At 37.5% G+C, this 144,179-nt stretch overlaps 1 pseudogene; it reads left to right on the top strand.

Annotated features, from left to right (window-relative positions):
* The first annotated feature begins 84,327 nt into the window (after positions 1-84,327).
* LOC123623380 lies at positions 84,328-134,270 on the top strand (annotated as a pseudogene).
* The last annotated feature ends 9,909 nt before the right edge of the window (positions 134,271-144,179 follow it).

Below are 144,179 nucleotides of genomic sequence, written 5' to 3'. Positions count from 1 at the left end.
ACATACTTTAAAATTTTTATTATCTTATTGTGCTAAATACAATGTTCATTCCAGTGTTAAATAGCCATGATGAGAGTAGTCATCCCTGCCTTGATCCCAGTCTCAGGGGGAAAGAATTCAGTCTTTCACTACTAATTACTGTTTATTTCTTACAAGTTGTTTGATAGATTGAGGAAATTCATTCTCTTCCTAGTTTCTGGAGTTTTTATTTTTAATCATAATCGAATGTTAAATTTTTATCAAAAATTTGTCTCTGCATATATTGGAACGATTGTGTTTTTCTTTTCTTACTGCTTTTCTCTTCTCTCTCTCTCTCTCTGTCTCTCTCATCATTTAATAAGGTAAATTACATTGATTGATATCCATACACTAATTTCTGGGATAAACCTCACTTGATATACTATTTTATTTATAATGCTGAATCTAATATTATAAAATATTGTTAAAGATTTTTGTACCTGTATTCATGAAGAACATTAGTCTTTAGTTATCTTTTCTAGAAATATTTTTCTGGTTTTAATATCAGTATAATACTGGCCTTATAATAAAGTTGGGAAATGATTACTCCTTATCTGTCATGTGAAAGAGTTAGTGCATAATTGCTATTGTTTCTTCCATAATTATGGAAGAATTTGGTAGAATTTGGAGTTTTCTTTGAGGAAAAGTTTTCAATTAAAATTTATTTCTTTTGTAGTTGTAGGGTTATTCAGGTTGTCTACAGCTTGTTGAGTGAATTTTGGCAGTTTAGGTCTTTTAAGAAATTTGCCCCTTAATCTAAGTTTTCTGCGCAGTAGGCATAAAATTGATTATCAGGTACCCATCATATACTTATTTTATTGAGATAAAATTCATATAACATAAAATTCAATATATTGAAGTTTATAATTCAGTAGTGTGTGTGTGTGTGTGTGTGTGTGTGTGTGTGTGTGTGCATGCATATGTGTGCACATCTTATTACTCCTAACAGGGAAAGATGGCATCCTCAATAGATGGTACCAGAAAAACTGGATATCTGGATGCAGAATAATAAAATTAGACCCTTATCTCATACCATATACAAAAATCAACTGAAAATGTGTTAAAGACTGAATTATAAGAACTGAAATTGTAGAAATTGTGGAAGAAAACTTAGGGGCAAAGCTCAGTGATATTAGTCTGGACAAAGATTTTTTTTTTTGGATGTGACTCCAAAAGCAAAGGCAACAAAACCAAAAATATACAAATGGAATTACATCAAGGTAAAAAGCTTCTGCATGGAAAAGGAAACAACAGAGTAGAAAAACTATATACAGAATGGGAAAATATATCTGCAAACCATGCATCTGATAAGGGGTTAATATCTGGAATATATGGGGAATTAAAATAACTCAATAAGAAAAAACCCAATTAAATAATGGGAAAATGACATAGAAAAATGTTCAGTATCACTAATCATCAGAGAAATGTGAATTAAAACCACATTGAAATATTACCTTACTCCTATTAGGATGGCTATTATCAATAAGATGAAAGATAACACTTATTAGCAAGGGTAAGGAGAAAAAAGAACTGTTGTACACTGTTGGTGGGAATGTAAATTAGTACAGCATTATTTAAGACTATATGAAGGTTCCTCAAAAAATTAAAAATAAAACTACCATATGATCCAGCAATTCCACTACTGGGTTGCTATTTTTTGGGTATGCTTTTTTCACCACCAAAACTCATGTTGAAATTTGATCCCCAATGTAGTCGTGTTGGGAAGTAGAGCCTAGTGGGAGGTGTTTGGATCATGAGACTGCATCCCTCCTGAATCGCTTGGTTCCATGCTCCTGGTAGTGAGTGGGTTCTCACTCTGGTGAGACTGGATTAGCTCTCACAGGGATGGATTAGTTCCTGAGAGTGGGTTGTTATAAAATCAGGATGCTCCTCTGGTTTTGTCTCTTCACGTGTCCATTTTCCCTTTGACCTTCTGCCATATTTTGATACAGCACTATGCCCCTTAAACTTCCCAGTCTGCAGAGCTGTGAGCTAAATAAATCTCTTTTTATTCATAAATTACCCAGCTTCATGTATTCTGTTACAGCCACACTAAATGGCCTAAGACATGAGTATGCATGCAAAGAATATAAAATCAGTATTTTGAAGAGATATCTGCACTTCCATGTTTATGGCAACGTTGCTCACAATAGCCAAGGTATGCAACTAACCTAATTGTCCATCAGTGGAGGAATGGATAAAGAAAATGGTGTATGTATACACAGTGCAATACTATTTAACCTTTAAGAAGAAGGAAATTCTGTCATTTGCAACAACATGGATGAACCTGGAGGACATTAGGTTAAGTGAAATAAGCCAGGCTCAGAAAGACAAATATTGCATGATTTGACTTAATGCGTAGTGTAAAAAAAGTTGAACTCAATATAGAAACAGATTGAATGGTGGTTAACGGAGGCTAAGGAAGTGGGGGATTAGGGATACATTGGTCAAAAGACACAAATTTTTAGTCAGATAGAAGAATGAATGAAAAAATCTATTGTACATCATGGTGACTACAGTTAATAATAATATATGACATACTTCAAAATCACCAAGAGAGTAGATTTTAAATGTTCTCACTGCAAAAAAAATGCATATGTTAAATAGCTTAATTTAGCCATTTCATAATATATATGTGCATCAAAATGCCATGTTATTTACTATATGTACAATTTTTACTTGTCAATTATAAAATTTTTAAAAAATTATAATTCAGTGGGTTTTCTTCAGTATCTCATTTCCCTTTAAATGTCTGTAGAATTTATAGTTATGTCCTCTGTTTTATTCCTGATATCAGTAATTTCTGTCTTCTCTCTTTTTCCCTGTTCAGTCAGGCTAGGGGTTTATCAATTTTATTGATCTTCTGAAAGAACCAACTGTTAGTTTTATTAATTTTTTTCTATTTAAATTAATTGATTTCTGTTCTTATTTTAATTCTTTCTACTGCTTTCTAGAGGGAGGGGTTAATTGGCTTTGTTTTTTCCTAGTTTCTGTAAGTGGAAATTTAGATGATTTATTTGAGATTTTTCACCTCCTCCAATATCAATGTATAGTGCTATAAAATTCTCTCTCTAAGCATTAATTTATTTGCACATGTCACATAAATTTTCACCTTCATTTAGTTTAAGGAGTTTTATAGTCATCCTTGTGATAGCTGCCTCGGACTTTGTGTTTTTAGAAGCGTGTTGTTTAATGTCTAGATCTGGTGAGAATTTTCCAGTTATCTCCTAATTTTGAATTTCTAATTTAATCCTGATATATTCATAGTATATACTTTGTATGACTTCAGTCTTTTCAAATATATTGAGACTTGTCATTTTTACATTAAACATTCAATTACATTTTGAAGAGATTTAAGCAATAAAAAACACATTTTTTATATTTTCTCCACCTTTAACATTTCTAGTGCTTTTTATTCCTTAATGTATATCCAGATTTTCACCTGGTATAATTTTCCTTCTGTCTGAAGGACTTTCTTTAATTTCTTTTAGAATTTTTTTGAAGTTCTCACTTGGAGGGGGGAATCTTTCAATTTGAGCATGTCTGAAAGACTATGTATATTGCTAATGAAGGATATTTTAACTGGTGTAAAATTATTCACCTTGGCCTCCTTGTTCATGCCTCCAAAATCTCACTCAGTAGCCATCTGGTGTGCATTGTTTATAAAGACAAGTCTGCTATCGTTCTTATTTTTGTTTTCTATGCATATGTACCTTTTTAAAACTTGGTGCTTTGAAGTTTTTCTCTTTACTAAAAATTTTCAGCAATTTGATGATGATATGCCATTTTTTTTCTTTTTGTTTATTCTACTTTGGGTTCATTCAGTTTCTTGATTTCTGTTTGCAGTTTATGCAGATTGAGTATCCCTTATCCAAAATGCTTGGGACCAGAAGTTTTTTGGATTTTAGGCTTTTTCTGATTTTGGAATATTTGCACATACATAATGAGATAGCTTAATGATGGGACCCAAATCTAAACACAAAACTTATTTATGTTTCATATGCACCTTATACATGAAACCTGAAGGTAGTTTTATACAATATTTTTATAATTTTGTGCATGAGACAAAGTTTTGACTATGACCTGTCACATAAGGTCATGTGTGAAATTTTCCATGTGTGGTTTCATGTTAGTGCTCAAAAAGGTTCAGATTTTGAAACATTTCAAATTTCAGAATTTCAGATTAGAGATGCTCACCCTATATCAACTACAGAAATATTTGATAATTTTTTCAAATATTTGTGGGATTTTTGGCTGTCTCCTCTTGTGTCTCTTTATTAGACTCTTATCCAACATCTTATGCTGCTTGACATTTTCCAACAGTTCACTGACTGGCACTCTGTTTACTTTTACCAAAGCCTTTTTGTCTTATTGTTTGATTTTGGATGGTATCTATCGCATACTGTTCACTGTCATTAATCTTTTCCTTTTAATGGCTTTTAATTTTATCCCAGATACTTTTCATTTTAGTTATTATATTTTTATCTATAGAATTTCTGTTTGAATCTCTTTCATATTTTCCATTTCTTTTACCTAATGTTCCTGCTATTCTCTGCCTTCTTGAATATATGAAGTATATTTATAATAGGCATTTTAACATCTTTTGTGCTAGATCCATTCTCTCTGGGTCTGTTTCTGCCAATTTTTTCCACCCAATTGTAGGTCATATTACCTTCTTGGGTTGTTTTTAAATTAATTAATTAATTTTTAATGTTTTGACATATAGGCTCATTTTGACTAGATGCTGGATGTTGTATACATTGTTGTTTGGTGGATTTGTTGTATTCCTTTTGTTAGTGTGGTATTTTGTTCTGGTGTACAGTTAAGTTTCTTGAAAGCAGTTTGATTCTTTTGAAGTCTGCTTTTAACTTTTGTTAGGTCAGGTCCTGTTGATCATTTAGTCTAGGGTTAATTTGGCTCCACTGCTAAGGTAATGCCTTTCTGATGTTGCTGCTTGGTGCTCTATGCAGTTGGAACACAAATTCTCTTCAGTTCTATTGTAAGCTTTCAGTATTTTTCCATCTGCTCCTTTCCTGTGGTACATTTCACAGCCTTGCTAGTTTCCTCACACACCTGTGCAGATCATTATTTGGCCTCAAATGGATATTTTAGTGTTTTGGGGGAATCTCTCTTTCTCTTCCCTCCTTCCTTCCCTCCCTCTCCTTCTCTCTCTCTCTCTCCCCACTTTCTCCCTTTCTCCTCTTCACAGCAACTTCTGTCTTTTCTGCACTTAAAATTCTGGTCATCTTGGGTTCCTGGAACCTCAAATTCTGACTCTTCAATTCAATAAGATAACCAGGCTCAGTTTACATTTCTCCTCCCTGTAGTACGTCCTACAAACTCTCTTTCAGCAGCGGCAGTAAGCTGGGGCAATTGTAGGGCTCATCTAATTAGTTTTCCTGGACTAGTTTCCTGGATTAGTTTTCCTTTCCAGTTTTTCTGTTGTATAAGATGGGTGAATATATTTGGTTTATTTTATCTTATCATGGCCCCAAAATACAAGCTCAGTTATTGGTTTTTGTATCAGTCATTTTTTTCTTGCCTTTCCGTATTTGTTTTTGCTTAGACCAAATACAAATCTATCACCTTTGGGTGATGTCTTAACTCACTTAATGTACCAAACGATATACAGGGATTTTCTTCCTTTCTTCTCTTCTCTATTCTTCTTTCTTTCTCTCTCTCCCCACCATTCCTTTTAAATTTGGGTGGGCTATTGCAAGTCATTAGCTATTTTTTAAGACTGTTTTTAATGCCAATAACTACTCTAAGGTTTCCAAACAAGCTGGGTGAGAAAAAGCTAGTGCAACATTCTTTTTAAAATTTGTCCTTTCACAGGTGGAGGATGATTTTGTTGAACTCAGGCTAATAATCTCTTTTATGCATAAAATTCAAGAACTTAAATATTGTATTAATATATGTCGACCTATATATGTGACTGAAGCAAGAATCTCAATCAATGAAGGATTATTAAGCCAAAGCTTAGGATGCACGTTGGAAAAACACAAACCACAGACAAACCTATGGTTGTTTTTCTAAAAGGGAATTTGGAATTTTCAGTATTTAAGGAGACCAGGGCATAGAGAAAGAAAGAAAAAAAGTAGGGCATGGAGGTAGTGAAACAAAATGGTTACATTCTCCTGAGACCCAGGAAAATCTACATTTTACATGAGATAAGGTGAAAGTTAGAAGAGAAAAAGGGAATGAAGGAAGCATCTATTATGTAACTGTCTCTTGGTAGGTGGAAGAATGTCTGATCCTATCTTGTCTCTGTTTTATATCTGTGAAGATAAACCTGTGATTCATTAGTGTGGGATGGAACAGACTTTACTTTCAGGAGCTAGACATACCCTAAATACCTAAAGATACAATTTGCATGCCCTTGCTTATGGGAGGCCAGCAGGGAAATTTCCTTAAAGAATCATCCGAGGGGCTAGTCCTTCATAGCTGCCTGAGGCCTTTACCTTCTCTTTTGCATAAGAACTTGGGGGAAGTCATCCTGAGGTTTTTTGTTGGTTTTTTGGTTGTGTTTTTTTTACATATATACTGCACGTACACACACTCATGACCCTCTCGCTGTTGGTCAGGAGAACTGTCAGGCTTTGTTAAATAAAGCCTCACTGTTACTCACTTTGGAATACGTTATGTCCAGTTCTTCAAGTGAGAAGAACTCAGAGGTGAATCAGATGTTGTTGCTATTCTGGAAGATGACTACTTACTTCTGTGAGATCTAATTACCATGCTATCCCAATCATTATGAGGTCTCCAAAGAAAACTTTGGGGATACCACATTACCTATGTTTATTAGTTATACCATCCAAATTTGATTAAATTCTTGTACCCATTTTCAGGTAGTGTGATAACAAAAAAAAATCTGAAGTATTTTTCTCCTAAAAATAACATACTCTTTCATCACATGATTAACTTTGGTCATACTATATTAATATTATAATTTAGTGCTTGATTTTACTGTAGACCTCATAGATGTTCTTATTAGTTTGAAGGGTTTGAAAATATTATTTTCTTTTTCTTATCTGATTCAATTTTCTAAATTATTCTGCAGTATAATTAAAGATACTAATTTGGATTTTGTAGGGGAAGTCTTCTGTATATGTGTGGTGTGAACTAATGAAAATATTAAAAGAAATTCAATTAGGTTTATTTCAAGACCATTTGGTATGAAAAGCTAGGCTAACAGAGTAGGTATTGTCTGTGATAGATCCCTAGGAAACTTGTTGGAATTAGTAGATTGTAAATGATTTTCAGTTAACATATGGGTTGTTTCTATGCAAATAAAGGTTTCTCAAGGCTTAAGGGAATGTTTGAGGAGTTCATTTAATTACAATAGTTTGTAAGTATTACCTCTGAAATCTGTTTACCCCTGTATTTATACATATCTTTTGTTTTGTAGATAATCCTTCATTTCAACTAAACTATTCTAAATTAGTAGACTAAAAAGTAATGAAGTGGTCATCTCTAGACAGTAGAAATATGGATGGTTTAAATTTTCTTCTTCAGATACTATTTCGCTATTTTTATACATTTAATAATCTTTTCCCTAAACAAATAATTTTCATCTGTGTCACTCATAAAAATAGCCAAGAGCTGCCTTTCCAAAATATCAAGTTTTTTTCCTTCAAAATTGAATGGTGGTAAATCACTGCATTTTCTTTTTTTAATGGTGATATTCTAGAGAATGAATGACCTATAGCATATCTACTTTAGAAACCTTAATGTTTGAGTTAGAAGAACTGATCTCTAAAATATTTTCCAATTCTAATTTGTAGCTGGAGAAATTAAGGCTCAACAATATTTTGAGGTGGGTGCTGTAGTTTAATGCTTTACTATGTTGTGATTTAGCATTTTTTCATATATTGGAATGATCTCCATATCCATTGCACACTCTCTCTGTTGCTTAATTTCAAGTTAGTTGATTGATCTGCTCTAGCAAATGAACAGATACATAGTTAGGCCATGGATTCATTAAGTGTCTAGATAGAATATGTTTTGCATAATGTGTGCCTTTCAGTTCTCAGTCATTAATTAGTATGTGGTCAGCTTTCCCTCTGTGACCTAATCAAATTTCCTGGAATTATTTTGATAGCCTCATTTGAATTAAAGGAAATCATTCAGATCTTAACTTCTAAGTATATAAACACATGCAGCATTTTACATTTTGTTAATTCAGATGCCTTTTTATTGAAGTCCAGAAACTTAGGGGGTTTTTGGCCTTTGTAAAGTGATTGGTCATAGATTTTCTTTCTCTAGGCTACCTATAGTTCTAGAAAACTAACTCTATAAAATTCTATCAAACAACTCTAGAAAGTCTCTACAAAATAATTTTCTATTAACAATTTTTGTTCTATGCATTCACAATTGGAAGTATTTAACACAAATATTGCACTAGAGCTTTCTCTACCATGTTCATTGGTTAATATAAAATAGCACATTGATTAACATTAAATGTTTAAGTTTAGAAAGAGTTGGCTCAATTTTGTTCTACCAAGGGAGACAAATGTCTTTATGCTGATGGGACTTTTTTATTGTCAACAATATTGTCATTTATTTGGTTAGGGTTTATCTGTATTTATTGGTGTTTCATTAATAAATATTTTCAGTAGGACAAAGTGAGTCCAGACAGGACTGGGAAACTGTGATTTATTTTTTGAATGTTCTAAGGCAAAAGTTTTCATTGTATATCAATGAACCAAGTCTAAACAGCTGATATTTACTACTTCTTTCTACACTATTTCTCCTTCTCTTTTATTCCTCATCATTGTTTAATTCACTGATTTTTGTTACTGGAAAGGCTTTATAAAATTTCCCATGCAATCCTTTCAGTATAAATAACAAAAAAAAATTATGTCTCTAAAGATTAAAAGATTAGCTCATATTTGCTTTGTTGATTATTACTAGCCTAAATCTTCTGCAGAAGATCGCTACAGGTCTTGAAAGGCAACTTAACACTTTCTAAAATAGTTTCTTTTCTATCTGCCATGGTCTACATGCTTGTGTCATCCCCAAATTTGTATATGACAACCATAGCCCTTGACAGTATCTAAAATACCCAAGTTGACGGTATCAGGAGGTGGGATTTGGGGGAGATTGAGTCATGAGTGGGAAACCCTCATGAATGGGATTAGTGCCCTAATAAAGGAGACCTCAGGGAGCTAGCTAGCCCATTCTGACAAGTGAGAGCTCGGCATGAAGATATCATCTATGAAGCAGAAAACTGGCCTTCTGGAGGCAATGAAGCTGCCATTACGTTGATCTTGGACTTCCCAGCCTCCAGAACTATGAGAAATATGTTTCTGTTGTTTATAAGCCACCCAGCCAGTGGTATTTTGCTATAGCTCCCCAGATGGACTAAGACACCATCCTTAGAAAGTGGTAGAGTGTCCATAGTCTAGAAGAAGTCCAGCATCCTTCTCATCCGTGTACCTTATAATGCTTTGGGGTAAGGAGAGAGAGGAAGGGATCTTCTTAGAAGATGGATCAAAGTTTCTTAGGGGGTCCCTTTCATTTGGTTTTTGTTTCTGTCCCTTAGAACTAATATTTTTAAGTAATTGACAGGGCTCTTAGGTTCATTTTCCTCGTATCTTCTTCAGCGTACCCAGCCAACTTAAATGTGGCAGAAAGAGCCCATCATCTACAAAGATTCATGCCCTCTTTGCTGTGGTTTGGTATAAAGCCATTGGAAATGACTTCCCAGTGGGGTGCTAAATGTAAAGCCTCCACCACCACCACCTCTTTGTGTTTCAGTAGGATGATACGACTAGTTTTTGCCAACTGAGTAGGAGCAGAAATGTTGTATCATTTTAGGGACAAGATAGTGAGAAAGAGATGTGCCTTCTCTAATCTCATCTGCCTTCCATTTCTCTCTTTTTCACTGCAATGCAGAGAAATCTGTGGCCCTAGGAGTCACCAATATACACAGTAGAAGGAATCATTTTGAGGAAGAAAGCTGCCCGTGAATCAGGAACATCCTTACTGAGCTGAGCCCAAATGATTAAATAAACTTTTGTCATGTTAAGCCACTCCAGTTTGGGTTTTTATTTGATACAGCCAGCAACATTATGCTGACTCAAATGGCTTTCTGGATTAATCATGTCTAATAAAAATAAAATGCTTATTCCATTTACTACCTAGATATGTTTCCTTTTGCCTATAAATGAAGAAATAGTCTTATTTTTGTCGAGAAAAGCAGGAAAGAATAAAATATTATGGAGAAAGATAAAGGCAGCATCTTTGAAGAATGTGTTGATATTTATATGGCATATTATTGTTTATCTCTCAAGCAATTTTCCCACCTCACATGAGATGCATCATCCTCTTTCACAGCACCTATTGTCGTACTGGGTGACTGATTTATAGACACATTGCCATTGAATCCATAAGATTTTTCTCAAGCTATTTCCATGAATGTAATTTAATGCCCTTTAAGCTTTATTTGGAATTCACTGTCATGTTAGTACAGGCATTTTGTGATGTGCTTTCATAAAAATAGTAAGATTTACATATGGGCAGACTCCTAAAGAACACACCTCTCATGTTAGGATGTGAGGTATGTGAGATAAGTCTCAGTAAGGCTGTGTATGAAAATTCAGCATAATATGGATGCATTTCTTTTACATTGGTTGAATTGTTCTTAGGTAGTTACAGAGTTACTGTTGGTTATAAACATGGATATAATAATACTACTAATAGTGGCAATAATAATAGCCAGCATTTGTTTGTGTTTTGAGGCTTTACTATGTGCCAGATAATGTTCAAGTTTCATAACTAATTTAATCTTTGTAGAAAATTAATGAAGTTGCATATTAACATTATCCTTATTTACAAATGAGTATGAGGGACAGAGAAGTTCAGCAACATGTGTAAGTTTCCACAGGTAGTGAGCTGGTATTCAAACCTGGAGTTGATTATCTTGAGTCATTATACCTCTCAATTAAGACCTGGAAACTGTGATATGAAAGATTAAAAAATTTATACTTTGGCCTTCCTTTATTGAAAAACTAGGCATACACATCAAATAAATGTCTCAACAAAGAAAATGATAAAAGAGAAATTTAATGAGAAATAGCGACATTTGATCTGGGTACTAGATGAGACCCAGTAAGGACTGACAGAAGGGGAGGAACAGAAGCTAACATAATGAGCACTCTGCATACAATCTCGTGTGATATTCCTCCAAAGACCACCCAAAAAAATCACTTTCATCATCAAGTTTTGAAGCAAGGAAGCTAAAGCTCAAGGAGATTAGGTAACTTTCTTGTCAAACTAAGAGTAAATATAAGAACTGGGATTTGAACCAGGCCTTTTAAAATAAAGAATAGTACATTTTTCTCCCTTGTTACCTAATCAAGATGCTAAAAGAACCTTCTAGGGGAGATAATTGTATGGGGACACTTACAGAAATTAATATGGTGAACGTCAAGTGTCTTGGATTGTCCAGAGGACAAGAATCTCAGAAGATGAAGGAAGAGAGAGAGGCATGGGAATCAGGAGATGGGGAGTGAATGGAAGAGATAAAGCATTATATTAAAGTTTGTATCTGTGCAGAGAACATGAAGGAAACCCTGCACCAGCTTAGACAGAGGGTGGGGCTGAGGACTGAACTTGGGAGCACCCATCTGCAAATGAAGGAAGAAACGGAGAGCCAAGACCAAAGGGGAAGCTTCATTCTAAGAAGAGAGAATCAGACCATTAAATTGGAACTAATCAATCAACACTTATGTGCACATATGGAAATAACATTCATCAGAAATCAAGCAGGTGAAAGAGGGAAGGAGAGGATGGGTAAATTCACATCTAACCTGTACAGTGCACACTGTCTGGGGGATGGGCACACTTATAACTTCGACTTTGGTACAAAAACAATTTATATAACCAAAGGTTTGTACCTGGGTAATAGTCTGAAATTTTTTTAAAAAGTAAAAGAAAACGAAACCCTCTATACCAAATCTATAAAAGAAAAGCCAGTACTCCTTGCTATAAATAGAAGGAAACCATAAACACAAATACATTATAAACAAAATAATGTTATTGAATTCTAGGTAGATACTATTGCCTACAGAAGATGCTAACTCTGAGGTCTTCTCTCTCTGTTAAAAAGGAAAATTAATGAGGCCACAGAGATGTTAAAGATCTTTTAGTAACAAACTGAGCTTGTCTCCTTGACTTAAGAAGGATTAAAAAATTCAAATGTAAATAAAAAAATAAAAGAGAATCAGAATAAATTAACTAAGAAATATAGCACCTACCATATGTACAATATTAAGCTAGGAGTTAATAAATATAAAGAAATATAAGATGTGGTCTCTACAATTCAGTACCTTTAATTGTGCAAATCACCCCTGGGTGTTTGCCACTTTGATGAAATGTGACCCAGAAAATGGATCGGCCCAAGGCATAATTTGATAAGGATAATGAGCAATGGAGAACTCCAAGTAAAAAATTGACTTTTAGCATAATTGTCTAATCCTCTCTTCCCACATCTAAACTCTATTACATTGCTAATCTATGCAAAAGCTGAGACAATCCATATCAATATCAGAAGGTTGTCATCAACCAACTAAAAAATTTGGGTGATTTTGGCCAAATATAGTACATAGGAGATTAAATTTCACGAAGTATTTATCTTAGCTATGCCTCTTCATAGTGGAATAGCTCTATAAGAGGAATAGCTTATCCTTGGCTATGTTCCTAGAAGAACTACACTAAAACTCCTAATTGAAATAAATAATTATGTTCCAAAGGACCATCTTATTTCCACGGTGTTTGGGGGAGCTGCAGTGGAAACTGGAAAGACATTGAGAATGAAAGCACTTAGCAGCCTTTATTTCTTGTTTCTCCTTTCCTAAGTAGCATAAATCAAAGCTTAGCGCAGCTGACTGATATTTTTTTCTAAACATAAAGATACTCCTTGATGCATGGGTATGGATCTTGTGACCCCGCCCTCTCCAGCCAAAACTAATTTGTCTGGAGGATAACACATTACCAGTCCAAGGACAATCAAGGCGCAGTTAAGGCTTGCATACAAGTCTCCACTGAATCAGAGATAATCTTCATTTTATCAGATTCATTCATTTTCATTCTGTCTAGAATTTGAACTCAGAGGCTGCTGTTCCCTAGTGGTGATGGCTGGGTTTGTTGGCCTGTTGGACCATGAGCCTGAAGAGTCAGCAGATGACCCTAGGACTTAGGAGAGAGACAGAATAGAGATGCTGAGATCATCCACCAGCTGCACCTCAGATGCAGTAGATTTCTCAGTTCCTGACAGATCATAATTTCTTTGCACAAAGCTCTTGCCCATGAATTTGAATAAAACAAATCAATGTACCTTAAAATAATCCCTTTTTATATGACATAATTTGCATAGGTTTATGATCCTTTCAACCATAAGTGTCTTGGCTAAAACACATACCAACCAAAAAAAAAAAAAAGGAAAGAAAAGAAACAAAAGAAATTAATTGGCATGTAGGTGAAATTCCTTCTTGGGACAGACCCCAGATTTCTCTCTATTCCAATTGAGTGCTGTGTTACCTGCAAAGTAACACAAGAACAAATATTAACTTACCCTTTTCTCCCCTTCTGGGTCTGCAGATTTTTAATAAGAACCTATGGAATGTCCAACAGAAGTTGTCCACAGTTAAGGCAACACAAGCTACTATAACAGACAAATCTGGAAATCTTCATAGCTTAACACATGGAAATGTATTTCTAATTCATGTGGAGTAAAAATGAGTGGGTTTTGATCCACACAGTCATTCAGGGATCTAAGCAGACAGAGGATCTGCTGTTTTGAATCAAAGACTCCCAGGAATACTCTGGTTGTTGGCAGGCAGAGCAGCCAAGAGTAAAGGGGAAGAAAGAAGTAGGAGACTAGAGAGAAGTCTCTATGGGTCAAATCTGGAAAGATTGTAAATAACTTACATCTAAAGTCCATTGGCCAGAATTTAGTTGTAAGGCCATACCTGACTACAAGGAAAGTTGGAGAATATAGTCTAGCTATATGCCTAGGAGGAAAGGAAAAGAGGTTGGAGAACAACTAGACAGTTTGTACTATAATATCTCAATTTCTAGTACCGGATTAGCTTAAGATATCCCCTCTGTTAAACTAAAATATAATGTGAAAATATAAATATATTACACATATATTATCTTTTAATTAAAAAATAAGAACAATTTACTCCAAATCTCAGCCAACTATGCAGAACAACTGCCATCCTAAAATGTAGTTATTACAAGAAATGGGAGAGCATTTTAGATAATTCATGGTGTATGAAGATATTGTATCTTTACTGAATGTATGATACTGAAACAAGACATCTTTATGACAAACCATCTGAGACTAGAAGATTGCATGGAAATGAAAAATAGATTCGTGTGTTTTTAAAATACTTGGAGGTAATTACTGATATGTACACCTTTCTAAATCACCAGTGGAGCAACTGAGCAAAGGAAAAATGATAGCTATATAGAGCTACAGTCTATTCTGGTATAATGCATACTTTTGCAATGTGAATAAACTCATATGTTACTTATAAACACAGTAATGATGTCAGAATGTGGAAGTCACCTTGATTTACACACGTTTTTTTCTCAGCCCATTAAGGGTTTGTGCCATCAAGTAATAGTTAAACAGAAAGTACATTGTACAAGTGATTGTAGCAAACTCTATTATTCTACTGCCTGCAATACCCATGCACTTCACAGTCTTCTACAAGAATCAGTTCTGATCATAAACACTATCTTGAATGTGTTGTGTGCAACATTGCTTACTATGGTTGTTTTATATTGGAAATGTAATGTGTCTTTTTTGTGTGTGTGTTTGTTAAACTGAGATAATATTATATTAGCATTATTTTTGCTAGTGAGATACAGACCTGTACAGGCTTTGAATGCTCTTGTTTTCAATCCTATTTTTTTCCCTAAACTCTATTATTTTTATTGATATTGCAGAACATGAAGTTCTCAGCACTGCATATATTTCATTATAGACGATATACTTCTCTTTTCAGTTGCAAGGGTCAAAACTCAATCCAAACTACCTCAAAGAAAATGGAAATATATGATATCATAAAATAGAAATGCCTAGGGGCTTTCTTGCCTTCAGGCACAGCTATAGTCATGACTAAGACAGTTCTAGGTAACTATCTCTTTTTCTTCCTCTCTTAGCTCTGCCTTTCTCTCTGGACTTTAGTTTGAGTTGCACACTTTCTCTAAAAGATAGAAGAGTGGGCATTACCAGACTGAGACCTGTGCTTATAGTGTCATGATATCTATCAGTCTGGAATACCTCGCAGGAAAGAAATGACATAGTCAGAAAGGATTATTAAAGAGACTTGATATTGAAACTATTTGCAAGTGTGAAGTAGGTTAAAGTTTTTAAAGGGTACAAACATACAGTTAGAAGAAATAAGTTCTAGTGTTCAATAAATACCACAGTAGGGTTAACAATAATTTCTATTTCCAAATAGTTAGAAGATTTTAAATGTTCCCAACACAAAGAAATTATAAATCTTCAAGATGATGGATATTTTAAAAACCCTGATTTGGCATGACACATTGCACGCTTGTATCAAAATGTCCATGGAGACGGGCCCCTCGCCAGGGCTGCCAGCCGGGCCACGCGCACTGCTGCGAGCCCTGAGAACCCACCGACGCCACCGAGCAGGGGCAGCTTCGCAACCAAGGGCTGGCTGAGGCCGTTGCAGACCCTCGGGGTGATGTGCAGGAGAGCAAGCCAGGAGGCCATGGGCCTGGGCCACACGGCACCCGCAGAACGCTGCAGACGAGCCGTAGCTGTGCGTGTGGTGTAAAACCTGACCCTCCGCGGGGCCCCGCTGTGTCGCTCTCCTTCCTGTCCCGCCAAGATAAAAAAAGCGCAACACGGATCCCATCTTACACTTTCCAGAATTTGAAATTTCAAACAAAAGCCATTTACTATCTCAACAACTAGAGTAAGTAGGGTCCGTGAATAACTCCTTTTTGCCCTGATGCAAATAAGACAACTGCATGTTAAATAATTGGCATTTCATACATTACCGTTACCATGAAAAGGAAAGGAGCGGCAGCGCGTCTGATACCGTCCGCTGGTCAAATGCATTAAAGTCAAATCTAAGTGTAAAGAAAACCTCGTTTCTTTGCAATATTTACGCAGATGTTAACTAAGCAGAAAACAGCGGCAGCTTCACAACGAGAACGGCGGCAGTGCACGCAGTCACGTCTCACGTGTTCTGCGAAGAGCCAGGGTGCGTGAGGATGTGAGTTTAGACATCGTGTCCAGTGCGTGGAAAGCCGCCGGGAGTCACCCGATGCTCTTCACTGTGATCCGAGTGACCCCGGGCGCCCGCTCTCCTGCGGGCTCCACAGGGCTGCATGCTTGTCCGCCAAGCCGAGAGACCCTGTCTGTATCGCCGAACACATGCGCACGCCTTTAGTTTTGAAATTAAAATGTTTATAGTTTAGCCCGGCTAATTTTTTCTATATATTTTTAGTTGTCCAGCTTAAAAAAAAAATGTTTATAGTTAAAAAAAAAATCACATGTACCCCATAAATGTATACAAATATTATGTGTCAATAAAAAGATTATAAATAAATAAATAGACAGCTATGAGACAGGGTGAGGAGCTCTGGCCTGGTAGAATGTTTGTGTTCCTAGGCTGAAGGAGTACGTGGAAGGAGAGGTCCCCAGCGCCAGTGAGTACCGCAGCTGGGGGGAAGGACCACCAAGCTAGAGCTGTGGCCTTCTGCAGAAAAACACAGCCACTGTCCACCTGCAGCCGGGAAGGGAGACAATTGGGAGAATAAACAGCCCACCCTTGTTTTCTTCTTTTTCTTTAACATTCTAGCGCCTCGCATGGACCCAACCTAGCCAAATGTGAGAGAATCCAGTACATGCAGTCCACAGCAGTGACAGAGCAAGGCGAGAAATGGGGATGGAGGGGAAATGGGGAGTATCCAACTTGCTCACTTTATCCGCTCAAGTGGAAAGTGGCCTCGTGCATTTTAGAGAAAATAGTCATTGGCCCTGCATGGATCATATGTTTACAGTGGTGGCCAGGGAAATTTCATCTTCTGGTCCTATAACTCTTTCAGTGTGGATGTCTGGTTGGTGTGATTAACAACCTGGCCAAGCACTCATGGGTTGGGCAAGAGTTTTCCAACAAAATGCTTTTATAAATCCGGATATCTGACAATGTGTGAGAGCAACATGGCGTACTGTGTGTCTGGTTGCGAGACATAAATTTTCTCCCACTGGTGACCTGGCTCAGTAGATTCCAAGTACTTTACATTCACACCACTGAAGTGATTGGCTTTCCACAGAGAAGGCAGAGGAATAAATACTAAAGGGGAAACAATATGTATTTACCTCAGTGGTCTCCTTTGAGAAGATGAGCTAAGTCTCCTTCCAGGAAATGTATGGAGGATGGAGGAAGAGAATGCATCCTTGTTCCTCAAAAAATATTTATATCCTCAAAGTCTAACCCCAAATCCATAGAATAGCTAGTCACTAAATGTTTCATAACATGGTTAATTATCAGAATAATGGTTTCTAAGCTTTATTTTGTGTAGAATTCCCCAGGTAGCTGAGGAAAAATGAAAAATAACCTGCTTTAGACAGTGCAGTATCAAAATCCATACTCTGAATGCTTCACACTTTTCTCCTTATAAAATGATTTGCATTAATTCCAAATGAATGCTGAAAATGGAAATTGTTTGTTGCTAATTTATATATATATATATATATTTTTTTTTTTTTTTTTTTTGAGATAGGGTCTCACTCTGTTTCCCAGGCTAGAGTGCATTGGCATCATCATAGCTCACTGCAACCTCAAATGCCTGGACTCAAGCGATACTCATGCCTCAGCCTCCTGAGTAGCTGGGACTACAGGCACATGCCACCATGCCTGGCTAATCTTTTCTATTTTTTGTAGAGGTAGGGGTCTCGCTTTTTTTGCTCAGGCTGGTTTTGAACTCCTGGCCTCAAGTGCTCCTCCCACCTCCATCTCCGACAGTACTAGGATTACAGGCATGAGCCACCACCAGTGGCCTTAATAAATTTACTTTTATATGATAGTTCTTGCTTCAGAAAAATCTAGCAGTAGATTGCAAATACTATTCCAACATGAGTACATCACAAACTACTGTTCACGTAGGATCTGTTCTTTTGGTTTGATGAAAACAGCCATATGACAATTTTTTTTAAAAAAAAAGTCGCTAGGGAAATATAATAGCTGATTCCTCTCTCTGTCCCTTCTCCTCTTCCACCAGAATTTCACCATGAGAGAGTTTTGAATGTCTTAATACAAGATAATTGCTCATAGTTTTTGTTTGGCCTTATGAGAACACAAGTTGAAATAATTGAGGGGTGGAAAACCTGAGAATTGTAGACAGAGCTAACGCAGATTTTGCACATCAAATAGAAGCTAGAAGCTTACTGATTTAAAAAAAATATTTCTAAGAGTTCTACTGTAACAGCTGCCTCATGAGTGGTCAGCTGGTTCAACTTCACTAAAAAGAGTCTTTTTTAGTTTAATTTGCTTTTAAAAATTATTACCTAAGACTTTTCTTTTTGCGAGTGCTGAGGGTTTTTCAGTTTAGATCCTCTGGTGAGACAGAATCTTTATTCTCCATAAAAGAAATGAGCACAGTGTGTTCCTTTGAAAAGCTCAGCCTCCCATTCTGAGATGAACAAAACTCGTTCAGCAGGTCCCACTTGAGTCAAACTTATCAGGGGATGGTGACTTTCTTCCATTTGATTCTTACCTAACCCAATTTATCTGAGTTTAGGTAGTATTTGTTTTTGAGTTGCTTTCCACTTTCAAGTAGAGTATTTCAACCTCAGAAAGGGCCTCAAAAGAGTTGATGGGATTGAAATAGGTGACATTTTTTTTTTTTTTTTTTTTTTGTCATTGTTAGAGTAACTCTTGACTCTTCTCAAGGGAAAATCCAAGCCTGAGGGATTTAACTAGTTTCACAGAGGTAAAACTTTCAGGTTCTGTCCTTGTTATTCAGGTAGAAAACTATGCTACCCATTCCAGAGGTGAGGAAACACTCTCTCCTCCGCTTCCTCAGCATTCTTACCCAGCTTGCTTTTTGTGTTTTCTCCTCAACTACTGGAATGCTCTAATAACTTACTGTCTTTGCATTCGAGTGAGCTATGTCTAAGAAACAGACATACAGCTACTGTTCCCTGTACTGAGGACAGAAAGATATGACACAAAAGGAACCATAGAACAAGAAAGATTCTTTTAGTGAAGCTAAGTCCTTTGCAGTTGGTATTTAAAATATTTATTGGTTCAAAGTCACACAAAATTTAGTCTCTTGACAATGATTGTATTAAATGGTATATTTGGTATCAATCAATATATACAAAGATATCTCCATGATAAGCTGATTGGTGAAGTTCATGTTAAAATCCAATGGGAATAGACCTTGTTTGGTCCCATGAAACCTATGGTGGCATCACTACTGATTTAAATAATATTTAATATTTACTCAGTTTTTTATGCTCTCAAAGAACTGTCTACCAAAAAAAAGAAATGCTTGAGTAAAATGTTAAATTCAGTTCCACCATTACCATGACAACTGTAAGGAAGTGAGGAAATCTGTCTTGCCTTTTCATGGATGGATTCCCACTATATCTCAGTAGTGCTCCCCTGGTAGCCCTGGATCACTCAGTGACAGTCATATGCACAGTTCCTAATGAGAGGTTGTTATATGCAGTAAGTTGCAGCATCTCCTGTAGGTGGGTATGGTGTAGGTGTATAATCCCGTCCTCTTGTGCTCTACCGTCAGCTGTCCCAAACTCTCCCAGTCCAGCTGAAGAGGACATTGGTCACACATGGGATTCTGTGAGTCTCTGAGCCTTAAATATATTGGTAAGGTAGTGTCTGTTTAAATAGTTTGGTACATTATTGTTGGTATACTCACTTGTTTCCTGGATATGTCATATCTAAAGTTCTCACTTGAACTTAACTAAAGTTGTGTAATGTCCCCCAACGTTGTAGAACATTACAGAACAGAGTAATGTTGTGCCTACGAAAGGATATTGGTAGAAAGGGTTTTGATGCTTTCCCTTAGAATTTTCCTATGTGTTTCTTTGAGGGGCTGCTGTTCTGAATTCTACCATCCAGGCTAAAGTCTGACTAAATTCAGATCGTGATGTGGGCACTGCCTGCCATCGCATTTGTGGATGATATGTAAGAAGGATTTATGGGCTCAAAGGTGGAAATTGATGGGCTTTATATTAAGTAACTGCTAAAGTAGTTAACCGAGTGAGAATGAAATGGGTTTTTGTATGATGCCAAGGGCAGAAGAAAACATTTTCATTTTGTATGTCTCCTTCTTTTCCTATAACAAATGATCAAGCAGTACTACTTGTATTTTTAAAATAATTATACAAAATGCATGACCAATGTAATAAAGACCCTTTCAGATTGATACGGTGATAAGATAGTTAAATGCATCCAGATACAAGGAAAGTACTTTGAATACTTTACCTCAAAGTAATTCTCGTGCCACACATGTTGCCTTGTGAAAATGGCTGCTGACTGGCTAACGGCAGTACAGTTGGAAAGTAGTGGTTCACATACTCCGTGAAATCTCTGGAGCTGGAAAAACCTCATAGTGTCTGATTATCCCCTTGTTTCAAGGCTGCACTGTACTTTAGTATTACAGTCTTCTTTGTATTTGAAGGAAAGTGATTATAATATTTCCCTAATAGTTGATTGCCATGTCATATTTCAAGAATTCTTTGATTCCCCAATGATTGTGGGAGCTCAGGGTTCATTTGAGACAGAGAAACAAGGCTATATCCATCTAACAGAGGAACGCTTGTTGCTGTGGATGAGTTGTGTCAAACTAACATGTCAGTGGATTATAGACCATTTATGCTAAAATTTCAAGGTTTGACTGATATTGGGACTTTAATAGGTGTTTACTGTGCTCTGATTATGTTTAGAATATATTAGATACTTTTAACTAAGATGAAGAAGATGCAGTCACAATTTCCTTGTCCTCCTAAACAAAGACTTGGAGAAATAGATGATGTGTCCTGCCTTGGAGTAGAGCTACCCGAGCGCAGTGAGGCAGTCGGAAAGGAGATGTCATAGAGATGGAACGCTTCATAAATACTCCCTTACTGTCAGATTTTCTTTAAAATGCAAAGATGCAAATGAGAATACCAACTGTGGAGGATAAAAGAAAAGGATCACTGGATAGGGTTGACATACAACACAGCCATGCAGGACTTTTAGACCACCCATACAGTAAGAGGATGAGGAAAGAGAAGAGGACAGGACAAAGATGTTTTGTTTTTCTATTTACTAATAAGAGTAGTCACAACAAGTATCTAAGTGCTCCTGGTGTACTAAAATGTGTTGTAAGCATTTTGTACTCATTATCTCATTCAGTCCTCAAAATAACACTATGGAGTTGGTTCTATCCTTATTCCAATTTCATAGCCAGGGAAAATGAGGCTTAGATGTTGAAGTCCTTGCCCCAGGTCACAATGGTGGTGAGTGGTAGGAGTTAAGATCCAGCAAATCCTTTAAACGTTCTCTGAGAAGAGTGGTGTGAGAAACAACGCTCTCAGAGGGACCCTGTGATAAACATGGGCACTCCTCAAGTTGCGGCCCATGAATTTCTGTCAGTCTGTGAATTCTTTGTGTTACTCTTGTGTGGCAATATAATTACAAAATTTAAGAATTGGCACCATAAAACTTTCAGAGCCATTTGGTAATAATTTTATATCCATTGACTCTAATAACAACAAAAACAGGAATTACAGTTTGTATGTATTACATCTAATATTTTTAGGATTGTATTTTTATTATGTTCTATAATGATCAATGACAGGTTGGAAAATTTAAAACAAAAACAGAAATCTGATGTTTTCCAGAAGATAGTGTGAGGAATACCAATGGAGAATAAAGACCATCCTGGTTCTATTAGTTTCCATTATCTTTGCAATGGATTTAATATCTGCCTAGTAGGATGGTTGCCAAGTTTAAAAGCAGGAGCATATTAGCTAGCATCTCCCACTGCGTTTAGCACATGGTAGATTTTTCAATCAAAGCTAGCTGAACTTGTTTCCATAAGAATAAAAACCAAGAGTTTCTTAAAGGCATTTTCATTGCATCTCACTCCAGTGAACATTTTAGTCTGAGGAACAATATTGAAGTCACACCTTCTTTTCTATCAGGGCCTCCTTCAACCGGTCTGTATTTATAATTCGATACTAGAAGAAAGAGGCAAATTAGGTGAAAAAGGCCCAGCTCAGGGGGTGGGGTGCAAAAAAAGAATTTGGCGAGATTGTTGTGGAATCTATATGAACTCAGATCAATCTTCTGCAGTAATTTACAGTGAATCTTGATGCTTTAGAATGATGGTTCCTGCATTAGAGGGGTACAACTGTCAAAGGACATGCCCTGGTGCCCAGTACTCAAGATTTCTCTGCCAAAGACAGCCACTGGAGGATTTTGAGCAACTCAGAAGCAGCACTAGCTGCTGCCTTCAGAGATTTCGACTTGATGTGCTGTTTTGCCAGGTTGTCCTTTGAGGCCTTTCTTCCTTCTCTATAACTTCTGTCCCTCCCGGGCCTCCTCATCACCTTCCCTCAACTCCACATGGACAGGTTCCTCTTGATCTCTTTTCACTGTACAAAACTTCCTGCATCTAAGACCTGGCTTTACACATATTTTTTTATAGGATATTCTAGAAGGATTCTTTCATAGAATGGTCTGGTTCGAATGCCAATCTATTTCAGTAATCCTTCGTGCTGCAAACCTAGAAGACAGAATTTTCCCTTCCTTGTTTCCAGATGACTTTATACTTTCTTGCTCTATCCCTCTATCCCAAATTCTGAAACCTTAATGAAAGTTGTCTTATCTAGGTTTTTAAGGAAAAAAAAAGAAAGAAAAACATATTTTACTAAATGAATGAGTATTTTGGATAGATTTACTGTGTACCTGGCTGTGTGCAAGGCGTTCTTTTGGGCATGGGAGAATACAAACATGGGTTATTTGCTCATTCAGTATTGGGATGATCACTGTAACACACACTAGAACAATCCTAAAGCACATACAAATACACAATTTGAACAAACTAACATAAAAATAAAAATAGAAGTTCCATTGTTTTCTCCTTGCACCCAGACAGACCATCTTGAACACTTCTTAGGCAAATGTACTCCCCTCTAAAGACTGCTGCTCAAAGGTGAGATCAAAAAGACATTAGGTAAATATGTCATCAATAGAAAATTGTGTGTCATAAAATGTGCCCATGACATGGTGTGGAGTGACAAATGGGAACTATTATGTTAAACTAATGGATTCTAAGCGTTTGTTTTACAGCACTCTCCACAGAGGTTGGCAGAAAAGGTATGAAGCTGTAATATCATGTTTCAGAAAATTATGTTTTAAAGGCTTAAACCAAAACAGTATTCATGGTTAATCAGAAATGTAAGTAAACATGAGTGCTGCATTCTTTTAATATTTGTTGTGCAATAGGTGATAGCAGTAATAAACTGAATTGTGTTCTTCATATTCATTTAACCTTCTGTTTTTTGCTAAAGCAATGGACCAGATCCCTAGGTTTTTGGAATTGACCATAATTAGGGGTGCACATCCTGTAAAGAATTTTGCAGTGTAAGGTCACTGCCAAGCAAGAGAGAAGGAACACACTCTAACAGACTCACTTCACCTTCTGTGTCTGTTTTGTCAGCTGTTAAATGAGAATAATGCTTGTTCTTCTACAGATACTGTGAGGACGGATGAAAAAGGTCACTATGCTCTTTGAAAGAATGATACTATATAAATCCAAGCCAGCCCTAAAATTGAAATATCTTATTTCAACCTTTTAAGAGGTAGCAATGGCTATTAGAAGCAAAAATGGAGAACCATACAAGTGACTGGTGAATTTGAAACAGTTCACATTGTTTTTTCTTTAAAAAAATAATCCAAGTTGATTCTGCAGTATTTTCTGATCAGGGCTGGATAATTAAACACCACACCTAGATGGCATTTAGTCAATACTTGAGTGCAAGTACCAAGGAAAGGAATCTGAGTGGGCAGGGGAGGAACTTAACTGGTATAAAGATCCGGATGAGGATGAGTTCACCGGTGATTGTAGGGCATTGAGGAGGGTTGACCGAACACAAGTTTGGAGATATATGTTGAATAGAGGCTCTGGAAAGTAATATCCAGGAAAGTAATTCCATTATGTTATGTAATGGTTTTTAATAATTCCACACTCGTCGGTGTGTTGTGAGAATCCCAGGTGGTCATTCCCATGTAACGACCTTGTGTAATTCCTGATACGGAGCAAGTACCTCCAAAATGTTTATTCATTGTTTTTCTAGCTGGAAAGTCTGATGCCGAGTTCATTTAATGAATGGCACTTAGGCAGAGTGAAGAGTTAATGGATTTCCTTAGTACAGTCACCCTAGTTCTTTCTGCTCATCATAGCCAAGCTTCTAAAAAGAATTGCCAGCAACATCCCTAAAGTGTTCCTTTATCATCTGTCTTCTACTGTCTCTATTTCCTTCCCTTTCTACACACTGCACAAACCTCTCTCAGCTGTTTTTTTTCCCCCCGTCACAAAACGTCTCCAAAAAATGTGGTCCCCAACCACTTTAGTGTTTTTAGGGTCAATGGACATTTTTCAAAATCCCAAACTTATTACTCAGCACTTTTGACACAAGTATTTTTTTCTGTATGAAACACTGTTCCTGCTTCCTTGCTGTGTACACTTTGCTTTGGAGATGCCATTCATAGTCGTGAAGTTGTTGACCAACTCCTAAAACAAATCTGGAATGTGGACCTCCCAGTTAGATTTTCATTCTGAGCGTCAGACTGATTTGCAAGATGACTTACTTGACGTGTTTTCTTAGATGTTTCATAAACAACTGATAAGTAATAAGTTCAGTATAAATGCTGAATCTAGCACAATGTCCTTTGTTATATAATGTATTCTTCTGGGACTATTATATTTTATCTTAGCTTCACCTCATCTTGTAATGAGACAGACAGACACAAATACATACACACAGCAATTGTGTTGATTTTCTTCTTTACTGGACTGTAAATGGAGACTTTTTAAAAAAAATTATCTTTGTGTGTCTAGATAAGGCCCAACACATAACTGACACTCAAAATATTTATAAAATGAATTAATCTAGTTCAATTTGTCCATTGCACACAACATTCATTCTGTAGCCCTTGGATCAAAGAAAAATTTCTAATTTCAAGTCTTATTATTTAATAAATACATTTTGTAAGGCTATAGCTGCCATAGGTAGTGATTCTTTTGATGGATCTGGGCAAGTAAATTGAAAACCTTCTAGAAAAGACTCACCATTCTAAATACCATTAAGAAAATTTGTGATTCATGGGAGGTTGTTAAACTATCAATATTAACAGGAATTTGAAAGTTGATTTCACCCCTCCTGGATGACTTTGAGGAGTTGAAGTCTTCAGAGGGGGAAGTAACTACAGATGGGGTAGAAATAGCAAGAGAACTAGAATTATAAGTGGACCCTGAAAATGGGACTGAATTGCTATAATCTCATGACACAAATTTAATAAGTGAGGAGTTGCTTCTTACTGATGAGCAAAGAAAATGATTTATTGAAATGGAATCTACTAATGAATATGCTGTGAACATTGTTGAAACAACAGAGGATTTAGAATATTACATAAACTTAGTTGATAAAACAGAAGCACAGTTTGAGAGGACTGGCTTCACGTTGGGAAAAAGTTCTACTGTGGGTAAAATGCTATCAAACAACATTGCATGATCCAGAGAAAGCTTTCATGAAAGGAAGAGTCCGTCCATGCAACAAACTTCATTGTTATCTTAAGAAATTGACACATCTACCGTAACCTTCAGCAACTGCCACCCTGATGAGTTAGGAGCCATTAACATTGAGGCAAAACCCTCCACCAGCAAAAAGATTACAACTTGCTGAAGGCTCAGATGATCCTTAGCATGTTTTAGCAATAAAATATTTTTAATTAATATATACATTGGTTTTTTTTAAATAACATTGCACGCTTAATAGACTACAGTATAGTGTAAACATAATTTTTATATGCACTGGGAAACCAAAAATATTATGTGACTCACTTTATTGTTGTACTCTGGAATCAAAACTGTAATATCTCTAAGGTGTGTCTATAATGCCATATAGTTAAGTTTCTAGCACAGTTCTTGATACAAAAATACAGAAGGTGCTCTTATATTAATTCGTCACTCTGTCTCTAGGCCTACATTATTTATTGTTTTGCTGACTGATCCAATAATGTACAAACAGCTACTGTGTGTGAGACCCTGTTCCAGGTGCTGAGAATCTAGTGGTGAACAAACTGGGCCACGTCTCTGCTCTCACGATTACTTGTATCTTCATAGGGGGAGACAGATGAGAAATGAGCAAATATATTTGGTAAATTCTAAATATATTCTCTGTGAGTTCTAAGAAAAGAATTAAAGACCTTTCCGGTAAGGCGTCGCTTGAGCATGCTGAGGAAAGGCACCATTTCAAAATGAGGAGGATTGAGTATTGCAGGGAGAACCACCAGCAAACTGAGAGGCATTGAGTGGGAATGTGTTCTGAGGTCCTTGGAGCATCTTGAAACATCCTCCAACATAGCTGGAGAAAAATTAGTAATTTATAGAGGTAGAAGGTGAGTTTGATCCTGTAATGTCTTCTAGGTCATTGTGGAGACTGTAGTTTCTTTTCTGGGTAAGATGAAAACCATGGGGGAGGGAGGTCTGAGCAGAGGAGTAATGTAATTTGATTTAGGTTGAAAGCAAGTCATTTGGGCTACTCTCTGGAGAACAAACTCCAGGGGAACAAGGGCTGAAAATGAGAAGCTGGAGAGAGGTCTACGAAATAGTCTGGGCGAGAGGTATAAGACAGGATGGTGGTTCTCAAGCGCGCTTCCTGAAGCAGCAACAGCTACATCACCTGGGCTCCACCCCAGACTTTCTGAATCAGAGGTTGTGGCGGTAGATAGAGCCCTGGAAGCTCTGTTATAACAAGCCTTCCAGGAAATTCAAATGCTCACCAAAGTTTGAGAACCACTGCTCTAGGACATTAATAGCGTTGAAGGGAATAAGAAGTAGTTATAGTATTGGTATATGTTGAAGGTAGAGCTCATTGGATTGACTAATGGCTAAATGTGAGGGATGTATGAGAACCAAAGTTTTTGAAACAAGGAACCGGTGGAATCCAGCCAGTTGCTATGTGCTGAGAGAAGATCCTGGGAGGAGCAGTTGAAATGGGGATCAGTTTAGTTCTAGGTATATGCATTTTGATGTGTCTATTTAGGCATTCCAGTAGAGCTGTTGAGTAGGCGGCTCGATATTCAAGTCTGGAGTTGATCTTTAAATAATCTGTTTAAGTTGTGTATGCAGACTCATATATTGCTATTCTGAATTTCTTTATTCAAGAAATGAAATTAGGAGAGGACCTGTAGAGATTAAAGCATTATTTAGGGCAGCATTTTTTAAATTAGCTCAAGAAGAAAAGTGAATTGTTAAATTTTTCCCAAGACTAATTCCTTCAACTTGTCATATGCTGTGGATCACCTGATAGAATCTCTTAAATGACTAAGTGTATTTTAATGAGCCCAGAAATTAAAATCATTCTATTATTACCTTGAAAGACAAAGTTGTCATGAGTGTTTCACATCCTCAGGTGGTACTCTGTATCTGATTTAATAGCTTGCCGAGGGGCTAGGTTGGTTTAGAAGTCCAGAGAGTGGCATTTTTATGGCGATAGTACCGAGGATTCTAATAGTCTGTGAAATATGTTTCACATTAGATCTTTTCAGAATTGGCTTACCCTAATTTGCACCAATTAATTTAATTTTGAACATCCCAGGCTCAAACTTATATTGGCTGCTTATATATAACATCTTCTTTTATAAAATTCAGGTACCTGAATTATATATCATGTCATCTATTTCCCCTTTGTTTTGAAATGTAATACGTCTTTCTACCTAATGAATCTGAATGTTCTTTATTCTTCAGCTAACAATATGCCTGAATCTATAATGGGATAAGTAGTTTTATTTCATCTTGTTATAGGACTGAGAATCTAAGGAATGGCATTGTTCTCTACCTAACTGTAAACAAGAATAGTGGTGTGGCTTTGTCCTGAATTATGGTTTTGGTATGCCTTGATGGTCCAGAGCTCCAATAGTGGCAAACTTAGTAGGAAGAGTTGGAAACCAGAATAATTTTAGAGCTAATTACTTGGAGTATCTTGGAAATTGAACAAAGATTTGTTCAGTTCAACTGACCTTTTGCTCAGTACCTAAGAAGGAGTTGAATGGTTGGCATAGTAGTAACAGTCAAGTTAAATATACATGAAAGGCATCAGTGACTCCTTCAAGCTTCTTTCTGAGGAGACGTGTAGCCAGAAAAATATTAAATAACTACCTTCTCTTCTAGGTGCGGAACTTACCCAAGCCCCTGGAACGTGGATATTATTCAGTTGTTTAAAAATCATTATGTGTTATTCAAACCCTATAGAAATGTCAGCATAACTTTAAAGATGAAAATTTAGGAATCAGATATAGAAACAATTTGGATATGTGCAATTAATAAAATAAAATATATGATAAAAATATTAATGGCAAACTCTGAGTGTCAATGACATGGTTTTGAGTTGGTAAGGAAAATAAAGTTTTTTCCTAGGTTAAAATTTAGTAAAAATTATTCTTTGAGGAAAGATCCAATGATAGTAATGTGTCTCAGGATTCCTATGCATATACACGGACACGAACCACTAGCAATCCTTAGACACATTAGTATCACTAGATTAATCTTAGTTATGTTCACTGGAGCTATATTGAGTCTACAGAATGGATGCATTACATTTTGAAGATGCTTGGATTTTGAATTTATGTAGCATGACCATGCCAAGTATTACTTTATCAGCATAAACAGATATGCATGAGTGCATATGTGTGTATATAAATGTATATGTGTTTATAAATGTCTATTTTAAAATCTAAACAAGTCCTATAGAAACACAAGTTAGGGTTCTTTTTAACCACACTAATTTCTTTTTAACCATAGGTCACTCAAGCTTGGATGGATTTGAACATTCTGGAGTTGTGTTAAATTAGAGAAGTAAGTGAGAATGTTGGGTTTCTAGAAGGCAAAGGTGAGGAATAGATAAAAGAAGGGAAAATGTTTCCAGAGAAGTATTTCACATACCTCATGATATTTGCCTAATACCCCAATGACGTATGTGCAGACAGAGATTGACATGAAATTCTGGGGGGTGGCAACTGGATGTTACTCTCCTGCTCAGTGCTTTGTTCAGTTTTCCCCGGGAGAAGCTCCCAAAGGAAATAGCCAGTTAGAAGAGCAAAAAGCCAAAAGATTTTAGCATGTATCAGTGAACCGAAGGAAATAAAGGGTTAGTCTCCTTTTCGTCCTTTCTTGTTACACTCGCTTAAGAAAAAGATAAAAGAATAGGAAGAGAAAAGATTCAGGCTCAAAAACTCTGGAGTGGAAACTTTGCTTCACTTAGACATCACTCTCTGGCCGTTGGCTGTGGTCAGATGGAGAAACCAATGCTACTGTTTCTGTGACTAATCTGGATTTCAGTTTGTGTAGCTGCCATCCTGGTACTTCCTACCAATAGTAAATAAGGACATGGAACAGACACATTTCCTGGATGAGGGTATGAGTGTTAAATAAAGGAAGACATTACAGGAGGCCAAAATGAAAATAAACAGAAGAAAGTAGAAAAACTCTCACTTTTAAGGTTATGAGTTATTGAAAAAATAACTTCCAAATATCTGATTCATATGCATGCCTTTTCTTCTTACAAATAAGAGATTTATTTAATTATTAAGAGATTTGGTTTATCAAGAGAGTTATTCTTGGCTTGCTAGATTAAATAACCTTCCCAAAATATTGAACTTTGTGGACTATACACTCTCCTCTTTCAAATAAATGTTTCCCTTAATTACATTATAGTACTTAAAGGTTTGGGATGCAACTAATGATTATATCTGATATGTGCCAAGCTCTCTGCTATGCATTATTGTATGTCTTCTATATTGGAATACACTTAATTTTGTCACCTCAACTTAAAATTACTTGTAGCTCTCATGATCTTTTTCCAATTGATAGCTAAGGAAAAGACACATTTTTTTTACAGCAGCGAGAAAACAGCTTTCAGGACCTGGGAACTTGAGAGAGACAACGGAAGGAAAAGACAGACGTAGACTTTTCAATATCTTTATTCCCTGATAAATTTGTGCACAGAACTAAAATTTTAAGCTCTAGCATAAGTCAGTACTCTGTGTTCTAAAGCCTCAAGTACAAAGATGAAAGAGAAGAAGTAAGTGAAAGTGTGTTCTAAGAGCTGAAAACTCTCTAGGGCAGGTGTTTTATAGATGCAGTACAAGGACTCTGTAGCTTTACAGTTTTTCAATTAATTCCTTTATCTGTAGCACACAAAGAATACCTCACCTACCTATCTCAAAGGTTGTGAGAATTAAGTTATTATGTAAATGCGTAATGACTTTGTTAGTGTTGATGTGAAAACATTCTATTTGGTTGCCGACATTGTCCGATACCTGAAAAGAGAGACAACGTGGTTTAGAGGGCAAAACCAATAGAATAAACAAATAAGTTTTGCAGCCAGACGGGCCTGGGTTCTCTAGTGCTTATAACTGTGTGTCCTTGAGCAAAGTAGCTAACATTGCTGAACTTCACTTTTCATATCTAGAAAATAAGAATGACAGCCCCTGGTTAACGATCATACCAAGAGGATTAATGGGGAGTATCTAGCAATGAACCTGAGAATTTAACTATTACTGCCAACCCCCGGCCCAGCCTCCAAGCCTCAGCACACTTCCCCCACTTCCAGGACAAAGGGCTGGGCTGCCCCCCAGAGCACTCGTGCAGGAAGAAAAAGTCAGTCCTTCCTTTCTTCACGGTTGCCAAAATCAGGGAAGAAGGTGAAATTGATACTCACCAAGAGGGACAATTGACTCAAACATGCCTTGAAAGAGAAACTAAGAAAATCTCCAAATCAAAACATCTGTAAGCGAGACTCTAAAATGGGTTAGGAAGTCAAGAATTTGAGATTTAAATGGAATTTTAAAATGGCAAAAGTGATGATACACTGACTATAAATAGAGGATTGCCTAGAATAAGTGTTTGTTTCTTTTTTTTTTTTTTCTTAGTGGCTACATTTGTGGTGCCAGGGTGATGGTGGCCAGTGATCACCTAAATGTGTGGCCTCAGGAAATACTTGGTTACATCTCCCTATTTAGAAAAATAAATGTGGATTGTTGAATGAATCCTTTTGTTCATTCTTTACACCTCTATAAGTCATCCAAAGCCACAGTGGATCCCACAGGCTTACTGATTTCTCATTCATGGAAGTCACAGTGGTGCCAGTATAAACAGCAAGAACTCATGGGACGTGCCCCCTACCCCTTCACCCAAAGATTTAAGGACTTAAAACTACTTCTTGGAGGAACACATAAAGCACAAAAAAGAGACGTGGAGAAAGAACGTTGTAAAAAATTTTCTAAGTGGTCTAAACTTATCACTTTGGCAAAGATGACATCTGTGTATTTCAGTGTGCACATACAGCTGTTCTCTTAAAAGCAAAGACCTCTTCTATTACCTATCTGTTGGTGCTCAAGTTCAGAAAAGGCCAGCTTTCTTCAACCAAACACAAATGTTGCTTACAAAATGGTTTGTGCACTATTACTTTTGGTTTAACCCCTCAGTTTTTTCTTTTTAACAGTTTTGGTAAAAAGTATATCTTTTGGGAAATTCCAATTTTATTGGGTAGTTATTTTATTTAAAACAATATGTATACAGTGCTTTATAGAATTCAATAATACCAGGGATAGCATAAAATCTATAGGAGAAAAAAATAGGATAAAGAAATATTATAAATAAAATATCAAGTCACAAAATCGATGTGAAAGGTATAAAAGTAGAGACTTATGATATTATGCAATTTTCTTGCATCAGCTGAAGGTTTCATATAATAGAATGTTTTGTATATACAGTTTCCTTTAAGGCTGTTTGTGTTTCTTCTATAATTCTTCAAACATACTGTAAAGAGATATTCTTTCTCATTTAATTATATTCATTCAAAGTGCTGACTATGAGCTGTGGGAGAATAAGAAGGACTGAGTGTATATTATCATTGTTCTTCAAGCAGAGATTTGGGGGAACTTACACATAGGAAAATTAAAATTGAAGGCAGAAAGTTACTGAGCACCGTGATACTAGATATAAGCACTGAATGATATAGACATTTAGGAAGGAGAGTATCGACATGGATTGTCTTAAAAATATCGTTCCAGTGTTTGAAAATCAAGCTACATCTTTGAAAACCTTGTGTTTGAGTTGTCAGAGAAAGAGGAAGATACCAATACAACAAGAGCTGGTAGTTCGGGAATAATTACATGTCAAGGGATGTTGCAAGATAGGCCTGAGTAGAGTAATAATGAAAGACCAAGACAAATACTTAAATTAATATTGAATTAAAAATAGATGAATTATAAATGTTACCATCCTCCAAGTGTAGGTCCTGTCAGCCTCCTGGTGATAATGGGGAAAAGAATTTCAGGACACACCAGTAGGCCAAAGCAAGCAGCTGTTACTGAAAGCAAGAGTGAACGCACACTCTCACGAGCAAGAGTGTGGCAGGCTCGAAAAGAGCAGCTTCACACAGGAAGATGTGATTTTTGGTCTTTTGAAGTCTTACTAATTGAAGGGAGGAATATTCAAGATGAAGGCATTGGCTTTTACTAAGAATTTGGGTAGTAATTCCTGGAATTAGGTTCCCTCCCATTTTCACACTTTATATAGCTGTTTGGAAACTGTCATGGCAATTTCAAGGGTGGAGCAATTTTAAAACTACAAGGCAAATGCTATGGCAATTAGCCAAAGTCCATGTAAGCTGACCTAAATAGCTGACAATCTGGTTGAAGCCGGTTCTTGTCTGTAGTTATCAACCCCCTTTAGTTAGAGTTCAACACCTGCACCCACTCTGCAAACCCTGCATCTGGCTCGTAGCCTACTAGCCTAGTTAGCTTCTACCTGAGGGTTGTTTATTTTAATGCCTGCACCCACTCTGCAAGCCCCTGAATCTGGTCTCAGCCCTGTCTCCTAGTCTCCTACTCTAACATATGGAGTATAAAACTTTTTAAAAAATGAGTAGGCATGTGGTAAGTGGAATTTGAGAATGGTGATGTGAAAATGAGGATTTGGGGTGTGTGTGTGTGTGTGTGTGTGTGTGTGTGTGTGTGTGTGTATACAATGGGCAGCCACTGAGAAAGATTAATTTGACAGGTGTGGACTGGAGAAGGAACAGTCTGGAGATAGAGACTGACCTATTAGTAGGCTATAAGGGTGTCACCTTGGCTTGAATGAGTAGCATTGAGAACGGGACAGTGGAGTGGATATATGAAACAAGAAAGTTTCTAGAGCATGAGTAATGCAAGAGTATTCCCAACAATGATACTACTAGAGTAGTACCATTGGTATCAGTTGGTTATCAGCCCTCTTCCCAAATCGAAGACTTTGACCAACTGATACTCAGCCCTGATAACTTCCTAACTCACTGAAACTTCCTAAGTTATTCTTGTAGGGTCTAATTGGCAAAACTTCTGATTGGTGTAGACATGAAGAATTGATGGTATTCCAGAAAAAAGATAAAGAATTAGATTTCATGAGCCTATATGCAGAAAACTTTTATATCTGCCATTTATTATATTCAAGGAACTCAAACTAGGAACCAACAGGTAATAAAGTAAAAGAGAGAGAGAGATTCAGAAAGTATCTATCCTACACGGGTTGCTAACTCAAGGTCAGCAATGAGTCTTTGAAGTGCTTAAGAAAACGAATTTAGTTTCTTAAAAAATATCTTAAACTATTAGGGAATTCTATTACAGAGATTTTTAACCAACTTCTTAAGAAAATCACATGAAGAGTAAGGAATAGAATAGAGAAGACAAGCTGAGATGAGCATTAAAAATTTGACTCTAAATGCTTAACATATTAAATGTATCTGTAATGATTTATTTGTCCCAAGATACTGACATTGTATGCTTTCTATTTTGGAACATGCTTTGGAATTTTCATTATGTACAAATTGATTGATGTAAATTCTTCAGCTCTGGAGAAAGGTAGAGAAATTTTACAGGTTAATAGGTGTCAACAGAATTGATTTGTGAGTCTAGCACTGTTGAACCAAAAAAAAAAAAATCCTATGATAGAGCAATGAATTTGTTAAACGTTGATAACTAAAGTTCTTCTCTTGGGACTTGAACATCCTCTGGGTTTCTCCATGACTGAAAGTGATACCACAGTGGGTAGCAGAACCATAGACAACATTTCTACCATTTGTTACAAGTTGTTTATTATTTTCATCAAACACAACACATGAAATACCTTGCAAATGGCTGCAAGCACATTATGCAGTGCCTCCTGGTGCATTTATGCCAGTCCATTTTGAACATTTCCCTTGCTACAGGCATCAAGAAATGACCTTATTTGGCAGTGTCTGCTCCCTTTTGGATCTATGCTGCCTTTCAGAGTCCCATTATCTCATTAAATCATTTATGTGCATGAGGAGAGATGTTACAGTGAATACCAAACTCTCGCAATTTGTTTTTGATATGCTCCACCTTTTCAACAAATACATTTGGCATAAAATCTATATAAATAACTTAATTAAAACCAGGCATTTAATGTCAGGAATGAATGTTTTTGACAGTGTGGTGCAGACTGAATTTAAACACTTGAGATAGTTTTAGAAGTCCTGAATGACCAGCTACTTTATGCTGCTGTGCACTTGATGTGAAGTTTTTGTTTTAGTACAATGTAGGAAAGCTCTTTCCTCACCAAAGTTGCAATTATCAAACTCTAAATGGTATCATTTTGCTTCTTGTAACCTCAGTTTTCTCATTTGAAAATGGAAAAATGTATTGAATTTTTATTTTATTTTAAACATTTCTTTTTTGCCATGAAATGAAGGCATTGATGGTGCATCAGATCAGAATCTAGCGCCAAGCCCTTGAATTAACCTAGTCCTTGACTAATAGCTTGAGGATAGAACTTCTAAACAGACATAGTTCCTTATTTGATCTTAAATATGACACACATGTATTGTTCTATCCATGATGTTAAGAACATAAGTTTTAGTTACAACTTCTTGGTTTAATCCAGGATCCTCTACATTGTAGTTTAGTGGTCTGGACAATTGACCATCATTTTGTACTTCACTGTGCTTTTCTATGAAATGGTTTATTAGAAGGTTTAAATAAAATAATCAATGTTAAATTGTTAAATGCCAGTGGACACTTAGCGAGCATGCAGAGTTACTGTTTATTCTTTGTGTTGGTGTTTTCAGCTGCAGTAGTGTTCTTTGAATACAGGTGTCCAATAGGATCATAAGTCAGTTGGGATCCTGAAGTAGCTTAGAAGGCTCTGCTCACTACTGTGCTCAATTCAGAAGAACTGTTAATATTTTGGAGAATTATAAGAGCCCCACTGGAATGTTTGGGGTTGGCCAGAAAGGTGGGTCTTCTCCCACTGTCTCCCAATATTAGGCTTCAAAGAAATTACTGAATTAGTCAACTCTGATTTAGGAGGGATGCATACACCTTTGCTTGTCACTCTCTTTCACTTGGAAACTTTAGGCAATTAAAATATGTTACTTTTAAATTTTCCGATGAGGTAACTATGACCCAGTTTAGTTACTTGACTTCCAAAATCATACCAACAGGCAGTGATGGAGTAGGTGAGTATTACTGCCTCTGTGGTGTGTGTTTGTGTGGTAGGAAAAGAGGAAATTCTTATACTATTTGATAAAAGTAGTTGCTATTGGTCTTTTAAATTTAAAATATTGGAACCAACTAAAGAGTTTTATGTTTACTGAATACCTACTATGCACCGGGAGCTTTTGTAGATGTTGTCACCTGTGTTATCACCTTATAGATAACATCTAATCTAAGTTATGCAATTAAAGACTAAGAATCAGAGACCAAGATATTAGCCCAAATGTAGGAGCTAGAAAACTCTAATTTATGGGATGAAATTGTTTATATATTTTTTCTTGCTATATACTAATTAAACAGTTTAGGTGATTATCTTTCCATCTCATCACTGAATTCTTTAATGGCTATCTTTCGTTCATTTATTCATTCAACAACTATCGAGTTGTTGAGCATCTACTGGGCACTATTCTAGGTGCTATGGATACAGCAGGAAATAGTATAAATATGTTCTTTGTCCTTAAAGAGCATACATTCCAATAGAAGAGACAACCAATAAAAAGATAACTAATTTAATGTCAGGTAGTGGGGATGGCTCTGTAGCCAAGTGAAATGAGCTTAAAAAAGGAGTCACAATTTCTTAAAACAAAGAACAAGTGTGACAGATTATCTTATTTAATTCTCTACATCCAACCTACATAATTGGCCATAAAAATGAGTTCATGCACAAGATTATGTCACACTATTGCACAATATCATTTCACATAGAAATTGACTATTGACTCTAGAAAGATTAACCCGGAATGAGGAGCAACTTAGAAAATTTCTCAGGCCATTCTTCTTAGTTTATATATGGAATACTAAGAATTAACGTGATGAAAACCAGAAAAGTAACTAACAGCAAAACTGAGCTTGAGATATGTTACCTATCTCCTAGATTTAATACTCTTTTTCCTGCACTAAATGGACTCCCATCTGGGCTATACTTTTGCCTAAAATGCAATGACCACATGAAAATACATTACATAGCTTTTGTAGGCGATATAACCATGACTGTAGGCTACAGAGTTTATATTTTGGCTTTGCTACTTCTTAGCTATGTACCTTGGGATGAAATAATTGAACTTGCTGAGGCTCCATTTCCTAATTTGCAAAATGAGAATAATAAAATATATTCTGTAATTATAATGTTGGAAATTAAATGAGTTAATGCATTTAAATCACTTACCAGATAGCCTAATATTAAGTAAATGCTATAAAAAATCACATCTTTATTTAATCAAGGACATTTCATTAATGCATTACAGTATTTAGCATGTAGGGGACAATCATTAATGTTCAATGAATAAGATAGAAAAGTGCTACTTCCACTGGGAACCAAGAGATTTCTTTAAAAATAAAAAATCTGAGGAGTGTGGTAGCCCAACCCTGTTATTTTAATTTCTTCTCCATCCCCTATAATATGTTCTAGGATTGCCATAGTAGAATCTCTTGGTCTGTAGTATTGATTTACAGCAATGCCTAACCTAGTAAATGTAAGAAAGAGACTTACTGAAAGTAACAAGGAGTTTTCACTTTCAACATACTTCAGGAAATTAACTAATTTTCCCTAAACCTCTCCAAAGAAGGTAAATAGCTTTAATTATCTGACAGATGGAGAAATGGAAGTGATGAGTCCCCGGATTCCACTCTTTTGCTCAGATTACTAAGTGGCTTGACTGCATGTATAAACTCATTAACTTGGTATTTCCTACTTTCTTTTTCAAAGCATCCCTCTTTGGAATGACTCAGTGAGCAATTCCTCACCAAATTGATGGGGTTTCGTGTGTGATTTATTTTTCCTTCCATTGCTCTGAATATTTATTTTGTGCAATAAGAGCTCATTGGCATTGAAAGTCCACACTGTGGGGGAGGGGAGTCCTGGGACTTTGGGAGATGAGAACAGCATTCTTTCCCAATAATTGCCTAAAAAAGAAGTCACTGTTTTCTATTATATCAGGTGATAGGCATTTTCACATTTGATAATTATTATTTTGGAAGTAGAATATTTTATGTTATCTTAATGGAATACAGAGATGAGATAAAAATATAGACTGTTATAGAGGGAGGGGTCAGCATTTTGTCTCAGGAAATTTCCCTTCTGTGTTCACTTAGCTGTATTTCTCCACAAATTCTTATTTTAATTCTCCAAAATTCTCAATGTCTCAAGATTTATTGAAAAGGCAAATTACTAGTGAAAGATTCAAATTACTCCAAAAGAAAACACACACCTTACACACATACATATATACATATATAAAATATGTATTATATTAATATTTTATGTACATGAAGTGTGTGTATAGATACAAATATACATATATACTTTATTGCTTAAAACTAAACATTTTCAATATACCATATTAACTTTATAGTTTAGTTATGTGAATCAGTTACCTTTTATGTGTGTATTTCAAGTATCTTCCCTATAAAGTTCTATTATGGCTACAAAAATATTAATAATAATAAACACAAAAGAGCCAAATGTGGAACAAGTGAGGATATAATATGAATCTGAGGCCCAAATTAGTTTCCCACACGTCTCTGTTTACATGGAAGCCACCCATGCATGCAGGTCAAAGCCAAATTTGGTAACAGGTAAAGAAGCTGAAGAGTGGTGGATTGACCTCACCCAGATGGGGAGCCCCGGCACTTAGATTGCTAATCTAGGAGAACACTGTCTGCACACGGGCATGTCTAAGAGGATGTGGGGCAACCAGCAGAATGCTAGTGCTGTTATTTCACTGCAATCACTGTCCACCGGGGGGAAAATATGGATCAATGAATGCTATGCTCTTGTACCAATCAGAATCTTTGCTTCTGCACCCTGGCCTGAAAGAAATATTATATGGAGAACCATACATAGTTTCTACACATTTCCTTCTCCTGTGGAGTGGAATCTAAGTGCCTCTACTCTATGACAACTTAAAGACAATGTTGGACTCATCCTCTAACAATTAAGTGCCAGCAGAGTAATATGAAATATAAAAGAATTAGGATTGCAAAAATGAGTACTGGAATAAAGACTCCTTCATTCATTTCACTAAATATTAACAGAAATAATATGCTCCACTGCCTTTATTCTTCCCTCACCCTTACCAGTCTGGGCTCCACACTCTTGACGCTACTAAAAACTTCTGTGTGAGGCCATCAGAACTTCCCTGTTGGCAAATTCAGTGGCCTGGTCTTACGTCTCAAAATTCTTGATTACTCTGCCTCATTTAACATTTGAAACTATCCCCTTCAAACTGGAAACTTTTCTCTCCTAATTATTACTCGACATTGAATTTCCTCCACATTTTACTTACAGAAAGCAATAGGGAGCCATTGAATCTTTTTGAGGAGATGAGTAACTGATGGAAATCCAATCTACTGTATATTCTCAGCTATTATATCCTGATGACAAACATTAAAATGATAAAGGAACAAAAGTAAAATAAAGCCTGAAGAGTACAGATTTTATGTTTTCAAAGCAGCTGTTAATTTCCAAAATTAAAATGGATTACCCAGAATGATTTTTAAATTCTTGACAGAGTTCCCTTATTTCCCCAGTAACAGCTGTTTCTGTTTTCCAGTGATTCAACTTTATGTGTCATGAATGTTGAAATGATATGCCAAAAAATATAATCCATAGCACTTTGAATAACTTGATAAATGAATTAACAAATTTAAATCTAGTAGACTTATTCATTGAGTCCTTTCGTGTTTATGGTAAAAGCTAGATCTAAGAATCCAGAAGTATGTGTTAGGCTAGCTTGAAGATCTAAATAATTCACCTACAACTATATAACACAATTCTATACATCAACTAGTGGTTTTGAAGATCACTTTTGAGTTATCAAACAAATGAAGATAATGCCTTAAGAAATGTCCAACACCCTGAAATTTAGAATCCGATATAAGATTTTTCTTTCTCCTCTGTGGATTAATTTTATGCATTACTTGTCCCACATATTTATGTATTCTGTCAAACAGCAAGGAAGATATTATCTAAAAAAAAACAGTCAAGGTGAATATATATGCCCTTAATTTTTGGTTTTACTCTTCAGTAAGACTGTAATTATAGCTCTAGTGGAGAAAGCTGCTAAGAAATATTTTTAGGTGTCATTTATTTAAAAAAAAAAGCATCTAGGATGGGTAATAACCATATGATGGACTCCATTTGTTTCTACTGCAAGGGGGTGTCACAATCTGTTCTAGCTCCTTAGAGTGTTGGGTTACGCATATGATGAATTTTCCATTTAGGGAAGAAATTAGACTTGGCGTGCTTACATATTAGATACATGATGCTTTGTTTTCTCCCATTGAGAAATAGTATAAATGCACAAGCAAATTAAATGACTGCCAAATATGCTCTCTGATGCCCATGGGCCTTTTGTTATTCCAGCACTTATCATGAAGTTTTAGTATTATCTTTTTAATTATCTTTAACCACTGTTAGACTACATTCCTTAAAGCCAGGACCCGTATGTTATTTGTGCTTGAACTTGTTTCAAGCCTAATGTTATTTTATAGTAATAGCTCAGTAACTGTAATGATCAAATGAATAACTGAATGAAGAAACAAGGAATAAAGAAGGACATTAGGCCCAAAGAAGTCCACAGGTTTAATTGCAAAAAAAAAAATATATATATATATATTATTTATTTTCTGCACAGAAGGTCATAGATACTGAGTCGCCTCTTAAATCTTCGAAGTAGATATAAAAGTACAGTATGAAAAAGGAACAGAATTAAAGAGCCTAAACTTTTATAAGATGCTGACTTCATGAACTTTTATATTTTTTGTGTACTTCTCATTTGTTTTAGTTGACTGTTGAAATATAAGCCTTATGAAACAACATGGTGTTTCATGGGCTGTGTACTTGGTAATATGGGAATGTCTCTCTGGGATTTCAGTTCAGGCACATCCTGAAACTGTGTTAATTGGCACTCCTGCAGTTTTAAAGAGCTTGATGTGACTTCCCAAGAGGCTCCCTTCTTTCTTCTGCCTCAGGAAGAAAATTGTACAAAGAGATGTTTCCAATAACAAAAATAGGATAATTTTTCATAGACAAAAACACCAACCTAAATCATAGTCTAAAATCCCTGCCGCAGTTTAATGTTAATGAGTGCAGAGTGGAATAGTGCAAAATGCATGGCACTTGAATTTTGATGAGCTTCAAAATTCCCAACTTTTATCATTATTTGAATATGTAACTTTTCTTAATTAAAAAAAAAAACCTTACATTCAGTGAAATGTTCAGATTTTAACAGACTAATTATATGGGGTTTGGTAAAAGTATGCACTCATATAAAAATTGCTTCTATCAAGATATGGAACATTTTCATCAACACAAGAAGCTTCCTGGCATCTCCTTTAGACCAACCCTTCCTTGTACAAAGGCAAGTCGTGTTCTGACTTTTATACAATAGATTAGGTTTGCCTGTGCTTCATATCCGTGCTATAAAAAGAATACTATACTATGTATTCTTCTTAACCTCTTGTATTTTGCTTAACACGTTTTTGAGATTGATCTATATTGTCATATGTATTAGTAGTTTGCTCCTTCCAGTTGCTGAGTCAAATTCCATCTTATGAATATACCACAATTTGTTAATCCATTCTCCAGTTGATGGACAATTATGTTGTGTTCAGTTTTTGTTTATAGTAAATACAGCCATTATGAACATTCTTTTACAAGTCCTTTAGTGGAGACATGTTTTCATTTTTTCTCAGAAAATACTTAGAAGTGAAATTGCTGGGTCATAGGGTAGCTTTTATTTTTAACTTTATTAAAAACTCCCAAACTGTTATCAAAAGTAGTAATACCATTTTTCAGTCTCATAAACATCACGTAAGAGTTCTAATTGTTCCAGAGCTTCTCTAATTTTTCATGTTGTCAGTATTTTTAAATTTAGCCTTTATAATGGGTGTATATTTGTACCTTATTTTGGTTTTAACTTACACATCTCTGCTTGAAGATTGGATTGTCATATATAAATATGTCACTACTGGCTTCTGCTTACTGTTTGCATGGTGTATCTTTTTCCATTTTCTTACTTTGTTTTTGTATTTAAAGTGCATATCTTGTAGACCAGCAGTCCCCAACCTTTTTAGTACCAGGGACCAGTTTCATGGAAGACAATTTTTCCACTGAGCGGGAGAGGGCATGGAGCTCAGGCAGTGATGCGAGCGATGGGGAGTGGCTGTGACTACAGATGAAGCTTCGCTGGCTGGCCCACCACTCACCTCCTTTCCTAACAGGCCACAGACTTATACCGGTCTGCAGCCTTGGGGTTGGGACCACAGACGTAAAGGAGAACCTAATTGAGTGTGTATGGGCATACCTGATTTTACTGTACTTCACTTGTTTGCACTTAGAAGATACTGCATGTTTTACAAATTGGAAGTTGGTGGTAACCCTGCATCAAGCAAATGTAGTGGCTCCTTTTTTTCCAGTAGTATGTGCCCTCTGCTTACCTCCTGCTGTACCCCTCCAAACTCCACCCCCTTCCTAAGTTTCATGGAAGACGGTTTTTCCACAGACAGGGGTGGGGGGCAGTGGAGCTCTGTGGCCAGTCCCTAACAGGCTGCAGAGCAGCACGGGTGCACAGCCCAGGGGTTGGGGACCGCAATTATAGACACCATATAATTGTGCCCTTATTTTGTGCTCAGTTCATCTGAATGTTTAGTAGATTTACATGTAATACGATCATGGTTATGTCTGCCATTTTCTTAGTAGAATATTCATTTTATATGATTTTTTAAAATTCCATATTTGTCCTTTCATGCCTTCTACTGGGTCAATTAAATGTTTATTAGTTTGTTTTCATGGCCTTTGGCTAAGTTTGTTTAAGGCTTTTGGCTATAGCTTTCTGTATATTTTTTAGTAGTGTTTCTAAAGATAACAATCTGTATACTTCATTTATCCTTAAACTATCACAGCTTATTCAAAGATAATACTGTACTAGTTCATGTACAATGTAAGAGAATAGTGAAAGTGTAAATTCATTTAATTTACCCCTATCTTTTGTGATATTGTTGTCTACTATTTTACATCTATATATATTATACATTTCTTAATATAATGTTAAAATTTTTGCATTCACCATTCAGTTATCTTTTACAGTATCTAAGAAAAAAAGGTTATTTACCCACTTATTTACCATTTCCATTTCTGTTCATTCCTTATGTTGTTGCCTTTGGCCTAAAAAATTTGCCTTAGCTATTCCTTGCATGCCATTGTACTATCAACCATCTCAGCTTTCATTTGTCTGATACTGCTTTATTTCCATTGTTGTAGCTGTTTGTGTGTTTGTTTTGCCTTCTTATGGAATATTTTTTCCTGGATGTGGAATTTTGGTTAGCAGTTCATGCTTTCGGACTTTAACAATGTCATTCCACTCTACGCTGGCTACCATCATTTCTGAAGAGAAGTCAGTGTTTCCGCAAATCAGTGTTCATTGGTACATAAAGTGCTGTTTTCTATGGCTGCAATCAAGATTTTCTCTTTCTCTTTAGTTTTCAGAAATTTGGCTATAATGTGCCTAGGTGTGATTTCCTTACTATTCATCCTGCTTGGAGTTTGTTGAACTTCCTCGATCTGTAAATTGAGGTGTTTTTCTTAAATTGGAGAATATTTATTTAGTTTTTCTTTTTCTTCACATATTTTTTTTCTATACCATCTTCTGTTTCCCTCTGAAACTCTAATTAGACAAATATTTGACTGTTTTATATTGTCCCAGGCATCACTAAAACTCTGCTCATTTTGTTTTTTTCAATTTTTTGATCTCTCCTTTATAATGGATAGAGTCTGTTTATCTGCCTTCCAGTTCAATGGCCCTTTCATTGGCTGTCTGCAGTGTTCTGTTAAGCCAGCCCAGTAGATTATCATTGCATATATTAGCTTTGATTTTTTCTTTTCTTTTTTAACTGATTTTTTGATTCTTTGAATCTTTTATATAGTTCCTGTTCTCTGCTGAAATTCCCCATCTCTTCCTTAATTTGGCCATCTTTCTTTTAGGACTTCAATATATTTATAATACCTTCTCTAAAGATTTCCCCTGCTAATGTCAACAACTGAGTAATTTGGGGGCCTGTTTCTCTTGAATTTTTCTCTTGACTGTAAAACTATTTTCATATTTATTTGCGTGTCTTTTTAAAACTTTTATACTAAAAACTAAGAGTAATATGTTGTAGGGACTCTAAAGTGTATTTTATTTCTTTTAAGAATACTGATTTTTGTTCTAGTATACTGTTAAATACCCTGGGTGATTAACTTGAACTTGTGGAGACTTTCACACATTGTTTCAGTTTTATCTCTTAGTCTGAGGGTGGGCCCTTAGCATTTGTCCCTATGGTGTGGTCCTGAAGTTGTTACCAAGTCTTTCTAATTTGATAGGATTCAAATTCTAAATTCTGCCTCCTCTATATTGGGCAGAAGCTGAAATCTCTGCTCAATTTTTGCAAACTTCAAGTTATTGCTTTCTCTTGGAATCACTGGAATTTTCCCCATGCAGATTTACCTCAGGAGTCAGGAAGGATTTGAGCTTGCCAAAATAACATTGTTTGTGGTAATTGTTTCTAACACCCAGACATTACACCATTCTGGTCTGACTGACGCAAGCTCTTGAGTTCCAATGCTGGGTCTTATATTTGTCTAAGTTCTCCTTATCTTTTCCTACTCTGCTTCTGTAATTAATTATATACTAACATTTGATTGCATGGCATTTTTACACTATTCCTGTATACTGATGCTTAGTCTTGGGCCTCCTTTTTTTCTTTCTTTCTTTCCTTCTTATTTTCTGAAAAGGGACTATCATTATAAATAGTTCTGGGCATCCAGAGCCCACCAATTGAGATTGTTTATGGTCCATGTTTTCAATACACCCAGTTATTGTACCATTATGATTGCTACAAGGTTTTGAATTCCAATGTTGAGTTATTGCCTTTGTCTAACTTCTCTAGTTCTCCTGTTTCCCTAGTAGAGACTGAATTGTGTCTGCCCAAAATTCATGTATTGAATGAAGCCCTAACCCACAATGTGAAGGCATTTGGAGATGGGACCTTTGGGAGACAATTAGGTCTAGATGAGGTCATGAGGATGGGCCCCTTATGATGGAATCGGTACCCTTATAAGAAGAGATACCCTAGAAGTTGCTCTTTCTCTTTCTCTCTCTCTGTCATGTGAGGACAGATTGAGAAGGTGGCCCCCTGCAAGCCAGAAAAAGAACCCTCAGCAGAACCTGACCATGCTGGTAGCTTGATCTCAGTCTATTAGTCTCCAGACTGAGAAAATAAATTTCTGATATTTAAGCCACCAGTTCTACAGGGTGTCCCAAAAGTCTCCATACATAGGGAAAATGGGAAATTGTAGCTAAATCTACCTTTGTTTACGAAATATTCATTACAAAGTTTTACAAAGTTTTTCCTTTTCATGGAGACATTTGGGACACCCTGTATAGTATTTTGTTATGGCAGACTGAACTGACTAGTACACTCCACTTCCACAATCTGGTTGCTTATACATTTTTTTCTCTTTATAAAACATTATTCTAACAATCGGGATCCATTATCAGCACTGCAGAAACAACTCTCAAATCTTGTGGACTTCACAATCCAAAGTTGCACAATTTATTTCTAGCAATAATAATTGCTAGATTTTTTTTTGGCAAACATTTTTGAATGTTTGTTTTGTATTATGCCTGGCACTCATCGTCCTATATTGTTAGCAGCTACCATCATTATCATTTTTATTATCAGTCATCAAGTCCTGTGAGAAAGAATTCATTTAATTCTTCCAACAACCGATAAGGTGGGAACTGGTGTTATTCCTGTTTTACAGAAAGAAAATCTCAGGCTCAAAAAAATTAAGCAACTTTTACAATGGTAAATAGTTAAAAATTGGTATATCTAAGATTCAAAGTCGTGTCTGTCTGGTCCAGAGTTCAGAATGTTAATCAATATATTAATAATATAATATAAATATATATGTATAGTTATATGGCATTACTTATGTTTCAGAAACTGTTATAAATGCTTAGCATATTTCCACTTAATAAGTATGGTTTAATTATTTGTTCCCTGAGCATGAAGGCATTATCTTATTCACTCTCACTTGTAAATATGAGAGATTCCCAGTAAATACTTACATATTTCATTTTACCCAGGCCAAGATTTCTCAAATACTCAGATTTGAGGTTCTAATATATTGTTTCATTCATCCCTAATATTCTTTACCATAGTGAAGTAACAAAAATTTTTAAAAACTTAACATGTATAGAAAGTGAAGAATTTTCCTAGTTTAAGACGGTGAAGAAATGAGTTGTTGACCTAGAGCAATCTGATGAATTTTTCCCAAGCTTTAATTATCCAAGGTGAATGAAAAAAATGACATCCTACCTCTATAACCATCTAGCCAAGGACCCAGCTGCAAAGTTGCAAGACCTGGTGGAAGCTTTGCCTACTTTGGGTCTAATGTTAGCAAGTTCTCTAAGTTCCCCAAGAGGAGTTTTTGTTTTGGAAGTGTTGGATCTTTTTGTTATGGTTTTCAGGGTTTTTTCCTGCTTACTTCAATAGAATTAAGTTGATCAGATGTCCATAGTGCTGGCGATCAATAGCTTTTCTCTTAAGTCTTTCAAAGATTTATATTATATAAACTATTCCCTTTCTTATTTAATATAATATTTTTTGTGGGATCTTAGAAATGTTAATGATTCTCATTCATTGTTTTTGTCAGCTTCTACATTCACTTTACCTTTGTTTTCTTTGTTTTGAATTCTTTCAAGCATTTTATGAGATGGGTGGAATTATAAGTTAGGACAAAAAAATAGAATTGAGTGGGAAGAATAAGCTTAAATAATTTCCATATATAGTACTTGAAATTTTTAAGATGGAACATTTGGATTGTTATTGAATACATAAACTAACATGCAAAAACTAGCATTATAAATATTTTCTATTAAATAACAAGGTTAGAATAATTTGAATTTGTTGTCAAATGCCCCCATTGGAATTTATATTGGTATTTATTAGTACTTTTCCTCACAATTCAAACTATTATGTATGTATAATTTCATCTGGAAAATCATTCACTTCTCAAAAATTCTATTCCAAAAATGTGCATAGGCTTTATGTTGCTTATTCAACTAATTCCTACTTAATTCAGTCCATTTGCTTGTATGTTTATTCATTCGCTCAACCAATATTTACAAAATGACATGCTTTTAAATTGCTAACAATATTAATTTATATCTAAAGAATATTAGGTATTTTCTTCCAATCTGAAATTTCTGAGAAAATCAAATTAGAAGAGAAATTAGAGGAGATTAGTAACAACTTTAATGAGGCAATTAAGATTTTTTTCTTTTCTTTTTTTTTCTTCTGGAACAATTTACTTCCTTGTTGACCCCACTGATGTTACAATTCTTTTTCCATCAAGTGCCTGAGTTTTCAAACTTCTTGGACATTGCTATGTCAGGCAGCTACCAAAAAAAAAAAAAAAATCAAATGTGGATGATAATTCTCAAGAAAACAAAGCTCCAAATGAATGGGATGCCTATGCACTTCCAAGAATGGGGCAGCAATCAGCAAATGAATAACAGCAGCAGCTGAGTTCTAACAAACACGAGATGGTCCAGCTGAAGCCAAGGCTACAATTGGATGAATTTGGCACTAGGTCCTTTTTAGTTCTAGCATTTGGACCATGTTTTATCTCTGCTAGTGACCTAGTTCCACCTGCATTTGTCACTGCTGCTTTCAGACATTTGACAAACTATTCATGGGATGAACTTGGAATGGTGATTTGGACTAAGGCACATGCATATTGTGTTTTCTATTTACAAAGGCTACGAGGAGATGGGTTATGTGTGTCTGGCAGGTGAGGAAGTCCTGCCCAGTATTGCTTGCCCAGAAGAGGAAACCATGCCATTCACCGAACAAATGTATTTATGTGTAGTAAAGTGCCAGGTGATATACTAGGGATATAAAGATGACCCAATTAAGCCATCGTTAAGGTACTGAGTTAGAAACGAGCTACCCTTGTACATGTAAGACCCATGGGGCTATGGCACATGAAGGGCAGGATAGCCTGAGTTGGAACTGATGGGTGGATCATGCAGCATTTATTTTCTTTCATTCAACAAACTATTACTGAGCATTAGTTAAAACAGTGATACTTTTGAAAGCCTTGAGAAAACAGGGAGGGGCAAAACAAGCATGCACGGTTCCTGTTCATTCCTGGAGTATACAGTCTAGCTCTTTTGCCAGCTAGGTAGGTGCCTGATGCACCTGATAACTGGGTAAATTGGACCTGAGGAACGTTTGCTGAGTGGATATTCATGTAATAAATTCCACAGTAAAGTCTAGACAGGTTGTCTCAAGTGGTCCTATCCCATAAATCAATTATATGAATGAACGTTCTTTAAGCGGGAGCTTCTCAAGGATCACAAACATGAAAATTACGATGTACTTTGCCATGAGTAATATAACAGAGACATGTAACAGATAGGACATTAGCCCCAGCAGAATGCAACCCTGGAAAAACATACTGTGAAATAGCACTGATCACAAATAAATATGATGAAACTGATCCTGAAATCAAAGTTCTAGTAGACTCAGGGACTTCAGTGTTTTATATTTTAGAAAGAGACATCAGTAAAATCAGTTGTCAGCAAGATTCGTTCATAATGTACTAGACTGAAAATAGATTGGCAAGAAGTGTTTTTAAGAAGTTAACCGTTCTTGAAAGAGCTTCAGAGAAGAAGCATAGTCATTTTTTACCACGCCACATGAAAGTCAGGTAAGATGGAAATTAAAGAGATAAAAATTAGATTTGCCAATTGGAAATTAGTTGGCCTTTTACTATGCTGGCTTAAAGGGTAGGATGTTACCAAAGACCCAATTTCGAAGAATTGGAACAAAAGACAAGGAAGGAGACCAACAGGTTTCAGTATTCTAAGATATTTGAGAGAGAAAGCAAGGCATTGGGGTGGGGGCAGAAAGAGCAACAGTTTGGATGTAGGTGGAAAGGGAAATGTATGAGCCTTTGTGGGATAGTTCCAATTGTTACTCTCTATACCAAGCAGTGGGGTTGTTTGCCTGAGTGGTGCCATTTTTGGTGGAAATTGTGTTTGTGCTATGATTGGAGCTGATTTAATTTTATAAGCAAGTGCTGCATATTAGGGTGTTCAATAAACCATAGATTCTTCTGCATTTTGTATTTGAGAGTCAAAATGGAGTGCTAGCGTCCATGCAAGGGAACTGCATCAGGCTCTGTCTGATTGCAAGAAGCAGCAATATGGTCGTGTGTCCTTGAGCAATGCAGACAAGGGAGTCAGGCACATGCATGGACAGGGTCTGTGGAGAACTGTAACATTCCTGATTTGTTACTAAACATAGACTTGCTACTATGGCTCTGAAGAATCAGTGATCCTATCTATATTCCCTTACAAGCAGGTGTTTGCTTCTACTGTCACTTTACTATACCTTGGACTCAGTCATTCCTATTTCCTGTTTTTCTCTTTGATTCTTGCCCTCTTGAAATCTCTGCTTCTCTGTCATTGTACTGTCATTTCTCTATGTCTCATGTTAAAAGACCTTGCAAGAGGAAAGATTAGGGCAGTCAGTTCCCATCCACTATGGACTATCTGATTTCATTTCTTAAGCCAGACCAGATTAGAGTCTATTGGGTTCTGATAGCTACTTTGGGCAAGTACATAGCCTCCTAGTTCAATCCATGGTGGCCAAAATAATAAATCACATAGTACACCAAAAATGCCACCTGCATGGAAGAAACAGCCAGGAGTTGTTTCTCAGAAAGAGGTGCCAAGCATAGTAGCTGCTTGGTTTCAACACAGAGCTTCCCAAGTTTATCCAATGTGATAAGATTCATAAGCAGACTTGTCTCCGAGATAGCATGCAGTTGGAGATTTCAAAATCAAAACGTATTTTTTCCCCCAGAGTAATGTTAAGGTTTTTTTTTTTTTTCCTTAATTGAGAAAATTCTTTTAGAGACTAAGTAAGTGATGAACGTCTGAATAGGTAGAACTCTCGGAAGTGTCTGGCCAAATACTGAGCACAGGAGAGGCTTATATGGAATGGAAAGGAAGAGAAACTCTTCTTTTCCTTTTTTTTCCTTTTCCTTTTTGCTGGGTACAGCTTTATTCATTTTTGGTTAAACGTAATGTCTAATCTGAACCAGAGCTGCACAGAAAGGTCGAATTGAAGGAAGTGGGTACTGTGAAATTTGATCAGCAAGAAAAGCTACAAAGGGAAATAAATATAAAAAAATGAGAAATCAAAGATTATTCTTTGCTTTAACTGTGTACCGGTTATGTTATGTTAATGTTATTATACGGCCATTGCTTTTACCAAATCCCACTCAATTTCTGACAAATGTTTTGTGCTCCTCCCCCCGCCACGGTCTACTGAACCATTGCTCATAATATGGGCTTAAATTAAATCTCACTGGTTTTTATGTTTAGCTATTTTGTTAACTATTTTGTGTTAAGACATGATACATGTAGGAAAAAATAGTCATTGCCAATAGACTTACCATTCAGGAATGGGCAATTTATGACCCAAAATGGTTCAATTTATTTAGGAGATTCTCCAGCATTTTCTTCCACTCCTCCAATCCAGTTTAGGGTGGAAGAGGCTGAACTCTTTTTCATTTCATCTGCTATACTCAATTGTATGTACTAAAAATAAAGGATAATATCAAATGAATCAATTCACTTGCCAGTAAAAGAAAACTTCCATCTGTATATTTCTTTGGTTTTTTTTTTTTGAAATTATATTGGTAGGTAATACCAATTTAGAGAAAAGCAATACCATTGCAAGCAATTATTACAATTTTCCCATTCTACCCAAGGTTGTGAAGAGCATGTCTGTGATTCCATTACAAATGCAATCTTCTCATCTAGAATTGATTTTTCTTTTTTTATGTTTTTATCTTGCACTTTCAAATTAAATCTGTTTAGCTTTCCCTAAATTAGATGAAAAAAAAAATCAAAGCCAAACCTATTTGATCTACAAATGTATTTCAGTGCTTTTCTAACTGTAAAAAGCAATATTTCTTAAAAAAAAAATATATGGGACATGAGATTTTTGCCCCAGAGACTAAATCTCATTATTTATTTTAAAACACCAAAGCTATAAAACTTCAGTCAATTGACTGTGGAAAATCATTCAATAGCCAAGTAATTTAAAACACCACCTAAATTTTCAACAGGTTTTGATTACTGTGAAAACTTTTTAGAGACCAACCAACTCACATTATATGAGCATTAATTATGTATCGTTCCTTATCATTTAAAATATGAATGTAACATTGATTTGTAGAAACAAATAGAAATATGTCAAAAATCTCACAAATACATAAAGTGAACTTAACTATATTGGCTTACTTAGCCTCAGGTTAAATACTGCAATTAGGTTCTTTCTAGAGGTGCCCTTCTATTCTGCATCCTTTGGCTTTCATTTCTGCTCATAAAATTTGAACAATCGCCTACTAAGTGCCAAATGCTAGGTTGACAGAGTCAGAATGAATATCTCATAGGGAAATATTTAGTGAGTAGTCTGAGGGGGAGAAGGATGTGTAAATAAACAATAACAGGGCATGACAAGATCAACAGAGGAAGTATATATACCATGCAGGTGAGCACCGATGAGGAACATTCAGCACAGCATGCATGGAGGGAGTCCTGGAAAGATCCTTCCAGAAGATGATATCTGAGATGCACATTGAAGTACAAGTAGTGAGCCAGGAGAAGACAGAATGGGGGAGAGAGAGAAGGAGGGATGGGATGGGACAGGAGAAAGAACTCCATCCCAAGTCAACATAGCAACCTGAACTGAGGCACAGGACAGAGAAATGGCCTGATGTGGAGTCAGCCACAGGTGTCAGAGCTTAAATCCTGAAGCAGGAAGTCACAGGAGGTAGGCCGCAGTGGTGGATCATGGCCCCTCACTGAGAGTGCCGGCACAGCCAAACTCAGGCGCAGAGCCTGCCCCGTGGGTGGGTCACTGAGAAGGGTTTTAAGCAGGATGATACATGGCCGGACATGCATTTGAATTGATTACTTTGGGATATATGGTGATAAAATGGATCGACCATAGCCAAGCCTAGAGGGCAGAGTTGGTCTAAATGATATTATCTTGCAGAGGTCCAGGCAAGGAGTCATTAGGACTTGATACTAGGAATATGTGCAAGGGGACCAAGTCAAGATGCATTTAGGGCCAGGCACAGTGGCTCATGACATTTTGGGAGGCTGAGGTGGGAGGATCACTTGAGCCCAGGAGTTTGAGGTTTCAGTGAGTTATGATGATGTCACTGCACTCAGCCCTGGGCCACAGAGTGAGAACTTGTCTCAAAAAAAAAAAAAAAAAAACAAATTTGGGACATAAAGTCAGCAAGACTTAGCATTTGATTCAAATTAGAAGGAGGCAGGAAAATGGAAGAAATTATCAGGAACCCATTATAACATGAGTGGCTAAGAGATGGCCTTGCCTCTAACTGACAGATTTGGAAGAGCAGAGGTTCAGTTTAAAGAATGACTTTATATGTGACTATATCTATGATCAATACAAAGGATAGTTGGATAAACTCATTATTAATTGTTGCCATTTCTTTTTAACTGTATTTTTCTTCGGACTATTCTAGGCTTTTTTGTTTACCTTTGTTATAACTTTTAATTGAATTATAGTATGCATGCAGTAAAGTGCTTGTATCATAGCTACATAGTTTTCTTCTTTCTGGGAAAAAAAATTAGCGATCTGTAAACTTATGATTTGTTTTTCCAAAGTGAACACACCTACGTAACCAGCACCTGGATCAAGAAGCAGAATATGTTACCAGGCCCCCAAAAAGCTTCAGGGCTTTTTAAAGTTAAGCCTAATATTGACTATCTTTGAAAATTATGTTCCTCAGGCTGCCCATTATTTTTGGCAAGGGGCAAAAATTGATGAAGTTAGAATTTAAGTTGGCAGAGGTGCAAAAGGCAAGAGATTTTTTGGAGTTGTTAATACTGCATGTGGCAAAGATCACATCTCAAAGAAAAGCAAGCGCTAGGCCGTCAGTCCATGAATTGATAACAGAAGGGACCAGCTCAGCCATTTTTATGAAAGTGGGTATGTTTCCTCTTAATAGTTTTCTAATCGAGATTCTGTATTTTATCATTCTTAAAATGCATTTTTTCCACAGTCTTATATCTCTGACTTTGAGATGTGTCTTGCAATGGATGCTGAATTACAGCCACCATCAGCTTGGCGTGTGGCAGCTCTCATCCTGTTGTCTTGTCCTCACTTGCTTGCACTTAGTCTTAGCCATGACTGTCATCCCTTCAGTTGCCAGGCAGTGCCACCAAGGGCAGGAGAAATGGTCCTGTCCTTCAGAGTAGAAGAAAGACATTTCAAAGTCATGAATTACTGGTATGACAGATTCAGCAGGACTGTTGGTAACACATCAAACAATAGGAACATAACTTCCTGCCAACTTTGAACACAAGCTTCTTCACTCCGAGTGGCCTGTGACTCCACAGAGGAATAAACAAAATCGAGTTTGTTCCGATAAAAGAGTGTTAGCGTTAAAACCTGAAAGAAGAGCTTTGATGAAAATTCTGTAGAAAATAATGAAGCCCAGACTGATGGTTCCAAGGAGGAAAAGTGATTGAGAGGAGTTGGATCTTGAATGTGCCGAAGTTTTAGAAATATCTTAACTACTTTTTTTAACACCGTAGAGCAAATATTTTTTAAAATCACTGTGTAATTAAAATGTTTCTTTCAATAAATGTTAAAGAATTCTTTAAATAAATACAAAACAATTCTAAGTAATGAGAACACATTGTATGACAGTTTAATTGCAGTGCCTTTACTTTATTTTGTTTTTACTAATAGACTTTATTTTCTAGAGCAGTGTTAAATTCACAGCAAAATTGAACAGAAGCTCAAGAGATTTTCCATAGACCCCTTCCCCCCACACATGTACTATCTCCCTCTTCATCAACACCCCTACCCCAGTGGTACACCTGTTATTTACAATTAATGAACCTACAATGACATTTTTGTTACCACCCAGAATCCATATTGCACATTAGGGTTCACTCTTGATGTGGTACATTCCATGAGTTTGGAAAAATGCATATTTACAGAGTTTTTTATCGTTGTGTTTTCATTGTTGTTCTTCATGATACATTAAATAATGGTGTATCTTATGGTGGATAGTATAAGATGTGATGAAATATGGTATCTATCCATACTCCCAACACATGAGCCATCACCAGAATTGTGTGCAAACCCTAAACAGTTTGTTTTGGTCCATGGCCATGGCTAAAGGGAAAATAGCTATTGAAATTTGAGTACTTGTTTTTTATGCATGTGATTTACATGTATTTTTTTAATGCTGACATCTCTATAAATTATCTCATTTTATAAATTAAGTCACTATTCAAAGATTACACAGGTCTTCGGTGACAGAGTTGGATTTTGAACCCGTATCCTCCTGATGCCAAATGCCCTAAATACAGCTACTATGCATATTGCCTCTCAGACAGTAGATAATGAATTTTTTTAAAGTCAGCTATGTCATGGCAAATATACGTGTTCAACTTAACGGAAATAAAAGCTTAACATTCTGAGGGAAAAAAGTATAAGTTCAAGGATGTTTGTAGTGCTTGGATTATTCTAATGCAGATATGAGCAACATCCCATACGTAACAGAAGTGGAACTTGCTGTCTGGCTGCTTCACATTTTTGTGGTTTGATGAGTACTGAGGTCTTCACACTAATGCAGCCAATTCTGATGATGCTCAGTCCCTCACATACCTCACTTCAAAGACTAGTATTATTAAAAATAATCATAATAAAATACAGTCAACATTCTACTAAAACTATTCTCCAGTTCTTTAAATCTGGTTCATATATATTCATGTCTGGTAACTCCTTGGTAAACTTAGGAGCTCTGTTCTAAAACTCAGCAGAGAATAAAGTTTTTGAATAAATAAAATTTACTAAGGATTTAATGTGCACTTCCACAAAGGAGACAAAAAAATTCTCCTCTTTTCTTATTTGGCCACAAAAAGGATCAATCAAGTTAATTAATCTGTTGTTTTGATATAAACATGAGGGGCCAATTGATGAAACTTATACCCAACTTACCTGGTTCTATTGGAATCACCACAGACCCTTTGCTCCTTGGTGATATCTAAACTCTGCACTTTTAGGAAGCTTAGAGTATATTGCCAATTGGAGTGAACTGTGAGTACAAGATGGTGCACATCTAGATTCTCATGACCATGTCATGCCAATTTCCTTTCATTACTCTCAGGCCTAATTGCAGATCATCGCTGCCACCCACCCCATGCTTTGCCCTCTCCTGGTGGCATCATGCTCTTGCCCCTTGCTTCTCTGTAAGTGGCTGTCCATGAGGAGATTGGACGAGGTAGTGAAAGCCACCACTTGGTGAGCACTTGCTGTGTGCCACACACTGAAACAAGGTGCTTTGCATGCATCATATTTGTTATTCCATAATTCCATCTTATTACCCCAATCTACAGATGTGGATTCTAAGTCACAGAGAGGCTATGTCACTTATTTAAGGTCACATAGTTAATACATGGCCCATGGGTGACTTGAATGTAACATTTTCAGACTCCAGAGCACATGCCCTGAACAATGCTATATTTTGAAAAGTTCGGACTTTCAAATAGGACAGCCTTGGTTCATAGTCTGCTTCAGCTTCTCACTGTGCTTCTGCATGTGGCTTGCTTAGCTTCTCCATGCTACAATTTCCACATCTGTAAAACTGATGATAGCAGACTTGCTGAAGTTCTGTAAGGAGGGTGAACAATAACGTACGCCAAAGAACTGAACTAGTGCCGGAAAAATCCTAGGTGCTCAGGACATGTTAATTTCTCTCCAAAATTCCCTTTCTCCTGTGTAGTTCTGAGTGGAAACTTTTCCTCTGAGCCAAGATCTTCTTGCTCCTCATGCCAACAATGAGATGGATAAATAGAGAGATGCTAAAGAATATTTACAAGAATGCTTTTCTCAAGTTAAGGTCTATAAAAGGCCAATGGATGATAACTCCACCTCTATTTTCCAAATCAAGGGAAGGACTAATCTGTTACAAATGTCAGTCTTCCCTGGAGACTGCTGTAAGAAGTTCAGGACAGGTAGCTGTAACAGTGTCACTCAGATCATCCCATTAAAGATGCCTGTCCTGAGTACTCATGGAGGGACCCCAGAATGGAATACAATACATCTGTCCTATTCTATATTAATTCGTGCTTATTCTGAACAAATGAAAGGTCTGATAAGAAAGACTGTGCATCAATAAGCATGTATATGTCTGAGAGTTGAAATGAACTGTTCATCCTCTTAGCTCTTACAAACGAATAATCTAGCATAATTTCATTTGGGCACAAAACAGGGGCCAGGAAATTATCTTGTTTAGGCATTGTCTTTCAAATGTCTGTCTCATCACTGCCACTCTGAATACTTAGATTCTTCCAGAGGACTATTATGCAAGGCTCCAGACAATAAAACTTCAGATTTTACAGGTGAGGCTTTACAAATTGTGAGGTTTGTTCTCCCAGATTCATCATCAGCACATTCTAAGATGCACACCTGTTCTGTTTGATGGGGGTGTGCAAAGACTGTACCAGCAGAACGTATTGATGGTGGCAAAAATAATTCTTCCCTTTGAGAATTGGTAGCCGTTCCTTTGGCGACCACAGGAACAATTGCTGAATGGGCCACTTCTCTCTAGGGGTTACCAGTGTTACCAAAAACTGAAAATCATGAACCACAATGACAACTGAGGCACAGCTAACATGGGTGAATGGTTTATTACATGAAGGTACTGTTCTGAGCACTTGACTTGTATTTGCATATTAAATATGTATAACAATCTGTCATCGTGCCTTTATGCAGATGAGGAAACTGAGGCTGAGAGAGATGCCGCTGATAAGTGGAAAAGTCACACATTTGCATTGAGGCGTCTGGCTTTGGGGCTTAATTCCCTTACCAGAGTCCTGTCCTGTCTATATTTATGCCCTTATTTTAAAAGTGTACTGTCATATTTGTGAAGAAGTGATATGGTTACTTTGCTGTCACAAAAAGGCAACAGGGTCTGGAGCAAATAGAAAAGGAATTACCTGGAATGGTGCCAAGAAAAATAATTCTCCCACAGTTATCGTACTTTGAAGATTTTGGTCACTGGGAGAAAAATCTAAACCTTCTCTTTTCAGATGATGCTGTATTTCATTTCTTCCTTTAAAAAAAAGTCAACATGTATTTTGCTGTAAAATGACTTCATCAATACAACATAATACTCCTAGTTTGGGTACCTTTTGAAAAAGGAATCAGGCATTAAATGAATTTACTCTCGGTGTTCACAATTTCAATTATGTGTGATTGTGGGAATGGATCGTTTGCTCTACCCAGTGGTATCTGACCACTCGATGTGTCAAATTAAGGCTTGAGCCCAGGCTGAAGAATAAAACTTTGACTTAAGCAATTCAATTTTTTGCTCTAACATCAAAACTATATGAAAGAATTAGCAGTAGATTGGGTAGCACTGGGATTGACCTTCATTTCATCACACACCAGGCACCTGGATGGCACCAGACATACAGAGAGAAATAAATCCTGGTCCTCAAACAGCTGAGGAGGTGTAAAAATTCCACAGCAGCAGCCTTGCAAGGAAGAGAATTGGGGTGTTCAAGTCGGTGCTGTGCTGGGCCTTGCCGGTGGGATCCCCTCCCCCTCAACACTCAGATGTTGAAGAGAAAAGTCCAAGTCAATATGCCTGATCTTTTTCCTTTCTCTTTCTTTTTGAACAGTATCTGAAAAAAGAAAATAACAATACAGTCCTTCCCTCAACAGGGCCTTGTCCTCAGTAAGATTCTAAATCAGGACTTTCACCTTCTGTTCTTTTCTTTGGAACCATATAGTAACCCACTTGTATCTCTGAAGCCGAGGACCCCATAAGAAAGCATCATTTCCTTTCACAAATTGCTCTAATTAGAAGGTGACATTGGAGTCCCTTCACAGGGTGGGTGAAGCTATACCCTGACTTTGTGGCCCTCCTGGAGTCAGAGGACTGGAAATGGAGTTCATTGCCCACAGCCAGTTAGATTTGTGCTCACCTAGTTCTTCAATCTTCTCAGAGCACAAACTAAAAGAAAAAGGACAGTTCAGATAAAAATCTGAATTTAGAATCTTGAATTCCACCACGGGGCTGTGTGAAGCTGGGCCAATCCTAAGCCACCTAGGCCTCAGTGTTGCCATTACAGCATGTGGCTTTAGTAACTACTTACACACTGCGGAAAAGAGTAGATGAGGGCTCTCGAAATGCCAGGCTTGCAGACGTTTCTCGGTTATAAATCCTTTCCTTCTTTTTTTTCGGAAAACCAAAACTCAAGTTTCTTGCCATCTGAAGACCTGCAGGGACATTATGATTCATCTTTAATCAAGTCTCAGGGGGCAGTGAGCTTTGTAAAAATCATTTCTGAGTACAGCCGGGAACACTTCTTAACCGTTACTAGGAATTACAAAAATAGAAGAACAATTTCTGTCAAAGGGAAAAATATTTTCCTTATGCATAACTATCCCATAAGGAACTTTGCCACTATATGAATTTTTTTGAGAGAAGGAATAAAATTTAATCTAGTATGTCCTTTAGCTCTTTCTCCTAAAAAATAAGTTACGGAAAAAAATAGTTTGCTTTTGAGCCTTTTGATATACCATAAAGCAGCATTATATGTGGTTAATTTGGAAATTGGAAACTCAATCCTTCCAATTTCTAAAAAAAAAAAAAAAAAAAAAAAATCTGATGCCTCCTTTCTAGTAGTGAGATTAAAATCACCCCTTTCTATGTGAATTCTGTGGTATCCTATCAGGCCAGAGCCTTTGGAAACTTCCTACAGAAGTTTTTGGATTTTTAAATCCTAACCACTGAGAATAAAAAACTAAATGAGGTTTTTTTTTTTTTTTTTTTTTTTTAATCACAAGAACATCAACATTCCCAGTTTCCAAAATCATTCCACATTTACATTCCATCCTAGCTAGGGTATTACATTTATGTCTCAAAAGTATAACATTTGTAATCATATCTTGGCTTACCTTAAAACAATAATTAATCTCTGTTTTCTCTCTTTTAACTAACTAGGAGCTTTCCAATTCCTTGGCTTTAAAACCCAGCAATTTCCTACAGAATCCTCACTGAAAAAAAAAAAAAAAAACCACAAAACAAACAAAACAGTTGAATTTTCCAGTTCTTCTCTCTTTTATACCTTTTTATTCCTTATTAGAAACCATATGTGTATGTTTGACCACTCAAATCATTTTGGAATTCCAAGGTTATATATACTTTTGCTTCTACCTTTTCTTAAAAATTTTCCAGTATAGTTTTCCCATATGATTCATTCACATTTTTATGAGATGGGATTTTATCCTCAATTGTTTTTTATCTCCTTAGAACCTTTCAAAACTGGTCCCTTGAAAAAAATTGCATGATTATTTTATTGAACATGCTTTACTTGAAATTATATACCTGCTGAGTATCAGTGATCTATTCTCGCCTGGTGATTGCAATCCATGACACCTTCCTGAGTTTGCACACACACATAATTAGACTGGTAGTCCATATATCTTGGAAACCTCATAAAGCACTTGTGGTAATGTTAGCAAAAAAGAAAAAAAATAACAAAAATAACAACAAAAAACCCAATTATGCTCTCAAACATATATTTCACAGGCTTTACCATTTTTAGATATTTGATCTATAAAGTGAGTATTTTTAATTATTTGAAATGTCATCTAACATCTATAAGCTGGGACTGGATGTTTCCTTGTAGTCACTCATGTTATGCCAAATCCTGTATATTAAAGGATTAGTTTAATTTTTTCTGTGAGCTTTTCCTCTGTTCCAGTTCGAATCAGGAATTAGGTATCTATACACAAACACAGTTTATTATTTTATAGATGAATTCGCATTTGTTCAAACCTAGAGCAAAATCAGGTCAATATCTTAGAAAATGACTTCAGCTCACATTTCAAGATTATGGGTGCTTCTGATTTACATAGCTCATTTCCTCCCATTGTAGTATGTGTTTGCCTGGCATTTGTCTTGCTTTGATTTAATACGGTTTTTCCTTGCAAGGTTTTCTAGATACGACAATCTTTCATTAAGGTAGCAGATGATGACTTTTTTTTCTTACAGTCCTGCAAATAAAACCTAGGAGATTGAGAGATAAAATAAACAAGCACACAAAGTCTCTGACAATATTTAAGAAAACTGAAGATGTTTGAGATATTTGTCTTCAGGAGCAAATTAGAAAAAAGAGGTAACCCTGAATGTTTAAAAAAAAAAGCTGATTTACACAGCGACTGAAATATTAATGTACCAGAAAGCCTAACACAAAAGCAAACACCTATCAGGCAAGTATGCAAGAATTTGGATTTTGTATAGGAGACTAAAGTTCTATATATCTTAAACCTCAGGCTCTCAAATCCATGCTTGAATCATATGTAGTTGTGTAAGTCAACCTTAATTTACATAGCATTTTTAGGGAGTGAGAATCTGGAAAGATTTGGGGTACTCAGCCTGTATCATAATTAGAGTCAACATTAATTTTAATGTTTTCCAAAGGATAGAGCAACATACTTTTCTTGTTATAGAAGTGACGAGTACCCTTAGGTAATAAACATTTTCTATCAGGCGTTTATAGTTTTTCGTGAATATGATAAGATCTATGTAATAATAAACTTCATGAGCAAATTGTGCAAGATTTTACCAGGATTCTATTGCATATATTTACATATATCACCAAAAATACATTCCACATGAAATATGCAATCATTTCAAACAAGTATGGACCAAAGGCTATTTGCTGTTTCTAAAACCAGCCAAAATCTCAAATCCATAAACTACTTGGATCAAAAGTATTTGATCCATGACATTTAAAAAAAAAACCCTCTCATAACTTTCTGCATATCTGGAGCCAGTTTAATGTGTAGGCCACAATAAAGTTGCCTTTATAACTTTCTAGAGAATAGTTTGTATTTGTTAGAGGAGTTGGAATTATAAAACTCACGTAGAAGGAAATCCTGAATTGGGACCAAGCTCTGTCACAGCTTACGCCACACCCCCCTCACAGTCCTGCATTTACCCGAGTCAAAACACTCGTCACGCCATATTCTGGCTTTATTTCCTCCTTCTCTCTCCAAATTCAGAGGTCAGTCTCCTCATCCTCATGGTGCTCTAAGTCCCAGCAGGATAACTGACACATGCATATCTCAATAAATATTTATGTAGTTGAACTCTACGTGAAAGCATATTGCCATGAGGACCTTCTGTTACTGCCAGTAACCCTCATTTGGACTTGGCCCAAGAACTTGATGTATCCTCCAACGGCAGATTCTATTAAAAGGAAGTGACTAATTGACCATAAGTCCCAGCTGCACTGATAGAAAGCAGGGCCATTTGACCTCTGCTGTGGTTATACAGTCCCTGTGGGTTTTTTCACTCATTTATCCATCTATCCATCTATTTATTTGTTTTAAAGAATTGTGCTTATAGTACTTTGCCTGCCAGATGGTTTTGTTAATGAATGTATAACTACATTCTTGAAGTCATTATGAGTTACCTATGCTTCATGCAAACCTTTGACCCACGCTGGTGTATTTAAGCAGCAAATTCAAGTGTGGACTCAGCCAAGAATTCTTACAACCAAGACTCCAACATGATCCCTTCTTTCTCCTACTTTTGATTCTTTCCTATCCTTTATCCAATCTCCCTAAGAGGATAATTCATTCTCAAAGAGTGACTGAACATGCATTATGCATCTATAGACATAATGCCACCTGGAGTTTCTATGTGCAAAGATCAATGAAGGAGCAGAGGTGCACTTTATGGATAAAGCTGAAAACAGTCTCAATATATGCTGACTGCTATGGTTTGAATGTGTCCACCAAATTCACCTGTTGGAAACTTAATCCTCAATGCAACAATGTTGAAAGGTGGGGCCTATTGAGAGGGGATTGGGTCACAAGGGTGGAGCCTTCATAAATGACTTAATATGGCTATGGAGGGAGTAGGTCAGTTACCATGAGAGCATATTATTATAAAGGGGCCCACCCGTCATGCTCTCTCTGTCTCCCATGCTCACTTCTACCTTCTGCCCTTCTGCCAGGGGATGACCCTCGCCTGACGCTGGCACCATGCTCTTGAACTTTCCGGCCTCCAGGACAGAGAACCAAATAAGTCCCCTTTCGATATAAATTACCCAGTGTGTGGTATTCTATTACAGCAGCAGAAAACAGACTGAGACAGTGCCCAAACCTAAGCTTGGTGAGGAAGGGCCCATGTGCAGCAGTGGGCATGCCTGGCTGGGAAGGCAGTGTGGAGCAGCCCCACTGCAAACTCTGTGGCAGGCGTCTTTACAGGGAATGCCCTATATTTATTATATTTTGCCCCAAACCTTTATTCATTTGTCATGTCTAAAGGCATAAAGAATATACTAGTTTTGAAGACTAAGTAATAATTTAAAATGCACTAAAAACTGCATGTAATGAATACACGTGTTAAAACACAGATTTTTGTTTTTAAAAAAATCTAATTCTGAAAGATAAAATGACCATTAAGTGACACATTAAGAATTAATCAAAATATTTTTATCTGTGTTTTAACATGATTAGCTCTTCCGGTTGTATAAACTAATTTTGCAAAACAATGTATTTTACCAGGTTGACTTTCTTTTGCAGAAAATGGTGGTAAAATGCTCTGGAAAATGTGACTGACATACCTGGACAGTAATTACCTAACTTTTCTTCCACCTTGAAAATACTTGTTAGCAAAAGATATTTCAGTGCTAACATTTTAAGTTGTTGAAAATAGTAACTGAACATTTCTGCAGCTAGCACATATTATTTGGCAAACATCTGTCAGAGTAGATACCTGCCATTAGATACGAATATCTTTTCAAAAATAATAGTTAGCTTTTAAGTCTAAGGGAAATCAACTAGTGAAAGCAACCAATAAGCTCTTAATAAGCACTCTGTTGTGGGGAGGGGTGTCTATTTAACCTTAAATATCAGTGTGAGGACAACTTGGTAGCTATATAAAAAGCATTTCTAGAATTTTTGAAAAGGTCCCCTTTTCCCTGTTGAGAGGCATATGGAAATTATGCACCCGTGCTCACAGTGAAATTGGTAAATTGGAATTGCTATACTCAGAAATATCTCGTCTTTGAACGCGGCAGTGGCAAATGCAGGATTCACACTAATGATTTACCCATCATCTGCTCCTTTCATCTCTTCCCTTCTCCTCCTCCATTAAAATTCACCTCTATTTATCATCAAAAGAATGTTTGTCGGGAATGTGTAAATGTGTTCTGCAGCTATTTCTTTAAGCTGCTTTGATGAAGATGCCTGATGACTTGGGGGTTCATGTATCTGAACGGTGGTGGCGTGCAGTCGACTGCCCGATCTGATTGGCTGTTGTGCACTCTCCTTAAAGAAGCGGGGTGCATTGTTCTGGAACACAGTATAGCAGAGATTACCTTCCCGGCTGACTTGTTTCTCACTCCAGTGGAAGCTTCTCAATAATTTCTATCATCAGCCCTGGAGGTCAACACTTCCAGGATTTGTCTGTGCTTCTAAAACACTATAAACACCTAGTGTTGAGTCCCCCCTTTTGCCTCATTGATAAAAATCTTTCTTGATCATTTAAATCTTTTCTGCTGGTCCTTTGGTCTAGCCACCAATTCCTGCAGATCAATTTGGTGTACTGCCTCCCACCCCAGAGTTTGGGGTCTCCGTGGTGCTGAGTTGTATTTTGAGTATATTCCTGGCCATTTCAAAATAGATTCTGTCCTGGATCTAATCCTATTCCTCTATTTTCTTGCCCTTTTCTTGCCCTGGTGCCTGTTCTAATCTAGCAATTTTGTGTTTATTTCTCCCCAGTCTCCACACTCCTTACACTGCGTAGTTCCTGGTGTAATACAAAATCATCTGTGACGAAGCTTTCATGGATATGATTATTTTTATGGTGTTGTAAGGGTATAGTTGAAGCAAAAACTATTGTTAAGTCAGAAGTTATATATTCTTTTTTTGTTCAATTATTAGTATTATATTTATTTCAGAATATTATGGGGGTACAAACATTTTGGTTACATGACTTGCTTTTGTACAGTTTGAGTCAATGTAATAAGTGTGCCCATCACTCAGATAATGTGCATTGTACCCATTAGGTGTGAGTTCACCCATCCCTTCCTCCCCCCTCCTACCCGCTTGATTTCCATTGAGTTTTAGTACCATATGAGCACATGGGTATTGATCAATTAGTTCCAATTTAGTAGTGAGTACATGTGGTGTTTAATTTTCCACTCTTAGGCTACTTCACTTAGAAGAATGGTCTCCAGTTCCATCCAGGTTGTTACAAAAGGTATTAGTTCACCATTTCCAACTATTCTTTTTTAAAGTACCTCTGCTGTGGTCTAACTCTGTCCTCCCAAAATTCATATGTTAAAACATAATTGTTTATGTGATAGGATTAATATTAAGAGGTGGGGCCTTTAGGAGGTGATTAGGTCATGAGGATGGAACCCTGGGGAGTGGGATTATTGCCTTACAAAACAGGTGGGAGGGAGCTGTTCACCCCTCTGCACGCAGCAAGAAAGCACCGTGTTCAAAGCACAGAGCAAGCCCTTACCAGACGCTGAATCTGCTGGCACCTTGACCTTGGATTTCCCAGCCTTTAAAACTGTAAGCAATACATTTCTATTGTTCATAAATTAGCCAATTTAATATATTTTGTTATAGCAGCCCGAGTGAACTAAGACACCGCCTTTGTGCCAGATATTATGCTAGGCTGGGTATACACCGGTGGGTAAGAGAGATGTGGCTCTTATCTTATGGAACTTGGAGTCTAAAGAGGCAGAAAGATGATAACCAAGAAACAAAATTAGAATAGTGTTATAACTTGGGATAAGTGTTACGAAGGAAAAGAGCAGGACCCTGGGAATAATAAGAGAACATGGGATGATCAAGGAAAGCCTCTCAGTGGGGCTAGAAGTTATATGTTCCTACCCATAACAGTACTCCTTGATTCTGACAACATCTTGGTTGAAGAAGCATCTTACTTTCAGGAAAGTTAAAATGGAGCTTAAAGCTATGGATCGAGCAGGGCCTTTTATCTCTACAGAGGAGAGCTACAGATAATCCAGAATGATATAGAAAATCAAGACTTGTGGGACGTAGGGAAGGTTGAAAACCAGGTTTGGAACTTGATTAACTGAGAGTAATTTTGATTAAAGTTACCTAATAATTGATAAAATATTCATCACTTTGCCAGAATAGACACAAGCAAACTTTAGATCTTTTTTTAAATTTCTCAGATTATACCAACTACACTTTTGTTTAATAACAGGGAGGTTGTTAGTCATTTATTAATAGACCCACTTCTGCCCTGAGCTCTTTCCCTTCACAATGAGCAACTTTTGTAAAGAAAAAAAAGATGGATTCAAGAAAGATGATTTTTTTAAGACAATCATGAAATATACCCATGGTCCTGTCCCACAGACTAAAATGATGCCTTTTGTTTCAAAACATTACTATGCTAGACTAAGATTAATACTTTTTTTTTATTAGCTGGGTATGACCATGTATGACTGGAAGATCACTTGATCCTAGGAGTTCTAGGCCGCCTGGACAACATAGGAAGACTCACTCTCTTAAAAAACAAAACAAAACAAAAAACCAATAAAATTTATAATATTTTCCTTATTTTTTGTTTCATCGCACTCCTGTCATATGTTGTAGAATGTGCATACAGTAAAGATTGCCTTTTTGGGGAAAAATTAATCTGAAATTTTAGAAAAATCCCTTTGAGTAACAATTTTTAGAGCTTTATTTAGATAACTAAAGATAAGCAGGTTATAATGCCTTCTAATCCCTTCTGAGCTAATTCATTCTCACCACAAGCTGCACATTTGCTTATTTTGTGCCTTATGAATACTTATAGTCATTTATCTCTGAGCACCCTGTGGGGCTGCATTCAATATTGTGATGTGACAGCTTGTAGTTAGCTTTACAGGGGTATCGTGCAACGTGACTGTTTCACATGACTCCATACCTGCATTAGAGACCTGTTAGTGAAAATATTGATAGTGAGAGGGTTCTCTTTCCAGACCCATTTTCTACTCTTGTTGTAGTTGCTGTCGTCTTTGAGATTGCTTTTCTTCTCAGGGCAGTGAACCAGCTAACTACAGCACCTCCTGAGTGTCTATTTTGAGGGTGAGAGCCTTGCCTTGCTTGTGTTGATAGAAATAGGATTTATCCATGAAAATTGACAACTGAATTGTCACCTTCCCCTCAGGTGGTTTCCTAATTGTAATTTGTTCTGTGCAGTGTCAGGAAATAGAACAATAGAAAAACAGAATCTCTTTTACTGTTGCAAAGCAAACAGAGTCAGGACAGCCTGGTAGCTGAGGAAAATCACACCGGAAATAGCTGCAAGGCCCTGGTTGGCCGTGAAGATGTGCTATTTGGGAAGGTTACGCAGGTGGTTCAAACTGCCTAGAACCTTAAGTGAACTTGACTAATGATGGGCCCAGCGATTTCGATCCCAAAATAGGCTGGTGCTCTCGTACTTTGTTAAGACTTGAAATTACCTTTCTGAAACTGCCATCTATTACCGTAACTCTGCACTAAAACTCGCATTTGTAAGTAGTCAGCGAAGGTCAAATGTGCAGCACTCAGACAGACAGACAGAGCAACAAATTGAAAATCATCCCTAATGGTTTAATTGCCATGTTCTGGAAAGCATAGCCGTGGGAAACCACTAGTCACATGCGAAACATATTGTCAGTTTTGATGGACGTGTGACCTGGTGGGTGGAAATGCTAATGCTTGGAAAGGCCCAGGCACCTTGCTCTTCACATATCAGCCTTCACTGTTTCCAGGACTGTGTGGCATCGAGGACTGAGTTAATTACTCCTCACCTCGGGGAGCAGCACTTAAAAGGATCCTTAATTAATAAAAAGTTAACCATCCCAAGATAAAAGGTGTTGTCATCAAGAGAAACTATTTGGGCTGCCCCCTCCCCTCCCTCCTCTCTGTCTTTCTCCCTCTTCAGTCTCTTTCTCTTTCCACCTGCCTTTCCCTTTGTTTCTCCTCTGTTACTCTTCATTCTCTGCGACAGTGCATTTCCATATCCATGTCTGTCACGGCCGTGACTTTTCTCCGTTTCTTTCTCATGGCCGATGAACTAAGTTTGTGAAGAAATCATTTGAATCCCATGTCTCTGAGATAGTGAGACCAAGATGCACACAGGTTTGTTTTAACAATTTTAACAAGCTGAGTGAACTTCAACTATGTAAATGTTCCAGTGTAGAGAACTTATGGAAAGGTGGGCAGTTTCCAGAATCGTGTGCTCTTGACTGGTAGCCACAAACTACCCCAAATTGGCATGATGCCTGTCTTAAAAACAGCTCATTACTTCACTAAAAGGCTATGTCACTTGTAAAATTATCCAACACTCTGGCGTCCTGCCAGAAAGGCAGAAGTAGGTATTTGAAAAGATATTCTTATATCTGCACTTCTAGACAGCAGCCACATTTAGTGTTGATGGACAAGGTCACATCTCTCTCTCCTCTAAACACCTAAAGAAGAGAGATAACATCTCTTTGTGTTCCTCATCTTCCACAAGATGACTCCAATGAAATGTTCAAGAAACAGACTCAGCATAGAAAGGATCAGACCACTTAATGTGGATAGATTCTCCACCCCCACAAAGAAAATGGCTGATAGCATCTAACCCTAATGACAGTGCTGTATCTTACACAAATTAGAGTTCATATTTCAGCATCCACTTTCCTTATCGCCAGTATCTGTTAAATTCAAGGTGGCTGCTTTCTATTCCATGTTAGTACTCTTTACAAAAGCTTCTAATTAGAATATTCCTTAAGCTGTATAAGGATTCTGAGGACTATTTTTATTAATACTAACTGGGAAGATGTATTCTTGAAGTTATACAAAATGTCTGCAAAATTTTTGTAATTAGTAATATATAGTATATAGTAAATTTTATTTATACTACACATACATAAATGAAATATGCAAAAATGTATTTATTTCAAACCCAAGAGAAACTCACTTGGAATCTTTTGACATTTTTGTTGCTTCCAATACTGTTTGCCTAACATGAATGATCAATTTTCAAATTTGGAAAGTTTTAGGTGAATTCTCTATTAGAAATGAAGTCAAAGCTCTTTAATATGCTTATTGATTTTCCTGTGGCAATAGATTAAGATCAGAATGAAAAGCAAACCCTTTTCTCTGGTATAAGAGTGCCAGCCTGGATAAATGGGATTCTTTCAAGTAGGAAGCACACACTGTATAATTTTAGAGAGATGAAGGTAAAAGCTGGCCCCAAAAGACTGGAAGAATTCAAAAGTAAACATATGAATGGGGCCCTTTGCTTTAAAAAGTCTGGTGAATATGCAACAAAGTGACAACTATGGGTGAAAAATTAGAAGAAACGCTTTACCTGGCATAGCAGTTCTTCAACTTTCAAAAAAAAAAGAAACTTAAATTATTGATCTCCCAGAGTCAATTTAAAATTTGATTGTGACACTTTCGTTGTTCTATTCACTGTATGCAATGAAATGCATCTTCATTGCTTTGCTTGACATTTTAGCTGGGAAGTTATCTTTTTATTCTTTCTGTTTATTTTCTATGCCTGAAGATAAACGAGATTCAAATCAGACTGCTAGAAACCAGACACCTGATACCCCTAGTTCATTGCCCCAGATTGCATGGTCTGACCATGATGACATGTAGAACTTCAAGGGTTCTTCATTTGGAATGATGTTTTATAGCTCTAGGTATTTTCCTGCCCTTGATAGCAGAAAAATAAAAAATCATGACTTCTTAAGTGCTCTAAGTGGATTAGGTTAAGAAAGCTATCTTTCCAGTCCATGGGGAAACATTTGGTGGAAAATAACACAGGAACCTCAACAAACTATCACAAAATTGCCATTAAACTGAAGTTGGGAGAAAATGTTTTCTGAATGAATCTTAAACTTGCCTGTATTGGGCTGGGCACAGTGGCTCACACCTGTAATACTAGCACTTGGGGAGGCCAAGGCAGGAGGATTGCTTGAGGCCAGGAGTTTGAGACTAGCTTGAGCAAGAATGAGACCTCGTCTCTACACAAAAATAGAAGAGTTATCTGAGTATGATGGTACGCACCTGTAGTCCCAGTTACCTGGGAGGCTGAAGCAGGAGGATGGCTTGAGCACAGGTGTTTGAGGTTGCAGTGAGCTATGAGGATGCCACTGCACTCTAGCCTGGGTGACAGAGAGAGACCCTGTCTCAAAAAAAACAATAACAAAAAACAAACAAAAAGCTTTCCTGTATTAAAACATTTGATAAGAGTCTTTTTGTAGGAGAAAGTTGAACATGCTTAGTGAACATTCAGAGATGTTCATAGCAGAAGAATTGGAACATTATGGAGACCATGCCATTAGAGCTTCCTGTGCCTGAAGTACTTTCATGTAAGTAGGAGCAAGCACCGTTCTGGGTCATTACAAGATGATCCTAATCAAAGTATACTCTCGACATCATTTTTTGCCTGTGGTAAACATACAATTAATACCCTACTAGGGAATTATTGCCTCCTGACTTTGTCTTCTTTGCCTTCTACACAAATATTTTAAAGATTGATTTAATGACATCTAAATCATCAACTGTATCTATTCACAAGTGCCCTGACCTAGAGCAGCACAAGACCAACGCTTACCACCCTTCATGACTGCAGCAGATGATGGCCACTGTCTGTCTCTGCCTTCCTCTTCCTTAGGTGTAGACCTCAGTTTTATCTGAGGTGACAACAGACATGGCTAAAAGATTACAACTTTTCAAAAATCTTTTCTTGCAACTAGGGCTGACTTCTGACACTACTTTGGACAATAATATACAGGTGGAAGTGCTGTGTGCCGAGCTGGGAAGGTGACTTAGAACGACTTCACCCTACAGGAAAATGTGCCCGATTGGCTTTTTTCCACATCCCCTTTCTTACTGCCTGGAATGAGACCATGATTGCTAGAACTTCACAGACATCTGGAACTATGGACAACGTTGAGGATGGAATTGACAGGCCAGGACAGGTAGCTGGTGATCACAATTACCATACCAGATCCGGACTGTTCACCTATCAGATTAGTTAATGTGCCAAAGACATAAACAAATTTCCAAGCATGATTTTTGATTTTCTATTATTGTAACCAAATTCATAATTGATATTGCTTAACAAGCAAAATGAGTCATTTTTTTTTTTTAATTTTGAAATCTAAGAGACACAGGGACTAAATGCCTTGACAGAGGAGTATGGATTTTCACAAACATCACTGTAGGACCTAGTCAAAAGATGTGATTCTAGTTGTTTCTCAGTAACTCTCTGGCAGTGAGTTTGGGTAAATCACTTTCCCTCTCTGAGCATTGTTACCCTCTGTAAAAGTGGAGATCCAACTGCTCTAGCACTAACATCCCACACGTGACCCTTTGGGATACCTTGTTCTGACTAAAATGTCCCTCATGACCTTGCATGTAAAGGCCAAGATCTGGAGGAGAGCAAACGCCGAAGTCCAGCCTAGATTTACCTTTATAAGAACCCACGCCTCAGGGAGGGATTAGCAGCTCTATCTTAAAATCTTCCCTGAAGCAAACTTGTTAAAATACAGCCAGTGGTGCTGCCATTGGTGACATTCTCTCTCTCCCTTGATCTCCACAGGAAGCAGTCAAGCTAAAATGCAATTACATGTAAAAAAGATGCAATCATGCTAATTGGAAGATGATATGGTGGCAGGTGATATGATAGCAGAAGTCAAAGTCGCTGAATATGGGGAAGGAATATTGAAAATGTTAAATTATAGAACAAATCAATATTTTCAGCAATATGCAGTGAACTGAACCTACCAGGCCACTCCAGGCTGAAAAACATCTTGGAAATTTTACAAATGGTACTTCTTCACACACACACACACACACACACACACACACACACACACACACACGACACTATCAGGTTCTATTATGAATTTCACTAGCATTGTGGATCTATGGCTAAACACTTTTCCTTATGATAAAATGTGTTTTCCCTTCTCTGTTCGTATATGCCCATCCAGGAGCTAGGAAAAAAGACTGAGAGAGAAATGCAGAAAGACAGATGCTCAGCTTTGCTGTTTCCACCAATACCTGTGATCTGTAGGCAGGAAAGATCCTTATTATCAAAGTGAGCAAATTCCTTACTCCTTTTAACAGCAGGGAGTGACCTGCATCAAATACCGAATGGAACTGTAAAAACCTCTTGTCACAGAGACGCTGTTGAAGAATCAATGACGCCCTGTCTAATTGAGTCCTTGTGCACTGAAGCTGGTATCTTCGGAAAGGAGCCCCTTAGTTAGTTACTGCACTGGAGGTGTTGGGGACTTGCTAGCTCTTGAGATTTCTGTTCGTGTATCTCCTATCTATCCTTCCAAGAGTGCATTAATGCATGTTACAAAGATTTTGTACATTTTATTAGTTTGGAGGAGTAATTATTATAATAGGAGAAGAAACAATATAAATTTAGATTGACCTTAATTTTATTTATTTCATCATCTCACCACATCCTTCTCTCTGGCTGTCAATCAGATGTAAATATGGCTTCTACCCTCAAGCCAGGCAAGTTTCTCTTATTTCTTCAAAGGAACCCCATTTCTCCATTACTCTCTGCATTTGTTTTTACCATTTCTTTTCCCAGGGGAAGGCTTTCCTTTGCTCTTTTGCTAGAGGAACTCTGCCTCCTCTCTCCCAACTAGCTTAGACAACACCTCTTGCTCATATCTTTTCCAGACTTCTGGGTTTAAATCATTGTTCTGTCCTCAGTGACCTTTCAGTATTTTATTTAGACGGGTACCAAACAAAGTGGTTACTGAGGAACAATAATCATATGAGATTAGAATACATATTCTGGGGGAAAAGGGATTATGGGTCAAATATGCTTTGTACAAACCACGTATTACATCCCCCGTTTGGTGAGTAACAAAGCATGAACGCACTCATGGAGTTATTTATACGTTCTTCAAATAATTTCTAGGTACCCACAAGCATGTGTAGAGCTGCTCTATCTTATTAATTACTATTAATATACCTGCTGCACCTCAGATTTACAGATTAAAATAAAGAAAAAAAGGTCATATACTACTTATGTGGTATTGTATTATCTGCATTAAATGATAAGGAATTATTTACCATGCAGAAATCATATAAATCTTTTTTTTTTTTGGTAGTAACAAACAGACACCAAGTGCTCATTTGTTTAGAACATGAGGCATATAAAAGCTAACAGGAAAAGAAAGAAAAAATAAAAAAGAAAGAAAAACCACAGCTTTCCTCCTTTTTATAAGGGAAAAAAAGTAAATAAAAATGCTTTGTCAAGTAAGCTGCTTTCAGGGAATCAAAGGATCAACACAGATTTAACTTCACCTTCTGGAACATCTACATCTGTGGTCTTGTACAATGGGGATGAATGAGCCCACGGCCCTGCTTGACTGCAAGTGGCTTCTGCATCAGTAAGTGAAGATTGCACCATGTTCAGCAGCTTTTCTGTTAAATGCACTTCATTGTCCACTAACTTTTTTTAAAACCGGAATTCACATAGAGCCTACCATGTAGTTTACTGGAACATTCAATTAACTATAACACTCCCTTTTCAACCGTCCTGAATAATTGAGATTTTTTTTTTTTTTTTACTAGAACATACTTATAAATGTGGTAATGGTTCTCAGAAAATCACGTGGGTTTCATTTCCCTCTCTCCTGAAAGAGTCTTTCTTCACTTTAAGAAGTTCCTGCCTGTGTCCGTGGAAGGGACTAAGCTTCCCAGCAGCGTTGCCATTGTGCACTCTAAGGAGAGACCAGATGATGGAAGATGGCTAGGAAACAGTGGGAGCTCTGATAATTGGGAAAGTTTGGCAAGTAGAAAGCAAAATGCGGACAGTATGGAGTATCTACAAGATGTTAAAAATAGCTCCTGCTTTCATTTTCGTTTTGTAACCGTGGCATAATGATCGTGGTTGTCCTTGTCCACAGATAGACCTGTAGCCCAGGGGTCCACAGCGGGGTCTAACCACTCCCCACCCCCAACCCTACCCCCACCACAAGGTGATATTTTGCCTTTTCTGAAAAACCATTTGATTTTTCATGCTGCTGGCATCTAGTGGACAGGGGCCAGGGGTCCTGCTGCACATTCTGTACTGCCTAAGCACCTCTTCCCCCCACAACAAAGCCCTATCTGGCCCACGTCAGCAGTACGAAGCTTGAGAAATCCTACTCTACAGAGATTTGACATTTATATTGCCAAAAGTTAGCCTTTAGTGTTTGGGAAGCCAGACTTCTACGCATGAGACTCTGGCCCCTGGGGTCTGAAAGAGATCTAGGGTATATTCAATACATATGAGAAATTCTGAAAGAACCCTTCACTGTGTTTAGTTTCTTAACATATGGTTGTTCGTAGAGATTAGTCCTAGTTTTCTGGCCAGAGATGGTTCATAGACAATTAAGAACAGGAAGGGATACTTCTGTGGTACCACGTTGGGAGGGAAAGGCCTCGTCGTACTATGTCACTGAATGCTGTGGGGATACAGGAGGAAGTATTTCTCCAACTCACAGCAAGCCTGGGAGCCTGTTCACATGCTACACGCACACTATTCACACACTGCAACCCCCCCACATTTCTAGCTAGGCTGCCTATCTAAGCAAATAGCGCCAGACAAAACAGCACCGTGTGTTAGTATGGCATGTAAAATTTTCATTTTGTAGATATTCCATCTTAACCCTTTGACATATCCTAGGTTCAGATGATTAACCTCTTTTTATGGATAGAGAAACAGCCCTGGGGAGTTTGCCCAGCTTGATGGGAGCCACATGTGTTATTGCTATTGGGACTATGACTAACCACTTAAATGCTCAGCTTTTTCTTTATTTTCTATGTTCCCATAAAAAATGGCATGAGACAAGTTCTAAGAGATATTTTATCTCCAACCCTGTGCCTAACATTCCCCCACTGTGAGGGGTGTGAGGTAACTAGGTGTCCCCACCTTCCCCTGGCAAAACCATCGTCATGATCATCGGCATCACTGTCAGTAGCCATAGCCTGATGGGATTTCCTCTCTGACGTTTCTTTCATCTGGGAATTCTGATATTGCATCTCACTCATTCTCATCGGTTTGGATCAGGCATGTTACTCCTCTTGAGTCAATCCTGTGGCTAAAGACATCCTGTGTCCTGACTGGCCAATTTGTGTCACATGTGCCAACACATAGATACACTCATGTCCACCTAAACCACAGGATCTCAAAGGTGAGGAAAGGTGCTTCCTAAAGGCAAGTCAAGGAGCTGCACCCAAAAGAAAGGTGACTGTATGCTGAAGGGGTAAAAACAGTGACTATGATAATAGTATTTCTGTTTATTCCAGGTTGTTGTAAAAATTCATGAGATTATGTATGTGAAGTGACTGCATATCCCAATGCATAAAGAATTAATAGAGCAATAGTAATAAAAATAGCAATGGCTAGCATTCTTTTAAACATGTACAATAACAAATATGACTTGCAGCCACACACAAAACTTCGTGGATCTCAAGAAAATGGTTACATGACAGTCATAGAATGTGAACGTGTTTGGAGTTATATAATCAAAGAAATGAAAGATGAAGGAAAAAAGAGTTGCAATAATTGACAATAATCTCTCATGAGTAATTTAAGGTTGTATAAAACTCCAGATTTTAAACTAATTCAAAATTATTAGTTATCCCTCAGTACTTCGGAATAAATTAATCAAAACTAAATTACCAAAAAATCAAACTCGCTGCCCAACCATTCTAATACGAGCGGAGATGGTATCTAGAGAGAAGATAAGTATAAATTGAAAGCAGTGATGTTTCAAAGAATGAGCCTGAAATGATTATTCGACCATTTTCCCTTTTTGGGGGGATCTATATCAATAAAGCTTAATAAGAACTAAGAGTGAAATTACTGCTAACTGTGAACTTAATAATGCCCCACTGGGAGTTCATTAATATCTCAACAGGTACACTGAAACGTTATCTTAATTGCACATGATACTTGCAAAAATTCCCTTTCACAAGTTTTGTGAAACTGCCCTCTGGAACAAGCATTAGTAAATTTTGTATGGCTTTTCCTAGCTGTGAAAATTCCCTAGGAACAAAGAAATTTTATTCACCTTTTCAAAAATAAGATGTTCCCCAGGTGACTGAGCATAGGCACTGCCCTTATAATATAAACAGGGAGAATATAACAGAGAGTAAGAAGGCCAATGTGCATTAAACTCATTTCAGATTTTCATTTTTTTCTGAACAAATTAAATAGTTCCTTTCCTTGTGTATTCAAAAATTTATTTTGATGAAAATTGAGTTTGTGTTGAAGCAGTGGTGGCAATTTGGATTTTTCAAACATTCGCATTGACGTAATCTACAGCACATCTGGACTTGGGTCTTCAGTTGTTTTAACAGCTGTTGACAGTACGATGATGGCTACAAGGGTATGTTTGCAAGCCTAGGAGATCCCTTTGGCTAGTGGGACTTGCCTATGTAGTGATTATGGGGTAAAATCAAATTTCAAAGGGCTCAATCTTGTCAACACTTAGAAAGTGAAAGTACGTCACACACACATAGTATTTGATTTTGTATGTATGGGAAGTGACATAGAGTTAGTTACTCCAGATTTGTTTGATATATTCCTTTTATTCATTCTTTCTTTTTCCTTTTCAACTTGATAGTAGCAATGTTAACATAGAGTAAAGGCATTTAGCTAAAAACAAGTACACAGGATGCCAAACACTGAATTTCCCGCTTGCATCTGACAGCCTGGTTCCTGAGGGGAGGGAGGCTAAGGAGCAGGCAGGGGAAATCAGCCTGTTTACAATGACACATCCTAGTGTGTCGCAGAGTTAGACCAAACCCTGGGGCACCGTAGTATATGTTGTCTAGAGTTGTCACAACTGGAACCTAAGAGAAAAAACACAGTGAGCAGCTTCCTAAATGACTTTCTTGGTCTTTTTACCTTTGAACTTCCATCCACATGATAGCTTTCCTTGTTTTACATTCCAATGATTATAAAGGGAATCCCAGAAAAAGTGTGCCAAGGAAAAGATAGGGTGAGGAAAAGTGTTGGCCCCAGGACCTAAAGCTGCCCGTCAGAGCCCTACTCAGGGCAGGGACAGCTCCCAGATGCTGGAGGTCTCTCTGGACACACCCATCTTGCAGATGATGAACACATTAAAGGGCTCTATTCTCTTAGGATTATTCCATTTCTTCATTTACCAGCCTACTTGTCCATTCAATGAATGCTGATCCTATTCTATTCACAGTAGAGTGGTCTCCAATGGTGAAACAATGATGAACAAGGTCCTTGCCCCCCTGAGGGTAAGTACTCTCAAGGAAGGGAGAGAACAATAAAGAGATAATTACACAGATAATTGCTTAATTAGAATTGTGATATTTGTTACCAAAGAAAACTACCATGTTGCAGAAAAACGCATCAACTGACCTTCCTATAAACTCACTCGAGCGCCTCCTAGAGATTAATGTGTGCTGCTAATTGGATATATCATCTGATTATTTTTTCAGGCCATGGAAATAACTCGATCACCACAATCACTTGTGTTGACGAGATATTAATGTTTATGTCTCAACAGTGTTTATAAGGTATATGGGATGTAATTTACATGTCCATTGTGATTATTCTTGAAATTAGTTTTCCCCTAGCTTTTTTTCTCTTAGATTTACAGAAATTCTTAGAACCATAAATACGGTATAGGTAAAATTAGGAACAAAGAGAATTGGGCTTTTTTCCTATCTTTTTCTATCTTATAGTAAGATAGGAGTTTGGGAACTGTTTTATCTGATGACTTGAAAGGTGATGGTTTTCATTGCTGTCTTTATTCCCTGTTTACTTTTTCATTGTTTAAAAATGGTAAGGAAAGTTGACTTCTACATAAATTTGGAATCATTCTGAGGCATGAGAACTGCTCTGAGAAGTTGGCTCTTTGAAACTAGTTTCCTCTCTTGTCATCAGTGTTGCCTGACTGTGTCTTGAGAGAAATAATTGGAGAAACTGAGGCGATTTTCTTTGAGAAAAAGACTTGGAAATCCCTTTTCAACTAGTTAACGACCCCCTGTGGAGAGGTGAAATTAGTTTTGCCTCTAACTGTGAAAGGCAGGGAGGCAAAGAGTACTATGGCGATGCAGGTGCTGGCCGCCTGGCAGTGGGAGTGGTGACCTTTCAGGAAGAGAAAGATCCACAGCAAGTCTACTCTTCACTTAACCTCATTACCAGGAAGTGTGAGTGACACATGGGCTCCTGGAGGAGCAAAGATATGCCAATTTGATAAGTCAAATTATTGTCAGTTTATCCAAACTGAAAAATAACGAACTCAATAACTTTAAGACAACATAGCAAAGAAGATTAAGCTTCTTTAAAAAAAGAAGAAATGTAAATATTTTATACATGAATAGTGAATTTGTAAGCCATCCAAGATGATGAGATTAAATCTATTTAGTGGTTTAATTTTTACAATCCTTGTGTTTGTGTGGATATAATTTTACATAAAAATGCATAAAAGTGATAATGAGATACAATTAGATATTTTTGTTATCATTTGTTCTTAAAACACTGGCTATTCATTTGATTATCCATTGAAAAAGAAAACAAACTTAAAGTTCTAGTCTATGATATCTAGAAAACAGATCATAGATGTATTAAAATATTTAATCTAAATCTAAAAAACAATTATGTAAATGTATAGTCATGAAATCTAGGTGGCAACATGTCCACTCAACAAGATAGAATACTTTTCTTATCCCTGAAAACCTAGATGCTATAAAATAAAATATAGATAGATCATAAGCAAATGTTTTTGTATATAAAAGATATATGGATAATATTAATAATTACCTATTCCTGTTTCATGTTAAAATAAATATAGAGTCATTCATAGGCATATTGGTAGACTTAAAAAGATGTTTGTTTTGATACTTTATTTAAGCAAAGAAGAGTGAAAAATTGAAAATGTTAAGTAAATAACAGATCAGGGAGTACGAATCTATGGTAGTGTTCATTAACGTGGCACAGCATGTGAGAAAAAACATGAGGCACATTTGCAAATGACTAAAGATTGAAGAGTCCTGGTTTAAAGTTTAGTTTTTCTTTTTCACAATTTCTTTAAATTAGCAATAAAGAAAATTAATTAGGACATGTAGCATGTTTATCATATATTTATATGATAAGCATGCATTTATGAAGGTGTGAAGTAGTGGAGACATTTATTAAACTCATTGAAAAAAATCATGGGAAGTGTGGGAAAGAATACTTTCCTGAGGTGTATTTTGTGGCCCTTACACATTTGGAATTACCTTTCTGTTAATACCCAAAAAGAAATTAAAGACAAATATTGACAAGTTTAGACACACTAAAGAGAAGTATTATTGTTAAGTATGACCAAAATTTCACCTTTACCACATTGTTCTAGGTTTTTATAATATTACGAATATGTTTGAGCAACTTAAATTATATCATTAAGTGCTATAGATACTTGATTTTTAAAACCAGTGAAGTAAGAAGGGAAGAACACCACAGAGACTTGAGTGTCATGTTTGCTCTTGTTTGCTCTTGACTATATTGAACATATCAAGAACACTAGAGAGAAATGGTTGGTGCTACAGTGACTTTGGAAAGATCACAACATCCAGCAACATACACATAGCTTTCAAAAGTTGTAAATTAATCTGAAGGATCAATATAAAAATGACAAATTTGGTTTTAATCAGTGCTTAAAGTTATTTAGTGATACAGAAGCAAAACAGTCTATAGTGTTCTAGAAAGTACTGATAAAATCCCTACAGGAAAATTTGATTTCTGTAGAAGAGGAGCCTGGATGTCAGGAAATACATTGCAGATATGAGAGTATGAATTCACGCATAGGTATTTACTCTGAAGTTATAGAGCACCTTATAATAAAGTATCTTCAAGGAAATAGACATATTTTCTTCTCAAATTGGGATTCTAGAGCCATGTACACTTTACAGTGATTTGTTGGCATAACTGAAGTTATAAAGATATTTTCATAGGTGATGTGTCAGCAGAGATTTATTGAAGGAAAATCTTCCTGGCAATGATTTTTTGGATATGACACAGAAAGCTCAGGCTACAAAAGCAAAAATAAATAAATGGGGCTACATCTAACTAAAAAGCTCTGCACAGTAAAGGAAGCAGGTAAGAAAGTAAAGAGACAGCCTACTAAATAGGAGAAAATATTTGCAAACCAATATCTGATAAGGGGTTAATATCCAAAATATATTTAAAAAACTCACACAACTCAATAGCAGAAAAACGAAGAACCCAATTTAAAACAATGGGCAAAGGACTTGAATAAACCTTGCTTCAAAGAAGACATACAAATGGCCAACAGATATATGAAAATGTGCTCGACATCACTAAATCGTCAGGGAAATGCAGTTCAAAACCACAATGAGATACCACCTCACACCTGTTTTGATAGCTATTATCAAGAAGACAAAAGATAACGAGTGTTGGTGAAGATGTAGACAGAAAGTCCTTCTTATATAGGTGAAAAATAATTCGGGGAATATCTCTATCTAATGAGAGAGAATGAGAAGTTTTAAGACTAAATGTATGTGGTATTCCAGAAAGAACACAAAGTGGTTAACTCCTCCCAGTGCTGAGAGAGAAATGCTTAACTAGTATCAGACATTGCAGGTGGAAGAACATAATATAAAGGAGGAGGAAGAAACTATCAGCTGTGAGGCTTTCTAACCTACATGATGTTCTCCTAAAGGAATTATATTAGTAGCACAGTGCTTAGGAGCAATGGCTTTAGAGACATGTTTCACGTGAATTCCAGATCTGCCACTTACTTACACGTAACCTTAGGAATGGTTCTTGATCTCTCCGTGCCATAGCTTATTTGTAAAAACAGAAAAACAGAAATGTGGTGTTGTGAAAATTAAAATAAGACAACATGAGACATAGGTGAAGAAAAAGACCCTGCTTCCCAAAAAAGGGGAATGGGAAGAGGAGAGGAGGAAGGGTTCCTCAGAGGGCATTTATGTCATTACTTGAGTCATGTGAGACCAAATCTGTGCTAAGCCATCATCGAGTCTGCTTTTCAATCAGGAGACAATACAAGTAGAATTTAAAAGATCTTTTAAAAGAGAAAGAAAAGATATAATGCTAGCTTTATATAAATTAAAATCTCGCTGGGACATGTCAGTAGTTACACTTCATATTTGTAAGAAAAATTTCAATGAAAGGTTGTAGGTGGCAAAATTTAAAAAATATAAGATAGTATATTATAGCTCTTAGAATGATGTCTCACATGTGGAAAGAAGCTAAATGATAATTTATACTATTAATATAATTATTTTGTTATTGGTCATAGAATAGCTTTATCTAGATTCCCTGAGGAAACACCATTCTGTTCACAAAACAAAAATAAAGACAACCTATATTGATAAAAATTATAAAGGAAGTGCTTCAAAAAACATGGCTGTAGACGGTGACACAAAGATTGGATCAGGGTCCCCAGAGAATTGTTGAAAAGAGTTCCAAAATTATAGGGAGATGGTGAGTTTGGTCCAGATGATCTAAAAGTTCCCTTTCAAGTTCCCTTCCAAAAATCTCTTTCTAAATCTAAAGAAATGTACTATGAGTTCTAGCTAAGACTGTATATTGACAAAATAAAATTTTAAACAACAAGCTTAATTTTTCATTTGACTATACATTTTCTCAAGAAATTAGAATAAATACTAGTTGGTTTTAAAACACTCACTGTTGAAAAATAGGAAAAGGGAAAGCAATTTTCCCCACTCTTTGTTGTTTTTCTGGAAATTCTAGCTGATATAATTAGAAAATTAAATGAATTATTGCAATATAACTTGCTTACCTGGAGTCCCAACAAAATAAACTGAAAGCTATTAGAACTAATAAAAATTTTAACAAGGGTAGAATTCACTAAGAAAATACACAAAAATTAATAGATTTCTATATGCTGGTAATAAATAGATAACAACATGAAAATTTCATCTCATACATAATGCAATGAAAAACACAATTATTTAGAAATAAAGTTAGCAAATAATGTGCAAGGTTTACATGGAAACAATTATAAGATTTTACTAAAAAGAGAGAACGAGCAACTGAATGAATGAAATCAGATATTTTCCTACGGGGGAAAATAAAATGTTGTAAATGTATAAATTCTACCCAAATTAATTTATAGCTACAATGTAATTCTCATAAAATCTTAATAGAGCTTTATTATGAACTTAAAAAATAGTCTAAAGTTTATATGGAAAATTAAAAACGTGATTATCCATGATCAATTTTAAAAGAAAGGTTATAAAGAGGGAATGTTTTGTAATTAACATAACCTTAAAATACTCTAAGCTTATTACAGTCAAGATAGTGAAACACTGGCCCAAGTCTTGAAAGACAGAAAAGTGGGATTGGTAGAAGGTACAGCCCAAAGACCCAACAATGTTTTAAGAATTTAATATATGACAAGAACTATTCTTTTCTTTCAGTAAAGAATGATTAATTATTTAATAAATGGTGCTAGGACAAGTAGTTAACCATTTTGGAGGAAATAATACAGATTGTCCTTCTCCCTTATATACCAACCCACAGTAATCTCCATGTTGAGGAAGATTTACATGTACACCTGTCACTTTAAGGGGGAGGTTCTTAAACTTTATTCTAAAAAAATGCTCATGGATGTGTACAAAGAATTGGATTAGTTCTGGGAATTTTGTTTTCACTTCTAGTGATAGTGAAAATTTGAAAAAGGTTTAAATATTTAACAATGAAAGTTTGGTTTAGGTTAAATATCCACACGACAGAATAACATGCAACCAGGGAGAGAGAGAGAGAAAGAGAGGGACAGGAGAAGAAAAGAAAGGAAGTGGGAGGGGAAGGAAGGGAAAAAGAGACTAAGATTCATATTTTAATAATAATATATGTGCACATACCTAAATACACAGAGAGACAATAAAGAAATGTAACAAAATGTGAACAGGCACCAAGGCATTAAAATTAACTTATTTTCTTGTTTTTGTTTCTCTGTATTTTACATAAATAATATGTAGGTAGTTTTCTAAGATAAAGCATAAACTCATTCTATAAAGATTATGTTATAGATGTTTGTAGTCCTATTTGATACTCATCAATAACAAAACCATTCTTGTGTGATAGACAACTCTTAATGAAGAGAAAAGAATAATAAAATAAGATGACAATTTTATTCTAGGATAAAGATCAAAAGTGTTTTAGGTTTTTTAAATTGGAGAAAGAGGCTCAAGAAGAAATGGGATATCTATTTTTATCTAGCTGAAGTGTTATCATACTACATTGTCTTTATCAAAAGATAAATTCTCCATTTCTATAGAAGACTGGCAAGAGGGGAGGGTTTCAATAGCAGCAAGAATAAGTTCAGCTAGTTATCAAGAAGAGTTAATCACTAAAGATGACTAATAATCATTGGGTCAGTTGTATATACCAATTATAACACACATCTCAAAATAATTACTATATAGGCTTAAACATTCCTTTGGAAACAAGTAACTAAATATCCTGCATAAGAGCTAAATAAATAGATACCATTATATTTCACAGGGTACATAAATTCTTCCAGTCCTTCCTCTCTATTGCTAGGAGGGATATTCTTATAAAGCCATGTTTTTGTCTCAAAACTAAAAATCCATTTGGTCTTTTATTCCTTATTCTTGCATCATTATATGCATAGTGTAGCAATGAGTATCACTGGATAGAGGGTGTACATGAGCCTGAAAGGAAATAGGGATCTTAAGCCAGGAGATATTTTTTATTTACACTGGAAGGGATAGACCACAGATAGCAATCATTTTTGAAGGGTGCATGGTAATGAGGAAAGAAATCTCTTTCACCAGGATTTTCATTACTAAAATTTGGGGCACAGTCTAGAAAATACATTTGCATTGAGGCACTTCACAATTCTGATGTTTTACGGCAGCTACATGAATGCAAATTCTAGCAGAGGGTGGATGTGTCTTTATTAGCGCTCTTTCAGAGGTAGGAAGGGATTTTGGCAGCGAAGGCATCTGCGCAACAGCATGAAGCTTTTACATTTCCACAAGCTGAAATTGATGGAAATATATTGACATGCTTGGCTTCTTTCTTTTTTATTTCTTGTGAGGGAAAGCCTCTCTCTCTCTCCCTCCTTCCCTCCCTCGCTCTATTTTTCTGCCCAAAACCTTTATTCAGTTGATATTTTCTTTATTCAAAACTTATAACCTCCGAACTACAGATGACACATAGGTAACTCATTCTATTAAGGTATTTATATAAACGTTTCCAAGGTGTTTAAATAAAATGTTTGAACAGCAGTCTAAGACTGACCAGGAAAACAACTTTTAATGGCTATGTACTCAATGCTGTGAACAGAAATTGGCCTGGACTCCAATAATCTACTGGCCTTTCTTGTTTTATGCTTATTTTTAAAATATTTTGGCGACAATTCAGCAAAGTATCATTTCTGTAAGTAAGAGTTCAGACATTTGCAGTGGACGGTTTCATAGCGCTCTCTGTTCTACAGCTTTGTGACCCGAGGCAAGGTCACGTTCTGCTTCCAAGTCTCAATTTCCTCTTTTGTAAAACAAGTTACTATTAGTATAACGTAGTCTAATGTGATATGGTACAAGTATCTGCTGATGATTAGATAAGGCAATGCATGTAAAACTTTTAGAACGTGACTGGCACAAAATAAAGAGTTGACTAAATAGTAGACATTACTTCTAAAGCACCAATGATAGGAATACATAAAAATATTGTCTTGCCTTTGGACAAGAAGGAGAATGTGACATGTCACAGAAAACTTGGGGAGTCAAATGTGGGGACTTGGTAGCCGTAGTAAGGAAAAGCATACTATTTTCTGCTTTGACTATTATTACCGTGTGTTCTAAACACTCACTCTGTTCCAGGCATCCTGCTAAGCAATGCACATTCATCATCCCTCCTTCTCACCAACTCAGTGAGGTGAAATTACTTCGCCAAAGCAAACACTATCAAACAGAAATACCAAGCTTTGATCCCACTCTCGTGAATACCAAATCCTATTTTATTTCCACTACACCAGACCACCCCTATAATTAGGCGTTGCTCTGGTAAGACACATGAGCAGTCACAGAGGCTTTCTCACGTGGGCTTCGGCCTGTGGGTCAGGGGCAGAAAGCCTGCGCCCCCCCATGGTCATAGCGCGGAAGTGCACCATGGACAGGTAGCATGAAGATGGTGGGCCATCCATCAGGGCCACGTGGCTCAACCCTAATGCTGACCAAGAGATGTTGGTGGGGAAATGATCTTTACAGAGGTGGTCACCAGCCTTAAACAATGGCAAATGGGCACACTTTAGACAAACTACACAGGGAGGAGATAAATAGGCTAACAGTGAGTAGAGTTTTAAAGGCTCAAAAAGTTAGCTTGAGTATAGCTTTGGCAGGTTTGGGCCAAAGTGGACTGTTGGGTTTGGTCTGAGCAAAGATCAAGACTGACCTTTAGATACTGGAGAAACTGGTGTGATTCAATGGGGAAAAGTTCTGGAAGAGTTTGCAAGCAGAATTTTGTCCAGGTTGATCATCTTACATGTACGTTAATTGTACCAATCCCTGTCTACTGCTTGCTAAAGAGAACGGGCGGGGGGTATGTTACGGTGCTTTGTAGAGGTAACTAGCATAGGGGTCCTGAAGGTAGGTCCTAAGCCAGGTTTCTCATATGTGGCTACTTCAGGGCTACCCTTAGGGGATTTTAGACTCCAGGCAAACCTTTTTTTGCAGCTTTTTCTATATACATTTTTTATTTAGGTAAAATCAGTGTGTTAGGACTATTTAGGTAGCCTTATCTCAAATGTTCCCTAGAAATAAATACTACCCTGACTAAGGGGAGTAATTTGATTGTTACCTAGGGTCCTTCTGTGGGGCTCTAGGATCACCCCGCAAGCAGGAGTGCTAGAGTTCCTCAGGACATCTGGTTAATGCCAGGTGGGGCAGAGGGTCAGAGGTGGCCCTAAAGGGAAAATAAGGGAATCAGAGGACCTTGTGGGCTCTACCCAGACAGGACTGCCAGCTGTCATCCAAAACCGAAAAGGGAATTTGGAAAATTTTACAGAAGGCCCTCCAAAGTGCAAGGACCACTGGGGTGAAGGCTTTGGGGTGGGAACCCACTTGCCTGGAGCTAAGGGTGTTCCAGAGCTGCTTTGTAACGTTCTTGTGAAGAATAAATGAGACAGTATGTGCAACTTACTTAGATATTTCCTCGCAGGCCACCAGCAATCAATCAATGTTAAATGGTTAATGATACCCACCAATATTCACAAGCTGTGTCACCTAAACCAATCTCTATACACAGTTCAGTTAGGCTGTTGTGTTTTTATTTCTATTTTTATAAGAAGTAAAGCAGGATACAAAATGTTTGTTAGAATGGTTACAAATCCTTGTCTCCCAAACCACCATGACCCTGACCTTGTAATTCCTATGCTGACCTCCTCATTTCCTCTCTCTAAAAGGAGAAAATAAAAGGGTGAGGTACAAAAGACAATACCTTTGTGCTGCTAGGAAGTGGATGGCTGCACTGGAGTGGTTGGTGGACAATTACATGGTGATGTTAGGCAAAACACGCATCCACTTTGTAGCTGAAGCCCCGAGTCTGTCATGAGTGAATTGTCACGAGTACGAGTGAGCCCCTCACGTGCTGGTGGTGCACTCTCATGCGGTGCTTTCTTGTCTTTGCAGATCCCCCAGATTAGCTATGCGTCAACAGCACCCGAGCTCAGTGACGACCGGCGCTATGACTTCTTCTCTCGCGTGGTGCCACCAGATTCCTTCCAAGCCCAGGCCATGGTAGACATTGTAAAGGCCCTAGGCTGGAATTATGTGTCTACTCTCGCGTCCGAAGGAAGTTATGGAGAGAAAGGTGTGGAGTCCTTCACGCAGATTTCCAAAGAGGCAGGTAGGAAGATTGCAATGATCAAGTTGACCCTCTTCAAATGTCTGTGGTTTACAGGGTTCTCTTCAGACTTTATTAAATAAACACTACAAAGAATCATCCTGTCCCCACTCTCACATTCCAAAAGCCCTGTAAAGTCTTCACTTATAACACTGTCTAATAGGTAATAGGGTGGATTCCAGACTGTATATGGAAACTTGGAAAAATGTGGCTAGATGTGCCTCTCTGTGGATGCTCTTCCTCCCTGTCTCTCTCCAAAATGGGGGGAATCATTTAGAATTATGTGAACCCCATCACAGTGGTACTGTGATTTGAAGAATGACAGTGATGCCTCTGAATGACTTGGCCAAAACAAAATCAAATGAATTATCCAGGCAGTAGAATGTATTTAGACAAATAGTCTTTCAAACTTGAGATTATTTTGAGAAAGATAGTTCTATTTAGAAGCACTTGGAGAGGATTCTTTTATGTTTATTTATTTAGTTCAAATTGGAAGTAATAGGTTCAAATGTTTGGCCAGCTCTCTTCCACTGTGCAGATTTTGAAAAATGAGACAAAATTCTCCCACTTAGGAATCCTGACAATAAAGATTCAGGTTTTCTTATCTGGATATGTTGGGTATAGTAAATACATATACACGTACTTGCTTGGATATTCCTAAACAGTTCTTACACTAAAATGAGGTCCTCGGTTTTGTTTGTAAGAATTTCATCCAATCCAAATTGTTATTGACCAGAAAATTTAACTGACTGTAAAAGCAAACAAACAAGCATGGCAATGGAAACACAGGTCCGTTTCATGAGGAACAATGTCATAAATCCTGAGGACACAGCTGTAAGTGTTTGACTGTCAGACTACAGATACATTGAGACACGTAAAGCCTCAGCATGTGGTTGACATATCTGTACATGAATGCTAAAAGAAGGGAGCTAGGGCTTGTTTGTAAACCCCATGTTTTTTATTCAGTGCATCACTGTTAGCCACAATTTCAAAAATTCACAGGAAATCTGGGTCATTCTTGTTCTCTCTCATCTGACTTAACACTATTGACCAGATAGCTCCTAGTCAGTGAAATATCTCCTTCTAAACACCATTTCTAGCTTCAAACACAAACACATACACACTCACAAAAACTTTCTTGGCTGTGCTGGCTTGGCCTTGTGTTTTCAGATTGTTTTCCCTGCAGCCCTTATCATAGGTTAGTATAATTTCTTGTTTGTTTTGTCTTCCTATATTGTCCCCAAGACTAATAGGAAACCATGTCTGTCTCAGTTACTACTGTAGCCCCAGCTGCTGTGTTCCTAAGGGAAAATTTTTTGCTATAATTCAGTTAGAATTTTTCTGATTCGGAGAGAAATCTTAACTCTGGCCTCGTGGCATGCTGTGATTTATAGAACTCATTAACAATTGACTTCATGAATTCCCAAAAAGATACCTAATCATTTTTGATGACTCTGTTGTTATTTCTTTCTTTGTTTCTTTGAATTCTGCTTTGATCAAAATAAGGCTGGAGGCTGACTTAGAAAAATATCTAAAATATCATAATAAAAACAAATAGATAAGATGAAGGGAAAATATAGGTAAAATAGTAAGACATGGCTCAGAGATAAGGTTGAGATGCCATCTTGCACTACCTCATTGCTAAAAGTGGGTCCCAAATTTAACACTGAACTGTGTGCTGGATAAAACAAAGGCAGAATACTGCCCATTCAGTTACAAGGTTCACAGTATTCATGAGGTCAAAGTCATGGTTATTATTTAGTAAAGGACAGCTTTCCTTGCCTTAAGATCAAGATAAATATTTGCTCTGAGTGTGTATAGAAGATTATACTGTATAGACAGGTCAGTGGTGAGTATGTGAGTTTTTTATGGTTGTTTTTTCCTGGTGTCATTTGGTGGAAACATAAGACATGATATCAGAATTTGCTATATAATGACTTTGCAAAAAGGAAAAGCCCTCGTAATATGGTATGAGCTCACCAGCTTATATTTTTAGCTAATTCTACATTGAAATGCGCCAGCAAAAAAATGAATGTTATATCAGTGGCAGCCATTTTGGATGAAATCTTTCCTTCTTAGAGCCTTTCCCTTGGCAATGGGAGTAGGTAAAAAGCTGGCCAGTGCGGCAGAAATGCAAGAAAGCATTGAAGGTTTAGGTGAAGTCTCAAAGAATAGTTCTTCTAAGTATTTTGGTATTTGATGTGTATCTATAATAAAATTCATCAGAACTGTATCATATGTGCAATTAATTCAAATGAATTCACTTATACGCTTAGAAAGTACCCCTTCTGTCCACGAAGGAAGGAAGGAAGGAAGGGAGGGAGAGAGAGAGTGGAGAGAGGAGAGGAGAAAATTACAATTTAAATAGTGTGGGGTAAGTCTACTCAGTCTGTGTATGACCTAGAGAAAACATAGAAAACATGAGATTCATTCAGTTAGTTTCATTGCTGTGGGACCCCCATACTATGAATATCTTGCTTCTCCAAAGATGGTTCTAGTATTTAAAGATACATTTTTATACTCCACTACCTCTAAAAAGAATCCAGCTTCTTCCTCTGATGTCCAAAGAAACAGCAATATATCCGAGTTCCAAAAAAAAAAAAAGAAAGAAAACAAAAGAAAAACTTGTTCTGTTGGAATTTCTGGGAAGTATTCACGGTTAGGGATTTCTCAAGGGTAATTTAAATGTTCACTTTTTTCCTAATCCTATAACTGTAGAACCTAACCTACAAAAAAGATCCAAGCCCAATGTGTGCACTGTGGCTCTCAAATAAGCAACCACACTGGTTATGGTGTCAGAAAGACCTAAATTTGAATAATGGACTCCATCGCTTCCTTACTCTAAAAACTATGACACATGATTTCACTTTTCAAGTCCAAGCTTTCTCATAGAAGGAGTGAGATTAATGATGCCTGCTGCATCAGATTGATAAAATAAATAAGAAGTTGCATGGGGAAGGCTTCAATACCCAACAATGCATGATTACAGCACACCCCACTGGTTCCCTGTCAACAAGCAGAGTTATTGTCTGAGTTTGAAACGTTTGAAAATAACTAGAGTGACAGATGTTATCTGCCTTCAGTTGTAATTACAAGGTCATTTATTTTATAAGCTGAGTTACTATTCTTATAAATATGCTTTGACCACATAAGAAGTATAAGAAGAAAAGGAAGTGAGCTATTTGAGTTGTCCTATGTATGTGGGGTACATGTGTGTGTGTGTGTGTGTGTGTGTGTGGGCTCAATGATTTTTCTCTGTCCTGCTGGAAGGCTGGAAGGATTTATTTCCATGCTCTCTGAGTAGTTTGACTTTCAAGATTGTGATTCTTCTTTGTTATAAATGGCTTCATTCTTTTAGAATGCATTAGTTCCAAATTTTACTTTTCTACTTAAATCCTGAAGCAGAGGCTACTTATAAACCACAGCCTGGAGCATCTCCACCATGACACAGTCACAGTGAGTGAGTGAGTTCTCCATTGTTGCTCTCTGATAGAACAAACCAAGACAATGATGTCAGAGAAAAGAAGCCATCCTTTAACGGGGGCCATATAATTGGTTTAAAACATGGAAGTCTAGGCACAATTTTTCTAAGCTGTCAGAGAAAGCCTCAGTAATTCTTTTCTCATGCATACTCCTGGCAGATTTAAATATGCATGGTTGCTGTTCCTTGTTGAACTTTCAAAGAGGACTGTAACATGATTTTCTCAGATGATGAGATTTTGTAAAACAGTTATATTTGCATAAATTGCCCTGTTTATTTGAATGAATGTACATGCAATGGCAAAAAATAAAAAGCAATTTATTTCTTAATATTGCAGGGAATGAGGGAAAATTCACTCCCAATGTGCTTTAAAATTCAGGTCAACATAAAATGACCTAAATTAGACAGAAAGACTTCTTTTCCTAAGCGCAGGTCGAGGTAAATGTGTATGATAGCATATGGCACTAATAAATTCCAGATTCTCTGAAGCAAATGTGATTCAAGGATTATAAGCGTGAGGACTACACATGACTCCTATAGTCTTGTCGGACAATTTCAGAGGATCCCAGGGATGCTGCTTCACAATACAGCTGCAAACAGTAGTGATTTGTTACTGCCAGGCTGTCTTCACACATGCCAACTTTTCAAAACCTAAAAGAACATTTGAACTGCCCTTTTAGTATTTCATGGCAATCACTTAATATAGTTATATTTCAATGGGTCTTATAAAGTAATTATTATTCAGAAAAACTCTACAACTTCTTTTTAATTAATAATTCACCTTGGCCTAGTGAATCTTCTTTTCTAGAATACTTAGATCAAGATTTAATTGACTTATTAATTGTTATCCAGACTTCAGTGTTTTAGACCTCGGGAACTAGCTGGATTTGCTTACTATGGGATTTCGTAGCACTGTGGGCCTCTCCCCTTGGCAGGTGGGACATTCTGTATCAGCGTATGTGTTGCCAATCATCCGTCTCCCCAGCTCATTCTAAGCTCCACGAGGGCAAGGACATTGTCTTGTGTTTCTGTGATCTAGCATAATTCCTAGAGTACAGAAGATATCTAATCCTTACACCCTAAGGGAAGGAGAAAAGGAAGAATTGTATTTTTTTCCTTTGCCTTTTAAGAAAAGAGAAAGCATATAGAGGGAGCACTTATAAAATGTAATTTGTGTGTAGGCCACAAAAAAATATACCCTAGATTTGTTTGCTGTGGTTTCTTACAGCTGCCCTCACCCCGAGTCTACACCATTCTTCCCTCTTGCCGTTCCCACATAAAACTAACAGCAGTGTGGGGACAGCAAGGCTGTAATTCCTCATACATGGGAATCCTGTCTATGCCATGGTGAGTACGGAAAACTGACACATTTTAATAACTAGATAGATTCTATCCCTAACAAGGTGTTTGGGAGTCCTTGCTTAAATATAGATATTAAACATTTGAGGACTTAATTTCGGGACACAAAATCACAAAAACTGTTATAATATTATTTATCTCTAGGTGTGTTTAAAGCTAAAGTGTACATTCCTCCCAAAAAGACTTTGTATTTGATTTATTTTTGTATCCTCCGTGGTAGGCAGCACGTTTTAGAGTTTAACCCACGCTTGATTTGTTAGCACCTCTTGAGTGTGTCCCCTTCTCCCTGTCATCGTTACCATTGCCTAGCTCTGGGACCCACTTTATCCACCTTGATTAATAGCTTTGGTTATCCATTCTTCCAGAATAACCCCTCCAACATGGTTCCTATTCAGCTATGTAGATGATCTTTCTGAAGCACATATATAGTCATTTCAGTATCTCTTCCTGACTTCCTATTCCGTACAGGATTAAGGAAGCGATGTGTAGCATGGAATATAAGGTCCCCCATGACCCGGTGTATGCTTTAATTTCCAGTCTCACTCCCATATTTACCCTGTTTAATTCCCACCATATATACTTTCCCCCACTGCATTCAACCTTCTGTGGTATCAGGATGTTCTATACCTTTGTAAATGCTCCGCTTTCTGCCTGGACCACTAGCTAACTCCAGTTTAATTTGTCAAAACATAACACCTCGGAAAGCTATCTCTTACCTGGTCTTCCTTCATGGTCCTATTTTGGCTAGTGATGTAAACGTTTGTCTTTAACAGCACGACATTTTTACACCTATCTTTATTAATAAGTTAATAGGGAATGATCAATTACACAAGTTTTGATAAGAGAACAAGGCTTGTATCACTGTAGTGCTAATAAGGCCAGATATTCATGTTCCCAACCTCCCCTGGAGCTAGGGCACAGTTGTTAACCCAGTCTTGGCTAATCAGACATACTTACCATAAATGAATGAATCAAGATCCAAAGACATAAAGAGAAGATCCAGTGGCGCAATCGGTTAGCGCGTGGTACTTATACAAAGACATAAAGAAACAGGCACAATGGAAAACCCATTTTATTGACAGCAGCAGCAGGAATATCCATTTTTCATGGGTGGATGTGGTACCCGGCATCAGTTGGCTGCAGTAGTATAAGCTCCAACTTCCCATCTCCAGGAGAAACTGCACCAGTGCCCAGCCAGCCAGCTTGGTTCTGTGGAATATTTTGTGGGTTTTTTCTTTTTTTTCTTTTTGGTGTTTTGTTGTTGTTGTTGTTTTGGTTTGTTTTTTGTTGTTTTGGGTTTTTTTTTGTTTGTTTGTTTGTTTTTGCTTTGTTTCTGCTTATTTTCTGATTCTGGTTCACTGGCCTCTCCAGTGATTCTGCAACTTATCCAACATAATTTGTACAAATTATTTTTCTGCTTAATCTAGACAGACTTAACTTCTGTTGTTAGCTTTCAAGCTTCATTAATATAATTAGGAATGTCTCTTCTATAAGTTCCACAACACCCCGTGCATAACTGTAACATAGATTTGTTGCATTTCATTGTAACCATCTGCCTAGTTATCCACCCCACTAGAAAGTCAGATTCTTAGACGGTGAACAGTATGTTGCATTTGACATTCGATACTCTGTACCCAAGGCAGTGCCCAAAACAGACTAGATTGAATAAAGGCACATGGAATTTAAAAATAACATGTTAATGATACAAGCAGTAATGACCCTAAGGCTGTAGTTGGTACAGTGAAACTGCTGAAAGGTTTTACAATTCTGATTTTCTGAAGTGATCCTTAATTTGCTATCATGAGCTATCTGTATAGGAGAGGAAAATGGGATAAGAAACCAATGGTATGACTTGTGCTTCTGCAGTGCATATCTGAGTAACTTCTTTGTGGCAGGTACTATTCTAGGATAATAATAAATAATATTTATTGTAGTAACAACACAGCAAAAAAAAAAATAATTCTCTGCTTTCAAAGAATGGAAATACATAAGTAGAGCAATGAACACAGCTTGGTTGGGGCACTCTACAAGAGAAGATTCTGGAAGGAGGAAGATGCTTAACTAATCCCCAAAGTTAAAATTTAGGAGTTAGTCAGACAGGGCTGACCTAAAGGTGGTTGTGGATGACATTTTAGGAAAAAAGAAGCATGTTCAAACTCTCAAATAAAATTGTCTGATAGTGTTTGAATTTTTGAATAGTATAAGAGAAATACTGTTGCTTTGAATAAAATGTATGACTCTTGAATTAATGTGATAGAAAATTATTTTCTTTGCAGCATGGTAACCATTCCAAAAAATACTCTGGCTTTTGAGCCAAGAGTGTCAGGTTCTGACCCCAACTCCTTTAGTCACTCATTGGGAACCAGAATATTGCTTCTCTGGGTTGCAAAGTCATCACTTATTTACTCACAAAACTCTCTTAGTTGAGATAATTCTCAGAAGTGTATCATACTAATTCCAAAGGATGGGTTCCTCCCAAGCTATAGACTGTCATTGTCACTGTGGTACTAGAAATAGATAATGACAGAATGTTTTGCTGCATGAAGAAACGTGCAAAAGCCTATCTCAGCAATTCCTTCTTATCTTTTCCACCTGCCTTCACTACACCCGAGAAATATGGGGGGATATGAAAAGATCTGAAAGTAAAGCAAACTCCTCTATGATGCATGTGCTAAGGAAAGAAAGGTGATGGGATTCTGGTATCAAAGTTAAAGATGTAGTGAAAAGGAACATAGCTCATCCTTAAATAGAGGAGCAGAGATTCCAATATAGAGGATTCTATTGAACAGTAGAGTTTCTTGGTCAGCAAAGTGAGGGGAAGAGCATTATTGTCCTGTGATAGCCTACTTTGGGAAGTAATCATGCTTTTGTAAAAATATCATTATAACCAATAAACTTTAAAGGCAGAAAGTTTAGTCTGTTTTTCCTATTTCATGAAGCTGTATTCAGCCTTAAAGGTGAAGCTTTCTCTTCCCAGTCTTTACAAAAATGTTCATTGAGAGAGATTCCTAGTTCTGAATCTCATAGGTTTTGATAGCTGTCATCAAGAGAGATAAATTCAGTAGAAGAAAATATATATATGAAGAATATCAGTTAGCATATAGAACTGGAGGGACACATACAGAACAAGGATCAAGGATAGCCAGGTCTGGGATAGCGAAAAATTTCAGAGTAGTAAAAATTACTTAAACGTCTAGTGCCATTACTGAAGTCTCGCACATCCAATATGCCCTCCACTTGTATCATGATGTTCAAGTTGCAGTATCTCATCAGAGAAAGTGAATTAGCTACTTATAGCACTTGCCTATGTTTCAGCTGTGGGAAAGTAGGACACCTTGACTTTGAGTCTCTCTAAGGCTATAAGAGGGAAGAGATACTTCCCAGTGTAATTTCCTTTTCTAATCAAAACTTGGGTGGTCATAGTACATAAGCAATGTGCTCTTTTTGGTTGCCTTTGCCAGAGGCTTCCAAGTGTTTCATCCCACTAGAACAGACAAGTAAAGGGGAGGAGGGTTGAAACTGTGTCCAATAAAAATATGCAATATTCACTAAAACAGGGGTATAGAGGTAGGCACTGAAATTAGTCAAATGGAGAGTTCTAAAAAATAGGCAGAAACTCCAGCCCAAGAAACATTAAATTAATAATTGGTTGCTTGCAAAATATCTATTTATTGGACTTCACCTGCTTCCTAAATTGTTTTATATTTTGAACAACTTGATGAGTGTAAATGTAGCCTCTTTGAGACCTACACAAAGGGATCTGTTTTCCTTTAATTTGGCAAATGGATCCCTGCTGTTAAATCTTTTAAGAGATTATAGAAAATTCTACAAAGCCCCACATCAATTGCATTAGCACTCTCAGGCAAACTGGAGGACAAAAGATGATCATCTCTGGCTGTAACAGTAGCCATCCTGAACACATACTGCATTGACTGACTTTGAAATACTTTGACCTTGTGTAGCTCCAAATTTATCTGTTCCTGATTATTCACATTGCTTCTTACTCTTCTGGCTGGATGACTTAAAAGCAAGCACTTAAAACATATTGCCAATAATCACTGGATAGTATTATACCATTGCATTAATATTTTACAGATGGCATTGTAAAATACTGCTATTTTGCTGTAAAATAGCAAGCCCTATGTAGGTAGGTGTTCCTTGGATATCATTATACTCCACAAGCAATGGGATTAGGATGTACCTTTGATAAACTAGTGTATGGGTTACACAGGATTTTATATACAAGGGGAATATTGAAGTGAAGTCATCATAAAGGTCTTACCTTAGAGAAAAATTAGAGATATATATTAAAAGGGCTCAAAAATAAAATAATGCTTATTAAAAATGTCCTTGTAAGGTTTATTTTCCCTTAAGGTGTTAGTGATCCTTTTAGATTTAACTTAATTTTAAAAAACAACACACACACACATAACAGGTGTATTTCTCATCAAAGATGATGATAAATTCTCTTGGGAAAGGTGAAGTCAGAATTATGATTACAGAAATCAAAATGAGTGGTAACTGATTATATAGAAGGATATTGTTTTCAAAGTTTTAATGCTAATGAGTACAGAAATTATAGTGGCTTCTAATTATTATTATCTTTTATTTTCACAAAAATACTTAGTTCCTTATCAGGATTATGAGTGTTATTTTCTAAAAACCTGCTGTATGGTGATGGACTTAGTACATGTTCCACTCTCTACACTTTTGATTGACTAAGGTAAATTTTGTTGTCAGTCTGTTCTCATGGGAGCTTTGTTTAACAGTCGCCAGTAAGTAATTAAGGTGGGAAGTAGGACCTAGGATGAAAAGGCTTAGGTTAGATTCACAGATTGCATCCTGCTTTAGGATTCCCACCAATTTATCTATTACAGGCCCATTGTGTTTTTAAAGAATAGAACACTAGAGAACTTAGACATAGCTGAACCTAAAATGGAAGGAAAAAAATAGAACAAGCACATTTTGTAATGAAAATATGTATTAGCCAAATCATTGCTTTTTTTTAAAGAATTGGACAGAATTATCTTTCACATATTTCACTATTATTCCATATGTTTTGCTAAATCAGTATAAGGCACTCAACCAAATGGTAACACTGTCCCAAATATTTCTAAATTTCTAACTAAAATCTCCCAATGAGAAGACAGAAGATGCTGGTTGGAGACTAAGTTTTAGGGGTGAAACATAAAAGACGAGGAGAGTAGAGTCAGGATTATAGAATGTTAAGGATGAAGGGAAAGCCATGGGGCAGAGTGTAATCAGAAGACGAGAGTGAAACTGAGCAAGGACCCCTCCGAGGGGCTGTCAGGCCCCCAAAGCATTGAAATACAGAAAAATCTTGAGTTCCTTTGGGGGAAGTTCGTGACACCTGGCTAACCTTAGAAAGTGAACAGCCAGCCTGGTGAGAACAATGGCCCTCCAGGGGAGGCAGAGTCAAGAGGTAAACACAAACTAAAAGATGACATTTCCTACACAAACTAAAAAGATGACATCATAACATATATTCTTCAGTTGTTTTTCAGAAACTCCCACCTATAGAAAATGCAGAAAATGGGGAAACTGAGAAATTGAACTCTGACCTCCATTCTTTGCTCTAAACTTCTCCCAGGAGGTCTGTACACCCATCATAATATTCCTTTCTTCTAATCCAAGTATCTCTAAATTCATCTATACTCACCCCCCTTTTCAGAATATCCCTCCTTTTGGGCCAGATCACTGTATAACCTCCATGTATTGATTTGCAATTTTGCCTGCCTAAAATGTACCCTTGCCTTTAACCCCCCCTGGCTTGTAAGCTACAAGGGAGTTTGAGGGGTTTTAAGTGTTAGCTGCTCATTCGCCTTGCATGGCACCATGCTATAAAGATGCCTCTTTCTGCCACTACATCTCTTGGCTCTAGTGTCTGTTTTTACCATGGTGGGTGCTCGAACCCCAGTGTTTTTAGATAAAAAGAGCCCCTGGTAATAAACCTCTTTGCACACTTTCTTCAGATTGTAATATTATCCAGTATTATCCAGAGTGTTGCCTTAATGTGATTGAACAAAATAAAGTTTCCATTTCCTCATAACAGTGGATAAAGTTTGGACAAAGCTTATTTTCTCCTAACAAATTCACTCAGCCTTAGATGACTGCATTCAGATTAGAATAATGGCTTTGGGTGGCAACTAGATCAATAGCGTAAGACACGTCTACTGAGCTGCCTGGTTCCAGGTTTGACTGGCTTTTGACTGATAATTATTATGTGCTACTTGGCTTGTGTCCACTCCCTTCACAGGGAGAACTCATCCCCACAGCTATTATGTGAAAACATAAAAACTTGTTTACAATTGAGCGTGTACAAAAAAACAACTTCAGCCTTAAAGTCAGCCTCCTAAGTATAAAACACATAGCCTCGTTCACAGTGAAATAATGAATCTGTGTCCTTTTGTATCATGACCTTGTCTGATGCTCCAGAAGGGCAGAACTGGTACCAGGCATCATAGCAAGAAAGTTTCTGGTTATTTTGGAAGTTGCTTTTATCAATGTGGGTTTTTCTTAACTATTGTTTTTATTTGTGTAGTCTTTATTGGCTCTTTAAATCAGTTGTTCAAAAATTTTTGAGAATTACCCCAAAACAAAAAAGAATGCAAATAACATAAATCAACTGTGGACACTTAAGCAAAAAAAAAAAAAAAAAACATGGGGGGAAATGAATGCTTTGTAAGGTTATGAAGCAACTCAAGAAATTAGAGGGAAGACTAAAGAACCAAGCTTGGAAGAGACAGGCAAAGAGGCCACTCTAAGGATCCAGGCAGCAAAGATGCACCACCAACGGGATGAGTCAGCAGCACCACCTTCACTGAGACCTTTAATTTTGGGCTCTAAATTCAGGATCTAGTGGGAAAGCACCCCAGTGTCTGCTGCTGACCATGTGATCACCCCTTGGCCACAGGAATGTGGAGCGATTGGTTGACAATTCCACAAGATGTCTTTTAGGGACTATTGTAAATATCCCAAGATAAATATTGGATCTTGATAGCCTGCTCAAGGTGGGAAATGATAAATGTGCTGGGCAAAATGTGATAAAATAGATTTTCTCTTCTATCCCTGTAACACATGTCTGAAAGAAAAGAAATAATTAATAATGGTTTAAAAATGTTCTCATCTAGTCGAAGCAGTTCTGTTAAAATTGTGAAATAAAGATTTTTTTTCTTTTTGCCTTCTTTTTTCTTTTAACCAGATCCTCAGAAGAAGCCATTACTACTTTAAATAATTATACAAGATTTTCCAAACTGCTAGCTTTCTAAAGAGATAAGAAGTGCAATTTTCCAAGGTTCACATCTGTGACAGGGTTTGTTAAGAGCCAGATTTCAATCATCAGGTGATGCAATTAGCTCTACGCTACAGCATGACTTGATATAAGAAATGAGTCGGGGCAATCTGTCACCACTGCTAGAAAGTTTCACAGTTTTGAGCACTCGTTTTGATGACAGAGGGTCAAGAGGAACATTTTTACATGGTAAGAACAGCTTTTGCCGGGCGTGGTGGCTTATGCCTATAATCCTGGCACTCTAGGTAGGAGGATCGCTTGAGCTCAGGAGTTCGAGACCAGGCTGAGCAAGAGTGAGGCACCGTCTCTATTAAAAATAGAAAAATTAGCTGGACGTGGAGTAGCTGCAGTCCCAGCTACTCAGGCTGAGGCAGGAGGACTGCTTGATCTCAGGAGTTTGAGGTTGCAGTGAGCTCTGATGATACCACTATACTCTAGCCAGGGCAACAGAGTGAGACTTTGTCTCAAAAAAAAAAAAAAAAAAAAAAAAAAAAGCAAAAGAGGGTGGCTTTTGCTCTTTTGTGCTGAGCAGTTTGCAAAAAAAAAAAAAAAAGTTATTTCATTTTTTTCTACCAATCCCTGAATTCCTCCAAGCAAACCTGTGGGTTTTTGATAACGGGAGTAAACAAACTGTCTTTGAAATGTAGAGGTGGCAGAAGACAGGCCTTGTTCCTGCTTTCTTCCCTGCAGGGACATGGGTTTAATAAGGTAGCTGAACGTTCTGTGCCGAGGCCCTGGAGAAACGAGACTCATTGAGAAAGGAAATGGCAGGAGGCCACTGCACGCTGGGACAGGGATGAGGCTCTCCTGGTGGTGCTTGCCGTGCAGGCTCATAAAACTCTTTTCAACAGCTGATTGGCAGAGCACGGCAGAAAGAAAAGTTTCTAGTAAAACTAGCTTTACAGAGCCTGACCCTAGTTGCTCAGTTTGGAAAATGCTGTCTGCAGGAAAGAGGAGTATTTAACACACACATCTGCTTTTCGGAGGTGTGAACAGCTGTAAGGAGGTAAGGGAGAGAGTGAAATGCAAACGCTTAGATGCAGGTTAATATTTTGTCATAAAAGGAAGTTAATGAGTAGTTTAACACAGAGAAAGAGGATTGAAGGCCATTCTGTTTTAACTCTCTTCCCCTGGCTCTAAGCTTCTGTTTGGCCATTTAGTCACTGTCTTTTGTCCTTTATTTTCCCTGGACAAGCCAGTCCCCAAATGCCAAACATTGCATCCGTCTGGGCTTTGACTCAAGCAGTGCCCTGCACCTGGAACATCCCTCCCAAGCTCGATGGCCTGGCAAACCTTTCCTTTAGTGAAGTTTCTCCAGCATATTCCTTTCTACGTGTCTCCAACCTGTGTAGTGTTCCTGTCATTGATATATATTAGTATCTATGGCAACACATTTAATTTTGCCACTGTTCTGATGTGAAAGATTATACACTCCTTCAGGGTAGCTACAGATACTAAAAATGGGGAAGGTTAACTATAACTTATTGGGCCTCTCCCCCAGTCCATGTGCTGGTCAGAGCTTATAACAGAGTCCCATGCAAATATTAAATACCAAACACATATTTGCTGATGTAGTAAAATTCTGGCATCTCCAATCCATAAATCTACTTGTCCTTTTTATTTAAATTTTACTGTTATTCTCACCTATCTAGAGAGCCTTATCCTACCCTGTGTTTTGTTAGGGACAAACTCCTATAGCAGTTTGTTAGAGAAACATGTCTTCCCTAATTCCTTAAAGTTAGTTTATGCATAAGTTTATGACAGGTTAAAAAAATACAATATTAACACTAGGTTTAAGATTGTGATCTTAGGGATTTTCTTCTTGTTAGTGGTTTTGAGTTTGTTAACGCAAGACCTAATGTAATCATGTTTTAAAACTGAAGCTTAAACTAGTTCTGCTCATAGATTCAAGCATTTGTTTTATGCATTCAATACATGAAGTAGATTTCCATAGATTTTTTTATGTGTATGAGAAAGATTAAGATTAAAATAGAGAGACAGCTGATACATGCTTCAAACCAGAAAGTTAAAGAAAAATTGATTCTATTGAGTTGAGAGATCAAAAACGAGTACTTTCCCCCTAAATTATCAAGAGCTATTTTAACATGAGAAACAATACAGCACTAAGTTTCAGGTGAACTCTATTTTCCGTGCGGCAGGAATAGTGGCTCAAGACCAATTTATTTTAGCATTTTCAGCACTAAGGCCTCAGTAAGTTCATCAGACAGAGGAGCAAAGGGGAGGCTAACTTCCTTATTCTTACCTTCCCCCAAAGTGTATGGGATAAGTCTGAGAGGAAAAAAAAATCAAGCTTCATTCCAGTTTTATGGAGGAAGACAGAGATTGTCACCAGGAAGTGGGCAAATACTCAGTATCTGGTATTCATTTTTCCCTCTTGCCCTCTTTTTTGTTCTTCCTTCCATTTTCATCCTCTCCTCAAACATTGACAGAACACCAGAAGATTCCCATTTCTTAATGTTTAAGGGCATAATTGGAAGCCAGATGTCCCTAGGTTTAAATCCTAGCTCTACCTTTAGTAGACATGTGTGAGTCACTTACCCTCATTAACCTTCCATTTCCTGGTTTGTAAAACGGATATAAAACCAATTCCTGCCTTAAAAGGCTTTTTGTGGAAAATAAGTGAGATACCTACTGAATGCAAATGCTTAACATGGTGTCTATTATATAGTGAATAATCTATAAACATTGGCTGCTATGATGATTATTACAATTATTTCCATAATGATAACATGAATACTAATAAGAATAATAAAGTCCTTTTGCTTATTACTTCCATTATTCATTTATTCAACAAATATTTATTGAGTGCCTCCTGGAGTCAATCACTATTCTGGATCCCAGGAGGGGACATCGTAGACCCAGACCTTGCCTGTACATTCAGGTAAGATGAACAGAGAGTAAACAAATAACCGTAGAGTGTTGGGGGTGTATCAGTGAACCACAGAGACAAAGTCCTTTCGTTTGTGATGCTTATATTATAATGAGGAGGGGAGCAGATGGCTTGAAAAAGGGTGGATGGGGGTGAGGTGGCAACAAGTGCTTGGTGAAGTCGTGAAGGCAGTGCCAGTAGGACTTGCCAGTTACTTGGCTATGGAGTCTGACGGAGATCCAAGTATGACTCAGGTTTTTGTTGTGAACAACTATATGGATGGTGATGGCTGTTGCTGAAGTGTGAGGAGCAGGTTTGGGAAATGGGGTAAGGACCGAGAGCCCTACTTTCGACTCGTGAAGCTTGAAATATCTATGATAAATCCAAGTGGAGGAGCTCAGCAGGCAGGTGGATGTATAGCTCTAGAGCTGAGAGGGAAGCCCACAGTGGAGATCTAAATGTGAGATCTGTGAGTGTGTAAATGCTACATAATGCTGGGAGATGAGATACAACTGCTTCAGTGGAGAAGATGCACCCCTGACTGAGCCAGCAGAATATTTTCAAGCCTAGAATTGGTGACAGATCTAGTGAGATGAACTAAAAAGTGTCTGAAGAGGTAGAAAGAAAACCAGGAATTATGATGTTCCAGAGACTAAGTAAAAAGGTGTTTAATAAGTGGGAAAGATGAACCAAAAGTCAAGTAAGATGAGTCCTGAGAACTGATCATTGTATTTTGCAGTGTGAAGGTCACAGGGCTTTGAAAGAGAAGTTTGGGTGTAACTACAAGGCCCACACCTTGATGGAGTAGATGTAAGAAAGAAAGGGAGGTGAGACATAGGACAGAGTAGACAACTTAATGGTAGGGTATTCTAGTAGAGATGAGAGAAATGGAGCCATCAGAGGTGTGAGGGGTCTAGGAAGGCAATTTGGGGATGCTTATTTGTTTTCTATGTCTACTTCCTGTTCTCACATTACTCTTCTTCTTCCCACTCTTCTAATTCTTTCTACTCCTTTCACCTCGTTCTCCTCCCGCATTTCCTTCTCCACCAAACTGCTGCTTCTCTGTACTATGTCACAGTAAGGATACAAATATGAAATGCCCCTGGCCTGTTCCTCAAAGAGCTCACTGTGTGGAGACAGACCATGCAACCGATATAGCAGCACCTCCTTTTGTGGGACACGCTCATAGAAGTGTCAGAAGAGGTAGCGAGACAGGGTCCTCAAAATCACAGCCAGGGTGTTCATCTCAGTGAATCCTGAGGAACACTAGCTTTCTGATCCTCATTCAATAGAAGTGGGAAAGAAGGTTGCTCAGAGGGTGTAGCCAGAAGCTCTGCCTGGCTCATGAAAAAAACATGTGCACAACTCAAAAGAGAGATTCTCACTTATTCATTCACCAAATCTGTAGTGAGTGGCCATTCTGTGCTCCTCACTGTTAGAGGTTTTTAGTAATCAGCTGTGAATAGTCTTTGTCCTCCTGGAGTCAAAGACAATAAACAGCAAGTGAATGGAGCAGATTAAGGGGAGACAGTAGAAGGGCTGTGTGTTGGATGTTATTTTAAACAGGATAAATGGGGAAGCCTCTTTGGGGAGGGGGTATTTGAACCAAGAGATGAATGAAGAGAGTAACTGAGCCAGAGTAAAGATTTAGGGAGAAATTCTTCTAGGCAGAAGAAACAGCAATGTGCAAAGATTTTGATGTAGGAATGTCTTGTTACTTTCAAAGAAAGAATCTCATTATGTGCAATGATTTAGTTGAGGCCATGCCTATGCCATTCTTTAAAAAAGTTCCTTTGATCCCTTTTTAAGACGTTTACAGAATCTTTGAAAAAAAATGCTAACCTGGGTACCCTGACTCCCAGCACTCGAGTCACCCTGAAATCCTTCCTTGCCGGAGGACGTTTTAATAACCCTGTGATGCGTATTCCAGTGGCCATCTCACGGATCACCCCACACCATTGTTTCAGTGTTTATCAAAAATTAAAATCAAAACCTAGAATCAAAATTCGCCTTTTTATAACTCTGGACACTTACAGTGGTGAAGGAATAAAGAATGCCAAGACGTTTTCTCAAAGCTACATTTCTTCAAAATTATCACTCCTACCCCAGCCGTGTGTCCCAGGTGACAGCCTACTGTTTCCACCATCACTATTCACTTGGAGTCACATTTCACTCCTCTCCTTTGAGTCCAGTTAGTTGCCAGACTCCCTCCTCTTCTTTCTGTTAACGCTGCCATGAGAATCAGACATAAATTTTGGTTGTAAGTAATAGAAACCAATTTAAATATAAAGAAATATATTGGCATTAACAAGAGAGAAATAGCTAAGAATCAGGTAGCACCAGAAAATTTTAGTAATAGTCACCCAGTTCCTGCTAGGCCTTCGATAGGAATGGAAAAATTCAAGCATTTCTTTGGATCTTATAGTGCTTGACTCAAAGGTAGAGTCTAGGAGAGAGGGTCTAGTTGAGCCCACTGGAACCCTTGCCCAGCTATAGTTGATAACAGTATAGTATATGAAGAAGCTAAAGAAAGGAAGGAAAATGAAAGAAAAAGGAGTCTCCAGGAACTCCTATGGCTTCCATAGTGGGAAGATAGACATCTATATTTATTGTCTGCCAACACTATGCATTTTGTCATAGAGATAGCAGAATGCTGTGAAAGATGAGAGATAAATCCAGGAAGCCACACATAACTGATATCCACTTTAGACTTTCATTATCCCTTCACTTCAGATACTGTGGTAGCATTTTCCAGGTTCCTCTGTTTCCATTTTTCCCAACTTTCTCCCCATCCCCAACTCTGCTTTCTGATGAACTGCTCCATGGTACACCCCAGGGACTGCATTTCTAGCTTAGACACCTTCAGTGGTTCCAGAATTAACTGTACCATACAAGAGTCACCACAAGCTAGATTTGTTCATAGATGACCAACCTCTGGCACCCTGGTGGTACCATGTAGAAGGAGGACAAAATAAACTGTTTGAGTAATTTAGAATCAAATATTTTATTTCCTATTGTCCATTCACTTTACTGTTTGAGAATGTAAGTATATTTTATGTATATTATTGTATATATATTATGTATAGTTGGATCAGGTTTGGTTTAAATTTTTGATTTAAAATTCTATATAGTTTTCTGAAATGATGGAGTCATGATACTACTAGAGGAGAAGAAAATTTCCACTAACAAAAAGTAACATTGTTGTGCTGTATATATTTAACAATTTTAATGTGGTATACTTACTTAGCAAATTGAATATCTATACTTCTGGTCAAAATACCAGGACTTACATATTTGCTGTCATGGCATTAGGGAAAAGGAAATATTGGTTATCACAAGGCTTTTCAGGAGAATTTATTTTAAAACATTTACCATTTAATAAATGTATATTAATGACATACTCCTTTAAATCTCTATTTAAATGTTTAAAATTTCAGTTGTACCATCATTTTTCCAGGTTTACATTCTAATACCAATACTTGTATTATTTATTTGGCATTGTCAATTAATTTTTTATTCTCAATGAATTTGTCAGTAATTACAAGTTAAATTTTGCTTCTAATGTAGTCAAATTCTCAAGTATTTGGAAATGAGGTCTTACTTTAACTTCAAAGAGAAAAACTTCATTTTCATCAATATGAATGTCATCTTTTCCTTTTCTTACTATTATTTATAATATGTTTTCCTGAAGTGCCATTGATCTGGCTAAGAGTTATGGTTCCAATTTCAGAATTAGGGAAACTGGGGCAGAGAGATTTGTATAATTTTATAACCAGTAGTCTCTTTACCCTGAGGACAAAGTACTTGAGCTTGTATTTAAATTATGAAGTTTTTTAAAGAAAAGAAGCTATCCCTGGGTTTAGATACAGAAACTTTTTTTAAAATTTTATAATAGTAGCATATGTGAATTCTTTAATCTTATGCTTGTAACATTGTAAGATTTTTTTGGACAAAAGCATTATGTACCAAATTTAGCCACTAGCCTAATGAGCTTTTTGGATGATAGCTGTTGATATATTTCTGTGTTCGCATTGCCCCCTCTCCCCCAGTTACATAATGAATGAGTAACCTGATAATTAACAGAGATGTTATCTCTGAAATGCTAAATTGGGGTGAACCCTCCCTTACTCCTCCCCAGCCACCACCTCCACCCAAATAGGGAGATTGTTTTGGTGTCATATAGACCAGGTTCCATTTCAAGGTAGCCTGAAGTGTCAGTGACAGGCCTGGGACTCCAGCCCAGAAATGTGGACTCTCAGGTTGCTGTTCTAACCACTAGACCATGTGTACCAAATCCCTGCATTTTCTAAGCCAATTCCAGGGCAGCTGCTTATTAACAAACAGATGTCACTTCATGGCACTGACATCCATCATAGAAAATGATTCAGCTTGAATCAGTCCCTGGGCAGTGCAGAAGTCACCACTGGAAGCATTGTCCCCTGCTTACTGCTTTAGTAATATCAATAAAATGCCAATGTCGCTCTGGCATCTATCTGGCCTTAGGAAATGAATAAAATTCGACTATTTGTGTTTAAATAAGATGTCTTGTAAATCATGACAACCTTCGTATTTTATTACATTTCAGTTATTATAAAATGAAGTAAGCTATGCCCAGCTGAATGGGATGGAAGCTCATTATACCTAGAATGAAGTGATAAAAGATAGAATAGCATTTTAATAACAGAGACAATGTGGCTCTTTGTATTTTAATATTCACCGTTCTATTGGTAATGGAACCTTAAGAAAGTGATTTTGTTTTCAATCAATCAAATATTTCCTCAATCAGCACTCTACCCAAAAATATTATAACAGCTTCTCTCATATTACTTTTTGCTAAAATAAGAAACACCATCCCTAATAAGTGTAATTTGCATTAGCCACACACAGTAAGCATTGGACTGTGAAGCTTGATTAGTTGCTTATGCAGCATGTGACACACTGTTCTAATCAGCACGTTGTGATGACAGACTCACTTTTCCTAGCCCTACTGCAGCTTGACGATCGACATGGGTTTCCACACATCTTTACATATGCCTTTGCAGAGTGCCATTTGCGGTTAGTTTAGAGTTCTTTGGTTGCCAAATAGCAAGGTTTATTCTTGCAAGCTTAAGGGAAAACACTGAATTTATCGAAAAGATATTGGCCTGTGTCATATTGTTCAAGGCAAACTGGAATAAGCAAGCCTCTGAAAAGGCAAGAGGCAAACAGATGAGGACCTTTAGCAGTGGGTCCTTAGGAATCTTTCCTCTAGATTGCTGTCATTAAAATGGCTCGCCTCCAATGACTGAAGGGTCAGTTTGTCTCATTTAAAAAACAGCCAAATTCCTGAGAGAATCTGGCCCAATTAAAGTCTGAGACTCACTCTTCAATGAGGATCATAGTGGCAGTTCTGAGAATAAGAAAATCACTGTGTGCTAAATAGTGAACCCAAGAGCTACCTCCCATATTCCAATCGTTTAGATTCTCAGCATATACAAGTGCTGCCTTTCAATAGAAAACATTTAGTGCATTGCCCGGTACTTCATAAATATGCGATTAAATTTTCACTGTTGTTTTGGTGATTGTTACATAATTTCCGTTGTTGAGGTTCTTCATCTCTGCAATGGACTGAATTCTGTCCCCATCAAATTCATATGGAACCCCCTACTCCCAGTGCCATAGTATTTGGAGGTGAGGCCTTTGGAAGATGATTAGATTTAGATAAGGTCCTGAGGGTAGGACCTTCATGATGAGATCAATGCCCTTAAGAAGAGACAGGAGAGAGCTCTCTCCACTGTAGAGGTCGTCTAGCATCTCTACCAGTGTTACAGTGCAACAAAGAATGCTCCAAATCACAACTCAGGCTGAAGGAGGAGGAGAGACTCTTTTCCTTTCAAAGGGCTCTCATACATCTCCAAACCTCTGTATTTGTTGCAGAGAAAGGCATGCAATGTCAAAGCAAAGAACATATAGATAGAATGGAAAGAACATATAGGTAAAATCTCTGGTGCCAGTAAACCCATTATTCTGAAGAAATCTAGTTAGTGATATGCAACATATCCATATTTATCTTGTGACTCCTTAAGGCTATAAAGAAAGGGCAGGGACCCAACATCAGTCACACTCCCATGCATTCCAAAGCCTGCTGTATGCAGCTGGCTGATAAGCATCATGTCCCAAGTCCTGTCTGCAGGACTGCCATATTTCCACCTTTCTCACTGTCCCTTTACCCAGGCCTTTATACCTTTTCCAATATCCTCCACACTCTACCTCCCCATCATGTGAAGACACAGCAAGAAGGCAGCAGACTATAAAACAGGAAGAGAGCCCTCACCAGATACCAACTCTGATGGCACATTGATCTTGGACTTGACAGCCCCTAGAACTATGAGAAATAAATGTTTGTTGTTTAAGCCACTCAATGTATGGATTTTTGTTGTTGTTATAGAAGCCTGAGGTAAGACAACCTCATTCAAATACATTCCTATTGACATGACCCAAATATCCTTTACAACATTAAAAATTTATCTGCCATTTTCCAATGCAAGAAAATACACAGTTATACTCAGAGACTGCATTCAGTAGTAATGTTATTAAGTAACTACCAAGTCTAGATCCTAGGGCCAACCTCTCCATAATAGGATCTCATATTCATCATACAGTGCACAAATCTCCAATTTAATCATTTCTACGTTACTCACATAAAATAAAGGGAGAAAAGAATAAGAACAGAACAGACAAAAAAGCATCTGCATTCTTATATGTGGATAAATATGCACACATACTTTTTTTTTCTCTAAATGTATATATGCACTCAGAGGTTTAATAAACTGTTCATGAAGCCATAAAGTCAAACTCATACTTACCACCCCTCCCACCCCACCTATGTTTCCTTTGTCTTTGATTCACATTTCAGCTGGTTCAATACTTTTTGCTGGAGTTTTTTTTTTTTTTTTTTTTTTAACTCAATCAAAGCTCTCTTTCCTGAAAGAGTCCTGTCTGTATAAGAGTGAAATTGTTTTCTGGAATTCTTCCTCTCTGGGGATGGAAGTAAAAGGAATACCAATAGTTTTCTGCTGATTTCCATCCTATACCACAGGGCATTCAATGGTTAGAAATACCTTGTCCCTTCATTAATAAAGCTTCTCCACTCAGCACTATTGGTCCTATTGTTTGCCTCCGAATCCCCTAGTCCTATGAGGAGCTGAGGTGGCCAGGAGGCACCCCCAGCTTCAATTCTGTGGTGCCATCGGGGGGTAACATCACTGGAAGCATTACTCACATGAGTCATTAAACTTCTAGCTCATCCAAAAAACACAGAAAAGTGTCTGGATGTGAGATAGTGGGAAGCACTGAGGAAATTGTATTGTTGAATGAGATGTCTAGAGTCATTTTATCTGAGCTTTGAAAATGGGATAAGGTGGTAGGAATAGTGATAAAGGTAGGTGGAATCCCAGGTGAAACCATAAGTTAGTTTCATCTTACGAGTGCTTCTGGGGAGAGGGTCTCTCTGTTTTTCATCCTCTCATGACACAAAGGTGATAGACATGGTTTTGGGGGGCACTGATTGGCCTATTTTGATAAAGAATGGGAGAATAGGTACATTCATTTGCCAATAATCAAGCAATTTTTACCAACCCAATCTGAGTATTGAGGACCTAAATATAAATAAGACATAATAGTTTCCCTAAGGAGCTCAGAATCTGATAAGGAGATAAACATTTTTAACACATGATAAAATATTAAAAAAAGAGGTATAAATAGGAAAATGGTTCTCAAACTTTAATCTGGATAAGAATCACCTAAAGGACTTCTTAAAATCCAAATTCTTTGTCTCCATCCCTAGAATTTCTGATTCAGTAGGTCTAGGGTAGAAACCAATAGTTTGTATTTTTAACTCAGTGGCTGATGCTGATGGTTTGGGGACCACACTCTGAGAACCACTTCTATAGCACCATATGCTTCTACTTTCAGAATATGTTACAGGTGTAATTTTACTATTATTTATGTGGTAATGTCTATCTGCATAAATAGAGATGAGGGGATGTCTATCTCCCCCATTATATCAGGGTCTCTAAGAAGGTAAGGGCAGCACCTTACAGGTGTCTGTGTATATATGTTAAAAACAAAAGGTAACAGCCCTGCATACCAGGCTCAGTTCTTTGATGAGAACTCTAATTTAGACAATGGGAACACCACCTCCACCCTAAACCGCAGCACCAAGTAAGTGCCAAGTGCATCACGTGTTGGTGAGTGGGGGTTATGTGCAGTCAAGAAATCTTCACGGTTGAAAGCATTCTCTCTACAGCTTCCCCTAGGAAAATAATAAATCAGCCATGGATCAAAACAGCATGCAGTTTCCCGGTGCACTTATTCCCTGGCCACGGAAGTAGGTTTAGAGTACATTCTCACTAGAAATATGTGTGTCTTTCAGCACTTATGTGGGAAAAGAACTTCCATGCTGGTATTTGAAATTGTCAGTGTGTTCCATTTCCACATGCATTCTTTTAGTACAGGATTTTCAACATAATGCAATGTCAGTAAGATATGAGTTGTTAAACACCCAAAGGATTTGCCAAAGGGATATATAAGATGATCTCTGGGGTTTTAAATGATAGATCTCTACTTTTCTTTCCTTAAGTACCAAAATTAAAAGCTAAATCTGGAGGGAGGAAATTAGCAATGTGATGCGGTAGGTACTAAAAATTTGTAAATAAAATAGCGGGATCCACATTCCTCTAGCTTTTAAATGTTGCCAACAGTCTTTCTAAAGATAAAGAAGGGAACTAGATGCTTTTCTAGCCAGGTATCTATGACATTGTGGCCTTAATTCAGACAATAGCAATTATAATAATCATTGCTTGCATTCAAGAGCTGGACTAATCCATTTCTTCCCACTGGAAGCTTTCCAAACAACGCTCACATCTTTGGTACTACACAGTGCCCAGGGCATCTGTGAGTCAATACATAGTCTTTCACTGCACATTATATATCATAACATAACATTATATATTTGTCCCAAAGTGGCATCATTGGACATTGTAGCAATGGTTATAAATTTAATTTTTGGGATATTTTGGGAAAGGACACCAAGTTTTGGGTATTTGGTGACAGGGTAATAAACTTTTGAAGTTCTACTTGGACACTGATGGTTCCTTTGAAAGATTTCACCTAGCAGTACCATGCAACTGAATTTGTAAAAAATAATGAATGATATATGTAGTGAACTATGAATTTTTAATAGATATGTATGAGTCTCTAATAGATACAGATACTATGCTCTATGTCAGTCCCTCTCTTAAGAAAATAATTGTTCACCAAGGGAGGATAAATATATACATATCTATGCTGTGACAATAATAACAATGAACATACATAATTCATTATATATATATATATACAGATGCATGTGTGTGTGTGTGTGTGTGTGTGTGTGTGTGTGTGTGTATAATTATCCTCAGAACAGTCTTATAGGGTAGGTACTATTAACTTCCCATCTTCCAGATAATGACACTGAGGTACAGGAACTTGTCCAAAGTCACCAAGCTAGGAAGTAACAGAGCCAGTATTTGAAAACCAGCAGTAAATTTAATTTCATAATTTTAATCACTATGTCCCTCAAAGGGGTGACTAAGTTCCTTAAGATTCAAGTCAACTGCATTCAAATTAATCAGCAAGTTCTCTTGCCCTTACCACTTGCAATCTTGGATTTCACCACTTCTCTCCTCCCTGCCGTCACTCCCCTGCTCCAGATCAATGCAGTCTCACCTGCACAACAGCAGAAGCTCGCCAGCTGCTCCCCCTACGCCCTCTCCTCCTCCAACCCACCCTCCAGATGGCGGCCCTAACAATCTTCTAAAATGCATTTCACGTATCACGTTTTCCTAAACCTGTTTAGTAGTTTATCATATCTCACTGGATGAGGACCAAAACCCTGAACATGTTACCAAGGCTCTATGTGCCTGATCTGACCCTGCGTGGCTCGGCACTGTTTCTTAGGCCCCCTCCCCACATTGCATGTTTGGGTGCCACCCATACTGTTCTTTTCTGTTCCTTAAATATACCTTGATGCTCTAGACTTGCGGTTCAAACACATGCTATTCCTTCTGCCCGAAATACTCTTCCTAGCTTTCCCCAGCCCCCTCCCTCATTTGTTTGCCAGGTGAACTCCTACCCACCCCTCGAAGCTTGGCTCACAGTTCATTAACTCATGGAAGCCTGACCTCCTCCTCCAGACTGAGATCATTTCCTCTTTAATTGATTACTCTAGCAGCCTATACTTTTCCATGTGATCTTTATCCCAATTGCCATTAAGCCGTCATTTATTTTGCTTTTAATTGTCTCTTTCCTCTAAAATGCAAGCTCATTAGATTAGGATTTTTTTCTTTTGTTTTCTGCATAATATTGTGCATGGTTGAATTCCTGAATTTCTGTTGAATGACCAGAGTAATAGAAATACTTCTACTGAGGAGGAAAGTGAAGCAGCATTGAGAATGTGGCATTTATCTCTATTTTGAAGGGTGGCTAGCTTTTCAATAAGACCAGGGGTGGGAGCAGCAAAGAAGTCTTTCTGGGTAGCACAAATCACCTAAAATCTTAGGGATGGAAAAACACAGTGTTTATAGCTTGTGAAGAGTGTAGATTTACTTGAACACAGCATAGGAGAAGGGAAGTATCAGAAGATACATTTGAAAAATTAGGCATAGGTAAAATTGGGGAGCCAACAGTCATACTTTTATTCTACAAACAAAAAGAAACTGCTAAAAAATAATCGAAGGATGTGAGTGACATCAGTGATTTAAGAAGATGTATTTGACAGGGATATACTTAAAATTGAGTGTTTTAGAATCAACATGTTAGGTTTCAATTCCAGCTCTCATCTTTACTTGCTGTTTGACCTTGGAAATTCTATTTAAGCTCTGTATTATTAGGGCAGTGTTTTTTATAACAAACAAATCCTGAAATTTCAGTGGCTCAATGCAATAAAAATTTATTTCTAGTTGTCCAATATGAGAGTCCTTCATCAGTAGTCCTTGGTCTTTATTCATTGTATCTTACCAATTTGCAATCACCCTGAAGCCTCAGAGTCTATGTGTTTGGCTGGCAAATAGGGAAGGAGGTAGGGGAGAAGTGCCACCTGCTTTGCAAAGTCCCAACCCCACCTTCCGTGAGTGAAAACTATGATCATGGGTCACATGGCCTTGCCTAGATGCAAACGAGACTGAGAAATATAGTTCCTGGCTGGGTTGCTGCCTTCCAGGGCAATTTTACACCATGGAAAGAGGAGTTTGAATTTTTGGTAGGCAGTCAGCCAATTTTGCTACACGTTCTAAGCCATAATTTATTTTTCAGTAAAATGAGAATGGCAGTAACAGTTAACGTATAGATTTATTATGAAGACTAATAATATAATCTGTGAAATGCCCCACCACAGTGTCAGAAACATAAGTGACCCCCTCCTTTGGATTAAAGAGAGAGATTAGGGCCCAAACTCCATTGAGGGCAGTAGAAAAAAAGAAAAATGGAGAAAAACTAAGAAAAGTGTGTGTTATACTTGGTTCTAAATTGATGTTTTCAGTTTTGCTTTTGGAACATGTATTTAAACTCTTGAGGACTTGAATGGAAATGATAACTTTCCCATATTCGGCTGGAGACAGCGAGGCAATGCAGCCAGCAGCTGCTCCCCGAAGTCCTGTTCCGTGCAAATATAATAATCCTACATCCATCAGTTGAGCACAGCGAAGTGTTCAAAGGTTGCCATGATTTTGTAATCTTTAACAGTTTTACATTCTGAGTTTTTATTTACTTTTTAAGATTGGCTGACACTGTTGTCGTGTCTCCATGAAACAAAGAAACACTATTGGAGTTTGCTTATAATGTACAAGAGATTATTACAACACTTCTTGATTTGGTGCTTAACACGCAACGTATAGAACAAATATGGAAACAATTTAATGGTGGATAACAACTTGAAATGATGAAATCACCTTGAAATGTAACATTTTATCAATAAATACCATCAAGATTAAAACAAAAATTCTGCCAGAGGAGTCAGCACAAAACCACCAAAAGTTGAAGGGATATCTTTACTGTTGGCTAATCTTTGCCTGTCTGTGTGTGTGTCTGTGTGTGGTGTGTGTGTGTGTAAATTTCAAAGAGCTCATACCACCTGCATTATTAGATACAATAGTTTCATATGATTTCTGATTTTTTACTTTGGCCTGACCAACATAACACTATGTTACATAGAAACTTTAAAGTGACATGTATTTACATTTATAGAATAGGCAAAAAAAAAAAAAATCAAATAAATTCCAAGAAGTGATACATCATATTATGATTTTGCAAGCTCATCCACTCATATTTCACAGAAGATAATATGTGCAATTGACCTGCTATATTTACCTGTGAAAGCTAAATAATCTGTTCTTTAGTAGAGTTGGTATATATTAAGTAATTTCTTTAATGATGCCTAGAAAAATAAGATAAGCAGTTGAAAATGACCCTCCCAGACACTCAAAGTGCAAAACTTACAGTTGTTTTTCCACTCAGATCTCTTAGAACTATTTGTTGGCCGAGGTTTTGAGTTAATTACAGATTGGTTACATTCCATTCCCCCATCCTCTTCATCTCTATCTTAACTTATGTCAATGATCCCCGCCAATTTTCCATTTCATACCTGTGACTTCATCAATCAGCTTTATTCATGTCACTCAAAGTCCTATCACTCACCACTGCCTTTAGAAGAATAGAAGCTAACCTTCACGTAAAGGAGGATCGAAGAACCACAAGACACCATTGGCAAAAACCCTATGCTGGTCCCTAACTTTTCAACTAGGGTCATTCAGTACAGTGCAAGTTCCAGCCAGAGTGAGCTTGTCACTCTTCTCATGTGGACACTAAATTTTTCTGACACCCTCTCCTTGTTCATTCTGTTTCCATCCTCCTTCACTCCTATATTTCTGCAAGTCGGAATCCAATCAATTCTTCAAGTACTGAGTAGTCAGCATTTGGAAAGAACATGTATACTTAAACTAGATTCCTAGCTTCGATCTGCCTTTTTAATTTATGTTTTTTTTTTTAGTAGAGTATTGAGCAAGTTATTTAAACTTCTGGATCCTCAGCCTTCTAGTCATTAAAATAGGCCCCAAATGCGCAGCCTGTAGGGCTCTTTGAGGTTGAAATATCAAAGTAGAATTGACATCATTTTGCTCTGCACAATCATGACACTTTTTCTGTTTTACTAGAATGATAGGCACCACTTTCTACTTATTTTTTGCACTGATATTATTTCTGCAACCTGAACATGAGCTCTTTGAGGATATAGCAATTATGTTTATGTCATCTTGGTATCTCTTTTGCCTTCACATTTTTGTCATTACAAAAAGAGCAGTGTTTGATTCATCTAGGTGCCCAGTTGATATCTTGTACTTAATAACTAAAATAAACTGAGGAAGAAGGAAGGGAGGGAGGGAAGGTGGAGGAAATAATTTTGTTTGTGTTTTTGAATCTTGAGAATCAGGACATATAACATGTTTTTAATACTACTACTTATTAAGCCACTCGTAATATATGCTTGTAGGACTCAAGAGTGACACTTTATAATTACATATAATTTACTCTTACTTAATTAAGACCTCAAGTTTGATTAAATCCTATCACAAATGAAAATATTTTTAAAATATAATTCTTTTTACTTTTTTTAACTTTTTAATTTTTTTTTTTGTTTGCTTTCTCCCCCATTTTGTATCGACTGGAGTGGTGAGGGGTGCTAGAAATTTAATCTCTGAATAAGAAAAATATTACTATAGGTGTTAAAATAGAAATTTTTATTCCAATAGTAATGTTTTATGCCATCCAGAAATAACTTCCCTTATATTTTGTTCAAAATACCCAGTCCTGTGCTAACTGTTAATGCAGCTTATTTTTGCTTTTGTTCTCTTTTGCCGATTAACTGATTTTCTTATTAGCAGGTGACTCTTTAATAAATTTAATATTTTGGTTAAGCATATCTATCAGCCAATATGAAAGCAAGGCTTCTTCCAGAATCATTTCTCTGTGCTTTATTAAAGCCGAAGTCATATCATGGCATCAGACAGCCTAGGCAGGACATTTATGTGTTAATTGAAATTACTTGGAAGGCAACAGTTCCAATATACTGGGCATAAGGGCTGAGATAAAAATCAATTTGGAAGCCTTCTTTTGGTCTTCTATTAATACATTGCCATGTTTCTGCCATTCTCTTCCTTACTACATGTTATTTGTTTTACGTGGTATTATCAGATTTTGCATTCTTTTTTTCACTTTAAATGTTAAATGTCTAAATGACCTTGCTCTCCAATTAAACACATGGCATCCAAGTAGTTCCCTATGGATGCTGTGTAATTAGGAGAGCTCACTGCTTAGCCCCTGTGTGCCCCCACCCCAGCTCCCATTCTTCTCTTCTAAGCTCTTAGGTTTGTACAGGCTGATAAGCTTAGTGTGATGGTTAGATTCAAGAGTCAGCCTGTGAGGGCACAGACTGCACATCATCCAAATTGTCCTTGAACACCCTGTAGGGAAGCAAAGTGGCACATGAACATATCTCTCAATTCGGCTAAGACAGTTGAGTCCCCCCCACCATGTTATTTTGATACCCTAGAATCTGAGAAACTCAGTACAGTGCAAACTTCACTACAAACAGAGGTTCTTGGTCCATGTCCCCCTGCCTCCCCAACCCCCAGCAGCACCCACACAAAACACTCACCCCAGGGCATGAGCAACTGGAAGAATCTGAAATATTTAGCTTTTCCCCTCCTCGATCATTTCCGTTTGTTTGTTTTTGAGAACAAACCTTTAATTTATGCAGATGACTCTAGTGCATATCTGTACATTAAAGACTAGATCCAGGATTTCTCTCTGGACAGTCACAGCTTGCCTCCATGAGGTGCTGATTTTCTTCAATGCTTCCCTTTTAAATTACAGGGATCAACTCCTGGTTCACTTTTCTACTCTACATTTTAGACTCACAATAGTACCTTAAGTTAAAGGGGCCTCACTCTGTGTCCTTAAAGAAAAGGTGGTTGATTTCAGCTACCTACTTGTTCAAACTGGAACGATTTGTTTGAACTAACAAGAGTTCGTTGACCTGTTCTACCCTATTGACACTTTGTAAGTTGCCTTCTTCCTAGTCCAGCTTGGTAACATGGTGGGTGTAATATTATCTAGTGCCAAATAAGAAATGCAATGCTTGTCTTAAACTTTGTACATTCCACTGACTGTTGTCATATTTAAGGGACAGCAGTTTAGCTCGAGATTAAGTTTATTGCATGCAGAAATATTGATAGTTGGGGGTGGAACGACTCAGTTGACCTAGATTTTTAAAATTCTACACAAAAATGAAAGTTTGAAAAATCTTCCAGACTTCATTCCCTTCCCAGAGATTCACTCCTTAGCAAATCAATGGCCTTAAGACATCCTGAGTAGAAATCCTTTAAGTTGGTTAACATGGGATTTCCAAACTTAATTGACTTGGAATCCACCCCTTTCCATTGTTTTTTACCTCCTTTTATTAACGTCTGACCTTCTCAGCAGACAGTTTGAGAAATGATGATCTAGAAACACTGAAAAAAAATAATCGATCAATTTAAAAATAAGCTATCATGGAAATTAGCTGTTAAAACTTGCTAAGTAATAAACACACTGGAATCTGATAACTACTACTTTCTTTTCAAAGTGTTGACAAATCATCTTCTTGTTAATTTGTGCTAGAATCTTGGCCAAAATCAACATTAAATAGCTCCTGTGTCACTGTCTGCAGTGTCTGCAGTAGAATCGTCGGACGTGAGAGTCTTATGTGCAGGAGGCTCACACTCCTTATCTCCTTTACTTTTCATCACACCCCAGGACACCCAAACAGTAATCTATGGCCCTGCGGTAGTGACTGGCTGTGTAAGAGTACTGGGCAGGGTGGGGCTCAAGGGTGAGCTATGTTTTAATGTCCACCAGAGATTGCAATCCAATCCAGTCACACAGGGCAGAGTCACCTCTAGCAGGTGTCATTTACTCATAGCACCGCTTTTAGTTTGAAGAACTGAGTTCAAATCCACAATGTTCTGACCCCAAAGTTCATACCCTTTTTCTAACAGACTCAAAGACAAGCCAAGGATTTACCAGATACTTCTTTCAAGCAAAGAAACACTTTAGCAGATGATTGACGAACTTACATCTTCACGGTCTCTTAAATCCCTAAGTCTTCAGTCTCTCTGTCGGTTATAAAGACCACTGAATCTGGAAGGCATCAAAGAAATGTCCCATCTGACCAGTAGTCTGCAGCCAATACCTACCACTGCATTCCTTTTGTTCCTTTTTTTTTTTTTTGATAGTGAACTCTTCTAACATATCTTGTTACCCTTGAGTTTTCAAACTTTAAGCCAGCCCATTTTTATCCCTAATGCACCCATCAATTTACCTCCCTTCCTAGAAAAATTGAATTGGAGAACACAACCCATGATCATTTTTGTAATAATGAGTCCCATTCAACTAAGTCTTGGTGATCTCTGGGATTATTTCCCCTCAGCTACAGGCTGAGTGTCTACGTGTTAACCATGTGTTGAGCATAATGTACAGAGGGAGAAGATCTTAAATGTTGTTTTCAATTCTTTCCAATTTTCTACTAAACATGGATAGGAAGTTCTTAAATTATTACCCTTCTCTTCTTGCCATGGCCGATGGCCTCCATAATGGTGGAACACATGGCGCAGATTCATTTATAATGCTGTATCTCCCACACTTTTTCTTTTCTCAGGTTTATTTTAAAGGCCCTTCAATTAGATTTGTCTCCCTTCAATGCAGATTCATTCTTCCCAGTATTTAAGGTCTCTCTTTTCCTCTCTGGTAGTCTACCATTCTGGAATCATCTCTGGGGATTTAGAAATCCAGGCATCATTTTTTTTTTTTGTCACTGACTGATTTAGTCAATTGTTAGTTTTCTATATTCTCATATTTTTTTAAAAGCATTAAAAGTAGCAAAGAAAACAAAACTGTGCATTTTATAAGTTGAGCCCTATCATTGTTAAAAGTAGAAATGTATTTTGTCTCAGCTTTTGAAATGTTTTAAAAGCACTATTGAAATAAAATTACACAAGACTTAAGAAGAGATGTAGGATTTTAGCTTAACACATAAAAGTGTATATAAATCTAATTAGCAATAGCCTTGATAGAATGTCAATTTGTTACTTTCATCTTCAAGTTCAAGGCTAAAGTATAAGCCAAAAATAGTATGGTCCTGTTCCTCTTATAACTGTTTTCTTTCTTGACTCTTTTTCTCCACTTACCTCATTGTCCTTGTTCTTATATACCTTCAACATTCAAGTTCAGAGAATTATGCAAGTAATTAAAAAACCTCTCAGAATTTACTGATAATGCAAAAAATAACCATTGAAATAAAAGAGCATCATTGTATCTTTTAACCTTGAGATAGCCTCAAGCTTTTCACTCATTAATGTGCCAGTATTCAGGCATTTTGTAATATCAACTGCCCTGTAATTAGCTATTTTGAATAGTTGGCAAATTTTCTTCCCTCTGGTGTCTTTTGGACACTTTAAACATTATTGCTTCAATAAAAAGCTTTTGTCTAGGATTGCTTTTTGTTTTGTTTTGTTTTGTTTTTTTTACTCGTTCCCTAATAATAAAGAATGAAAGAGATCAAGAAAAAAAAAGATAAAGTTACAAGAAAGTAAATCTAGCAGTTTATGTTTCTGCACTTAGCTTTTGTTAAATGTCAGGTTCAGAAATGGTGCCAACTCCTTCAGAGTGGCTTTATATGTTTTTTTTTCTTTCCCCAAGTCTCCCAAGTAGGAAAAGTTCAATTGATTATAACAAGAATTTCTTTTTAAGAAAAATCTTCCCTAATCTCACCAATAGTAAGAAGTCATATTTAGGGTAAACAAATTCTCCTTAAAGTCAACTGGAATTTTTTCATTGTTGATTTTTTCCATAATGGAAATAGACTATTTTATGAATTCATATAAAATTTTATGTTGCAGATTTTGTTGTGACCCAATACGCTAGGTATTAGGTGTGGGGTAAAGGGGGAGATGTTAAAAAGATGAAAAAGACAGAAAGACAGGGGTCTAGAACTTTCAGAAGTTTTCAAGAAAATTATAATGCAACTCATCATAGCATGTGAATATATGCAGAATAGCACAGTGGGAGTGACTCTTACACAGGATGGGCATCAAAATGAATTATTAACCTTTTAAAATTTATATGCTTGCCCTTGCCTTTTTCCAAGAGATTCCAATTCTCTAGTTCTAGGTTGTGCCTGAACACTCATATTTTTGAAAGTTTTACATATGTATCTAGCTAGCATTAAAGGGTAAGTGTTAATGCCATGGCCAATAACATCAAGAACTCCACATTAAGAAAGAACCCATAATTGAGTCCAACTATTATACTTTCTAGTTGTGTATAGAGTAGTAAAATACTTCATGCATTTAACACTTGGTGCCTTTTGTTTAATAAGGATAGAAAAAGTGATGATATAAAAATCTCTCATCGTGGGTCTGGTGTAAAGTAAGTGCTCAGTAAATATTAATTTCTATTTGTATCATTGTTTTCATTGTAGTTGCTGTTGGTGTCATTAACAAAGCAAACTGTCATAAATACTATAACAGGTGTGTGCACACAGACAGGGTTGTAAAACTCAAAGAAACAAAACAAATCAGAGTGAGGAAATTCAGGAATTCTTCAGAGAAGAAGAGAGATTGAAGTTGGAACATAAGATAATGGATTAGGAGTTGAACAGACAGAAAAATGATACACTGAAGACAAAGTATGGGTAGTCCTGAATACCATGTTCACATATGTGGCCCTGGTGCAAGATGTCACTTAAAGAAAGTGACATCAAATGTGTGTTTTGGAATGATTAGTCTTGTGACAATGAGGAAGATGATTAAAGGGGAAAAAAAAGGGACAGAAATGGTAGAGAAAGAGAGAGAGAAAGGGAAGGGGAAGAATTAGAGAGACTAGAGACAGAATTAATAGGTATATAATGTACTATATAGTATACTTTTATAGCAGAAAATACAGCTTATATGGAAAATAAGCTTTTTCCTTCTCTGAAAAAGTAAAAAAACTTTTGAGTACAGTCTCCATTTATCCTTTCTTGGATAATTGCTCCCTGTGATCTCTGCTTTTTATACAGCTCCTTGTATTAGATATATTAATGGAATTTATGTATCAATTTCCAAAATAGAATTAGTGTTATTGTTATTCCTAAATAAAAACCAATGCATTGCAATCATTTACACACACACACACACACACACACACATACACACACACAAACACTCACCAGAAAATATATACAAGAAAATAAAATATGCTAACTATTCCACTGCTCAATGATACATACTGTGAACATAGTGGTATATAGATCTAGTCAAGCATAATTTTTCTCTTTTCTCTCTCCTCGAACCTGTGTCTTTTCCTCTATTTTGTAAATTGCTTTGTCCATGGAATGCAGAATGGTACATTTCCATATAACTAAATTAGCACTATATCATCATTTTAAATGACTTTGTGGTATTACATCACATGAACTCTAATATATTTAAGCAATCTCATAATGAATACTTACTTACATGTACAAATGTATTTTTGTGTTTATGGGCCATGTTGTGATGTGAACTACTTACATTATTCATTTGACAGTTGTATGTTCCATTTCCATTTCACTCTTGTGTTTCTAATTATTGTAGCTCTCTGTTTGCCCAGTTGACCACAAAACTAATAATAATCACAAGAAGAAGAAAAATATTAATAACATTGGTGACTAACTCTTATTGAGCATTTGCTGTACATTAGCCGCTATACTGAGTATTTTTATACATTATGTCATTTCATTCTCTCAAAAGTGATATGAGTTAAGTGGTATTACCAGCATTTTACAGGTAAGAAAACAGAAGCCAGGAAAGATCAAATGGCTTGCCCAAAGCACTACATTTAGTAAGTGCTGAAGCCGAGATTTAAACCCTGATCTCTGTGAATGCAAGCACCATGGCCTTAATTACGAGGCCATGTTATGTGAGGGCAAAGAAAGCAGCTTATACTTGTATCTCCTGATATTCATTCACCTCTTCCAAAACCAACCTCAATACCTTCATGGAGAGTTTGGAAGAACCAGTTGTATGTTATAGTGTCACTGCCAGTGGGAGTTGAGAGATGGTGGGTTTTTTTTTGTTGTTGTTGTTGGTCTGAGTTGTACTTTTTCTTATGTCCAGATGTTCATTTGAACATGTTGCCTAATTAAAAACCTCAAAGAAGAACTCATGATAATCCATGCCCAAACCAAAATAACCATTTTGGCCAGCTTTCCTCAATTTTCTGATGGACCCTATCATGCAATTTTATCTATGTGGGCAGATCAATTAGATTTCTGTGGCTGTTTTGCAGCTAACAAATGATGGTGAGCCCACTGAAAAGCACTGATGTCCAATGTTAGATGCTGTCTAGGCATCCTAGTGTTCCACTATTGAAGTAGCTCTCAAGATGTTGTCCCCAGAGCGACAGCACTACCTGAGATCCTGTGATTAATAAATTGTTGGGCCTTACGTCCTGTGTACTAACTCACAGACTCTGGCAATGGGACCCCACAATCTATTTTAACAAACTCTTCCAGTACATGTCAATACGTGAGAATTAATGCACTATGGTTGACACAGCCATTTGGGAACTCCTGCTCTTCCAAGTCCCCATGTCATTCCCTGGCTTCAATATTTGGGGCCAGATCCAATACTTTACCCAGATACTGAGCAAATTATGTTTGTGAGGCCCACTTTGGTCCTGCCTGCTCTAAGCCATCTTCTGGTTGAAGTGATGTGGCCTTCCATTTAAATAAACATACAAGCAAGGTCTATAACTTCCTATGTCAGCTTTGCCACAGGCATGTCCCGCAGCTCTGGTATAGCTGCATCTTCCATCATCGGGAGACAAAGCCCCTCCTCCAGTCAGTCCACAGTGAACTGACTCTTTAAACACTGGCTACTCAGCACCTGCCAGAAACCCTCCAATATCCATTGGCATCAGAGAGAACCCATGCAATCCACTCAATAATCACCCATATTTTAGGTTATGTTTTTTTTTTTTTTTTTTTTTTTTCTTTTCGCTCTAACCTGTATCCATTTAAATCATGAGAAAGTTGAGTGCTTGGCACATATGCATAGTGCTTTTTTTTTCTTTTTTTCTTAAGACATTTAAATACTGAGTTTAAAGTTGTGGTTTTTTTCCTAGAGTTGCTTAAAAAAATTGTTACACACGAACATTTTATTTTTCCTTGTATAAGAACCCAGACAAAAAATTTTGTTTAAAGTTTACTTCCAAGGAAAAGTTTATTTGTACTGATTACTCTGGTTTTAATCCTGGCTGCTCATTAATATCAGCAAGGCCAGGACATAGTTATTTATAAAAATAAATATCTCACCAGATAATTCAATTGTGCTGGTTAACTGATTCTCTGTCTTTTATCAGGCAATAGTGTCTATCTATCTATCTATCTATCAATCTATCTATCTCTATTGTGTGTTTTTGTTTTGGTTACTGTGTAGCTCAGAGACACATTTAATGTGCCATTGTAACAATCATCTTTATCTTGTCTTTCTGGTACAATCACAGTATCCCTTGTACTATGTTAATTTTTGAATTTTATTTTTATTTTAATGATCCTGATAGTCTGCTATCTACTGTTAGCAATTTCAGAATTCTCTTGGGACTAATGTAATTATAAATGATGTTTTATTTTCATCTAATTCAGCTAAGTATCTGAAACAGTGACTTTCATATATGTATGTCAAAATTAACCATTGGAGTTGGGCAGGGTGGTGCACACATGTAGTCCCAGCTACTCAGAAAGCTGAGGTAGGAGGACTGCTTGAGCCCAGTAGTTCAAGACTGCAGTGTACCATGATTGTGCCTGTGAATAGCCACTGAACTGCAGGCTGGGCAACACAGCATGACCTCATGTCTTTAAAACAATAATTAACAATTGTTTTAATCTGAATTCTTATATCTCCATGAACTAAATGATTTTCGGAAATATGTCCATGATGTTACAGGAGGTGAAAACACATTTACACACCAAGTCTTCTCCTTTTCTCTGGCTATCAACAAGATGTGCCTTTGAAACAAAATACGGGTATCTGAAACAAAATATTCCCTGTTGCTTCCCATTCCCCTCTCTGATTCCTGTTGGTAGCACTTGCAGGTTTGTATTGCTGTTGCATGTCTGGCTTTCTTGTCCTCCCTAAGTTTGTCAAGGGCAGGGGTCACGGCACAGTTACTATAGCAGTCCCAATGCCTAGCACTGTAGCTGTGAGTTGATGCCGAAGAATATTATTAAGTGCCAAATAAGGTGATGAACAATTCCTATGTCAGGAGTTCAGAACAAAGGCAAACCTAGAAAGGTTAGAGTTTCCCGGTGAGGTTTCAGAGGAGAAAGGCCTTGGAGCAGGCATTGGCTGACTGGCCTGGTACTTAGCTTTGGACTCGGGCAGGAGAGTGGATCCAGTACAGAGAAGGGTTACAATGACAGCATGAGACAAGGAACACATGTGAAATGAGGAATGAGGAGAAGCACTTGTTTTAGAGAATAATGGGTACCGAGATGGAAGACCAGCGTTATCAGCCTGAGGAAGAACCAAAACTCTAGGCAGAGAACTTTATAGGTGATAAAATAGACATTATAGATCCAAAGGGCTTTCTGAGTGGGTATGATGTGATATACAATGTAATTAAAATTTTAATCTGACAATAAGATTCTAGGTCAGGGGATGGCAACCTATGGCCTGCAGGCCAGATCCAGCTGATAGATTGTTTTTGTATGGTGTTCAAGTGAAGAATTTTTATTTTGTTCACATTTAAAGAGTTATTTGGACTGGGTGCAGTGGCTCCTGCTTGTAATCCTAGCACTGTGGGAGGCTGAGACAGGAGGATCCCTTGAGGCCAGGAGTTCTGAGACCAGCCTGAGCAGGAGTGAAACCCCATCTCTATAAAAAAAAAAAAAAAAAAAAAAAAAAGTTGGGCGTGGTGGTGCATGCCTGTGGTCCCAGCTACTCCGGAGGCTGAGGCAGGAGGATCGCTTGAGCCCCGAAGTTAGAGGTTGCAGCGAGCTATGATGGTGTCACTGCACTCTAGCTCAGGTGACAGAGAGAGAGCTTATCTCAAAAATAAAATAATAGTAATAATAAAAATAATAAAGATTATTTGTAAAAATAAAATAGAATATGCAACAGAGGACTTTTGTGACCCCTCAAAGCCTAAAATATTTACTATCTGGCCATTTAAAAAAAGTTTCCTGAAAGAGGTGGGGAAGGATGAGAAACAATATTGGAATAAAGGATCTACTAGAGAGTGTAAGGGAAGAGGAGACAGTGGGGCAATATCCCCCTCTATTTCAACAGCTTCACACAAACGTTTATTTCTCACTCCTGTAACAGTCCACGGTACCTGGTTTTCGTAGGTGAATGGCTTTCTCCCATGTGGAGATTTAGGGGCTTGAGCTCTTTTGCTCCTGCGGCCCTGAGGTTCTGTAGTATCTCATCACTGTTGCATCCAGAGAGTGAGAGGCAACATCGAGTGGAAGAAAGACCCACCTCTCCTTAATACGCTTGGTTTTGAAGTAACGTGCCTCTCTTCCATTCCCTTTCTATTGGCAGTAGCCTGGCCTTTGGCCTAATCGAGGAACGGGAGTGCCCAGGAGCTGTACCTCCTGGCTGAGTGGCCCCTGCCTAATCACAGCTCTAGAGATGGCCACTAGCTCTATGCAAGTCATTTCTGCACACGTGACAGGTGGTCATGGCGATTGACTCAGTGGGAAGGTGATCGCTTCCCACAGCCATGAGCACAGAAGCCATATAGTGATATATTGAGATATACACATACATATGCACATTATGTATGCATGTGCATTATTATGGCTACATATATGCACATGTATATGTACACACATGCACATATGCCCCGCCCACACACATGCACACATGAAGAGGTACTGAGTAAAGGAAGTTTGGGGCCTGAGAGCCTGGGTGAAACAGATGGCTCTCCTACTCTCCACTCATGATATTAAAAAAGGTATTATCCTTTCTAATGAACGTACTTTTATTTTTCTCATCTATCAAATGAGGATTTTCTGGTTCCTGGGTTTATACTGAGGATTAATACTGTAAATATTCTAGATAATTGCCTGGAATATAGCAAATGCTCAATAAAAGCTGTCTGCTACAGCTGCTGTTATCACTATTAGTGTTGCGATACTCAAAATATTCTAAGAAATGATTATAGGGCTTAGCAACAGCTGACTGTAGATAGACGGAAGAAAGACCCAAAGCAAGATGACCTCAATCTTTTGTCTTATATGGTGGGATAACAGTGCCAGGGAAGATGGGGAGAACGGGATTGCAGGATAAATTTAAAATGTGTACCTATAAGCAAGATGAAACAGTAATAAAAATAATTCTTGTCACCTATATTCTTTTCAGGGACTTGGGAATTTAATGGTGACAAATCATCTTGCAGACATAAAGCATCATAGAAATGTCACATTGCAAAATGAGGAATAGTGATTCTTCCAGCACTATATTAGAATGACTAAACATTTGCTTCTTTTCCTGAGACTATTGCATTGTTTATACACACACACATATATGAAAGCAATGTAGACACACACATACAAACACACACACAGAAGCAGGTACACATATGTATTCTACAAGCAATTGTCACGATAAGCAAATTGTTCTTTTCTGCAAGATTGTTGAACAATGATACTTTTCATATTTCTGTAGATTCTGTCTTGTTCCCTAAGCCAGGAGCCATGGTTGTGGTGGTGATTATATGCTAGTCAAGTTACACATGCACTGAAGCTATTTGCAAATACCTTCTCTGTGTGCTTTCTTATTGGTTCTGTTTAGAATGCACAGTTTTAGAAGCATGTTGATCAGAGTAAGGCAGGCATTTGGCTTTCATTGTGTATTAGTAAGCCTAGTTACTCCTTACTAATTTAAGGTTATCTGTTAGCTATTCTCAGCGTACAGTGTTTCTTCTGGTACTATGCCCAAACGGATGTTGTCTTAGTCAAAAATAAAGACTCAGAAGCAGATTTCAAAGCAGATGTGTGTTGGTTTTAGACATGTGGGCTTCCTGGGCCCATTTTTAAAGCCAAGGGAGATTGAAAAGTCTCCTGCTTGCTCCAATTTGGAAACAAAATCAGACAGATCTTGATCCCTTCCCTCTGACTTCTTGCACAGCTTTGCTTTATTCTGTTAAGTTGTTCATGGACACTTCGACTTTTACTAATAAGGTGCCTTGTTTTTGCCAATTCTTTTGGTTTCCAGCTTGCGAAAAGGCTCTAGGGACCATCATTTTGCAAGCTCGTTACTGTTTTGTGGATGTTCCTCTTGCAAGCAGTTTATTACTGTTTTTTTCTTTCTATCTTGGGGTCCCCAAGTAGAGAACACACAGTGTAGTTGGATCCTCAATTAACTCATGCCACTGGGTTGAGTCGTTAGACTTGGAGCACAGGTGCCCCTGCTGGCTCTCTCTAGCCAGAGGGAAGGCAGGCATCCTACAAAAGCTGCCCCAGAAACCTGTTTCCCATCATTCCCAAACCAGGATTTCATAACAAAAAAAGGATTTGATTGTACCTGATTTCATCTCCTGCAGGACTAACAATTTGCATTATTACCCACCTAACCGTCCGCCCCCAGCTTGCATACGTATATGTGACTCTTCCTTTATTTCTTTACCAAGCATCTATTGACAACCTACTATGTACAATCCTTGTATATAATGGTGAACAAAAATATCTACATAAGCTTTATTTTTCTTTACTTGATTTAGATTGGCCATTGCTTTGGAGTCCACAGGGTTCTATGATATTAGCCATGGCAATGAGACAAGAAAATGAGGTTGAATAATGTCAATAGTCAACGTGCAGTCAGCCCTTCCCTCCTGAGCCCCTGCCCTTACGCCTTCCATTGGCCCTTTGTAATAACCGTGAATACGGCCATCTCTTCTACTTCATGTTGAAGCCCATTATGCAACTTATTCAACTTTGTGATAATTCTTCTATGCTAGACAGCTAAAAGTCCCTTTCATACAGAGTGCCTGCTAAATATCTATATGATGACAAATTTATTGTCTTTTGTAGAAATCCCACACCTGGATGTTTATGCTAAAGAAATGGAGATTTATGTTAATACACAATGCTATACACATGTTTACTGCAGCATTTTCCCAATGGATAAATGAGTAAACAGACTTGGAATACTACCCAGCAATAAAAAGGACCAAAATATTGGTATAAGCAATGATGTGGATGAATCTCAGATGTATTATGCTTAATGAAACAAGCCAGTCTCAAAAGGATACATGCGATATGATTACATTTATATGACATTTTCATAAGGACAAAACACAATGGGAAACAGGTCAGTTGCAGGCAGAAGTTAGTGACCAGGTGAGAATTTGACTTTTATGCACAAGGGCGTTTTTCTAGGTGACGGAACTATTTTGATGGTGGTGGTGCTTACACAAGTCTGTATGTATGCTCAAACTCAGAACCAGACACACACACACAAGTCAATTTCATTACATATTAACTTTTAAAAAATTAAAAAAGTCATATTTTGTGAACTCATCCTCCAATATTAGTATTTCTTACCGCGTTCCATCATATCTAAGGTTTCAGTCAGTATTCCTAAACTTTACTGATCCGCGGAAACACCCAGGCTTTCCATTAACAGCGCAGATCCTCGGAGCCCTACACTGAGGACGTTCATTCCACAGATCCGGATGAAGGCTGAGTCTGCGTTGAAATGAGACCCGAGCCTGGTGATTCTGGGGATTGAGAAAGTGTGAGGAACTGCTCCAGGTCAGTGTTTCCAAACTTCAGCCTGTGCCAGAAGCAGTTGAGAAGACCTCAAGGTCAGCGATGGGGCCCAGAGATTGGCATTATCACCAAGGATCCCAAGAACACCTATGTCAGCTGGAGGAGGACAGACTTTGAGAAATGTCACTCTGGCTCAACACTGTCAAATAAATGGCAAACTCAGCTTTGCTCTTGGGGTCCACTCTTTATCCTTCAATGCCTTCATTCTCCATGGGTCTATCTTTTGGCCTTCATTTCTTTTCCACGAATTACTTTTTATTCTCTGGAGAATCTCTTCCATACTCACGACTTCAGCCACTACCTATAATTTCATGATTCCTACAACTGTACCTCTGGTTAGGGTCATATGCCTTGAATAAGATGATAGGTGCTTGATAAATGTTTATTTAAAGGATAAATGAGTGTGTGCATGGATGGATAGATAACTGAATGAATGTCCATGAACTAGAGAAACATCGCAGCAAAAGGAGATAGGTCATTGATTTCTGATTGTGTGGATTAATTTATAGGAGACTTCCATTAAGTTGCTTATTTTCTCTCATTAATGTTTTCATCGTCCATGAGACACTTGGGGGGAATCAGAACACTAAGTTGTGTTTAGTGTAGAAGTTCCATGATGAAAAATGAAACCTTACCAACCATTGCACCTCTTGGGAAGGCTAAGGATTTGGTGGACCTCTTGCTCCCTCTGTTTCTTGCAAGGACCTGATTTCTATTGTGAAAATTCAAAAGTGAAGCTCAGAATTAATGGGATAATGCATGGTAATTACCAGTGCCTGGGCACCACATCTTTAAAGCATCCCTGATGTCTACGCTGTTTTGTAATACACCCATTCATATTAATTCCTGCATCTTTCATTCTCTCTCTCTCTCTCTCTCATTTTCTCTGTCATTCACTCACATACACATGAGGACAGATATTTAATTTATTAAATTACAAAACACTGTTTTCAGAAGGACTTCAAGATAGAAGCTCAAGCTACAACATATGGGAATTTTTGTACACTAATAAACAACTGAAGACACCTTGTAGCGCCAGAGGTCAGTAGCAGTGAGATGACAACCATTAGTGTGGACACAACCTCCCAACCTAGAGCTGCTGTCAGGTGTCTTGATTACTTCAAGGTTAAAAATATAATCCACTGGCTTTGAAAGCACTGAGCACGGTGCCTAATACATAATAGACAATAAATGTTGGTTCTTTTTTCCTTCATTCCTTTCCAAAAAGAGATGTTCTCCTTGCTTTAGACATCTGTTAGTAAGCCAAATATTTTATCTCCATTTATTAATAGCAAAAAGTTTGCATATAAAATGTATTTTCTCCTCATTTGAATCACCTTTCCTCCTGCAGTGGTTTCCAGTTCACTCCCCTATATGTTTAGTCACCAGAATTTCCCAGAGACCCACGTTCACACTCACTCCTTGTCTTTTGCTGATCCAAGACAAGCTCTCTATTATCTCCGAGTCTCCATTTTCTCCTCACTGAAGTGATTTGTGGAAATATCTCATAGGAATGTTGTGAGAACTGAATGAGGTGAAGTATATGGTGTGCTTGCTTAACGCAGTGTTTGGCGTAAAGGAATCATTCCAAAAATGTTAGATGATGCTACTATTACTGTTGCTATTACTGTTTTAAATATCCTATTCCTACCTACAATTTAAGTCATTGGAGTTCTGGAATATTTAAAACCCTTGTCTCCTCCACAGTAGCCATGTCTCAGATCTAATGTCAATCTTCAGAGAGGCCTTTTCTGACTGTTCAGTCTAACGCGGACCTTGGTGCATTCCTGTCATAGCAACCAGCATTGCATGGAAGTTAGAAGCACAGACGCAGGACTCAGGATGCTTTGAGGCAATCCTGGCTCTACCTAGTTTCAGCCAAGTTACACAACCTCTTGATGACTTGATGTCCTAATCTTTAAACAGAGGTAATACTAGTACCTGTCTCATAAGTTGTTATGAGTGTAAAATTGTTTAATATGAGTAAAATACTTAGTTTCTGGCACAAAACATATGCTAAATGTTTATTCTTTTTATAATTACAGTCACAGTCTTTATTGCTTTGTAAAATTATCTTGCTCAATTATCATATGATAGTCTATCTCACCCTTCCAGAAGAGAATAGGATCCAATGGGAGAGGGAAGGATTCATGCTTTGTGGCTTCTTGTTCACTGCTATATCCAAGAGGCTAGAACAGGGCTTGGCATTCAGTATGGTTTTGTTAAATAAATGAATGATGCATGCAATCAGTTATTCGGTCCCTAATACCTGGCCTAGTGCATTGTGCATTGCAGGTTACCAAAATATATTTGATGGTGATTAAAACCAAATATCATTCATGATATTTTTTAAACAAAAAGCTTGCAAGCATAGCATAGGGAGCAAATGGAGAGCTATCATTGCTCTCTGAGTTATGTGACTTCCTTGAGAAGGAGTCTGACTTTCCTCCATGTTCAGTGAGCCAGAGAGGCTGCCTCTGTCTCACTTGATTTAGTTTGGTGGCTTTTCTTAGATGGGAGCCATGAAAATAAAATTGCAAGAAACCTCAACCCCCACCAGACACCCCAATTCAAAGAAAGTTCTTTACAGATTTATTTTTAGAAAGAAAAAGGAAAAGAAATGGATCTTTATCTTAACTTTGGTATCTTGACTAAATTTTTCTTGTCATTCAACAGTATTCTTTGTGCAGACTTTTGAATAAGAGAAAATTGGGATTTTGGACTATATGTAATTGGTATGCTGGGAGCAATGGAGTTAAATTGGCTTCAAAGGTGTTTTATTTTAGTGATTTCTCCAGTAAAATGTTTAAAGCAGGAATCTGCAGAACTTGTGACATTGGAATTGGTTAAATAATGGATGGAAAGCCAGAGATATAAAATGCACAGCAGAGAATATGAAAGAGATAAAGGGGCGGTGGGGAGATTGTGAATCTGGTAGTCCATTTCAGAAGATCACACTGAGTTATTAGGATTTAAAAACGTGTGAGACCTACATATGTGATGATCAAGATTTGCTAAAGGCACTTACCTTCCATGGCTTCCCATTTTAACCTTGAGCAAAATAAAACATGCAAGTTTTCTGAGGCCTGTTGTATTAGTCAGGGTTCTCCAGAGAACAGAACCAATAGGATGTATAAATATAGAGATACATAGATAGATAGATAAATGTTATAGACAGATATCTAGAAACTGAGATGTTTATTTTAAGAAATTGGTCTTGCATTACGAAGACTGGCAAATCCAAAACCTGTAGAGTGTGTCAGTCAGTTGTAGGTCCAGGGAGGGGCTGATGTTGTAGTTCCCTTTTGCTCTTGAGAAAAGTATTTTGTGCTATTCAGGCTTCAGGCCTTTGACTGTTTAGGTAAGTCCCACTCATGTTATGGAGAGCAATCTGGTTTACTCAAAGTCCACCTATTTAAATGTTAATCTCATCCAAAAACACTCTCATAAAAACATCCAGCATAATGTTATATCACGTATCTGGGCACCACGGCCAGGTTGACCCATAAACCTAACCATCCTACTGGGCATGAGCTCGCTCTGCCTAACTATCCGCTTCATCTTGGACCACTCATCTTCTTCAAACACACAGGCCTTCTTTCAGTTCCTCACAAACACAATTTTTTTCTCCCTGATTTGGGGTTTTCATAATTCCTTCTCATTCTTCAGTCTCAGCACAGAGGGCATTTCCATAGTGGAAATGTTCCTGACCTCCAGTCTCAATCAATCCTCCTTCTTAGCATCTTTGTGTCAAACCCACTGTTTCTCTCATTATACTTGTCACAATTATATGGCTTGGCATATTTGTAATTACAAATTTGTTTTCTGTATTCATTAGTTTAATGTCTGTTTTCCCTTTTAATTTGGACACTCCATAAGTTCAGGGACCTGACTCATTGTGTTCACTCCATTTTAGTACGCATGGTAGTCACCCAGTGAATACTGAATAAATAAACCAATAAATGAGTGAAGCTTAAGATAATCAAAAATTTTTTACCTGTTAAGCTTAGAAATCCAAAGCATTCTTTCTAATCAGGGGCAATGTGAAACACTTCCATACACCCTTTCTTATCAAGGGTAAACATTTAGGCACTTACTTACAAGTGCATGTTCTTGGCACCATGATCATGTGATTCAGTGGGTTAGGAAGTGGGACTAAAGGATTTTGCTTTATAACAAGTGCTCCAATAACTCTGAGGCTTCTGGTTAGTTCACCAACAACTGAAAACCACTTACATTAGGCAAAACTTTAACCTAATTCAGGACTCTCAATTTTGGTGATGGGGAGCTCATTGCCTCCTGACGTTGCTTATACCCCTTCTGTAGGATACCCACAGGTTAGACTCAGTTCTAGACTAAGTAGAGATACAAATAATATTCTTTCCCATATTTAAAGACGTGTTTCATCTCCACTATTCCTTCATGTTCAAAATAAAATATTTCAATTCTCTCAATAATAGTTACTCCTTTATAGACCTTTAGCCCTCTCTGATGCCTTTAATTCTCTAATATATGGTCCCTCCAAATCTACACTAATTAGACTGAAGCAGTGCTCTTTAGCCTGACATAATCCTAGTGCAGAAGGATCGTTAATCCTTCAAGGTCATATGGTCCTATCCATAAAGACGTTGTTGAATTGTTTTTCTTCTTTTCTATCTTTTTCCTAGTCATTTTGTGTTTTTGAGATCTCAGTCAAGTTTGATATTTTAAGAATTCCTTCTCTTCATTGAGGTAATATCTCAGGAAAAAATACTTTTTACCACTAGGTTTTTTCCTAGTTTATCCAGAAACAGCTTTAACTTTCTGGTGTTAGGAAATATCTTATAGGCCAGTTAGTGGTGTGTATAGTTACTACTGTGTTTAAAAACTCATAATTGAAAGTCCAGCCAACTCAGTGATAAAAAAAAAAAAAAACCCAAAAAACAAAACCCAAAACAAACAGCACCTTGTGAGGAGGCCCATGTCTCCATTCCAAGTCCCTGCTAAGGCTGAATGAAAACACAGCGGAAGCTAAAGAAAGATTAAGTGGAACCCCGTTGGGTATTCAGGTTGGTGAGTAATATAAGACTTGAAGACGGATTGGTATCAGGTTGTGGAGGCTAGACAGCTAAATTTTGCTTTGGGAGTAGAGAGCCAAGAGCTCAGGAGGAGTTTTAATCAGGAGAGCTGTAGAATCTGCTTTTCATGAAGATTAATGGAGTTAAAAAATAAAAGATAAAATGTAAGAAAAGAGATGGCAGACAGGCACACCAGTTAAAGGGAAGTAAAAAGGGTCTGGCTCTACAAACAACGGCACAGATGAATCTGCAAGATATGGTGTTGAGCAAAAGAAGCCATACACAAAGGGCTAATATTCTATTATTTCATTTATAGGAAATCTAAAAGTGGACAAATCTAATTTATGGTGACAGAATGTAGTGTGATCACCTTTGGAAAGAAGTAGTGACCAAGGGGCTTCTGGGGTGCTGATAACCTTCTGTATCCTGATGCAGAATGTGCAAACTCATCTCGCTCTACAATTGAGTTAGGTACAGATGCCCTCTGACTTGCAATGAGGTTATGTCTTGATGCACCCATTGTAAATTAAAAATACCCTACATTAAAAATGTAGTTGTTTCCAGTTCAGTGGGTCCAAGAGGACAGAGCTGGGCACCTCTCCTGAGGACCCCTGGGTCAAGGTGGAGTGTGCCTACAGCAACGCTAGCCTGGATCCTGGGCTTCTTGCAGAAAGCACATGCAAGGGGAGGGTAGTGTTTAGAGCTAATAGCATTGGTTCCACCAGTGCCTCTTCTGTCACAACACAGATGACAAGGACAGTGATTACTACCAGGAGTCCTACAAGGACTGGCAGTGGCAAGCACACACTCAGGCCAAACAGAAAAGGAGGGACTCCATCAAGAAAGGCTGTGAGGACCTTCAGACCATTGCCCCCATCTGCCAGCAGCTGGACTTCTCCATTGGCTCCCAGAAGCTCAGCAAAGCCATTGTTCTACAAAAGACCATTGACTACATCCAGGTTTTGCACAAGGAAAAGAAAAAGCGGGAGGAGAGGTGTCCATGCTATGCAAGGATGTCACGGCCCTAAAGATCATGAAAGTGAACTATGAGAGATTGTGAAGGCACATCAGGACAACCCCTATGAAGGAAGGATCAGGAGGACCAGGTCTCCAACTGGGTCAAGTTCTGCGTGTTTCAAGGCATCATGGGCTCTCTGTTCCAGTCCTTTACTGCCTCCATCTCCGTGGTCAGCTTCCAGGAGCTGTTGGCCTGTGTCTTCAGCTGGACTGAGCACTGTAAGCCGCAGACCCTACGGGAGATTATGATTGGCATCCTGCACCAATTGAAAAACCAGCTGCACTGACTGGCTCGTGGAAACCTGCATAACAGCCGGCAAGAGGCCTTTGAGTCTCTACTTGGCCCTGGAGCTTGGACTGCGACACCTCACACTGGTCAGCTGGTTTATACTTGTTTGGTTTTCCCAGCCCCACTTCATCATCAGTGGGTTTGGGGTGCTTGTTTAGTGAAAGCTCCCAATTAATTTATTCTTTTGACCATAAAACTCAAACCTACTCAGTCTTCCCTCTCGCCATGGAAGTCCTCGGGATCAGAGTCTGTTCTGGACACCTCAAAGAGATCCTGGCCTCTTTGCCCTTTTTCTAAGCCTCACAGACTTCTGCTCTTGGTCTACATATATTTGGAAACTGTTTGCCTCCATTTTGGTCTCTTGGGCAACATTTGGCCCAAGTTTGGCCATTTATGCAGGAGAAAAGGAGTAAGAGGAAATACTCTCACAGCCATGAATGGTGAAAGGCCACCCCGTGCCTAGACTAGGGCTACCCAGTGAGTCCAAGGTGAGGCCAGGGCTTTCTGGCCAGCTCAGGGCAGGGCTGCCAGTTCCTCCCCTGCTCTGGGTGGTAGGGGAAGCAGCCCTACCTATTCCTGCCCTCTTGGTTCCCACAGGCTATTTTGTTGCATGACAAAGACAGGTATGACAGAGCAATACATATTTGAATTTTTTTTATTTTTCTAAACACCAACAATGCAACTTTGCTAAAGCTACAATTTGGGAAAATTAAATGGGCCTCAGAACTACCCTCAGCCTTTCTGTCAAGCTTTCTGGGCCTCCGTCGTCTCTCAGTGTTACCTGTATTTCTTCCAGGACTTGGGTGCTGAAAGATACTCAAAAAGTTTCCTGGGATGCACAAGCCCAAGAGAGTCCTAGGTGAACCCTGGGCTCCTCAAAATTCTGGTGTATAGCAGCTTCTCTCCATCCTTGTCCCTCAGGCTCCCTTCTTCCTGCCTGAGGTTTGATATCTGAGAGGTTTGACTATCGAGAGGAAATGAAATATGTTTATATCAAATTATATTACCACAAATATTGCCAAATGCTTTCCTTAAAAATAAAAATAAAAATGGATTTAATAAACCTAACCTACTGAATATAATAGCTTAGCCTACCCTACCTTAAATATGTTCAGAACACTTAAATTACCCACAGTTGGGCAAAATCAGCTAACACAAAGACTATTTTATAATAAAGTACTGAATATCTCATGTAATTTATTGAATACCATACTGAAAGTGAAAACCAGAGTGGTTGGTGGTTGTATGGGTACTCAAAGTATGGTTTTTATCAAATGCATGTGGCTTTGGCACCATTATAAAGTCAAAAATCATAAGATGAACCATCATAAGTCAGGGATCACCTGTACTTTTGTTGTCATGTGTAACTCAAAAAGTTTACTCCACAAAAGGGTGGTGAGGTTGGAATGGAAAATCGGAAAGCCAGAAAACATTATTTCCACAATGTATATTTAAAAAATGTCTAATAGGATGCATAAACAGTGCATGTTATTTCTGTTATTAAGGTGGACTATGTATACAAGGCTTATTGTTGTAAGTATTCTCCAAAGATAACTACTATTAATTCCTTCCCTCCTGTAAGTGGGTAGTGTCCATTTGCCCTCCCCTTGAATTTGGTCTGTCCTTGACTTTCTTTGATCCACAGAACATGGTAGAAATGACACTGACGGTTCTAGGTCTAACCGTTAAGAGGCCTGGAAGCTCCTACATTCTCTCTTGGGAATCTGTCTACCATGTGTGAACTGAACTGCTGAATGCAAGAGATGTCACGTCAACAGTGACAGCTCTGAATGAACAGATATGTAAGTGAGGTCTCCATGGGCCCTCCAGCTCAGTTGCTAATGGAAGGCAACCAAGGGAGTGACCTGGGATGATGTCACATGATGTAGAAGGGCCACTTAGCCAATCCTCCCCTGAATCCCTGACCACCCTCCCCAAACCCACATGGTTGTTTTAAGCTACTAGGCATTGGAGTAGTGTGTTATACAGCAATCAATAACTGCAAGAGTTATCTTCTGAAACAATAAAGAATTTCTGGCCCAAAATGTTAATGGTGCCAAAGTTAAGAAATACTTACACAGAACAATGTTTATAACTTAGGTGGTGCTCAGAAATTTTTCTCTAAAGCCATGTTTCCTAAACTTTCCTGATAATGTTAATCACCTGGGATTCATGTTATACGTATGAAATCTTAAAATCACCCCAGACCTTCTGTCTTAGTCCATTTTGTGTTGCTATAACAGAATAACTGAAGCTGGGGAATTTGTAAAAGGAAAAGAGGTTTATTTAGCTCACAATTCTGCAGGCTGGAAAGTTCAAGAGCACAGTGGTGCATCTGTCCAGTTTCTGGTGAGGGCCATATGCTAAACATGGTGCAGGAGTAGAAAAGGGAATTGGTGTGTGCAACGAGATCACATGGCAAGAAAGGAAGCGAGAGAAGCTGAGGAAGCCACACTCTTCTTAACAACTGTTCACATGAAAGTGAGAATCACTCACCCCCCATGGTAGGGTGTTAATATATTTCATGAGGGATTTGCCACCATGACCCAAACACCTCCCACTAGGCCCTGTCTCTCATCACCATCACATTGGGGATCAGATTTTGACATGAGTTTTGGTGGGGAGAAACCACATCTAAACCATAGCAATCTTCTAAATCAGAGTATCCAGGGAAGTAGTTTGGGAAATTACATTTTTACTTTTACTTTCATGGAAGTTTAAAACACTGCTATAGCCCAATTTTTCTCAGATTTTAATGTGCATGCAAATAATCTGGGCATCTTGTCAAAGTGTAGAATCAGATTCACTTGGACTGGAGTGAAGCCCAAATTTCTGATTTCTAACAAGTTCAGGTGGTGCAAAGCATTGCTCCTTGGATCACACCTTGCACAGCAAGTCTCTACAGCAATAGTTCTCAAACTTTAGGCATACACTAGAATCAGCTGGAAGGCACAGATGGCTGGGATCACCCTCAGAGTTTGATTTTGCAGGTCTTGTATTTCTGACAAGTTCCCAGGTGATTCTGATGCTACTAGTTGAGGAACCACCAAGAACCACAGCCTGAGAATATTATTTCCCACATCTAAATGTACATAAAAATTCATCTCAGGTGACTCCAACGGTTGCAGGCACTCAGAATTCTCCCTACCTCCACCATCTTTCTTCCTTCAGTCTGGACTGGGAACCCAGTAATTTCCATTTTAATAAATTGCCTCACCTGGAGTGATTTTTGTGTTAGTGGTCCAGGAGAGCACTTTAGAAACGCTGTCCTGGGGGGAGCATGTTAGAATATCTAGAGTTTGAAGGAAGAGCATGAGAAGGTTTGAAAAAATATATATTTAATTTTATAATTAGTTTAATTTGCTTCTTCTCATCTTGAACTTATTTTCAAATATCAAATCACATGAAAAGAGTGGAAGATATTTTTATGGTTGTCAAAAGTGATCATGGGTTACATACTGGAACCAGAAGTACTGTTTTAAAAAGTGGTGTTTTCTTCCTAGGTTGGTCACTCAATTCTTCCTGAGTCCATGCAATTACATTCTCTGTAGGAGCTGCAAGTTGAATGCTGCTGCCAATTTAGACACAAGACATTAATAGTAATGACTATAGCTATACTTTCTTGAAGTTTTGCTATATACTAAGCATTATGTAACTACTTTGCCAATGCTGCACTAGATAATCTCTTCAGAAGCCGGTACTACTATCCCTAATCCATATATGGGGAAATTAAGGCATACTGAGTTGAAGATACTTACCAAGATCATATAGTTAGCTAATATAGCCAGAATTTTGAGCCTGTCTTATCTGATGGATAATTGATTTCTCAGAGATAGGATGTATGCATCTGTATTTAAATATGCCTTCAACTTTTCTTTTTCTTTAGTTAAAGCAGTAGTTCAAATGGAATACCCTTTCTATATAATGAGTAAAGGAAATATTTTGGAACAAGATTTAATATATTGCCAAGGATATGGCCATGGTTGACAGTTTTTACTATTTGTCTAGTATTGATTATATTACCAGGGTTTTTGTTTGTTTGTTTGTTTTAAACTTATTAGAACTGTAGTATATTCTTTTTATCCTGCTATTAGGGTCTGGAGATCCTGGTGATACCTATTCTCCAGCAGTGTTTTTGGCTAGTTTAAAAAGTCTATAGTCATGTCTCAAATCGAAGATAATTTTCAAGATTTTCCTGTTCTCTATGACATATGTATTAATAGAAGGTAAGTGTTTTCCTTGTCATCTGCTGTCTTCTCTTACTAATAATGCATTTAGGTAAAGTTCCAAGCAGACTTGTGTTACTGCCACTCCTCAATTTCCTACTCCCAAAGTCAAAACACAAAGTATTTTAAAATAATAGTACACATGCAAAGTTTCTTTTGCTGATGTTTAAGTATCATTCCTTATTTTTAGCTTTCTTGAAGACACAATTACCTATCTTAAACACATCCCAGACCTTCTGAGTCAAAATCTCCAAGAAGGGGTTTAGAAAACTGTCTTTTTACCTTTATGGAAATTTGAGTGTCTACATTAACCTCTACTGTCACAATCTGGACTTTGAGCAACAAGTATAGGAACCCACTGACATTTTAAAACCCGATTCTTAATGAAGTCTTCTTTCAAAATGTCACTTTTTTTTAGTCTAAACTTTTTAAATAAAATTATGAACTTTCTGAATGTATTGGACATCATATGCTAAACAAAAAATTTTATTCTCAGATCTGAAATAAATACTCTTCTGTGTTCATATTCTTATTACTGTAAATTTAGATATTGGATATTAGATTGATTCCAGGTCAAGCAGGAAAGACTTGCTAGAAAAGATGAAACTAAGCTGTGTTAAGAGTACAGAATAAGTCAGTGATGAAGGGATGGACTTTTTAATGTCTAGAGGAAGCTGAGACATAATATTTGTGATTGGAGAATAGTTCAAAGCACTTTGGGTTATGAATAATAGAAAGGGAAAGTCAAACTCACTTAGGCAATATAGGAAGAATATTGCTTCAGTTAAAGGAAAATGTTCAGGTGTGAACAGGAGTCAGGCCAGGCTGGACCAGGATTCAGGCTTTGTCCACTTGGAACATCATTTCACTTACGTGGCAGCTTGATCTTCAGACAGGAGGACAACGATTGTGGCAAATCTAGGCCTTGTGTCAGTATTCAAAGTTTAGAGGAGGGGAGATTATCTCCTCCAATGGTTTTCTCTTAAGAGCAAGAAAATCTCTTTTTCTTGCCTAGGACAAAGGTCCACTAAGTTTTATCAGTTAATATTGCATTACCTGGCAATTATTTAACGGTTCCCTTGGATCAAGAAAATTTCATAAAATCGATTGGCTTAGTCCTGCATTTCTGAGCCCATTATGGGCAAAGGGAAAAGAGTCCCCTTAGCCCGGTCAGGTCTAGAGGTTAGGCTGGCTCTCCCTACAGCACGCAGGCCACCTTGCCAGGAAGTGTGGATACATACATGGAAACAGGCGATGCATGCTCAGTGGGCAAATAGCCACTGCAGAAATAAGGAGGTGGCCTTGGGGAAGTGTTAGAAGTGCTCTCCACTCCACCAGCTGCCACATTCTGACTTCCCCATCACGACTGCAAGACAGACCATTGCTTTTTAACAGAAGTGGAAAGATACTGAACCCAGTGTTGCATTAATCGTAGAGGAATGTATTTTCTTTTTCCTCCATGCATTAATGATTACTCATATTAAAAATAGCTTTGTAAGAGGAAAAAGATGTGAAATTTATGTTCTAGGTCAATGTGTTGGGGATTTCTGAGCTGTTTTTCATTTGTAAATAAATAATTTCAGTAAAAACTCAAAAGGCTTGGCTCGATGTAAGTAAATAATTCAATAGCTATTTTGGCTTATGGGTGATTTATTTAAGTATATTGCTAAAAATAAGTACAGAAGGAGGCTACTAGTATGGAAGGGTTTATTCTGTACATTTAGATGGATGCATGAGAATATGAGCACTAGGGTTTTAGGCTCCCGACAATGTCAGTTTCCTTTTGTTCTTTCAGTGGTAAGATAGCTATTCCCAAACACCAAATGCTGTCTTTAGAAGTTAACATCAATGTCCATATGAACTGGGTGGATCGGTCTTGGTTTTCAGAATCTTTTTGAAGACAATAGCTCCAAAGGGTGGAAGATCTGAGGGCCCTTGTGTTATGTATGGATGGTGCATTAGATTTAGCATCACATTGTGTTGTGCATCTTGTAACTGTGAATTAATAATCTGGGAAAGATCTTTAGGTTGAGCCATAAAATTGTTTATTTCAACTCCAAAGCTCAGTGAACTGAGTAATGTAAACTTCTGTTTGCACTAGGGAACAGAAAGCCTGCCTTCTAGGGCTGTCCTTAGTTTAGAAGCATGTAATTCATCTAGAACTATACACAAAGTGTGCTTGTTAGCTGTGCAATTTTTATTTAATACTCTTACATCATGTTTCCTTTTGATATTGTTTTCCAATGTTAAGAATCACTGACTGTAATAGTTCCCTGAGATGGCAGATCTTTATTTCAGGATGGATTCAACATTTGAAAATGCAGCAGAGCCATTCAGCATAGTGTCTGGTTAATTATGTGAGTATGGTGACTCACTGTTGGTAAACAGGGAAGGCAAAACCCAGACATCAGTACAGAGGAATAAAAGTAATTTTCACAGGTGGCTGATAAATTGGCCATAAAGTCGATTTTAAAAGAGGGATGTATATTGATGATATGCTAATTTTAACCACATTGGGGAAAGACTCATTTGAAGGAATGAGTTTCTATTTATTTAAACACTCTGGCTAAAATGGGAATTAATAGAATTGTGCCATGTGTCTTTAAGTCATTCTTAAAATTTCCCTCGGATTCCTCTCAGTGTATTAGACATGATTGTCTTTGTTCATGACGTTGTGTCAGTATCCAGGTTCTACCTCAAATACACACGGAAGTCTTCTAGCAAGAAGAGTCTCTGACATAGTCATTACTGTTGTGACGTGGAGAGGAGGGATGGAAAAGCACTCTGTTCCGTGTTCATTAGTGTTTCTGCTTCCATTTTCTCTCTCTTTTTCACTGCCTCCTCCTGGCCATGTCCTTGCTTATTAGATCTTTCATTAGAAGGTGGATGGGGAAATCAAAAGGCAATGAAACTTAAATCTGCTAATTTTGCAACTTATTAGCATCTTCTATTAAATGTTCAGCAGGAGAAGCAGCTATCACTATTAGCTAAAATGAAGCTGAGGGATAATCTGTGGAATTTATTTATCTGTTACTAATACGTTAATAATTGATAATTAAATTAGGCAAACCAATTTATTACACAACTAAATTATGCCACACGTTCCTTTTCTTAGATGCTGATGGTTAAAAAGTTTGCTGGAAAGGAAACCAAGTATTATATGTTTAATAAACCTCAAATTTAATAAAGCAAGGTCTCTGACCTCCCACAGCCAACCTCTTTTATTTCCTATGACATTTGACAGTGTTAACAATGGCTACATCGAATCATCTTGGAGCAGGAAAAATATAACCCTGTTGTTTCTCAGGTGCAAGACCAGAGAGTCTATCTTTATATCTGTTAAACTTTTGCAAGAAATGCAAAAGGAGAGGTGGCATCTGAGAAAACTGAGAGGTGTTGGTAGCATTCAGGACCCAGCTCATGATAGTGTGACTATAATTGGTTTCAAGAACAAGGTGATATAAAGGGAATGGAGAGCCACTTCGCCCTTCCCTTATCATCTGATGTGCTCTAATGGATGCTTGCTTCCAAACAGCTGACTTTGTGACAGAATTAGGACCTCCAGGTGTTGGAGGATGCTTAAGTGGCAGGAGTGCAGGAGAAGGTTTCTGGTTGAAAATATGGACAAGATGCACATGTAAAATGAAGTCAGAGTTTTGGCTAAAGGTGATTGGCGTATGAACTGTTTGGGTGGCAATAAGTAACAATGATGAAGAAAGCTAGCATGAGAAATTAAATGTAACCTGAAAGAGAAATAGGAGACTATAGAAGGGAAACAATGTCTGCTAGGGAGCAAGAGTTTGAGGAATGTATTTGCCACTGTCCCAGTGAGCTGCTGCGACCCTCACTTCCTAACAGCCATCTGCATTAGAGATATAGGAATGGTGGTTCTTGACCTTGACTGAATGTTGGGAACACCTGAGGAGTTTGAAAATATACTGCTGCCTACGTCCCACTCCTGGAGACTGTGAGTTAACTGGGCTAGGGCACGGCTTGTGCATCAGGAGTTGCAAAGTGGCCCAGAGGGTTCTTACATACAACTGCATTTGCCAACTGCTGCTCTGGGAAGAATATCTCATTTAATGCCACCTTCTCTCTTTGTGCCTTATATTCCTTTCTACCTGAAGGCTCATTTTTCTCTTTCCCATCATTCTATACCCTTCACATTCATTGTCTCAGCCTCAACAGAAACCTGAATAAAGTGATACAATATCCTAACACCCAGTAACCATCCTAACATGGGCACCTCCTCTCTCAGTTCCAAGGGGAAAGAAGAGTGAAGCTCTAGAAGCAAACATCTCCTACCAGTGTCTTCATAAACCAAGGTTTCCACGTCAAGTGGAGGATTCTCTCTCCTTGGCTTCGGCTTTGCATGCTAAAAGTGTAGGATGTTAAACTCAGGAGTAAGAAACAGTAGAAATATAGCAGATATTTAGTATTTTTAAGATACTAATAGCACAGATTTCAGAATTTGTTACTTTCATTCCAAATCCTACTGATTTTGCTACATCTGTTCAAAAACAAAATGAAAATGGCACACTTTATCTTTTCAGATGCCTCTGTAATTATAACCACGAAAATGGAATATATTTACTTAGATTTGTTCCTTTTTAAAAGAAATGTCTGGAGCACAAAGGAGGAATATTATTAAATAGGTCATTTAGACAGACTGGGCCTTCTATATTTAGTACGGCCGCCTTAAAATCGAATGTGGCAAGATAAATTGAGAAGACGCCAGAAAAAGGCACTAGTGCTTTTGACAACAGCATATTTAGCCATTATTGTTCCTCAGAATCAAAGAGGATAAAGATTTCACCCACCATTTGATCCCTGTCCAAAAGGTTCATTCATTCACTCATTCGTTCACTCATTTATTTATTCAAACTATTTTTTCAAGTGGAAAAGGGTGCAACGTAGTAGAAGAGGGTGCAACGTAGACATGGCCCCAGCCTTCACTGGGCTCAAAGTCTCCCTCAGTTGATGGCTGGCAATGAGGAGACAGAAAGAACAAGAAGAGTTCAGTACCATGGGCTTGAGGCTGGGTGGTCTGGAGCTTCAGTTCCCAGGTTGGTATTACAGCTATTCTACTTGCTATTGCATGACCTTGGTCAAGTTACATAACTTCTCTCAGCCTTGGTTTTCTCATCTGTGAGATGCAGATTCATTTAAGAAATCCATATGGAGCACCTTCTGTGTATCAGGAGCTGTGCTGTGCTGGTGGTGGAGGCACAGAAAAGAATGAGATGGTACAGGGCTTGCTCAGAGGGCAACGTACACAGCGTCAGCTGTAATCAACACTAGTCATCATCATTTATTTTTTATCACGGGGCTGTGTTGTGTCCTGTGGGGGTTCAGAACATCAAGGATGATTACTGATAGATCTGATTATAGTCCCATAACACAAATTATTTTATTTAACCAAATTGTGGCATCACTCCATACTTCACAGCAACTTGTCTTTTCCAGCGGCACTCAGGAATCTGCAGGTCAGAGCAAAGGTGATGAGCCTTTAACATGATCCTGGATAGGATTTTTCCAGGAGTGTGTGAGAGATAAGAGATCAAGGGATTTGAGGGTTCAGCAAGATCATGGCTGAATGTAACTTCCAAAACTTCATAAATCTTGTCTATATGGATGCTCCTCAACTTATGATGGGATTATATCCTGATAAACACAGTGAGTTGAAAACATCCTAAATTTAAAGT

This window comes from Lemur catta, chromosome 18 (assembly GCF_020740605.2).
Source record: "Lemur catta isolate mLemCat1 chromosome 18, mLemCat1.pri, whole genome shotgun sequence".
Taxonomy (NCBI): Eukaryota; Metazoa; Chordata; class Mammalia; order Primates; family Lemuridae; genus Lemur; species Lemur catta.
The sequence above is the reverse complement of the archived record's forward strand: the minus strand, read 5'-3'. Positions and strand labels throughout refer to the sequence as shown.